General features: G+C 42.6%; 1 protein-coding gene across 10 annotated transcripts; it reads right to left on the bottom strand.

Annotated features, from left to right (window-relative positions):
* Positions 1 to 69,801: 69,801 nt before the first annotated feature.
* On the bottom strand, positions 69,802 to 135,878 carry KLHL13 (kelch like family member 13). 10 transcript variants are annotated; one of them, XM_052673021.1, is made up of 9 exons: positions 135,750 to 135,824; positions 127,373 to 127,437; positions 120,762 to 120,820; positions 87,257 to 87,398; positions 85,998 to 86,130; positions 85,710 to 85,906; positions 79,968 to 80,763; positions 73,479 to 73,592; positions 69,802 to 71,350 (listed from the first exon to the last, which is right to left on the bottom strand). In XM_052673021.1, exons 3-9 carry the CDS (start codon positions 120,779 to 120,781, stop codon positions 70,863 to 70,865), a joined length of 1,890 nt encoding a protein of 629 aa, XP_052528981.1. In that variant the 5' UTR covers positions 120,782 to 120,820; positions 127,373 to 127,437; positions 135,750 to 135,824; the 3' UTR covers positions 69,802 to 70,862. The 10 variants fall into 10 exon arrangements, with proteins under 10 accessions (XP_052528981.1, XP_052528982.1, XP_052528979.1 ...); XM_052673022.1 differs by lacking the exon at positions 135,750 to 135,824 and adding an exon at positions 123,777 to 123,849; XM_052673019.1 differs by lacking the exon at positions 120,762 to 120,820 and having other exon boundaries at positions 135,750 to 135,878.
* Between the last annotated feature and the right edge of the window lie 8,301 nt (positions 135,879 to 144,179).

Below are 144,179 nucleotides of genomic sequence, written 5' to 3'. Positions count from 1 at the left end.
AATGTCTTCCTGGTTAACTAGTGAGGAGAAAAGGCTCATGAAACACTCAGACTGAATAGGAAACTTTCCTTCATCTTTAATATAATATATGGAACAGAAGAAGGAAAATGCAGCTGAAATGTATTATGACAAGCAAATAAAAGTAATATCGGAAAATTCCTTCAGGCAGATTTTGTTCTAGACCACTACTATTTACTAAGATTTTTTTTTATTCACTGTGTTATTAAATCACTGGGCTGGAAAGTCCTTGGGTCATTTCAAACCACTGTCTCATTGATTTCTTATTCCTGAAGCATCCCTAATATAGCACTGTCATCGGCGCTGATGACAGCAATCCCCAGATCTCCCTTGGCAGTGGACTAATTGTCTAAGTGCTCTTGCTGTTGGAGAGGAGCACTGACAGTTTAACTCAGGCCCTGTAAACAAAAAGGTAGGTTAAAAAAAAGTCTGACATAATCAGAAAAGTTCCCATAAAACACAGTAGGAAGCTGTTTCACAGTGCAATACATCGTGAAATTTCTTTCTTTTTTTCTTTTTTTTTCTTGCATGTTACTATTATTTCCAGACATAGCTGTATACTTTAAAGGCTTTGTTTTACCACCAGGAGAGCAGACACTCTCCCTGATCTGCACCAGAGTTGAAGTGTTATTTCTGAGTTTTACAAGCCCCAAAAAAGGGAAAAAGCCATTCTTGGCACACTCTGGTGCAGTGCTGGGTCACCATAACAAGATTTATAACGATTCTGATTCCTGAGAAAAGCTTGAAATATAGAGAGGAAATCAACCTGTGGTCAAGAAAAATCTTAGAAGTATTCTATTCAGCAATCTAATTGTTTCCCAGCTAGAAAGGATATAGCAGAAATGCATTACAGAATTCTCTCCCGAAGAGAAAATTTCCAAAGCACTACTCTAGAAATAAAATTAAATTTCTCTTTTTAAGATGAATCTAAATCTACATTTTCTCATGGCAACTCTCTTCTTCCTTTCAACAAAATCCCTGGCTGCGTCTGCGGCGGAAAGCACAAAAGCTCAGCACTGAAATGTACCTACTGCCTTTCGGGATAAATCAAACCAGCTCAGAGCCGTCGCTTCCTGTAAGCATTACAGCCCCGGAGAAATGCACCCTCATCGTTATGAGGATGACACCCACTGCTTCTCCCACACCAAACTCCAGCAGCAGCGCTTTGCCGAAGAGACCAAAAGACCAAGTGCTGAGCTGCACAGAAAGGGATGGGTGTGGATGACTCACCCCAAAATGGAAGACTCCCATCAAACCATGACACAGCGCAGGATGGACTGAGCAAGTCGTAGGCTGTGTTTGTCATAGAATGGTTAAGGCTGGAAAAGACCTCCAAGATCACCGAGCCCAACCCACCCCACCATTCCCATCACCACATCCCTCAGTGCCACATCCCCACAGTTCTGGAGCACCTCTAGGGATGGTGACCCCACCACTCCCTGGGCAGCTGTGCCAGTGCATCATCGCTCTTCCAGAGAAGTTCTTCCCAATATCCAACCTGTACTGGCACTTGAAGCCATTCCTCTTGTCCTGTTGCTTCTCACCTCCAAGCTGGATAAAGAACCAGTGGTCCCATTACCTATTGCCATTTTGGATAGTCCTGTGCGGAGCCAGGAGTTGGACTCAGTGATCCTCACGGGTCCCTTCCAGCTCAGGATATTCTGTGGTTCTATGATTCTACCCTGTGGAAATTAAGGTGCTTCCTAAGTAACAAAGCATCGCTCTGCCTGAGCAAAGAGAAAGGCAACAGAAAGTTTCAGCTACAGGAATGATCACAGCCACCATTTCCAAATCATGGCTGAAGGAGTTTAAAATAACAACAAAGAACAGAAACCTACTTTTGAGAGACAAAGTAAGTTTCTCTATAGCACTAACAGACATGAAATTGTGATTTTCTTCATTAACTTATCTTGCTGCAGACAAAATGGGGTTTCAGAGGGAATTCAGAAATCATTTCTTCCACATGAAGAGTTTGTACACTTAATTTGTTGCAGTAAACCACCATTCTGCGTGCTGAGGACCTCTGTGTTAGCAGATGATGAAACAGCATCTGCCTTAACTGTTCTTTTCTCCATTTAACTGGTAAAGTATTTCCATCTCAGTGATGAGATGAAAAACACAGAGGAGAAAATCACAGAAGAAAAGAAATTCACAGTTTTCTAGCCAGAGCATTCGGGTGGAATAGCTAATATTGCCAGCTTCAGCACAGTGCAAAATAATGGGGAATATTTTTACACAACTTATTACAATGAACAAAAGCAGCAAGAGCATTTTGAAGGTGCACGTAGCTTGCAAGTAGGATTTCAAAAGAACATAAGGGACTTACAGATTCAGAGATATATCTTTTTCATTACCCCAAACGCTACACTTGTCTTCAATCTAAAAACAAACATTGACAATGGAAGAATTTATAGGCTCAGGAGTCTGAAACGTGGCTCTGGTTTCTTAGGCTGCTAGGTGCTCAGAATAAGAAGGTAATTTGAAATGACAGACTCATAATTGTGCCCAGCATTGGAGCTGCACACAGGTAGCGGGGGGCTGCAGAAACTCCCTCCAACAACACATCCATGAGCCACAACCTGCAGAGAACAGGAATATGAGGTTGGTTTGAACTCGCTCTTCAGGGTTCTGGTGCAGCACAAGGGGTATTTACCACCTTGGTCTTTCTTTTCAAACAGTCCCCCAGCTACTGGCCTTCGACACCTGTCAATCCATGTAGAATATGCCTCTTTTTACTCAGCTCTCACTAAAATGTTAATAAAGAATTTTTCCGACTGCTCTTTCCTTTTCACCTCCCTCCAACAGCTCTCATCTATTATGCCCAACATCTTACAGCATATAAAAATGCATCATTGCATCTGAAGTGAAATCAGAAGAGTTTTAATTGCTGAGTCTTGGGAGGCCCGGCCCCATCCTCAACAGTAACACATTCAAGGATTCAGCCCTTGGATTAATCCCAGGGCTCAGTGGATGGATCCAAGGATGAAACTTAAAGATGAGGTTGGGAATGACAATGTCACTGATCTTAGAAATTCTTCTGGGGAGGAAGATCTGGCAGTGGGTTCTCCCCACAGATACACAGGGTTTTTATAGCACTCAGTGCTACGTGTTATGGGCATGGTGGAGAGGGGTTGATGGTTGGGCTCTGTGATCTTAGTGGCTTTTTCCAGCCTTAGTGATTCTATGATTCATTGCTGTTGCACTGTGTGCAAAGGAGCTGCAGACCAAAATTATCAGAAATAACTTAATTATTGTGCCAAGGCTCAGAGAATGGATGACTGCGGAGGATAATTCTTTTTCTTGCAATATTTTGGCAGAGTTTTGAACAGAAAAAGGCACTGTTCCAACAATGATCGTAAGGGGCAACTGCTATCCACTATTTATTCTCTGTGGTTAACACAATATTTTGAGCACAGCCATTGAGCAGCAAGCTCTCTTGGCACTGCAGGTGTTGTTTAGATCTTCTCCCTTGTGTGTGTAACACATGGAACTGGAGAACCAGCGCTTACCAGTGTTCACATATCAAAGACACTGCATAAAGAAGCAGTGAACAGTAATGTGGGAAGGCCTGACCGAATTGCTGACTTCATCCCTGTAAGTAACCAGCCCTAAGTAACAGGCAAAGTGAACATGCAGGTTTATAGCTTCATTACTCTCTTTAGCATCTATCAGTACTGCAAGGAGAAATCATAGAGGGAGGTATTTGCATGTCTGCAAATAGCCAAGGAAGCTGAAATCCACAGTTGTTGGAATCTTCTGCCGTTAGCAAAATGTATTTAAAAGCATAAGTATCCGATGGCTGGTCGTAATTTCCAAGCCCTGTTCTGGTTGTGCCCTGCACACTGCTCAGCAGCCATCTCAGAGCTGTGAGCCTTTTCTCACAGTAAGGAGAAATCAGAACAAACCAATTCGTTTTGCAGTGCACTACAAACTGCGTCTGCACACGAGAGTTGCTGGAGTTACAGAAGGCATAAGACAGTGCCAGGGGAGAAAATACATCTCTGGGAGAAAGCTACAGAAGTGATCTTGTTGGGAAGAGCTGAGCAATGTGGTGGATAACGAGGGTCCTCCCAAAATGCCAGGGGCTGAGCAGGGTTTGCATATTGCTGCTGGCACAGTTCATCTCTTGCCTTTTAAAAGCTGTCGCAACTGCCCTAATTTTCAAAATAGGAAAAAAATAATGAGTAGTACACTGAAATTAATCACTGCTTGTTCTGGGAAAGCAACTAGCCAAAATGCAAAGGACCTTTACAGTGTCACAGAGATTTTCCTGACATAATAATGGCTGGTGGGAAGGGCTTGTGTTTGTCCGTGCTCTGCTCCCAGCCTAATCAGATCATCACTGCTAATGCAGTTGATTTCCCTCTCACTGACTTTGAGCTTGTAGATGTATATGCAGCTCAGATCAGGGAAGAAAGAAAAAATATTTGCCCCTGCTCTGATTTTGGCAGCTTTTGGGATGGGGATGACATCAACTGTAAGAAATCTATGTTCTGATCAAGATGCACAGAGGCACAAGAGAAGTGAGGCCAGCCCCATTTGGGCACACTACCCTGAATTGCCTGTGCACCAAATTCCCAGCGCAGCTGATGCCTTTAGATTATTTTATTTTCTTAAAACACCGCTAAGACTCGTTTTATCAAGTACCATTTGCTAGGCTAATAAAATATTGTCATGTCTTATGAAGGAAAGCCAGCTGCTCAGCAGATGAAGCTGTCCAGCAGAGTGCTGGTGACAGCGCTGCAGATGCACTTCGATGCAATCAATTTAGGATAACAATGCTGAGCAAAGGAGCAGATGTGCCACAGTCTCCTGGCTTGGCTTTGGATGCTGCAGCTGATGGCAGCTTCTTTAATCCTGATCCCTATCACGTTTAGCAGTGAGTTTTGCCTGCAGCCAGGCTGAGAGTTACCTGGGGTAAGCAGCAGCCACTCTTCCTTCCTCACCTACGCTGATTTTCTTTGAGTGTTCCTAAGTGCTTTTTCAAACCAAATATAATTTAGCTGGCCCTCTGCCTTCTGACAAACACATTTCCTGGCTTTATTTTTCATACAGTCATAAATACATCACTCAACGCTGTACCTATAGAGCCTGCTTAAAGATTTTTTCCACCAACTGTATTTCATTTTGCAGAAAGTGGAATATTGAAAATATTTGTCACCTTTGAGGTAACATGTGTCAGCTGGCTGCTCTGAACCCATCACTTAAAGGAGGAAAATCCCCACAGAAATGCAACTGGACACAATAAATACTGTGTTTGTGAGTTCAGGCATTTAGATGCATTGTGAGTCAACTTAGAAAAAGCAACTGAATAGAACACCTCACCTTTGCATTCTCACCTAGTGAGGACTTCTAATGCCATGTATCCTCCATGACACGGCCACACTCAGCACTGCCCCTCAGCAGGTGGGGTGCATGTTGTCCCCACAAACACATGGATGTGGATTGCACACAGAGAAATGTAAGCATAGCGCCTCCAAATTGCACTGTGCTCAAAGGAGCCCAAGCTTGCATGACCCTTGCTGGGATCAGAAGCACCAGCAGGACTTCCTGCCTGTATCTGTCTGCAGATTTCTGCTGCAGCTCTGTTGCCCAGCAATGTGGTCTCTTTGTACACTTTCCCTCTTTCCTGTTCACTCCGGTGAACAGCCACATAGAAAGCATTCGCTAAACTCATCCACAACACCTTGGTAACAACTGAAGCTTGAGCCCTGGAAACACAGAATCACCAACGCCATTAAGGAGATTTCATGTGCTTTGTTGTCATTTCTGAAGATGAAGCTGAGCTGCCTGTTCAGGTGGGTAATATGATGGGGTCACACATAATCCTGCAGTCACCCTTCCCTGATAACATGACAATGTCACATTCATGCAGTCAAAGACTGTTTTGACTTCTGTGATGTCTTACACTGGTCCAAGCAAAGAAAGAAAAAAACTTGCCTGTTCTGCACATCACTAGCTATTAGGCTATGTCTGGTTACATCACATCAGTTGACATAACATAAAACAATGTAAGCAGATCAGATGTGACATAAATGTCACATTGCATCAGGTTTTAAAGAAATGGCCAGCTATTACACGACGGATGAAAAATGCCAAGAGACGTTCAGCCATCATACCTGTAGACCTTCAAGATAAAGTGATGCTACCTACCCAACATAATCCACAGTTTTATATTCTAATCATAGAATCATTCAGGCTGGAAAAGACCTCTAGGATCATCCAGTCCAATCGTTCACCTATCACCAGTATTTCTCACTAAACCGTGTCTCTCTGTGCCACATCTACAGGTGCTGCAGGAATGGTGACCTCACCACCTCCCTGGGCAGCCTGTGCCAATGCATCACCATACTTTTGGAAAAGAAATTTTCCCTAACATCCAACCTGAGCCTCTCCTGGTGCAACATGAGGCCATACCCTCTCATCCCATCAAAATGACACATTTTCAGCTTATGAAGTGATCACTTTTACTCTCTATGTTCCTATTCCTCTCCAGAAGACACAGACGTTGTGACCATTAACCCTGACAAAGCACACATAAGCAGCAAATTCATCTACCGAAAAATGGACAAAACATGGAGCCTGACTCAAAAAAACACTGAAATCAATAACAGCCTTTCTATTGACTCAAACAGGAAATGGATCAGCATCTCCATGCCTCATTAAATATTTTTACTATACAACTAATTTCCCATTAAGAAGAAAAGCATCATTTTTGTAGGTCAGTGGGAATAAAAGAGCAGAATGAATTTATATAACAGAGCAAGCAGATTACAAAAGAGAGGTAGCACTTACATAAGGTATCAACACTAATGCCAGGCTTGCTTTTTCCAATGTTTTCTTCATTTTCCACTCAAACAGAAGAGAGCAAATGAGAGAGCAAGCCTGATGTTTGCAGCAGCAGTAATGACATGGCTTATGTATGTACCCCTCCTACCCACTGCTGGCAGAGCAAATGTGATGCCCGGGCATCACAGAGCCCTCTGGGCATTGAACACTTCCTCGCCCTGCCTCTGGAGCAAAAACAGCTTAGGAACCTTTGCAAAAACAGAAAAGGGGCAGCATCAGCATTGCCTGCGTGACTAGTACAGCACCTGCACACTGCAGGGAGCTGCAGCAGCAAGGGAAGGGCATGAACTGCCTGAGGGAGTCTGCTCTCCAAAATCCTGCTCCTGGATGATTTCCTTACATACTGTTTTTCCCTCCTCACATAGCATGTATACACCAGAAATGACTTCAGTGATGAATCAGGCAGCTTACCCGTGGACTGAGACTCCAACTGTAAAGCAATTCATCTTAAAACTGGTTTATAAATGAGAAATAGGCATCATGAGGATGGTAACCTTTCAGAAACACCATGGTGACAGATTCTGCCTGACAGATTTGATATGAATTCTGCCCATTGTATAAATATTGATAGCTCTGATGCTTAGCATTGCAGACTTAATCTTCTCAGGTGTATTTGAAGCTCTAGAGCCTTACCCAGCATGGGAAAGATGCAGTGCAGTGCTCAAGGTGTTATTTAGAGTCATTAGTCCTTGACAGGAAAAAGTTAATTGACAAGCATTCACAAATGTTGCATACTTGAACATCTCAGAGGAATTGCCCAATTAATATACTGTCAAACAAGCTGATTTGGGATCATTAAGAACCTCTGACACGGTGAAAGCACACAAGCAGAGCAGGAGGGTGTGTGGTCACGTCACCCTCATTGTGATGGGGAAAAAGATGCACCCCAGCATCCCTGCTATCAGTTTGGATATTAGGAAAAGCTTCTCTGAAACAATGGTGAGGCATTGGCACAGGCTGCTCAGGGGGGTGGTGGAGTCACCATTGCTGGAGGTGTTCAGAAACCATGGAGATGTAGCACTGAGAGTCATGGCTTCATGGGCAGTAATGGTGGTAGGTGGATGATTGGACCTCAGAGGTCTTTTCCAACCTTAACAATTCAATGATTCACATTTCCTATAGACGCCCTGGAGATCCCTGTGAGCAGAGCAAGAAGGAAGCAGAGAACAGCAGGATTTAAGGTTTATAATGAGGTCTTCCGAGCTGCTCTCAATAAAGGTCTACACCAGGGGAAGCTCAGAGCCCAGCCAAAAGCAGACTTCATAGCTCCTTTTGTTCAATGTCTAAGTTAACTGTACAAAAGATGTTCAATATTGAGAAAGAGCCAATCGTACTGAAACTATCAAGGATTAAGGAAGCAAGGTAGGATAAGTATATTAAACAATCTGTACCTTGTTTGGCTTTGTTTTCTTGCTCTGGACAGCTCTTCTTTGTGCATTCTGCCTGTGCGGTCAACTTTTGGACAATTTAGCTGATGAGCAGTTATTCCCACTTTTAAAATAATTTTGCAACTAATTGTTAATGAGCTGCCTTGAAATTTTTCTATTTTGAGCCAGCGCCACTTCGAGTCAGGCCTGCCAAACCAAATTCTTTGACCCAATTTCTAAGAATAAATTCCCTCCTGAAAACTGAACGCACATCTTCACCAATCCATTCACCAGTCCAGCCTGCTAAAACTGGGTTTTTATAATGGAAAATACTCAGAGCCTTCAGCTATGGGGATGTAAATTAAGCCACTGTATTTTTTTGGCCAAGGTTATTCTGAAATTTAGAGGTCAGTACTCACATGGCTTGGTGACAAGGGAATTAACTGTGCAAAGATCAGGTGATATTAAAATAAGAAAAAAGCTCACTGGGAAAAAAAATAGGAATGTTCAATAATGTATGAGGCATAGATGTGCCACTGTTTAAGTAAAAGAGCTGGAATATTGTTATTACTTTTACAGTAACAAATTGATGCAAGAGAATAAAGGACTCTGTTGCCTATTAAAGGGACTCTGTTGTCTCTGAAAAAAATTATGTGCCTACAACCAAACTTTTAAAAGATTTATTATGCAGAATGAGACAAACAGGTGCCATGTAATAGCTGCCAGATACCTGCAACTACACAAATCAGTTCCCTTGCCTCTCCTCTCTGTTCAGGCTGCAAATCCACACGTCACAGAGTGTATCTCACTGTGACCTCTTGCCTGTGCCATAAATCAGTGATAGTTTTGCTGCTGAGCTGTTGTGCTTAAATCAAGTCCTATGGGTATAAACACCATCACAGCAGCAGCATGCTGTAATCCTGATGTAAATGTATTTAGTAAAACAGGTACATCTTAAGACTAGAAACTTTGCAAGCACGCCATTGCTTACGAGAGAGGACATCTCTGAATCAATGCAAAGAAGGGATTTTTTTTGCATTTGATTCAGAAAATAGTGTTTGTACGTTTCAAAGAGAATATTCAAAATGTATTCAGTGGGCTAAAAATGATGCTGAAAGTTCTATCTAGCCACGTCATTTAAAAGGAAAATAGCTGAAAGTCTTCCTTGATAAAACCAACAAGATAAGAGTTTTGAAGGAAAATCAGAAAGAGCAGTTGTTCTGTACAGAAGAAAAATGCATTCATAATCTGAAAGAAAGAGGAAAACCAACTTATTTGCAGTTTTCCTCTTAAGGGAGAAAAAGGTTTTGTCTCCAGCTGAAGAGCAGAGAGCAATTTCCAGTCCATCAAAGAGAGGAACTTGGTGCAGACCTGGTCAGCCACGCAATCAATTCCCATTATTTCCTTCTGAAAGCAACAAGCTTCTGTGAAGCTATATTTGTTCCATTTTGCTTGGGTGAATGATTTTACATTAATAATGAGATTATCAGTAAAAAAATATGCACATGCTGAGTTCTCAACTTCCTATGCATAACTGCAGGGTTTCTTTTCCTTCTGAGATATCAGCGTAGAAAAGAGTGCTGAATATGTGCTGGCCACCTGCTGTGGTCAGCAGAAGACAGATCTGAGAGGCGAAAGAAAATGATAAAACCATAGAGTAGTTGGATTGGATAGTATCTCAAAGATCAACCACTTCCAACCCCTGCCATGGGCTGGCTGCCCAGGGCCCCATCTAGACTGGCCTTGACACCTCCAGGGATGGGAAACCCACAACTCCTCTGGGCAGAACACTGGAGGATGCTGCACAGTTGTACTAGCTGGCAGATGAGTCTTGCTTAGCTTGGATTAAGACAGATGTCATTATTGCTTTAAAAGGCAAGACTTGGTTTGGATGCTGGGAAATTTCACTTTCACATGATGCCCACGGTCCTACCCAAGTTTAGCTCATAGCAACATCAGTGCTTGATGGAAGCCTTCAGCAGCATTCCCAAGGACTTCCATTTCCTCCAGCCAGACCTACTCATCACATAACAGCCAGATGGGCTCTGCTGACACCTGGGACAGGCAGGGTGCTGCAGCTGAAGGACCACAGGCACGGTAAAATTTCCCACTAATCAATTTTTAACTTTGACCCAGCATCTATGGACATATCCCAATCACTGCTGTCTCCATGGTTTCTCGCGACTTTCGGAAGCAGCAGCATTTTCTTGCCACCCTCCACCATCTCCTCTTGGGAAACAGCAAGGTGTTTCTGCAGAATCAGGACTGTTAGGTAAACCTCTGCTGCAGGGCACAGCTCAGTCAACTCATTGCATTTTCTCTGCCCACCCTTTAAAGCCTCTGGAAAGCTTCAGGGAGCTTAAATAATGTGAGAGCATCAAATACTGAACCTTCTACTCTTTTAACATTTCCAGTTCAAGCACTCTGTTTTCAGCCTCATCACACAGTGAGGGTGAAGAAGAGGGATGTGTTGTTGGCAGGGTTGCCTTTGAGTGGTGTGTCAGGCAGAAAGGAGCTGGAAAGTTCTCCAATGCATGGGCAACTCCTCAGCAAAACCCATTTTCTTCTCCCTTCTCAAGAGGCCTAGAGCCCTCCTGGACCTGGTATGCAATGAGACTACCTAGGAATAGCTTGTTTGTACAGGGACAAGCAAGAACCAATAGCACTGGCAGGGGGAGGCACAAAAGAGAGACAAGAAAAGAATGCATTGCAAGCATCAAGGTGATCTGGGCTGCAGGTTTGCTCCTGTACCTCGCTACATTACTGTATGTATCAGTGGAAAGCAAAACCATGGCAACAGAAACTTCGTTCGTACTTTAATTTATTGCCATTGAGATATTTGCCAAGTGCCAGCTCCCTGGGAAAAATGCATTTTTCATCAGCCCACAGAAATTAGCATCAGAAGAATTAATGCACTTAATAACTGTCAAGAAACACTGAGAAATGTGCCAGAGACGTGAAGACAACTGTATTTATGAGTCCCTTCAACCTCTAGCAAACATCAGCTAACTGGATAAATGTCAGTGCAGGTTTGAATCATGATTTGGTGTCATTTTAAATTTAAGTGAAGCAAGAGTTTTCTTTATTTAGCTAACAGTGGAAGCGACTTAACGAATAAAGGGCACAAGCTCCACTTTGTGCTGTAGATCTCAGCCTTACACCTAGAAGATGAGGGCATTTCCCAAATGGGTCAAGGCTTAAAGAAATGTGTGTTTTGCATCAAGTACCTGAAAGTGTGGGCAGACGTAGGAGTTGCAGGGCTGAGTCCTCCAAGTTCTCCTCCTGCCCTCTCACACTGCCAAAAGCATGACTTCTCCACATCACTGATATCTCCATCTCACATTTGCTAATCTGCAGTGATAGAAAACAAGCAACAAGCTGCCCAGAGCATCTCCAGCCTTTGCAACCTTATCTCGAGAGAGTCTGTGTCTTGGTTTTGGTCCAAGGACAGAAAGAAGTAACTTTTTTTTCCCCAAAACTAATGGTGAATCATAGCTAATTCCTTAAATATACAGTGCTCAACCTTCAAATACAATTAAAATCATTACAGGTAGCATCATATCTCTATGACTTTTTTTAGGGAACATCAGTCTCTGGATGTTCCTCGCCTATTTTTTTTTTCCTTTAATTTAGCATACAGCCTTGCCAACAGACAGCAATGCCTGCTGTCAAACACACAGCACAGAACCAAGTCCTGGCCTTGCTTTCAGAGTCTACAGAGACTTTCAGAAATTTGGGTTGTAAGGGGCCTGTTTTCCCATCTGAAGCAACAGCTTGTTCCTGGATTTCTAGAGGATGGTGCTTTCAGATGCATCCTGGTTTGGAGCAGGACTTCCTTCTCTAAACACCATTTGCTTGCTCTGAAGGCTGTATCACTGACATTCATGCCATGTCTGTGAGCTTGTAACAAACGGACCGCTTTGTTTGACCTCATGGTTTGGAAGGGAACATTATCCAAGTAAAACATTCAAAATGGCATCTTTACTGTGAGAAAAATAGGAACAGGTTCATTGCTCAGCTGATGGGAGGAATTACTTCCTCCAAGGACATGATTCAGCATGGTTCATCAATCATAGAATGGCCTGGGTTGAGAAGGACCACAGTGATCATCTAGTTTCAACCCCCCTGCTTTGTGCAGGGTCACCAATCACCAGACCTGGCAACCCAGAGCCACATCCTATGCCTGGAATCAAAGAGAAACCGCTTAACATTTCCTTCACATACTGGGAATTCCTAAACTAGCTGAAGCCACATGGCATTGCCATAGGTAGCTGAGGAAAATCTCTACTTTGTACACGTTGATGATGGACAAAAGCAAAATGTGAGGATGTATCAGATCCAGAGCAGCAATACTGGAAAGATGAAAGCACACTTACAGAGAAGGATGGCGTTCCTTCACTCGGAGTTTGCTTTGGAAAGCCATCTCTCAAGGGAGAAGGTAAGAAAGAAGCAGGCTAAAGCAGGGGTGATCTTACAGAGATCACAGAGCACCAGTCCTTAGGGGATCTGACCCAAAGTGCCTCATGAGGCAATAAGACACTGTCTATTTTTTCCATGGCACAGCTGTGTCCAGAAACAATGGGTTTGCTGACACCATTCCAGTTCAGAATAGACAATGTGCTGTGGTACCAGGCAGGGCACACACAGAGCAGCCCTATGGGATGCACCACATGACAGATTCACAAAGTGAATACTCTGAAGGCTGTAATTGCTATCTGGGATGCATTATTGCCATATGGAGGTTTTAATGGAGAGTTAAGAGCAGCTCTGACCTTTAAATACCCTACGCATTCTAAGGCTGCACTGGATGATTTTACACCAATTATTTATTAGCATTATAAGTAAATGAGTTATTATCATTCATGAATTCTGTAACAGTCAATTTGTTTCTCTGCCCAGAGCCTTGAAGTGCCTATTTCACAATTTCTTAGAGATGTAACCATAGGAACTAAGTGGTTGGCAACATAAACCTTCATAATTAATGATGATAAGCCTTCGCCCTATTGAGTGATACTGAAATGCATACAGAGCTGATGGAACACACCTCAAGGGCCACAGGGCCCCGAAGGCAGCAGCACATCGACTCACTGTATGTAACACTTGAGTGACTGCCTTGGCTCAGCTGTGTGGTTTTGAAACTCTCCCACAAAGATGCATTCTGTGAAATGGAAGATCACGAAGGCAGATTTTCTGCCCTGGAAAGCAGCAATCCCTCTGAGCTGTAATGGAGAATAAAGAAGTGCTCCTGATCTTCTCTCTGAGTATCACAGAGGAACGGGAGCTGGCAAGAGACAGCAGCTACCTTGGGGATGGGCTGCCCCAGGAGCACTTAGCATGCAGTACCCAGGGGGGAGTTCTGATGTAGGCTCTTCACACAGAACCAAGAACAAGACACTTGAATAGCATCTGTGGATATCCTTTCTGCAGCCCAATCAAGGTGCATTGCCCATTTGCAGACTGGCTTGGCTGTTACTAGCAGCAACCCACAGTGTTCTTTGGGGAAAGAAAAAAAAAAAAAGGGAGAAGAAACTATAAAGCTACCTGCAAGATTCCCAGTATGTTTGTGAGTACATTTGTGAACAATTGGGAGCAAAGGGCTGCCTGTGCTGAGGGGATCAGCCCCACAATGGATCAGAATAGAAGTTTTCCATCAAATATTTCCTGAAGGAAAACTTGACAATGGACACAGCAATAGCTTGCTTCCTTTCACAGAAAAGTGCTCAAGGAAAGAAGTTGTACAGGCTGTGTGTACTTCTATGCATTGATACACACACCAATAAATACTTATCTAATCTTTCTCTATACAGCACCTGGCAGTAAGAAGCCCCCATTTCACTGCTGTAGTGCAAAAACCTTCACAATGGAGAAACGTGCTGGGGTATTTAATTACATTAAGTAAACGACACCCATCCTTTAAATAGGTTGTTGGTTATCTTCATCATCAGAAACACTCAGAATCCTCTGTGTCTAAATGTATCCATCTCCAATTTGGTACAGATACACAGGCACTAGCAGATAACATTGTCACACAAGATAATAGGCTCCTGCTGCTAGATAAACACTTTGGGGAAGATATACATTTGAATTTTTATTCTGTTGGTTTTAATGAGATGCCATCAGCTGAAGTTTACCCCCATATTTAGATGTCATTAAGAGAAGCTCTTTGCAATCGTGACAGTAAAAATGCTCCCAAGATTTTTCTATGCAATTTCTACAGGAAATAGGCTTTTCTTGCAAATGTTTCTCTGCAGACATCATACAGGATTGCATTGGTGAACGATGAACTACAGGAAGCAAGGATGGGCCAGAGGGATCTCACGGAGCAACCTGGGACAGTCGACTGCTGGGGCCAGGTGCAGCAAGCAGGGTGCAGCCTGTGCTCACATGCTGGCACTGTTCAAAGTGCTGTATGCAGTGTGTGGCATGATGCCACTGCAGTTGTATTTGGCAATGGACACAGTGTACAGATCGAGGCACCTTGCCACACGGGTCGGAAGCATTTGGACCTGAGGGGAGCCTCCAGTTACAGCAGTTTCAGCTCTTTCATACCCAAGCACAAACATACCCTCCTGAACCACTTGCAGAGAAGGAAATGCATCTGATTTTCAACCTACCACTGTTTCTGGAGGTCGCTTTCCATAGCCTGCACCCTTCATCATAGGATTGCATAGAGACTTCAACTGAACAGTTATTGACCATCATACTCCAATGTTACATAAAACAACACTGCAAGATCCTGCTCTGAGCTGTCACAAACTATTTGCTCCTTGTCAATCAGCCCCCAAACTACACAATGTCAGCCAGCAAGAGCTGAGCTGTGAGTCCAGCCACTGACATGAAGGGCAGCCCATGCATCCCCTACTGCTCCCCAACAGCAGCAGCTCCCTGAAGCAAGAAAAGGCTCAAACCAGCCATGTTTACAGCATCTCCTCCCTGTTTGCTCCACGCATTGCAGAATTCAAGTGCATCCAGCTCTGCATCCCTGGAACCTTGGCAACATCTGGGGATTTTAGGGTATCCAAAACTCATTTTCTGCTTCATATTCCAATAGGGATAACTCAGTAATAAGTTAAGTAATAACGATTTGGCCATATGTATATGTATATTCTATCACTTTACACTCTAAGCCTGTGGGTACCAAAAACACATTTAAATGTATGCAAGCTAAGTTAGCAAATGTCAGCTAGAGGTCCTAAATACAAACAGTGCCTCTCAGCCCCCAGGCTAGAAATCTAAACAAACAGATATTCTTTGCACTATGCCCTGAAGATTAAATTTAGCCTTTGTTAGACAAACAAAGGACAATGGTATTCTTTTCTATGTATGATAAGCTTATGGCATATATAATCAAAGCTTAGACCATTTGACATATTTTAGGTTAAGGACTTTAGCAGAGGAAGGGAAGTTTTAATACCTTTTTCCAAGTACACAGCACAGCCTACTTTTGTTTCCAAGTCAATGCATGTTAGCAGGCTCCGAACACATATACCAGCTTGAGCTGAAGATAAGAATGATGCAACTTTTCCAAACGCTATTTTCCTTATTACTTCAATGTAATGTTTACCTGGAAATGTACATCCAGTCAGGGCTGTGTCAGCTTGATGCAGCACCCGTGTCTCTTCTGAGCAACAGAGCTTGGCTTGCATTATGAGAATGGGGGTCCCGGGTCTTCATATCCCTCCTGTGAGCTGCAGTCAGCGAGATGCACCTCTGCAGGCTCCAAAATCTCCATACCTTTGAAAAAGGCAAAAATATCTCAACCACAGAATTGTAAAATAATTAAGGTTGGAAAAGGTCATCCAGTCCAGCCACCGTTTTTCTACGTGCTTCTCCACACCCAAGGGAACTGTTAAAATAACAGGTGTGAAATAAAGGTCTAAGGGCTTAGTGGTTCCTCTGGCTGATGGAGGAGTGGTTTACAGCCTAATGCTTACAAAGAATCTGAAAGAAAATTACAGAAATGATCAGTAAAGAAAACTGCAACACACCCAACAAACATAAAACTTGAAGAGAAAGTTGGGGAGAGTCCCAGCCACTGTGCTGTTTCTTCCCTGAAAATAGGAAAACTAAATATACTAAAGGACTACTTGCTCCTCCAGGTCTGTCAGGAGGGTTTCTTGCTTGTTCTTGAGCCCCTTTTGGGCTTTGTAGTGTGAAATCAAGGCACATGTTCATCCTACTCTTTTTTCCCCCCCTGACTATTTGCATTTCTTCACATTTCTCCAGGCTGAGCTGCTTTTTTTCCTTTTCTTGCTTGTGTTTCTGTTCTAACTTATCCTGCATGTCTTTGCATTCTTTATCCACGAACTTCTAACCCATCCACAGCTCAGCAACCAATAACATGAATATGAGCAGTCCATGTTCCAGCTGCAACATGCTGCTTGTGGTTGCCACCCATGCTTGATCGCTTTGATTTACCCATTTTATTTCTCTTCACGTCACTAAGTGAATTTTTTGTGTCCTCCAGCCATGCTTGCTGACCTGGGAGGTTATTTTATTGTGTGGTTCTTTACAGAACGCTTCTAGTTCTGCTAAATTAGTTCTGCCAAATTTTCTTCTGCTAGAAGACATTCTTTTGCTATGTGTTTTGCAATTGAGAAGTGTTGCTTTAAGCTGTGTGCCCTAATGCTCTGAAAGTGGGAAATGAGAAACTCCTGGAAAATAGAGGGATAGCTGAAAGGGGTGACCCAGTATCTTCAAATGATAATTTCTACTGCATGTTCAAGGACAGCAGATGCTTTTTACAGGGAAGAAGCAGAGGGATGCCATTGTTCTTTCCTTCAAATGCCTTTTCTCATGTTCTTTTCAATCCCAGGGAGACAGGAATGAGGTGGATGTAGCCTGTCCTTCCCCAAGCTTCTCTGGGTTCTTTACAACATCCTTCTAGGAGCAAGGGGACAATGTGGACTTAAAGACTTAAATGAGCTCAGAGAACCATAATAAATAGTGTACCTCATCACCATTTACCATGAAGGACTCTGAAGCCAGAGGCTGATCAACACTGCAAGAACGAGGGCTGAAGGGCCGTAAGAACAGTTATGTTCCTTGCAGCTTTGCTAAGATGAGTTACACATCATTAAGTAATCCAGAATGACTCTTAGGGCCCATTGTTATTCAGCAGAGGCCAATCAATAGAACTTTTTAATGCTTTGTCATGTTGTTTCAAGAATAATGGATTTGGGTACAGAGACAAGGCCTTGTAAACCCTCTGCAATAAGATGCTTTATATTAGGAAAGTAGAGAACTATGATTGCAGATCATCTAATTAAATTTCAGGCTAAATTTGCTGTAATTTGATTTACTGATGTGCTCTGAGTGAATCACATTTTGAAAGAAGAGGCTAGTATGACAACTGTGCACAATGATACAGAAAATAAAGGCTTTTTCCATGCCAATTGGAAATAAATCCACAGTTATTTAAATAAAGCCATGAATTATTTATAGAATTTCTGTAGCACAAAGATGCTGATGCAAACACTATCATAACAGAGAATATAAAAGCAAAAGCTAAATATGTGACTTAACTGCCAATGATTCCATAACATGTCTGCTGAAATAGTACTTGGTTTACTATGGCAGGCTTTGTACATATAGTGGGCAAGAGTTTTCCTGTATTATGTCTGTGCAGTCAATTAGAGTACATCAATATCCTCATACTAAATAAATTTATCCTGGAATGAAATCTTCGTTAATGTTATTATTTAGAGAGTGTATCTCTTGGAAACATCCAGCCAGACTTGCTCATATCCAACAAAAGATCAATTTTTTTGTGCCTTCCATCAAAAAAAAAAAAAAAAAAATCATTTCCATTAAAAAAAAAAAGCATTTTGCAAGATAAGAGAGAAAAAAAAGTTGAAATCAGCTCAAAAATGCATTTTCTATGGGAAAAAAATTCTTGAATCGTGAGGATGATTACTCCTTTCAAAACATTGCTTCCATGGTTCTGTTGGGAATTGGGCTTCAGTAGGAACTGAACTCATCATTTCCTCCTTTAAACAACTGAAAGCAATATCAGTGCAGCAGGACTTTAGACCTGGACCAGAAATATCTACAAAAAAAACATTCATTGACATTTTATGTAAATCAGAGCTAGCTCCATTTTGCATATGATGGTACCTGAGCTCTTCACTCCTTGAAACGATCTGGAGCTGCAGATATTTCTGTTAAGCAGTGGCCATTTGGCTGCCCCGAGCAAGAGCTTAGGGATCATGGCTCATGTGAGTTGCAGTGAAATACTGGTTCAAATCAGTAAATAGACCTTGGTAGATTCAGAACAGAATCTACGGAAAAAGGATTTTGAACCATGCTATCCTGCTTCAGAGTCCCACTGCTAGGATTGTATTATTTCAATTATAAGCTGCCCTGCAGCTGTTAATAAAAGAAGTGAACCAATAGCCTCGAGGAGCTGCACTTGCTGCATCTGTAGTATTAAGCAATGGTCTCATCCTATCTGTAACAAGGCATCACCTAAAGAATAACCTCCTTTTGCAGCACAGCCAGACTTGGCTTTTAAGAGAGGGAATGGGTCCCCCAGAGCTCATACAAAGAAAAAGCTGCTTCACAGGAGCACATCAGCAAAACATAATTTCCAGAGGAGCTCTTAATTGACTGCACTTGTGGAAGATGCATCAAAATGTCCCAAAATGAGCATATTGTTGCTTTTTCAATTTGCTGACAGTTTGCCTGCAGGTAAACCTCCAGCACACTAATAGTTTTTCTTGGCCAACATAACCAATATAGATTTAGTATCTCTGCTAAATAAGAGGAACATTTACGATAGCTGCTGGCTAGAAAATTAACCAAGTGAACTCTTCAATTTCTCTGTCCTTCTCTGTCTCCCTCATTAATTTTTTATGGAAAGCAAAGACTAATTCTGTCTCTCTGCTTGTAATCACATTCAAAACATGTTCATGATTCAGTAATCTGCTTATGAACATTGCTGTACTTTGCAGTAACTCTGCAGACACCCACATTTGGGGCGATCTGAATGCTCACACAGCTTGCAGTTGCCAACTGGATCTTTTTTTGTTTCCTTATAGTTTTTGTTGTTTTAGACTCTCTTTTCATTTCGAAAGCTAACGAGAGGAACATGAAACCCATCAAGCTAACGTTAGAAGTCATAGGAAGCTATTCACCACACTGTAAGTCTCTGGTAAGCAATTCCTGATGGTTTTACTCAAAAAATGCAACTGCTGCTGGTGCTGTATCAAAACAGAGCCCAGCCTGAAAGGACAGATGTGCAATCCCACACTCGTTCCCTCAGTGCAAGGGAAGTCTGAGCCAAATTTGATATTTTGGCTTGAGCAAATGCAAATAGCACCATTCCTCTGCATACAGAGCACAGTGTGGATGAGGCTTCATTTTAAAATTACCATAGATGCCTACACGGTAGCTTTCTGAGCCATGTTCAGCATCGTAATTCCCTGCTTCAATCAGCAATATGTTGCTGTCATACAACAGGGCCGTCCAATTGGGCAGTAGCTTTGCTTGCAGTTATTATTCCTCTTTCTGTCCCAACAAAAGGCATCTTGGGAGCAACTCCAGTCCACGTGACCTTCCCTCCAGCTACTGGAATAAAAGATGACCAAGGTGGACTCACATTTTATGGCAGTACCATGACTTGTGTCCCTCTCACAAATAGACAGAAGGCAATGGAACACAAGGGACAACTCCATGAGAGCAGCAGGCATACAGCTGGGCTCGCCATGGTTGTTTGCATAGCATCACAACCCTGCTAATTCTACCTAAGAGAGAAACGGTGAAGCTAAGTGATAATAATTCCCCATTAAGCAAATGAGCTTTTAGTCACAACCAGATTTCAGACCACAAAAATAAGAGATGAGCACAGATTTTCTTTTCTATTTTTGTGTACAATCAGTAGAAATGCTTTTCCACATATGAAGTACACACTAATATCAGCTGTCTTGCACGTTAATTAATGTATTTATTTACTGGGGCAATCTGTGGACAGCACAAAGGCACTGCCAGGGGAGTTTATAGCAAAAACTGAACATTTCTACTTCAGTCCTTACTCAATACACAACAAACATACACATATCACACAGAGAACTAGTGATGTATTCCTGTGTTCTCTCATGCTTCCTGCAATCACAGTCCCTGAAGCATAATATTTTGGAAGAAGCTAATTTGTCATATCATCAAAAGAAAACAAGCACGGCCTTCCCAGCTCTGCTCACACAACAATACCCAGAAAAAAAGAAAGGATTCCTTACTCCAAAGAATGATCCATGAGTTGCCTGAAAATAAGCACATAAAAATAAACACCACAAATATGAATGAGAGAGAATTCTAAATGAGACATTCATCACATCCAGGAAGGTGAAGAAATAAGGCAGCAACACGTGCCTTCTCCTCTAAACTAATCCTGTTTGATGTGACGTGTTCACTGTTGTCTGCTTACAGCCAGGCAGGGATTTGCTGGGAAGATCCCTGCAAATGGGGACATGCAAGTGGGTCAGAATGACACATTGGTGCTGATTCCAATCATTTCTTAACAGTCGCCTCCTGGAGAAAGTGTAAGGACAAAAGCACTCTGCAGCCAGCTAAGCAAAAACTCTCCCCAAAGTTCCTGTGCAGAACGCACTGCTTATTTACTGTTTCTTTGTTTTATTTTGCCAGCCATGGTGTTTCCATATTAATGGAGAGCATGCTCATTTTAGGCTTTAAAACTGGGTCAGCACACCCAGAAAATTCACACCAAACTGCAGCTCCTGAGCACAGATAGGCAAAGTTGTCAAAATATTCTCATCACTGAGTAAATCTGTGCTTAGAGCAAAACCAACAGCCTGGAAAACACAAGTGCCCTGCAAGCTATCAATTAGCCCTTACATCAGGAGAAACTTGTGTCAAAAGGAAATTACTTCCATCTTACGGGAAGAAATTCAGCTCTGCTCTGACTTATGGAAAAGGACAGCTTAGGTAAGACTCCATTTGCTGGAAGAAAGGGGAAGGTACTGTTTGGTGGGCTCCTATGGGGCACCTCCTGTACCCTCAGTGGGTACAGCTGTAGCTTACAGATTTCTCTGAGATTTTAAAGATTTCCCCTTCTACACCAAGGCCACACAAAAGTGTTTTCAGGAACTTTTTGCACAAAAACCATGAAGTCCAAAGCCTTGTGACTGGGACAGCAATGTGTTGGATAACTCAAGATGCACAAAGAAGACATTATTTTTGACATTTTAGAAGTATCATTTGCAGTGGCTCAAATTGGACTTTTGGTTTTTCCTGAGCTGCTTTTACAGGCTATACTTAAAAGAACTCATTTTATTTAGCTAACCCTTATGAAGACATGTGCCTCAAAACCACAATTTTTCATTAACTTTAAGAAAATTGACACCTGTTGTTCCCTTTTTTCCTGATAAACTCAGAAAATTTGGAGCAGATCTAGGATAAGAAAATATTTGAAGCACTTTTATCCCAGGTTACACTTATCAGTAGTTCTTCCTAGCTCCGTATCAAACACAGAGCCAGATGGTGGTAAGGAGGTGAACTTTTCCCTCCTGTGGATCTTTGTGCAGGCCTATGTAGGCAGTAATGAAGTCTACATAGAGCACATGAATCCATTACTCAGTGGGTTTTTCAGATGCAAAGATCAAACCTTCAAACTGAAGGGTAGGTGGAAAAGTCTGAAAGACTGCTTTATTACCTCCAGTTCTGGGAGGTGTGTTACTAAACTGCTGCAAGTTATGCTTAGGTAGGAAAATGATCACGATTGAGCTGATAGAATGAATTGCTTGGCAGAAGCATTGCACAGAAATCCACATAAAATGTCCCATAGACTTGAGGGAAGCCAGGATTTCCTCCCACATCACCCCCATTTCTCTGCCTTCTTGCTCTGATGTTTTCCTGCTCCAGACTCTTTATCTTATTTTACATTGAATGGAATCATAGAATCCTTAGAGTTGGAAGGGACCTCTGTAGGCCCTCTAGACCAGTCCCCTGCGATGAACAGGGACATGACAGCTAGAACGTGGTGACAAGACATCCTCTAAGCCGAATCTTTCTCCTATTTACTGTGCTCCAGTCATCCTCTACCTGCTTCCCTTCCTTTTTGCCTCTCTGCCTGCGGAGCAACGGAAGAAAAGAAATAAATAAAATATTAACCTTTACTGTGTAGAGCTTCCCCAGCCAAAGGACTCAAAAGAAATCAAAACCCATCTCCCTTTCTCCAGCCACGGACTTTTTAAGAGTTTCAGCCCTACGAGGTAACTGGAGTCACAGACGTGAAATTTGCTGAGATGCATTTTCCCACTCCAGTCCTAATCTAGTGTTACTAGCTCTCTGTGGCTCCCAGCCCCAGGCCAGGCTGTCCAGTCTCCAGACAGCCCCAAAACACATTTCTGGTTGCATGTCTTATAAACTCTTTGTCTCAGATCCAAGGGGATTTAATAAACAGGAAAATAACCCTTTTGAAACACACAATGGCTCTCAAGCTACTGAATGGAGCAAATGTAAATTGAATCCTCAAGATCAGTTGATTAGAAAAAACACAATGTAATGGATAAAATGATTTCAAGCAAGGTACATTTTCAAATAAGATACGCATTCCTCATACTAGTTTCAGAAGTGCAATACAGGGCTACATCTATCAGCACGGCACACGGGATGCATGGGTCAGAAGAGTTCAGCCTTAAATTTGTAGGAAAAATGATGCTGTACGTATTTTCCAGCTCTTGCCTACGTTAAACACCCCACCTTGAGATATGCAACATTTACCAGCTTACACATCTGACATTTCCTTGCTTTGACTGAATGCCTGTTCTCCTTCTGTTTTGGACTATTTCAGAGCCTGTTAACAAGGAAAAATAGAACTGGCCAGGAAAATAAATTGCTGCTTGAAAAAGATCACAGCAGCTCAGACATGTTTCTAAGTAACTGGACAGAGGAAGGCGACAGCAATTGCAAACCACAAGCCCCAAAGTACCCAGACTAAGTGACTGTGCATTAGAAATCAGGCTTTAAGTTTTCCAAAGGCATCCATTTTTCTTGTGTTAATGGTTAATTCAGGTCACCTGTTTGATGTTTAAGAGATCACTGTAACTTGCTAGCAAGAATACAACATTGAGGAGCTATTCTCACATCACAGTACTTTCAGGAAAGGCTTGACACTAAAGCTAGAGAACTGTCCCCTAACTTATATCCATAGGGAAGTCTTGAAATACTGAGGTCTGTTTTTCACAGAAATGTTGCACAGATAATGGCAATCATGATACAGTACAGCATCGTGTTGCACCTTTGTCAGAGCTTTGCAATAGATAGGAATTGAGCACAATTACAAAATATCCTTTAATTACAGGCTTGCCCCATTGGAAGGGACTGAGGCTGCTCAGCTCCACCGAAGAAAGCTTTTGTCCTGCCTCCAATTGTACAAGCTTTTAGGGGCATGTAGGGTCATTTTACTTCACTTTCCATTGTTATTCTCCAAAACAAGAATGGGCACTGCTCAATGCAGACTGAATTGATTTTAAGGAAGAATTCAAACCTGGTGAGCTGAGCCCCGATGTGCCTGGACAGCAGGGAGAGGGCTCAGGTGAAGGGTTTCCCTTCCTCAGCTCTGCTGCAGATCTTGCAAACTTCCACCACACTCCAATTGCTCAAGTCACCCACCCGCCTCTTGTAATTGGCTCTGCAACAACAACAACAGCAACAAAAATAGAGAGAAACTGCCTCTCAGTGAAGAAAAATTTGCAAGAAGGAAAAGATTAATGTGAAACAGCTGTGCTATGGAGTTTGTGAATAATTTGCTGAAAATAAACTCTAATGGCAAATTAAGAACAGAGATTAGCTCTGCAGCTCTGTGCTCTCAGTGTGTAACTTGGTTGCACATCTCTGCTGGCAGCAGCTCCTCAGGAGCAGGCAGTGACATGAGAGCTGCTTTCCCACAATCTGCTCAGCTCCAGGCAGGCTTTTGCTTTCAGAAACCTCAACTGCATGAGCTGGTTCAAGAAGCAGAAAGGAGACAACAGCCAAGTCTTCCTTTCCCCTCCACATTGCTCCCAAGAGGTAATGTGATTTTTGGGCAGCTGTCAGATGCTATCACTCATGTCAGGAAAGCTGTTTGGCTGCCCAGTTTAACTGTTGCTCTACAAGATGGATTTGTTTTCCCCTGTTGCAGTCAGGATGGCATCACCCCAGTCAGACCAACGCTGGATCTCCAGTGATTTCAGCTTCTATCCCAGGTGCTGCAAGGAGTTGACAACTAACTGGCAGTGTGCACCCCGTGGGCCAATTTGAATGCATTTTCTGAGTTTGTCAGCAGTCTGAACCCTACACTTCCATCTCCAATATATCCAGCAGCACAAACTCCAGCTCTGCATCTCACTTCCTGCTCTGATCTCAGCTGAGGCCGTTTGCACCATGCCATGCTCTGCCCTGCGTGGGGCAGCTCTACTACATCCAGCGGTGCCCATTTTTAGGCTCTATTTGCCCAGCAAACCTCATCCTGGTGGAGCCCATAGTTTCAGGTTCAGCATCATTCACATAGAGCACGTCAGCTCCCTCACTGCCCAGGGACTGGTGGGGTCACCATCCCTGGAGGTGCTCCAAAAGCATGGAGATGTGGCACTGGAGGGACATGGTTATGGGCATGGTGGGGTGGGCTGGGGTTGGACTTGGGGATCTTAAAGGTCTTTTCCCACCTGAATGATTCTGATTCTGCTGTCAGAGCCTCAGCATATTGGAGGAGCTCCCCCATGGGCACTGGGTTCCTGACCATAGCGACTTTCTTTGCTGCACCCTGTGAGCAGAATCTGAGAGTTAAACCCCTTGGTTCCATCATCAATTTCTCCTACAATGTCTGGGCACTGACAGGAAGAGGGATGAAAACAGAGCTATTCCTCCTCCTCTGAAAGGATAAAGGCCAATAAAAAATGAGTATTGGCAGTCTGGCATGAATTACCACACCGACTTGTGTTCTGAAACGTCCCAGCTTTGCCAACATGCCTGATTGCTTTGTGGACATTGAATAACATGACCCCAGACACAACAGGATCCGCTTGTGCCTACAGAAATGCTGGCAATTCATTCTGTGGCTCAGTCAGCCAGCTCCAATCACTGTTTTTGCTTCAGTTAAGAAAAGACATAAATCTGCCTAATTTTTCTCTCTGTAATTCACATCAGACAATCTCCATTTACTAACTGTGATTGATAAATGAATTAATTGCACGACATTCATTCCTGACACCGGTACAGAACACGTAACCTGGAAATAAGTCAGTAGGAATCTCTAAATCTAGAAAATAAATGATGGATTATTCAAGAAATTTTTTAGCTCAGTACCGAGAGATTTTTGGGCTCAGTACCAAGGAAAGACTGAAAGCCTATTTAACTTTGTATAGTTCAGTTCTTTCTCTTCTAACACCATCAGCTGCCATAAGAGATCACAGGAGTTCCATAGCCAAACATGAAAGCCCATTTGGATGGACATATTGCATCTGGCAGCAAAGATTTCCCATGTTGCTTCTTGTTTTTCTGACTTGTACTGCCACTCCAAAGAGACAAAAGATCTTTTCCTTCCTTTTTAATATCCAGCCAGCAAGTAAAACAAAAATGTTTCCTCTACAGCACTAAGCATTCGTAGATTTTTATGTCTACTTGCAGGTTAAAAGAAATAGAATTGAAGGATTACAGTGTATAAATTCAGAGGCCATCGTTGGCAAAAGGCAATACAGAAAAGCTCCCAGCAAACCCAGGCTCACGAGGAGATGGCATTTGCTCCTTGACTAACCCACAGACACAGGACAAGCTGTGGTTGAGATGTGCCCTGATTAATGGAAAATTGTTCCTCAGAGCCAATGAGTCACTCATTATGAAACATGAAGCACATCCAGTTATTCCAAACTGGAGGACATTCACTAGCTGCTCAATAAGCTTTATTACGGTGTCTCCTATGAGTTTTATGTATGTAATCAAAGCATCTACATCAAGTTCTGCAAGTTTTAAGCATCTCCATAAAGCAACGTAATGACCTTCACAAAAAAAAAAAAAAAAAAAAAAAGTTAATAAAGGCCAATAATAATCAAGCTTTGCATCAGCAAGGTACAAATATTAACCATATGCAAATTGCACTGATAAATCTGAAGGGAGAAGGCAACAAGCAACACTTTGCGTAGTCACTGGGGATATTAGGACCACAGAAAAGCAACAAGAAAGGCTCTAGGTGCTACGCTTGCAGGACAAGTCATAGGGTCTTGAGTGGGGAAATTAAATGTGTCCATAGACCTCTGCAAAAACGAAAGGAGCAGAGCTGTAATTTAAATGCCACTTAATTTTTATGACTTTAACAGCTAAATGAATGCCCTTTGCCATGATTGGTTAACACTTCTCTGATGACATACAATTAGGAAAGGTATATATAAAAATTAATGCCACCCCCTGCTCGCCCCAGGCTGACTGGCATCTCCATGCAGCTCCTTGCAAGCTGTCCTGCTGGCAGTGGCCAGGAGTGCAGGAGGAGTCAGGGCAAGGAGAGCAGCACGGGCACAACTGCTCTCTGCAGCACTGCCTCTGTCTTGCTGCACATTCCCTCACTTATTATATATATTATTCCCACTTATTCTTGCCCAGAGACCATAACATCGATCACTGGAAGGAAAGACTAGCAAAGTGCTCCCCTTTCTATTCTTTTTCTCCTCCAAAGTGATCATATAAAGATGTACAGGTAATCCCAAAGCTCCTCCACCAAAACAAGCTTTGATCTATCACTGCTTTCGCTGGATGTTTGCCACCACCTTGCAAAGGGCCTGAAGGGTTTTAAACTAACAGAGGGGAGATTTAGGTAAGGTGTCAAGGAGAAATTTTTCACTTAGAGGATGGTGAAGCACTGGCACTGCTGCCCAGAGCTGTGGGTGCCCCGTCTCCAGAGGTGGATTGCTGTGGATGGGGCAGTGGGCAGACTGAGCTGGTGGGGGCACACAGCCCATGGCAGGAGTGGCACTGGATAGGTTTTGAAGTCCCTTCCAAGCCAAGGCCTTCTGTCATTCTTGTGTTCTCACTTACTTAATGCACAGTGCATCTAACAGCAATGTTTCAGCTGGTTTTCTTTGTACTGCTTTCTTTGTACTACTACAAGCTTTATGGAGTACCAAGATCTGTCTCATAAATATTGGTAAAGAAAAAAAACTGGAAGAAAAATAATCAAACCCAACAACTATGACTGCACCATCATTCTCTTCTTTCTCCCCCCTTTCTCCTCCTGTGCTCCAAGGCTGTAGACATCCCAGAGGAGGACTCTAGCTCCTGAATGAGCACAGAGATCAGTAGAAAGGGAAATTTCAACAGCAGAAGCATCATCACAACCATTCCTTGAACACGAAACCGCAAATCAGGTTTAACTTGCCTTATCTGGGTATTCCCAGCCATGCCACAGGGAGCCTACCACCAACCCCACAGACAACCAAGGATCATCCCAGTGCCAAGCTGCTCTATTCACACAATAGGGATTTCATGAGCAGTTCATATCTTTCTACATACTATCAAATGCAGTCTGACCCAGTGCTGGGACCAAGCAATCCATCTATTACCTTTTTCCCCTGCATATAAAAGGCAACCGCACACCACACCCATGATGAGGAGCCCAAGGCAGTTTCAATCTGTATGACTTTGATGGTATCAGCAGATCTATGCAATTCAATGCAGACAGTTGCACACAGGTTGGGGGCTGTAGCAGCAGCCCAGCAGCACCAAACCTACATTTAAGATAACCCATTTCCCAGCCTGCCTGTAATTCTAGCCCTCGCTCCACTTTGAGCTGAGAGTGAGGTGACACAGACTGAAATCAGTGCTTCCAGAGGCCACACTGCCTGCAACTGCAGCACAGCCACGATTGATTTTCCTTAGGGGTCTTCCAGACTGCTATTCTGGGCCTACAATTACATCTCCAAACAAAGTTGGCTGTCAAGATCAAGTCTACTTTCCTGATGATGCTGATTTCCTCTTCCTTTTATATTGCAAAATAACAGTTAGGATGAGGGAGAGCTTTTTTCAGATTTCTCTTTTTTCATCTAGACTGCATAATTTTAACCTCCAAACTAGGTCAGCTCGGAGAAAGAGCATTTAATTTAATCTGTTACGGTGATTAACAAAGCTGTTGTATTGTTAAAGACTAAATACGAACTGTTTACAGAAATATCGGCTCCTTGGTGTAAACGGCTCTTAGGCAGAGCCAAGAAAAAACAGCCAAGATACAAAGGAAGAATAAAGAAAAGAGCCTGACAGAAGCCCTGACATTCTGGGCATCCTATCACTCCTTGAGATCTGAAACATTGTTAACCCATCCATTAAGAAACTCAGCACACTCACAGCACACACATCCCACTGCGAACGATGTGTCAGAGGTAAGGAAAGTCTTGCAAGACTCCAAGATTAAATACATCAGGCCTCGTATTTTCTGTTGGTAAGTGCTTTTCTTTTTAATTAATCATAAAATGTAGCAAGGAGCCCTTTAACATAAATAAAATTGAAAACAAAACCTTTTTTTCCTCTCTCTCTCTCTTCCTGGCAGTTGTGCGATGGTCACAGCTGAGGATACCTCAGGGTGGGTTTGGGTGTTTCCAAATGAGTCCCTTCACCTTTCTTTTGGCAGTGAAGCAGCGTCAAGTAACAGAGCACTGCCTGGAGATCTTTGGGCAGATCCTCTCACTACTGCAACCTGCTCTAATTTTGCTTTAGCATCACTTTCCCTTGTTTTGGCAGTCACTGCTCTACGGGCTTTTGGCTTTCCCCCCCCCCCCCCCCCCCCCCAGTTTAACTCTTTTGTTATGCTTGTTAAGAGTCTCAATAGGGGAAACAAGAAACAGGCACTCCTACGAAAAGCCCACCTGCTGTGCCAAGACCAGGAAAGTTCTTGCAGCACCAGAACCCCAGTGCCTGTCCATTCTGTACCCTCTACGACCGAGGTGCCAACTTGCTGTCGTGTCCCACTTGCTCTTCCAGCTCTCCTCATCGCCTCAGCAATTCCAAAACGCTGAAGCAAGAAGGCAGAGAAAAGCCTGGAACTTGCTCCAGCTTCCTGCAAAACACAAACCTCCATCTACTTCCAAAGGAGAAGGAGCTGACCTTTAAATCTCCTGTTGCATTCAGCTTGGAATAGCTCAGAGCTCCATTCGTACAAAGATTTTCGAGGATATTAATCACATACGACAATGCACACAGCCTGTGTGTTTGTTCACTACCTTCCTATTTCCCCAAACCCCCAGTAAATAATCTCTTCTCACCTGCTGGCACCTGGGGAACAGAAACACCTCAGGTGTTGTCTCATCGCTTGCTGTGTTTCACACCTTGCAGTCAGGGATTTCACCACCTTTGTAGATCTGTTCTGAAAAAATCCTTGGCTCTTTTTAGGACTAAAATTAAGCCTCCTTCACTGTGCATTTAATTAACTTTTATTTGCTTGACATTTTGTTTTTATTATTTTTAAGCAGTCTGGGACTCTTGGCATTAGAAGTACATGTAAACTAATCCTACTGATAGACTATCTTTGCAAAGACTATTTTATTTTATTTTTTATCATGCCACTAAGAATATTTTTCTTGTAAGAGAAAACAGCTGCAGAAGTTCTTCTCGATTACCTCAGCCAGACTGACACCATGCAAGGCAATAACAGGGCAGGAGGAAGCACCTACTGAGAGCACACAGACACTCAATCAGATGCTGTGCTTCTGGTTCAGCTCCTCCAGGTACCAGCAAGGGAGTGGAGTGACTGCAGAATATTTATTTTACTGGAAATAACACGTTTATTTCCTAAAGGGCTTTAAAATCTGCTTTTAGGCTGGCTCCCCAGGGGATCAGAGAGAAAGCAGTAGTGAACTCCTCTGCCCAGTTATTTCCACGTTCCTCCTTCCTGATTAGTGGGCATGGTGGGGATGGGTTGGCAGTGGGATTGGATGATCTCAGTGGACTTTTTCAACCTTAATGATTCTGTGATTCCCTCTCTCTTCTTTTTTGGCACATGCTGGGAAAGACCTGGTGCCTCTGAGATGTGAAGCCTCTTCTGGATGGAAATCAGTAGTCATGTGGGAGCACGAGCACATCTTTGCTGTGAGGACTGCAGGAAGGGAGCAGAGAGAAGATCGTATCCCACCCAGGGCTCAATGGGAGAGGGAAGGTCACCACAACAGCACCCCACAGTGCTCCCATCAGCTTCTTGCTTGGGTGTGACCAAGCCAGCAGAAAGAAAACAAAAAATATATAATTCATCAACATGAAGAGTAAGCCATTTTGAAGCACAAAACGCACTACTTCTCACAATCAACTTATTTTGATAATAACTTCCTACATGCATACATATATACAGCACATTTACTTAATACTTCTGAGAAGGGGAATAGTTGAATCAAGACACCAGCTCGATCCCAGGGCTGGAATCTAATAGGAGAGGATGAGAGCTGGGGCTGTGCAGCCTGGAAAAAGAGGCTTTCAATTGTCTTTTAATTTCTAAGGGAGCTGTAAGAGAGAAGGGGACAGACTCTGCATCAGGATCTGTTATGACAGGACAAGGAGAAATGGTTTCAAACTGAAAGAGGGGAGATTTAGGCTGGATATAAGGAAGGTGGTTTTATTACAGTAAGGATGGTAAGGTGCTGGCACAGGTTGCCCAGAGAGATGGTGATGCCCATCCCTGGAGACACCCAAGGTCAGGAGATGGGGCTGTGAGCACTGATGGAGCTGTGGATGTCCTCTAAGAGTCCCAACTCAAAAGATCCTATGACTCTAAGAATTGCTTTCATGAAAATCAAGTAAAATGACAGATCTTTTACATTTATGGGCATTCTCAACCCACAGAGTTCCCTCATCCATTCTGAAGGTCTCATAATTCAGCAAAGAGGGGAAACCTGGCTCTTACTGAGCATGAGATATTTTTGTAACTGCACAGTTGGAGCACTGATGACATTACTTCTTTTTAAATATTTTAAGAGTCTTTGGCTAATGGACTATTTAATTAAAGAGAAATAAACATTAGTTTTCAATTTATGGGTAAGGAATACCCTTACCAGGATGGGTTGCAGGATACGATCCTCACTGCCTTTGCAGATTTATCACTTGTACCAGACATGCAGAATATAAATAGCATCAGTCTTAGACTGGTGGCACCCACTCAGTCTCCAACACTTCATAATGTTCTACTGAAAAATCAGTGCTCTCTGAAAGCCTGGTGCTGAATAGCAAGCATCTTTTTCTCAGCTGAAATTAGAAATGGTTGGGAGACGAGCAATGGAGGTGCAGTTGTCATTATTTAGACATATAGACTACATATTCTGTGTGGATGATACTGAAACTGGTGTGTTGTTTCCTGATAATAGAAAATAATTTTTAATAAACACTGAGTTTGCAAACATTGCTTTTAGTCGTGAGTTCTCATTTCAGTTTTGCCTCCATTTCCTATAATCTGGTGGATCCAAAGCTACAAATTCAATTTGCAAATTCCACCCCTTACTGAAAACTTATATTTCACTCTGCACAGGTGAGAAAAGGAATATAGTTACATGCATCACTGCAGACACACCTGACAAATGGGCTCTTTCAAACCTCTGCTGCCCCACCCCCACCATAACCAAACTAATAGGGGAAAGCCAAACTTTTCCACAGCCTGACAGCAGTTTCAGCCTAAACTGGGAGGAGAAAACAGAAAACAGGGGTGATTCCTGTCCATGGTGGAAAACAGAGCTGAGATTTTCATAGAGAAGCTTCCAAGAACAAAAACGAGGATAATGGGACACAGAGGGACTCTCCTGCCCACCAATGGTACTTGAACACAAACCAGTATTTACACACTGTTCCCACAACACGACCAGTTTGACATAAAGGATCTCTGAGGTCTGGAGAAGCTCAGATATCCCCATATAGATAGTAGGAATGAGCCTGAGCCATTGCTGAGTGCTAGACAGAGTCAGGGAAAGCAGAGAGACACATACAGTCAAGCCAGAAATCTTCACCTAACAGACATAGTTAGAGAGAGGAGAAAAACGTAGCATGGGAGCCTGCATAGGTCTTCCATCTGATTCCAGATGCACAGTCAAGTGGTAAGTGCCCATTGCCCAGTGATGCACTGCTCTGCATCATGACTATATAACATTGAATGCCTTCCTCAGCACTCCCTGGGAATGGGGTTTCTCAAATCATTTCTGTGTTTAGACCCCATGCAGTGTCACCATGGGCTCCTTGGAGAGGAGGGGTCCCACAAAGGTGCATTCTTGTTATTCTTCAGGGAGCACAGGTTTGTTCTGGCTTTGGTCCCCAACGTACTGTTTGCTTTGAGGGTGTGTTCCAAATGATGAGAGCAGAGACCTCTCCCAGTGTACCCCCAAGATTTAAACATGCTATCCAATGGTGTCACTGCCAGATTTTGAGGCTGTTCACCATTTTCATCACCTGCCTCTTAAATCACACTACAATAATTCTACTTCTGCCCTTAAAGCTACAGTTTTCTCCCAGCTGCTGCACGGCTCAGGTGTCTGCAAATAACGTGGGGCTCTGTGTTTGCAATGCAAATCATTCCTCTCCTCATGCAGCACCTTGCAATTGTCAACATTGATTTTTAAAGCTTACAGCACAGCGTTAACCAAAAGCTGCTCTTTTTAAAAGATTTCTGCTGGCTGTTTTTCTTCTCCTCCTCTTTATTTTTCTGCCCTCAAACAGACCATTGGGAGAGAGAGCGCCGTGGCACAGGAACACTTTGTTTGGGTGCCAAATCCTTGTTGCAGCACGGTGTAGCCAGGAGTCTCACATCCCCCTGCCAGAAAAACTCTTTGCTTTTCAGTAACTCTCAACCCCCAGCATCCCTCTGGTAAGTCAAAGTCAGGAAAGAATAACCCCATTCCCACCCCAAAAGCGTTTGTTCTCTCCCACCCCTTCTCAAGCTGTGACTCTACAAGACACTTTCCAGCTCACAGACCTTACCCTGGCCCACATCTCTCCCTACAGAGCCTGCACATAACTGGCCTTCCATTCCCACCTTGGCTCTGAGCATGGTATTTTAAAGCAAAAATAAAGCCAAGGCATGGAAGGAGGACGAGCAACCCACACAGCACAGCCAGCCTGCCTGCCGTTCAGCACAGCTCAGAGGGAAATGAGGATCCTGCCATCCCTGCTAACTTGCCTTCCTCCTTCAGAGCAGATTAGTGACCGAGAAACAGAAGAGACTTTTACTTGCTACTTCTCTAGAGAGCCCTTGAGTCGCTCTCTGAGCAGCACACATTTAAGAGCTGGACATGGCAGACTTTTGATTTCTTTTTAAGCAATCAGCAGCTGAGGCAATTTGAGAAAAAGGATGTAATTCTGGTCAAGGCAGTTTCTGCCTGGACAAATGCTGCTGATGGGAGTGGCACAATGAGAACTGGGAAAAGAATCTTCTGCTTGCTAAGAGGGGTCAGGAGAGCAGAGGCTGCAGCAGCGCTGTGCCTCATGCAGGAGGCATCTCGTCCAACAAACCCCACTGTATGTTCATCCTCTCTCAGGAAGAAAGTTGATATTTGCCTCTGTTTCCTCCCTTTTTTCTTCATTACCACATTTTCCTGCTTTTCTTTCCCCAGCATGGAAATAAAACCATCAGAGCCACATACTAGCAGTGCAGACCCGAGTGTCTTACTCCGTGCACCAAGGATCATTTCCAAATACTAATTGCTCAGACACCCTTGGAAACAGCTGGGCTGTACAGCCCCCAGGTCCTCTCCAAAGCACTCCACTCAGAAACAAGAACTGCACAAGGTGATTCAGCTCCATTTCTGCTCCATAGCAGCACTTTCCTGCTTGGAGGTGAACAATCTGCTTCCCATTTCCCACCCCTTTCCTCCATTTGCAACATGCAGCTGGCTGACAGTCCAGCACAGAATCTTAGAATAACTGAGGTTGGAAAAACCACTGAGATCATCTTGTCCAGCCATCAGCCCACCATTACAATGAGCAGCTTCTTTGGAAAACTCTGAGTGCAGCAAATAAGCTGGATTTCAGACGGTAAAAGCCTTCGGGCACTAGGAGGAAACACATGCGTACATTCAGCTTTCTCATCTTTTCATGTTATTTTAAATGAATACCTATATGCATGTTGAAAGGCAAGGAAAAGTAGAGAAAAAAAGATGAAAACTGCAGGAAGAATTTTGTACAGGATTCATGAGACAAGACAGGAGCATGGAGGAGGAACGTGGAGCCCTGCAAGCTCCTCCATGGGGCCCCACAGCCCCACACAGCAGCAACCAGCACTGCAGCTTTAAATCTCTCTTTGAAGGGAGGCTTATCAAGCAAAGAGATCTTTGATCAATGCGTCCATCCTGGAAGGAGCAGGGCAGGAATGAAAAATTGCCACCACGCCTTCATCACTTGGTAGTTTCTGGCTGCTGCTAATTTCAGCAAGTTAAAAAAGACTCATCCTCCCTTCCCCTGCCAAGAATCCTGGCTTCTAAAATCCGACATAAAGAGCTGTGAAAATAAACCCCAATGCACCAGGTGCAACTCTGATCTGTGCTATTCTGGATGAGAGCTCCGCCAACAGCAGTATAAATACAGTTTTGTAACAACGCGTTCGCAGCAAAAAATTTATAAGTTCCCAGAAAAGCACTAAAACTGCTTAAATCACTGCCTCAAGTGCCCACGTTTTCAAGGCTAATAGCTCAAAGAGCATCAGACAAAACCACCGGCCTCACAAAACCCAACATTGAAGAGCAGTTCAGAATTTCCCACTCTGAAGGTATTTGGAGATTGCACCCAGCAGAAAAGCTGGAAAAAAAGCCTGATTATGAGTCTTTTTCTCCTTGAAATGCATGGCTCTGGGGATTGAAGGCTCTCTGATCCATCCCGCAATAGCAGAGGTTGCATGGTGATTAGTGGAGCTGATGGAAGCCCTGGCCCAGGCTGGAGCCACCACTGTTGGTGTATTGGAAGGTTGTGCAGATCTGACTCCTGTGTTTAGCAGATACACCCCTAAAACCACATTGGAAATCAGAGTTAGGACAGTACTTCTTTTCCCCATGTGTCCCTGGGATCATGGGATGCTTCAGTAGAGACTTTGAAGGGCTTTGCCTCTGCTTAATGCCCTCATTACATCCATCAGCGAGTCCAGGAATGATGAGGTGTTGGCTTCAGTCCTTCCCTGAGCTCTCAGGTGACTCAGAGGAACTGACTCCTCATGCCAGCTTTGCACTAAGCTCTACCAAGCTCTACTAGTGCTGCAATTTTTTGGAAAAATACACGGCAATGATGTGCAGTACCAGCATAACTGCATTTGCCAATTGAGCTCATTCTGCTTGTTAAACCAGCTTTGATGCTGCAATTGTGTTTTGCTGTGGCCAAACACAAGGCCAAACCTTTCAGCACAGACCAAGCTGAATTCTCAGCTCTCGGCCGTGCTCTGGTGTGGGAATGGATCTGCTCCTGCCTCTGCCACAGCCCCTCTGTCCCCCAGTGTCCCCACTGCCACCAATGGAGGGCACTGACCTCCAGTGTGTCCCTTTGAGAAGTGATGTTTCACACGGCATATTTCATCCAGCTGTTGGCTTTAGCTAAAGGCTGCCCTTTCCTTCTTGCTCTTTCGAGAGCAAAAATATTACCCAGTGAACACAAACATGAATCTCTGTGTTAACACAATCTAAAACACATTATCTTTTTACAGAGGGCTTCAAAGTGAAAAAGGATTTTAGTTTTACCAGCGAGGAGAGTTTTAATCAATGTTGAGCCATTGAGTTTTTCCCATAACCCTTGATTAATGAGCATGAAATACCATTTACTTTATAAACTACTCCAAACATCTAAATATATTAAACCATCTTTTGGTTTCTCCTTGTTTTCTGAAGCAAGAAGCTTCAGTTGAATGCAATTTGTACCATCAGCAACCAGAGTCCTGCAGTTGTCACTGTTAGCATTACATTCATTTGAACAGTAATGAGGTGACACTGACTTATGGAACTCTTTACAGAGTTCTAATACTGCGATCATTCAGGTGTTATGAACCTGTAGAAACGTTAAAGCAGTTTAGCTGTAGCTCTGCCCAGATCAAAAGGCAATACTGTCTTCAAGGAATTTTTGACCAGGTACATTTAATCACAGGTTAAACCACAGATGGTTCTCTTGTACTTCCCCTTAGATCTAGTGTTTTTTCCAACCCTAAGGATTCCATGATTCTATGCCTCAGGCCAACCAACCGTTTGGTTTGGGTCACCCAGCCAAAGCATCCTCCCTAATAAAACAAAGGTGAGATTGCTGCAGTGCAGTTACAGTTTGGGCCACCCCATAACGTGCCCACAAAGGACTGCTGGCATACTCCTGTCCCCTCCTGTGCTGTCCTGCAGTTCCCACACCCCTACCCACACAACAGTGGCAATGTGCAATATACTACTTCCAAGTGTGTCACAAAATTAAGAGAACTGATTACTGAGAGACACAGATGTGTTCTGACACTGAACCACTGGACAGGCTCTGCATGAACCTCCACCCACGTGCACATCAAACACACACTGAGATGAACGGGGCCATTTTTAGACTTTGTGCCAAGAAGGAAATCTGTGCTGTCTTCTTACTAGGGGAGATGTAAATATTCATGACAAAGCATGACCAAAAAAAAAAAAAAAAAAACCAACAAAAAAACCCTACTAAATATTTTAATCAACTCAGTCATCATGTGAAACAGAAGTAATTTTGCCTCTCGGGGCCTCATGGATGGGTGCACACTTGCTGCCTGATGTAGCAGCCATCATCTATTTAGGCTGCTTTAGCTTAATAGCTAAAATTCTGCTCTTCGAATTCCTGTGTTTAGGAAAGAAACTGATACACATTTTTAAAACCTGGAGATAGAAAGAAGCTAGGAAGCATCACAAAGAGGGGAAAAAAAGAGCAATCAGAGCTAAGCACAGCCTAGGGTAATCCACAACAGGTTTAAGAGTGTTCCCCCTAATACTGCCCGATGCTTTCACTCATTTAAACCTGAAGATCCCCGCAGTCCTTCCTGATTCTGTTCTGTATACAGGATGGTTATGTTATTCCCTCTCCAGATCATTAAACCAGGTGTTGAACAGCTTGGCACCCGGGGCAGGAGTGCCAAGTCCTGGCCGCCAACCTTTGCCATGAAAGAAGCAGCATCTATTTCACCTCGACCTTTTGATTGCTATTTCCTCCTGCATTTTTGATGCGCCCCTTTCACCTTGTGGGCTCCTCGTTTCTCAAGCACTCCTTTGCAAACAGAGCTGAACACCGGCCCCTGCCATGGTCCCTGTCTAATAGCAACCCAGGGAACACTGCATCTTACAGCTCAGATATTTTCTTCTATAAAGCAGTGATGCTTCTTCCCTACCCTTTTTACTACCCTCACCTGGCTTTCTTTGTGCATTTTCTACTATTTTTTCTCATCTGCCTTCTTACTGCTGTTTCTTCAGCAAATAAAGAAGGGCAAGCAAAAACTCACTGCCCTTAAAAGATCTTGACAGCAAAGAGCCTGAAAATAGATGGCTGATCCAATTGCGTAGTGCAGAATACTTCATTTTCATCATCTTTCAGGCAAACCTCATTTGATTCTTAATGGTAAATAATAATCATTAAATCCATGAAACAAGTGAAGCAATAGGCAGGGGAGGGAAAGCAGAGATAACAGGAGAAAAAAAGAAAAAAACAACAACTGTATTTTCAGCTGCAATACAAAAGGACATAAAATACCCCCTAGCTCTGGGCTGCTTTCAGAGATGCTGTGTACAGGGAAGATGTCTCAGCTTAATTATTGCCCTGCTGCCTCCTCAAGTTCCACAGACATCCCATAGCAGCCTGTAATGATGCCAAAATAGTTGGTATCACTTTTCCCCCCTTTAAGATTCCTCTTTCTTAAAGGCACACATCCAACTTTACATTTTATTAGCCAAATCAGGAAAATTTCCATTGCAGAATGACAACTGCTAACAGCTTGAAGAGAGCTTCCACAGCCATAGGCAATTAATAATCTTACATTCATTACCAGGTTCATGATTTGTCACAAGCTTTTTTCTTTCTTTCTTTTCTTATTTCTCTCCTTATTAGTGGATTTGAGTGTGGATAAAAAGCTAGGAAAAAAGTACCACTGCAGGCTAGAATAATATAGAGTCAATAGAGGAGAACAATAAAGGGTGGAAAGTACTTCATGAGTCCCATAATCCAACCTCTACTCAAAGCAGGGCCAAATTCAGCACTGGACTAGGTCTCTCTGAGTTGCATGCTCATACAGAATATTTTCACTGGAAACCCCATTCTGAGCAGTATTCAGGCAACCATTTACAAATTTCAGATCAAGTAGATGTACTGCCAGTCCAAGTAGATTTTCTACTTCTCTACTTCGTTCTTAGTCAGTTTCCATACAGCTTGATAAACAGAGAAGGGAGAAATACACAACTTGCATCAACTGAGACACTCGCTGCAAAGAGTAAAAAAAAAAAAACACCAAAAAAACCCACAACACAATGAGAACTGCTTAAAATGGGTCTTGCCACAGAACATTTCCAGAACAGCCCAAAAAAACCCTTAGATACCGATGGGGACCAGACTTACTGCCCATCACCATAAAGATAAACAAACCTGAAAGCACAGGTAATTAATTTCCACGCAAATGAGACATAACAGCAGCAAGTTTTGGCTCAGTCTGCCTAGTCCTGAAGTCAGTCGGCACCTTGCCATTGGCATCATTGGCAGCAGGACCCAATTCCCAGTTCAACGTGAGGCTCGTTTCCATCCTGCAGAATGGGCTGTGCCATGGGTTGTGTGCCATGGTTTGTGTGCCATGGGTTGTGTGCCATGGGTTGTGTGCCATGGAACAGCCCTGTGCACCAGGCTCCAAAGCTGCACTCAAAGAAGGCAGAGCCCATAGGGACAGAGATCAGTGCCACACATAAGCACACATCACAGACCACTGGTCCTTCACCAGCACAGCACAGAATCACCCGGTTCAGTCCCTCTCTTATTTGGTCTCTTTGGGGACAGAGCTTCAATTGGGAACTGTGGGACCCCTGCAATCTCCTGCCTGGGAAAACACCATTTTGGGCATCTAGAACACAAATCCCAACACGTGCTAGTTTCCAAAGCAAAGCAAAACAGTGTCTAGCTTCTGAAGTGAGTTTAGAGCTCAGAATCCTACTTCAGGTCTCTGACCAAAATCCCTCTGTTCTTCAGACTGAAAATGAGGTATGTAAAAAAAAACAAAAACAAAAAGCAAGCAACCAACAAAATAAATGACAACAACAACAAAATATATCACTTTTTCCATATTTGTTTCCCATTTCTTTCTTATTTGCCAACATCTCCAACATCCGTTTCCCCTCTCAGATCTTTGGCATTCCCAGTTCCCTTCAACAGCACCCAGATTTGCAGCCCAACAGAGAAGTGACAATGAGTAAATTTTAAGACAGCCGTGGATCGTTTTGCTGTTTCCAGGTTTGCTGGCTTGCAAATGAAAAAAGTTAATTAACCAAACAAAATTAGATGGATCATATTTAGAGCTGCATCTAAAACTGGATGTTTCTCTGGCGACATGAAGGACTTGGTAAACCTTAATTTTAGCTGAGAAATGCAGACACTGAGTGGTAAAACTGCACAAGGAAATAACTTGAGCATATCCTCTCCAGGTGATCTGCCCCAATTCCCACTGCACAGCTGGAAGGGGAATCATCTCCTGACCCTGCACAGAGGCTTAACCTTGGCTAACGAGCCCCAGCTTCCCAAGGCACGCTGTCAGAGGCAGTCAATTGTATTTGGAGTCAGCATTTGCAGGGAAGAATGCATGCGGTGCAGCCAAATTAATTAGAAAATGTAAAAACTGACATGATGAAGTACAAGAAATGAACAAAAAGGAATACAAAACCCTCCCTTTTGCTGCTTCTTGCTGAAAATTCTTTTAGCATGTTGTTCTTCGATGCAATTTAAATTATCATCTGGTAGAACAATTATCCAACTAAAAGATTTAACCGTGATTAAAGACTACATAATCTGCTGAACAAACACATGCTTGGCCTTGCTTGAACTGAATTTCAATTCTTCACACGCTTGGTGCTTTACCTACACATTTTCCAACCATCAGCCTGGCAGGTGCTAGGCAGCATCTCATACCCTTTCACACTCAATTTACAATTTGTCGCATCACTCCCAGGAGGACCAGCACAGGTTTCTTTGGCCTGGCCCAGCCCATATAATTAGTTCATACCACGCTTTATGTTCTCATTTAGGCAATTTATTTCTCTCCCAGTATAAAATCCAGGGCAGCCTAAAACTACATTAACACATGTGCAACACAACAGCAGGGCACAGCAGGTATTTCTCTTAGAGGCACTACAAAATCCCCCCGTGACACCGTTATGAATACCTGTATCCAGCAGGCTGAAAGAGCAAGAAATTCCATTTTCAGGCATACAGCAAGAGCAGATGGAAGCAAGAAACCAGCAAAACCAGCTCATCTCAGCAGCACGCTGAGATGCACTCTGCATCACACAGCTGAGGGCATGCTGTGCTCTCACACCTGGGACTCATGTCTGCACTCACCCCGTTATGCTGATTGACCATTATTTCCATCTGCCCACAGCACAGTGCTGATTGTTTGCTTTTGTTTCCTTTCCTTTCCTTCCCACCCACCCCCCCCCCTTATTTATTTATTTATTTATTTATTTATTAGCACTTAGAAATTCATGAAACATCAACAGAAAACGTGAGTATGTGCAGAGAGAAAACTAAGCTTACCTCTGTGAGAGGAAAAAGGAGATAGGAGTGAGTAGAATCACAGTGAGGCATCCAGGACTTGGAAGGTCTTTTGGTAAGGATGCTTTGGAGGCTCAGCCCTCTTTGCACCACCTTCTTGATGTCAAAAGGTACCCCAGGTTCTTTCCTCAAGCATCCCATGGCTGAGGGGTCTCAGCAATATCAGTGGGAATTGCTCTTTTCATTACAGTGGAAATGGGTGGAGGAGCGCCCTGGTTTCAGCCACACTCTGGGCATGTTGGGTTCTTATAAGAGCAATCACATGGAAAGAAAAAAAAAAAAAAGAATTCAGTCTTTTTTTTAAATAAGTTCCTGTCACAGAAGAGTCAGAAGCTTTGATTTTGTTTTGTTAGAAGAAATTATGTGTTCATTTTGAACTGAACAACAGTTAGTGGAGGTAAGAGCTTGGATTTGTTTTAATCAAGCTCCTTAATGACCACACTGTGAATCTGGGATGGCTTTGAGATGGAGCAGTGCTAATTGGAGCCAGGGATCAGAATCAAAATCACTACACCCACTTTTCAGATAGCACACTGCAGGATCCTTTCATTACCGTGCTTGAGATGCAAACACCAACTTCATGTTTTGTAAATCCTGGTTTGCTTTGAGGTCATTCCAGCATTCATTTACCGATACATTCAAGGCTCCCATGCAAGTGCTCTGCCATGGCTGAAAAAGATCAAAGAAAGGTCAGATTTGCCCTAAGTATCTAAACATAGCTTGCTACATTGTTAACAAGAGCCCAAACTATTCAAAGATCCTCATTTGTTATGTTAATACACGCAGTCCAACAGGACACATCTGCAAGAAGTACAAGGCATGTGCCACGTATTTGATATTTCATTTTTGTCTTTGTATTTCACCCCCAATAAACAAATTACAGGTTGTAACACTGATCAGCAGGCCCCTGCTATGTGCCAACAAAAGATCAAATGTGCATACAGCAAACTGATTGTGTAGACGTAATGATGAGTATTACCATACGAGTAGAAATTTCTTTTATCTCCATTCAGTGACTAAAGCAGCACTCAGGGTAGATCCATGAAATCTTCACAAAGGATTTGTGCCCACAGGTATTTTGTTCTCCACACTGCAGAAAATTTGATCAAATCTGAGGATCAATGAGCTGACAATGGGAACGACTGGGTTAGACTTTTAGCTAGGTGATACCCAAGCTTTCTCTGACTTTACTTGTGACAGCTGATTTTTATTTTTTGCTATTCTCTTCAAAGCTAGCTTCATAATTCTTTTAAATGATGATGAACAATGAATGCTACTGCATAAGAAACAACTTCTGAGAACACGTGGGTGAATATATATAAAAAAATTTTGTCTGAATGTTCACCATCAGTGATGATGAAATCACAGTGAAGCGGTGAGAGCCGTGATACACCACAACATGGGGGAGAATGGTGATGAGAAATCTCCCAGTTCTCATACCACTGAGGTAGCACAGCTACAGTGCCACGAACCTTGGGCAATACAGAAATGCAGAGCCATTTCCCAGAGCTGAAGCACTGTGCAAGAAGTCAATTTTATGACCCTGCATGATAAATAGCATCCTGGAGGATCACCAAGGAGGTGAGTGCCAGCTCTCCTCACCACGCACAGCCTCTCCCAGGTAGGCAGCCACTGCTGAGCTTTCAGTGGACAACAGGTGAAGGGAGCCATCAGCTTACCCAGAATAAATGATAGAAAGCATTAAATTAGGAGTCTTTACAGCAGTAAAATGTCAAAAGTGCCAATAGGTCCTGATGGCTTTCCATATGCCTAAGCAACATGTTCACATCCAGAGAATATCAGCGTCTTGTGGCAAGAGCTGATGGGTGTTCAAAGCACGGTTGGTTTAGGGACACGCAACCACGCATCTTCATGGTCAACGTTACCTCCTGCCACACATGCTTCAGCCTAGGAAAAGGTAGAGCTAATGCACTGGTGAGGACAGTAAGAAACATAAGTGCAATCTTTTGCAGCACTGGGCTGTAACACTGAAGTATTTCAGAAAATGCTTATGTGCATGTAACAACACAAGGTCACGCCATGGTGCATCAGCTGAGAGCAGAGAAGATTAAACTGACAGTCTATATTCTGATTTATCACATAAAAATGGCAGGCTTTTTCTTCATTTGGCTTGATAAACAGCTCTTCTACTCGACTTTTTAATTAAACTGTGAAGACTATTTATTATATGATCATAAATTTTTTGTATAACCAGTTTTGTTATTGAGGGATCCGAGAGCAAAGGCCAAATAGAAGAAAAACTAATAAAAATGTATGTTTTTCTCCAAGAAATCAATAGTAATTTAAGTATGCTAGTGGTCACAATTCTATTTGAGAAAGATTGATCATCTCCTAGGAAGAACTTTTAAACATTTGGCTGGTTCCTTCCATTTTCCTAGAACTGCCATCTTTTGGGAAACTGACAGCAAAATGTTAAGAATGTTGATTTTAAAATACCAGGCTTCTAAAATCACCCTCAGGTGAGTGATGGGGAACACACATGTGAACAAAACTGCCCATAAACGTGATAAGAAAGGTGAAATGCAAGCTGATGGCATACTGCATATGTTCAGCAACAGAAGTGATCTGCAGTACCTATTTCTCCACATACGAATTCAAAGCTGTGTAATAGAAACCAGTGCGCAGTAGAAGTGGATCTATACGTGCAGTTACAGATCTGATTTTGTACCATCACAAGTCCATTAAGGTGCAGTGATGCTGGGAGAGCTTTATGTCTGTTGGATGACAGCTGAAAGCAGCTAGTTGTGGGAAATCCCACAGAACTGAGCACTGAATGTAGAACTGAGCATAGATGGTTTCCACATTTCTCTCCTCTGCGTTACAGATGCACAGATTTTTTTTTTAGGTAGGTATCCCAGAACAGGAAAGAGAAGAGTGGGTATAAAAATATAAAAGAAAAGGAAATGACAGCAGTTGGGAATGACTCACTTTCCTTCAGCAGGGTTCTTCCCCACTAGGACTACGTCCTGACAGACGCAACAGATTAAATATTATTTCTTACTTATGCACACAAACTAGCAAATAGATCCAGGGAAAACTTTACATCTTATGAAATATTAGGTGTGCCAGTCTAGGGAGTGCTGCTTGCAGGGTCTTGGCTCATTTAATCTTCATCCAGAACACTGAAATCATTGCTGTACCCAATCTCTGGAAGCCATGTCTTACAGGCACTATATTTGAAAGCAAACCAGCTCAGAGCTCTTCTCTTTCCCTGAAGCTATTTCTTGAGCCTCCGGCCAGCCCTCAGCAGCCCCAAAGAGCAGCTGGGTCCCACTGCACTGATGGTAAAAAGGAGATGTGGGAAGGCAGGATGCTTGGAGGTAAGTAGGTGTGGAAACCCAGGACTCACTTCCATCCAACTGGCAAAGCAACAAGCAAGGCTGACACATCTTGGCAGAAGTTCTGTGAAACATCCCATTTTCAGTAAATTAGCACTATCAAAGGAGGACGTGTTTTATCAGAATAGTGCCCTTCAGCTCTAACAAGAAGATGCACAACAATAGTTTGATTTGCAACAAATCCTCCAACACAAAGCGCTGAGCCAGCAGGGCTGTTTGCCTGGAAGGTTGTATGAAAGATTTGTACAAACAGCATCAAAGACGAAATGAAGTGTTAACTTCTGGATTATAATTAATCCCTCTGGAAATAATCATTTATTCAATCAACAAAATAAGATCAGTCACATTAACCTTGGAAGATCTACTAATAGCTCCTTTCCAAGTTTCACATACAGATGATGAAGTTTAGCACCAACCGTTCCTAGAATCTGTTTCTTCACTCTATTTTCACCATAAAGCAGTGAAAAAATATCCTCAGGCCTTTTCAGTGTTTTGCTAACATGGAATGAAACAATCTGGGAGCTAATTTTCTTCTCACATGGCCATGTTTATCTCAGGCTCGACTTTCTCAACTTCAGCAAAGCTGCTGTAATGCAAGTAAACATGGAGAGAAGGCAAACAGGGAGGTGATTCCTCCACATGGCAATAGAGATTTAGAAAAGCTAATTCAACATGCTAATAGAACTGAGTCCTGACCTGAGACCATACCAGACTCAGGGTATCTGAGTATCAGACAACTGGCACAGGTTTTGAACTATCTATGCCACAAAATATACTGCACGAGAAAGACTCCCAGCATGTGCTGCTGGGCTGTGGAGCAGAAGTTTGAGAGAATTGTTACTTTTTCTTCTTTTTTTTCTCCCTATCACCCATCATTTAATTGCATCTTTCTTAGAATGGTAGGATCGTCGAGGCTGGAAAAGACCACTGAGATCCACAAGTCCAATCCCAACCAACCCCACCATGCCCATCCCCACATCCCTCAGTGCCACATCCCCACAGTTCTGGAGCATCTCCACAGATGGTGACCCCACCATTCCCTGGGCTGGTGTTCATGGTTCAAGAGCCAAGAGAGCTGAATTTCAGCACTGAAGCCCTACAAAGCCCAAAATCTCAGCTCTTGGGTTCACAGTCCAGCTCTAACTGAAGCCAAAAAGAAACTTCATTCCTATGCACTATGCATCAAACTTTACTGACGTTTATATTTATAAATATATAATTAATATTTCTGAAGGATTCATTTTGGGAGCTCTTGGAGAGCAGCTTCAGAAGAAAGCAGACTTGAAAAGAGGAAAGAGAGTTTGAGTCAATAACAGTATCTTTATCATCCATACATTAAACAACTGCACCTTTCTGTGCAGTTTTTGAAAGAGATCACCTTCATTTGCCAGCTGTGCATTTGTGAAACACCTTTGCCCTTCAATCCACTAGAAAAATAATTAAAATTTAATAGAATCCACCTACGTTCTAAGGCAGGGATTAGAAGTACTTATATTTAATAGAAAGTGCAGCTTCTAAATGATTATGGTATTTAATTTGCATTCTCTTTGCTATTTTAACTGCAGCTTTATTAGAATAGCATTGCAGGCTGCTGTTTTTATCTTTTAGTGCCATTGTCATGATAAGAAAAACATGGAAAGCAGATGAAAAACAGAGAAAATATAAAAAGACAGAGCGTAAGCAAAGTAGACTGAATATTTGATTTGCGTTTGGGGAAAAAGCATCTCAGATCTCTGTAAAGCTCAAATCCCCACTCTCCTTCTCTGTGAGATTCCAAGAAGTGAAAAGAAGATGTAGGATGTTGCTGGCTCATTTCCATGCCAATTAAACACCCATTTGGCTCAGAAGAGGTTGTCAGTGGGTGTGCACACAGCACTCCAGCAGGCTGTGCCCATTGGCACCGGTGGAGGAGCTGCCTCACATCCTGCCCATCTCCTGCATCCTGAGATGATGAGACCTAGAAATTCCTCCTTCTTTCCCTGCTCTCTTCCTCTCAAATCCAGCCAGGCTTTGTGGCTTGGAGCCATAATGTTTGTGTTTTGCCAGCTCACATCTCCAGCCAGAAGATCACGTTTGCAAACTAAGAGAGTCGTTTTGAATTTCTGTTAATGAAATCATCACAAACAATCATCAAGACACGAGATAGCATCGCGTCCAACACAGCCAGAGCATCTGGCAGAGGGAAATCAGGGGTGAACGAGGATGGAGGTGACCAGTGGGGTGGGTGAGCCGGGACCCTATGGGTGCCCACAGCCCTCTGGAGCCCAGTCAGGAAGACTCCAGCACTCCCTGCAGCATGGGAGCTGAAATACAACTTTTTTAAGAGACTGGAGTAGCCCAGTATCATTCACAGCTCCTTCATGCAGGATGATCTGTGAGCACACAGATAAAAGATAATTCCTGTCCTTAATCAAGGGCAGGAGCCCAGCTGAAATAGGAGGGAGACAAGAGGAAGCACTGCGGAGTTACTCTTTGGATTTGAAGGAGACATGCTACTGAACAAGTTAAAAGTCATAAAGCAGCCTTATCTGTTCTGATTCTTCAGAATTTGTCATTAAATTCTCCTTCAGCTTTGGCCACGGCAGAAGATATGCTCAGATTCATTTAGTCATGGAGCATCTTACCTTTGTATAGATGTCACTGAGTTCATGGCCATATGAAACCATGGCAAAGAAAATGTCTCCATTTGCTAAGAAACCAGATTTGCACTAACAAAATGGGAAAACTACCATGATTTCTTGTTTCTCTTTTCTTCACGGAGAAAAGTGACTACAGAAAACTCTGATGAATGATAGCCTGACTGGGAGACTAATATGTCCACGGGTTAAGATTTTGACAATGAGCATTTATGCCATCTGAGAATGGCTTTTTCAATGGTTTCTCTGTACCTAAGCTAAAAAGATGCAATATCTGTCTTTGGCCCTTCTTGAAACACATTTCAGGCTTTCTTGGTAGAAAAATAAGAAAGGAATAGAACACTTTGATTCCTGCTCTCTTCCCACTGAAAGGACTGCTGTCTTCTCCACTTCCACCTCCTTTCCTCCATCTCCACCTCATCTGCAGCAGAAAGTGGATCTGCTGAAAGAGCAGAATTTCATAGGATAATGATGGAGCACAGCATGCAGCAGGTTCCTTCAGCTTTTGAAATCTTCTTTTGAGCAGGTCCTATCATCTGCTCAGAGGCAGGCCTGTGCGTGGAAGTAGGCTTTGCAGGAAATCATCATGGCAGAGAACTGAAACGTCTGTACCTCATCACAATTTAATCCACTGATTTACAATTAGCCAGTTGTGTTAGGGTCCCACAGGCTGCCAGCAAGGCTGGATGAGCCATGCCATGAGGATGACACCTGGAAGAGGTGTTCCAATGCAGAAGATCACGTTCCACCACACACGATTGCCTTCTCCAAGCCCTCAGATCATGCAGGATCTGCCAGGCTCCAGCTGTACTTTGTTCCTTCCCAACAGTGCTCAATAGTTTGTGCTCGCTTCAAGGTGAGTTCTTCCTTCAACCCTAATTTGACTGTCGGCGTGTTTTTGTGCTCGCATTTGAGTGAAGCTAATTTTACATGGCACTGAGCCAGTTCAGGAAACCGATACACAAATTCGTAATTATTCATGCATAATTCAGGAATTATTTGCATACAGTAAACAGACCATCAGGCTGATGAAGTGTCAAATGATAGAAAGTGCTAATGAAAGAAAGGAGGATAAACGAGATCATGAGACCAAGAGTGAGAAAGAAGTGTAAATCTATCAAAAGTAATGAACTTTTGAAAGCCTCTCCTGTGCCTGACAAGCAACACCCAAGGCACCACTAAGCACAACATGAATATCCATGGGAGCAAAGACACAATTTCAGTCCAACCTGAGGTTTATATGGTATAAGTCAGACCTTTTCAATCTAACTAGAAATTAGCTCTTCTAAGACCCAGCAATTCCAAAGGCCCACAGTTGCCAGAGGTGAATGTTCCATTATTAAAGGGTTCCTGGGCTGTCTCAGAAGGGCTCTGCACTTTCCTGGTCCCTCGTTATGCATTATGGATGGGGAGATTCTTTTAATCCTGTCATTGCAAGAGCAAACATTTCCCTGCCTCATCCCAGTCTCTGCTTTGCCTTTACCCACCCTTATCCAAGGTGTTTGTGAGTAAGACAAAGTTACCATCTCTGACAAGGGTGAAAGCAGACTATATTATTATGAATGCTTGTTAACAATCTGATATTCAGTGAGGGAGGAAAAGAGAAATGGATTCACACTCAGTCTGCAGCACTACTTTATTCACATTGTTTTACAGTGAGCATTGCAGTCAGTTGAGCGACCCAACGCTTACCATGCTGCTCTGAAGGGAAAAACAATCAAGGTTTCAGCCAGCACTAAATTATTCCTTTTAAAGTAAGCAGACTTCCTTATTATCACCTTGAGCTTTAAAATTTCCCTTTTTCTGAAAAAAAATGGCTTGTAGCTTTCAGGATTTGAAATAAATCTGCCTAGTTTTTAATGTGTTTTTGCGTAGATTAAATGTATCTACCAAACCATAGGCCTAAGTTATTTCAATATCCATCTTAATAAAAGCCTCAGGGAAAGGTGTTGGAAAGTGCTCTGACGTCTTTCTAAAAAAATACTGATTTGAAAACTTATTCTTTTTTTTTTTTTAAAATCATAATTGTCAACAAACAATTTTTCAGAGCTAGGAACTGTGCAAAAAACAATTAGAAAGCACAGCTCCTGCACAGATTTACCAGGTATGATTGCTCTGTGAACATTAGAATTTGCATAAAATTAAATAGATGCGGTAATGGATTACCCTTGGTAGCAACTCCTGTTGGACTGAACGAGGCTCATTTGCAGTGTGTGGGGCCCACAGGTGCTGCAGGACTTTCTAGCACTTCTGTGCATTATGTATACATGTGTTATTGGTTGGTTTCTCATCGATCAGGTTTCACAAAAGACCTGACTTTGCTATCTGCTTCTATTGAAGTGGAAATCAGTGGTATCTCCCCAGCCTCAATATGGATTTATTACACCTGCTCTGCACTGAAAACACACCTATTATTAACAGAGGGCCAGTTGACACTGTCACTACATAGAGGTACCAAAACATTCATTATCTCTAAGCTTTCTGATTATATTACAGTTTGCTCATTTATGCTCTCACACCAAGAGCAGCAAGCCTGCATTCAGAGGACAAAAGCAGAGACAGGCTTTCATTGTGCGCACTTCTCTTTGCTTGCTCGCTTTATAGGCACGTAGGCTTTGTGGAGAGGCAATATTATTTACAATCCACACTTGCTGTTGTGTTGTTTTTCTGCCCATGAATGGGCTGCCAGGGGGAGCTGAGATTGGGAGATAAACACATAGGCTGCAGTAACTCCTGAGAAGAGCCGACAATCTGCGCATCCCTCTGTTTCATGCTCTTGTACGCATGATAAAAAGGATATTTTACGGTGAGGATGAGCTAGAAGAAAATGTTCTAAACATAACGCATGGCAGAGAGAGAGAAGGAGACAAAGGCCAGAAGAGAAAGCACTTTGTGCCATGAGAAAAGATTTCAGCTTGTCAGAATGAAAGGCAGGGATTTTCAAAGCGCGTAATTTCTGGAGAATTACATGAGATGCGGATGGCTGCAAGGCTACAGCTCCTGCTCTGCCACAGATAAGTTTCAAGGCCAGAGCCTAATTTTATCCTGTGATGTAACTGCCTCTACCATGAAGCTGCTGTTGGAAGGCCTGTTGCCCAAAGCCATGAGCGCCTTGGTTTCCTTGTCTCGCCGAAGCTGTGGATAGCATGAGATTTTGTTATTGCTCGGTGACTTTTCTCACTTTGGCCTCGTGAAGCGTGTGGGTGACACGGTCATGTTCACAAACACCGCTCCGAGCAGCGGCGCAGCAGTCAGTGGTGCCTTTAAGACGTGGTGAAGGCGATGAGGGGGAAGGAAGCAAAGCTGAGCCTCTTGCAATGGAAAATGCCATTCTTTTCAGTCATCCCAAAGAAGCTTCAGCTTGAAATTTAACCACTTCAGGGCAGAAAACAGAAGTGCAAGGAAAGGAGATAATGTGGGCAGTGGTTTTGTACTCATGAGTTCAAGTTCATTCCCAGCTTAACTGTAAAGTGTTTGGAACCTCCCTGGGAGGGCCTTTGGGGTGAAATTTGACTTGGGGCAAAGATCCCCCAAAATAAAGCAAGGAAACACCAATTGCATGCCAAAAAGACATGGAAGTGGACCAGGAAGAATGGTTTTTGATGTCTGTTCCTGAAAGAGAGCAGTGGGACCTGGATGGGATTACGTGGTTGTAAATGCTGGAAATTGCTCCACCTGTGTTCCTGGGAGGGGACCAGGGCATGCAGATATTGAATCGTTCCTGCCTCAGAGCAAGCACTGCACAAAGAACCACCTGCACTCTCCATCAGTTCTGCCACTTAATACTTTAGAACTTCCCCTAATTCTGTTGGCATCTGCAGTGCATTCCAAAGAGCCAAAAGGAGCCCTTGTGAAAAAAGTTCTATTAATGTCTTTAAAGGTGCTTAGGAGGCTTTGCCTGATTCTCTGAAACATCCCATGAGATAAATCATGTTGTTGTCAGTGTAATTTCCATAAATCACACAATCATAGAGTCATTAAGGTTGGAAAAGATCTCATCAAATCCAACCATCAACCCATCATACATTGATAAATACCAACAACTCCTTGGGAGACACTCAGACCTCAGAATTAATATGAAGAAGCAAGAAAACAAAAAACAAAACCATTTTGATTCTGGGAGTCTTAGTGGGCAACAGTGGAGAAAGAACATGGAGTTTGTGTTCACACAAATTACAAAATAAAGAATCAATATTCACCTTCACTCACCTATGAATGTCTTCTTTCAGTTAGGAGAGCTGTGTCAAGCAATCAGAAAAAGAAAAAAAGACGAGGAAAGGAAGAGGGGAGGAAAGGAAAAAGAAATCCTCTCATAGTTACTTTACCCATAAACGATAGAGAGAGAAATGTGCCAAAATGCTCATAAATATATGTTTTCTGAACACAAAACTAAACCTACATATCACAAGAGCCACGTGGGGCTGTGCATCAAGTGCTGGGTTGGATTCACCACTGCTGCCTGGCGCCTCTGCAGGAAATCTCAGGTTTGCTGCCACTGCCGTGTTCCAAAGTCGGCTCAAACCAAGGTTAAACAGAGAGGGAAACAGAGGGAGGGACTTCCCCAGTGAAACTCATGGCAGTGTTTTCATGCCTTGCCAGCTCTTTCTCTCCTGTTTGTTAGCTTTCCCATAGCAGTACTGAAACAGCTTCCTACTGACAAGATCAGAATGAGATTTTTCCTTGTCTACACAAGATCACAGCTAATTCCATCCACGGAAAGTATTGACCGCTGCTTGGACAGGGTCACGCCTGGAGCAGCCAGGCAATGCTGTAAAAGACAAATTAAGTCTCTGCTGACAGTGGCAAGCACCAACACAAAGAGAGTTTTCTTCTCAGCATAAGGTTTGTGAGAGGCTGCTAGATTGAATGGAAAAACAACACGCAGTTGTATGACCTTTGGGCAAAGGAAGAGCCAAGGACGGCTTCTTCCTGTGTGTGTTACAGCCCGAGGAGGTGCGGGATGGGGCTGAAGGCCTCTCTCATTTCCACAGCATGGAGAAGAGAGACAAGCTCAGATTTTGAGCCCTAACAGAGCTGACATCAGCTGCCAGCCCTGAGTTATATACCCAGGGCCATCCACACACTAAAACAGGTGCTGCCACTAAACCTTAAATTCTTATCTGCAACGCAAAGGCTTCAACGTCTTTCCAATGTAGCCTACATTTATTTTGCTTTGTGCTTCAGCCTGCATTTAGCTATTCTAAAACCAGCTTATCTTACACCAGTCCGGTGCTGATGATCATAAATTATAAATCATGCTGCTAATGATCATAAATTCTTTATGTTATTTTCAAAGTAGGAGAACTTCTCAAGGTGGGAGTCCTCTTCCATAAGCCTTTTACCTTAATCAACCAAGCTTGTAAGCATATTATAAAGCAAACAATCAGAAAACTGGTATCTAATCGGTCCGACAAGGTTATCTCGTCCTCTTTTAATATTTCACTGGTTATGAAGTAGGATTTAAAATAAACGTCTTCAAGGTCTTCAACCCTAGCAGATGGCAAAAAAATCACAGATGGCAAAAAAAATCACAAAGCAAGGGCTGTAATTGAAGAATTCAATACCAAACTCATAATTTACTGCCTCCCACCTCAGTGTTGGAAACAACGAGAGAGGTACCTGTAAGGGATGGAGAGGGAACCCATTTTCTGGACTGACTGATGGACTCCTGCTCCATCATGAGAGGCCTCTGTGCAGGATGGCCACATCCCACTGCAGTGGTTTTGGAAGCCTCCAGACTGCTCAGTTGTTTACAGGACTGATGCCAGGGAAAGAGGAGGAGTTGCATTCCTAAACCATAAGGATCAACCCTGTATCCTCCAGGTCTGCTCCCTGGTTTACTGATGCCCTAGAAGCAAAATGGAGAGAGAAGGCACGAGCAGCACCTTGCCAAGCTTGTGAGCAGGGCTGGGACCAGCACACCTGGCTTAAAAAAAATGCAGAGAGACCTGTGTTTGGCTGCTGCGTATCCAGAGACTCCTTCATCTTTGCATTTGCAACCATGTCCTGTCTGCTGGCAGTCTCCAGCATGTCACAGAGCAGGGCTGGAGTGCTGGGAAAGCAACCCCAGAAAAACAGTGTTGGCAACTAAAGGAAGTGTCTCTGGGAACATAACAGGGCAAGTGGTGCTGGGGAACAGGCAGCATTCAGGCAGGAAGAATTCTGGAAACATCTGCAGAGAGGGTAAGTGCCAGGAAAAAGCATTTTCTTTTATTGGCCCCTTTATTTTGATTTTATTGCATCTGAAGTATGCAATAAAAAGAAAAACATTTGGGGCAATAAAACAGCCACAGAGAAATAGCCTGGCATCTTCTGAAATACTGCAGGGGTGCAACCCATGTGCTTTGAGGAAGGAGCAAGGTGCTGGCTCAGATGGAACAGAATCCATGGGACAAGTGCTTGGCCAGCCCTGTGGCATCCCTCTGGATGAAAATCAAGCACCATTTACCCTTTGTCACCATCCCACTTCCACTATGCTTGCCCACGGGTCCCCATGGTCAGTGGGGAACACAATGGTGCCTGGGGAAATGGATGAGGAGTGCCTGCTGGGGGGCAGCCCCGCGTGCTGCAAGTCACAGAATCACAGAATGGCCTGGGTAGGAAGGGACCTCAAGGATCATGAATCTCCAACCCACCCCCCGCCCCAGCCATGTGCTGGGAGATGACCCACAGAGCCTCTGTGCCATCGCACTGCAGCATCAGGAACCAAAGCAGCAACATTCCACCCCTGAAGCAGTAATAATTCATTGATGTCAGATTATCCCTAAATGCACTGGAGAAAGTTCAGCCTCACTTCTGCAGTACACAGGAAAGTCTTTTTTTCTTTTCTTTCTTTTTAGGAATTGTTGAGGTACCAACAGATCTGATGGTGCAGTAATGCCACAGAGCTCAGTAAGGCTGTTTGGATCCCAGTTCCCATCCTGCATGGTGGGAGCACTCTCTGGCTTAGCAGGACCAGAAAGCTCCAGAAGTAAAAGGCTTCAGATGAGACCCTCTTTCCTAAACAGCTCCATGCTGAGCTCAGTAACTACTTGCAAGAACCTCATTATAAATGAGGTTTTCCTATAAGGAAAGACATGAAAAGCAATTTCTGCCTATGCACATGGGACATGGCTGTGTGTAAGGCATACCTGTTATCTCCAGCTGGAGCCAGTACACCTTCTGCACAGATCATACACACTGTAGAGCTGTAAAAGGCTTTTGATTTGGGCAAATTAAAGCTTGGCTGCAGTGTGCCTAATGATCAGTCATTACTTGAAGATCTCAGCATCAAGGCCAAGGGAGACATCCTGCAGCAGGCTGAAAGCACCAGAGAGGTATCGGGGAGAAGCACGATGGCCTTTCTTGTGGAAAGAGAGAGCTCAAACTCAAAGGCTGCTGTGCTGTGCCTTGGAAAACAGCTGACATGAAAGAGGTGATCAAACAAAGTAAATGATGAAGCTGCTGACTCGGGGATGGAACTACAACCCTGTGTTTCTGGCTCCCTGGCACAGCTCTACCTTGTGCGGAGATGATGTTCATCAGCTCCACGAATGGAAGCCAGCTGGACCAAGAATGGGGATTTGATGGGAACTGGTGACCATACAGTTTGATCTTCTCCCTCCTTCCAGAACTACTTTTCCCTTATCTAGTTCATGCAAGCACATTCAACAACAAGCAGATATCTGTTACCCAAACATTTTTTTTTTTGTCTGGCCCTTTATGCCAGGGGCTGGAGTAATAAGGAGAAAATCCACCCCTAGCAAAATGAATCATATGTGGGAAGCATGGGCTCTGCACCAGGTGCTTGTTTGGGGATTGCCTCCAGCTCCTGCTGAGCAAAGCAGGGAAGGGAAGGCTGCAGCAAGAAAACCCTGCCTGGGGGGAGGGCTGGAAGAGCACAGAGGGGCTGCACAGGGACCAGGCGTTGCATGGGCAACGAGCATGCAGAGGGTAGGTTACTCACTGAGGCTATCTTCCACCTGGGTCATTGAATCCTGCTGATTTCTGCTGTTAAAAGAGCTTCATAAATCCAACACAGGAGCAAAGAACGTAATTAGCAAGCAAATTACACCATGCAATACGATGAAGAGTGAAAAGGGGAGAGGTAACTCAGCGAGATGATCTATCTACAAATATGTCTCCTGTTGGAACAGGGTACATGAACCGTTTCTCAGAAACCCATTACATCTGTATGAGTCAGAATGGGCTTGAAAGCTGCAAAAGGTACGAGTTCACCAAATCCTAATTGGCAGCAAACATTTGATCAGGCTCAGTTCTACTATCATAACTACAGCGTCATTATTAATGCAGGCTTTCCTATAGGTCGGGCAGCAAAACATGAAATAACATCCTCCTCCTTCTTTAATTTAACCAAAGAGCGTAAAAGATCAACCCAAAACACTGATTTCCAGTAATCACGTATCAATAACCAAGAGCATGAAAGAATTTATGAAGAACATTTAATAATGCTAATGGCTGTCCAGCCAGCAAAACCTGATTGGTACCGTCAGCCACTCCATGTCAGGCTTCTGTATGAGACACAGCTGATGGCACTCACTTGTGTGTGGCACCAAGGAATTGCCACTGCTGGAATCACAGCTTTCGTTTCCAGCAGCTATTGCTGTTTATGATAGCCCTGATCTTTTTGTCATACGTTTGCAGATCCCGCTGCTGTGTGCAGATATGGCACTAAATCCATCAGAAGGCATTACGCAGCATAGCTCTTGGCAACGCCGACTCCACCGCGTCGCCCAGCCAAAACAGGGCTCTAAATGAGAACAACTTGGATCATATGTTTCACTAATTATGCACAAGAAGATGTAAACAAGCTCCATTAAGATTATTATGCACGAATTCATGTTTTCGCACAAATCACAAATTACCTATAGCTGCTTTTCTTGAATAAATCATGTTGGAACAATAAAGCTGACATTTTACACCCAAGACTATGACTTCATTGTGGCTTTTAGAGAAATTACCCTTAGATTTATGGTCACATTAACCCATGACCCTGAAAGATGTCTAATGAGACCTGTTTATCACCCTGGTCTGGAGGCTGAAAACAGTCCTATTCTTGATCCAGATGACTCAAGTGCAGAAGTGTTATGAATCTGAACTGAATCCTTAACGAGGTGGCCTGAATAAAAAAAGACCCAAATTTATCCTCCTGTGGATGATTCTGTGCTGTCTCAGGAGGGAGCACAGGGGGTCATCTTTCCTTTAGCTTTAACAGTGCGCAAACAGATCAGGACAGATTCGTGACTTATTAATTAACTGTATTATCATTTTGATACTATTTTCCCCTGGACTCTTAGACAACAACTATCTAACCCCATGCCACTCTGCAAACTGCTTTAATTTGCTCCTACAAAGCACTCCTCCATCTTCCTAACCCAGCTATTGCAAAACACACAACTGCAGCACGACTGAGTGCCCAAAGGCAGGAGGACAGGGCAGGGGTGCAAACCCAAACCAACACAAACCTCCACGAGCTGCCAATGCTGTTGAGTCAGAACAAGTGTGCATACCTACAGATGCATTTAAGCACTCATCTTCCAATTTTGGCTAACATAACGTACTCAAAAGGAGTGGTGAGGCCAGGGAGGTGTAAGGGTCACCGTCCCCAAAGGTGTTTAAGGAAAGGGTAGATGCAGGACATGGGGACACGGCTTAGTGGGCAATGGAGACAGGTTGGACTTAGATCTTAGATCTAAGAAGTCTAAGATCTTAGAGGTCTTTTCCAACCTTAACGACTACTGTTTGCAAGTGGCATTGGTGTTCTCCTTGACCGTGACATTCGTGGCCTTTTAACTGTATTTTAGAATGATATTAATGTATTTGATATCAGGTAAGGCAGATTTCCATTCCATTTAATCTTACTCATCCATCATCTATTTAACTTTGCATATTGTCATTCAAAGCAAGTATTTTAAAATCAAGGCTCCATTAAATCTATTCAATTATCTGTTGTTATGGGTGACTGTTATCATCGGCTCCAATAGCTTTTAATAACTGAAATAGCACGCTATGAAAATAAAAATACAATTGTTAACCTTGGAACATCCCTAGGCCCTCATTTTAAAGCCGCTCAGGCATTAATTCTGCAGCTTATAAATAAATGATTATTAAAAAAAGACCCGGAAAAGTTGTAGAAACAGACAACTAAGCAATGTCTTCCATCATTGATTTTGCTTTTTTAAGCAGGTAGATCTTTTTTCCATGCAGTGCACAGAATGGCTTTGATGTTTTATGTAATGCTGTCACTCACTGAAAGGCAACTTGAAGTTCAGCATAAAATTCAGACTGCTCAGAGCCCAGCTTCCCAGCTTCTGTGCTCCTATTTACGAAATGTTTTATACTTAAGAGTATTAATATTGCTTGAAAACTGTTCAGAGGAGACACAATTGTGGTGACTCAGTCTTAATCACTTTGCAATTAGATTTGGTCTTAGTAACTTCAAAGTAAGGGGAAATATTGGTCTATTTCCTTACTTTAAGTCATGCTTGTAAAAACTTCAAAGAGTTTTAAAAAACAGTCTGATTTCATACATAATTAGCCTTGGAACTGATACTTCCAAACAGAAGCCTAAAACAATAGTGACTCCCTTTCAGTCATTTGACAAGGAACACAATAAGGCAGAGACAACAGTAAGAATCTCTGATACCCAAATCATCTCCCATTCCTCCTAAGTGGGAAAGCTTGGGCTCAGACACCACACCGGCCACAGTTCTTTAGGCTTCTCAGAAAAGACATCTTAGGTACTGAGATACAAGGGAAAAGGTCACAAGATAGGTGGCACAGAAACACGTTTTGAATGGAGATACAGAAAAGAAGCACGTACTGAAGGAAGACGTTCACAACCCAACTCTCTGGAGGCCAAGGGTACAGCATCGTACAGCGCAGCTGATTACAAGGCTGGCTGGAGCATCGCACTGCTTACATACAGTTTTTGATTCTTTTCTGTGAGAGAAGCACAAACCCAGGACTTGCTCTCTCTCCTTTTTTCAATGCTGGTCTGTGCCACCCCACCTGAACGGCCCCAGCTGTTCACTCTTGGCTGGCAGCGGCTGTACAGCACAACCTCCATCATCTCAGCCGCTCTCTGCTACAAGAATCAATGCCAAATTCTATTAAAGCATATAATTTCTGCCATTTCTCCACTCCAGCGCAGAGAACAAAAAATATTGGAGGAGATGCACACTTGAGATGAGATGAATTAGGGGCAATATGAACAACACGAACTCGGGTATTGACAAACCTTCCTGCTCACAGCAATTACTGCAGGGTGCAGCGAAGGTGCTGCCATTCCCCGAGTGCCTGCAGTCATAGCTCATTGGCCTCCAGCCATATCAGCCTGCAAGAAGCTCTTCAATCACACAGTTCCCATAAAAAACAATTTGGTTTCACAATGGTGATGGATCTATCCTCTGACTAACCTTATTACTTACCCCCTTGCCATGAGAACACCCGGATTGGACAGCTTCAGATTTATCCATATGCTTCCAGTATTTTGTTAATCACTCTATCGCTTTATCGATGTTCCCATATCAGACAATTACCTCCATCCAAAGAACACTTTCTAATTGTCAATACGTGTGAGGCTGGGCATTTGTGATAAATCTAATTAAGAGGACAGCATCTCCGTTGCTCTACCTGAACACAATAATCACCTGCAACACAAAAAGATAGGGAAGAAAAGTGGAAAGAGGAATCAAATGTTGTATCTTTTCGTCTATGGAAATCAGGCCAGACCAATAGCACATCATTCCTTATAAGAGAATTGGACAAGGGAATATATTATACCTGCTCTCATCTATCCAGAGAATAGCAGTCAGTGAAATCCCCCTGTAGGATTCACAGCTCTGGGGTGAAGCAGTAAGGAATGGATAATGGGAACAGCTCTGTAGGGTCAGAATTCCTGGAGGGAGCAATCCCACTCGTGGTGCCCATTAAGGTCCTCTGGCCCAAGAAGCAGCTGTGATGTTTGAGGAACGTGTCAGGCTTGTGCTCAAGGCAATCACTGTCACACAAAGTAAGATGTAAGATGAAGTGTAGAACTGCACTGTACCATTAGGATTTGGCTTTTTTTTTCTTTAACCTCAAAACTGTTGAACTGAGGGCCAGAGGGAAGGGGATGATACTGGAGGGACTGATAGGGCTGAACAGCGTGCTGCGAGGACGCATGGCCCCACGTTGGGTTGGTAATTTGGTAATTACTGCCTCAAGCCCCTGGGAAGCAATAAAAAAATGCGTTTCATCTCCTCAAGAATGAAGATCTGAAAGGAAAAAAAAAAATGTAATCAACGATGCTATTTGTTTCTAATTCAGAAACTTTTGTGGTCTGCTGCTGCAAGATAGTTCATAATGAAGCAATTTCTATCACCACGCTGAAAAAGAGAGACATATGGGCCAGGAACAAATAGAAAACCACTCCACCAATATCATCCACCCCGAAGAGCCATTGGTATTGCTGCTGAAGCATCTCCAACACACACTGCTCAGCATTTATTATCCACACTGATGCTGTGCTAACCAGTCCAGCGTGGTCAGAGTAGTGCTGGCTCATTGTGTCGTGTTGAGCCTGGGGGCCCAGATGGCCTCTGAGCTCCTCCACACAAGGAGATACGCAAGACATGGAGCATGAGCTGCTCCCATTTGCCTCCTAGAAAAACTTGGTGTCTAAATAATCACGCAGTGGAGGAAAAGAAGGGGTTTCATTGCACCAGCTGTCTGCAAGGGCTCTGCGAGCTGAAGGCTGCAGGATTCCTTTGGCTCAGCCATTGTACCACTGTGGGGTACCACCAACCCCACTGGGAGCACACAGAGCTGCCCAATCCCACTCATCACTGCACACCTCTGGCAGAGGGAGCTGCTCATCAGGAGCTGCACAGGGAGAAAAACTGGCGGCGTTTTTCAATTTTTTAAAAATTGATTTTTATTTTTTTTTTTTATTGAAAACAACGTATTTTTCAAAGAAGGTCAAAAAAGAGAAAAAATAGGACAAAGCAGCTCATAAACAGAAATTAATTGGAAGTATTTTTAATGGGACCTTAAGCACAAAGAGTTTTTATAAATATCTATGGAAAAATTACTGTTATTTTGGACCAGCTGTAGAGTCAGCAGCAAGCAGCAGATTCTGCTGAGCATCCACTCCTCTAGAAATCCTTCCCAGGATAGAAAGCAAAACTCCACAGCTTGTCAGCACACTGAATTTGCCAACTTTGCCCAAAGAAATCTACAACCCCCCTCCAGCAGATCCCTTTGCATGTCAGAGCAATCCCATGGAAAAGGCTTGGGGCAGTGGTGGCAAGGACACAGTAAACTCTCCCAATAAAGACAGAATCATAGAATCATTAACGTTGGAAAAACTCACTAAGATCATCCAGTCCAACCATCAGCCCATGCCTGTGTACCACTCTAGACCATGTTTCCTCAGTGCCTCATCTCCATGATTCTGGAACACCTTCAAGGATGGGTAACCTGTTCCAGTGCATCACCGTGCATTCAGAGAGAAAACTTTTCCTAACATCCAACTCGAACCTCTCCTGGCACAACATAAGGCAATTACCTGTTGTCCTATAAATAATAATAATACCAATAATAATAATTTTTAACAGTGGAACTGATGTGATTTGGCCGTAAGTTTGAGCTGTCCCCTCCCCTGGGTAAAGCTGTTATACCTATCAGTTACTTATTAATATAAGCCCTCGTTGTAATTGGGATTAACCTCCTGCCTTGCACTGCTGAGAGCTACACAGAAATATGGGATATGGGTGCATCACAGAGGATCCATGCCCAAAGGTCCCAACAGGTTTAGACAAACCATGGAGACTGGAAACATTACCAAAGCAGCACTGCTGCTCACTAGGAAGAAAGAGATGCTCAGAGCAGCATTCAGTCTTAGGAACATTAGTGAAATTAGTGGAAATAACCAGGAAATGACATAGAGTGAGTTCATATTCAGGCAGTTAAGATGAATAACAGTTCGGCTCCACACTTGTGTGGTTGGTTTTTAACAAATCCACTGTCTGGACTTGAATAACAATCTGCCACAGATAGAAGAGATTAGAAGGACCACTTCTATTGACTTTGGAAGGTGCCACAGCTCAACCTCTGCTTCCCAAAGCTGCACAAAGCTGGCATCCTCCAGACTGACCTATCTCTGTGCAGGCTCCATTAATAATAATGATGACAAAATAATTATCAAATCCCTACTCAAACTTCTCCTGGCCACTCGGGTGGGATGCTGCTTCCATTGACCAGAAGAAAAGGACAGGAAGTCAATGAGGCTGGATGGCAACTGTGCATTGACACGAGGCAGAATGAAGTTGTAAGGATGTCACTGCCACAGCAGAGCTCTGCAATGCAGGCTGCAGGCAAACTTGTTTGAAAATAAAAAACAAATTGGAGAAGTGAATAGAAACTAAGAACTCCAATTGGGAACGTTAAAGACAGTTTGCCAAGCTAGAGAATACAAGGAAAACAAGAAATAAGAGAAGTGAGAATAAAGCTGGGAGGCTTTTAATGCTACATTTGTCAGGTAATCTAAATATAATAGCTAAATCCATTAAAGCACTGCCTTTAGCAGGTTTATGTCCCAGCCGTTTGCTATTTTTGGTGCCCACATGGACTCAATCAGCACCTTGTTTCTTTTAAAACAAAGAGAAATGTTGAATTTTTATCTGCTTTAAGAAGCCCAAATCACAGCGGGCTCAACAAGAAGAGGAGAGCGATACAGAGAAAGATGTAAAACCTAATTAACGACCTTTGGCTGACGCAGAATTGAAAACCAATTAAAACCCTCTTTTTGCCTAGAAAAGTCCCAAAAGAAATCCCTACATCTTAATTTGCTCCAGTCCTTATCTCTGTGGTGACAGGTCTGTGCAGCAGGAGGATAAGTGAAGGGTGGGCACGAGGGCTGCCTTCCCCTCCACAGGCAGAGTTCAGACCACGAGCTTTAATTACAGAGTGCCATCAAATAGAAAGCACCATTAAAACCAGAGTGCTGTTTATAATACACACGCCTTGACACCTTGCTGCTAAGTACAGCTCTGTGGCTGATGAGGGATGACATCCAGCCCGGGCTGTGCCCCCAGCCCACCTCCCAGTGCCAACAGCTTCTGCTGTCCTCATCTTGGGCCAGGCTGAGTCCATCAGCAGCACAATGAGGAGGTAAACCCACATGTTCAGCTTCATTCCAAAAACAAAAACATTGTAAAAGTCAGCTCGCTTCCATCCTGCTGCTTGGGGACAGAGCCTCAGCATCTTGCAAGGCTCTTGGTAGTATTTTGGTTTATTACTGTGGAGAACTGTGGAGGAGGAAGGCTGGGAGTGCTCAGCCCTTTTACAGGTTTATATTTAATTTAAGAATCCAATCTAATTCCTTACTAGCTTTTTTTTTTTTTTCCTCTCTTTTTTCCTTTTGGTTAAATTAAATCTTAATTCTTTCCACTCTCTTTGAACGAATTCACATCCATGGCCACCCAGAGAAGATGAAATTGGAAATTACAGTTCTGGGGGTGCCAGGCAGCACACGGGTAATTAGAAATCTATTTTTTTCTTTTCTTTTTTTTTTTGTCATAGATTTTGACAGTTATTAATTTCATTTAATACTACCTTTTGTTCTGTGTGAACATCTCATTACGGCACGGATTCAGAAAGTCGCCACCACAGCAAAAGCGGAGACACGAGGGAGCCAGAGAGCTCCACTCACATTCCCACTCTTCTCCTTTTCTCAGCGCTCCCTTATTCCTGTTTCTGTATTCCTTTATCCTTCACACTTCCATCTCTCTAGTACATCCCATAATTTTCTCCCCAGCCAAAATACTCAACCTCCTCAAGCTGTGCTAAGACCCAAGGCCGGGTCATAGAACCGTAGACCTGTTGGAGTTGGAAGGGACCCTGAAAGGCCATCTGGTCCAACTGCTGCACTGAGCAGGGACACCCACAGCTCCATCAGTGCTCACAGCCCATCCAGTCTGACCTTGGGTGTCCGCAGGGGCACCCACCACCTCTCTGGTCTGTTCCCCTCATGGTTACTGGTCAGTCATGAAGAAATAACAGTGCTGCTAGTTACCAGTAACTACATACATCAAATCTTTTCCTTGAGAAATTACTGCCTTTATCTGATCAACATCCCATTTTAAACAGCTGGAATCACTATAGCAATATCTCTATGGCCCAGGTTCTTCCACACCACGCAAGGGGATTCTGCCCACTGTGCTGCCACTATCAGGGAAAGCTGACATGGGCACACAGCGGGCATTAATGTGCACTGCTCAAATGAGTTCAGCAGCACAGTGCTGCTGTTGGAGATGTGAAGGCTGCAAATCTTCACTGAGCAAGTGCTGCTGTTACAGTGTCGGCCATCAGCAAGCTGTGACCATGAGGCCTCACCTTCTGGTGTGCTGGGCAGTGTGCTGCAGTGGTCATTTTGCTTCAGATGGGTACATCTGTAACCAGTCCACTGGGGTCATTTCCAGAAACAAGCTGATGAGTGCTCTGATCAGCAAGCTTGCTGCACAAGTGAGTCTTGCTTCTGCATTTATTACATGAAAAAGGCAGCCAGGAATTGGGGAAGGCAGCTTTAATCGAGGAGGAAAGCCATCAGGAGTTCATTTAGTGGGGTCCGGAGGAACTCTGCATGTCAGCTCTCACAAGGTCAGGCAACAGAAGCATCTCCAATCATAAATTAACCCATTTTGAGTTACTGCTAAACCCCTGAGTTTAATTATTTTAAAGGCCTCTTTTTTTCAGAGACCTCCCAGCCTCTAAACAGGTCTGTCTCCATAATGGCAACTTCAGGACCTTCTCCAAAGTAGGTCAGATGCAGAGCTCAAGGGCCCATCACCACCAGATCATCCAGGCACATGAGACCACCAGCCTGAGGGGTTCTTTGCACACTGTAAGAGCCTTTTTTAACCTCCAAGTTAATTTTCCTTTATGCTGAGCCTTTGTTCCTGCACAATAGATTGTCCTGAGAGCAGGATGGAGAGGCTCTGCCTGGAGGTTTGTGCATTATAAGGTCACAGCAGGCTTTCTGTCCCTGACGTAAGGCACTAATAGCATGGCCAGACAAACTAAATGACATAAAAAGTCTGGAGTGGACAATTAAATATAATTTCAAAGTGATACTTATCCTCCTTGGAAAGAGAACTGGATTTACAATGCCTAATCCTGTGCATTACGTCTGTATGTTATATAGGGATGTTTAATGCGGCCACATCTCTTGGTGGTCTGGTTAGTCTATCTTTTTGCTAAAAATACTCTTGGTTTGTCTTTGTGAAGATAGTTATTCTCATTAGCAAATCGTGATTGGCCTTATCTAGTGGAACAGTGCAGACTAATACACGGAAAAGACATCAAAGAAATCAAATGATGGCTTTATGCTAAGCAGTAAAAAGAGTCAGTGTTCCATTATTTTGGCTCTGAGCACCTGACAGAGCAGTTGGTAACCCTGTTCAATGCAGGGGAGTTGGACTAGCTGGCCTTGAAGGATCCCTTCTAACTCGAACACTGCTGTGATTTCCTGTTTAGAATATAACAGCTAAAATACCCACACCACGACATGATGCATCAACAATTTCGTGCAGGTACAGGTTAATACTGTGCCCCTCCTTGCGCTCAAGCCTTGGGTCATACCTGCAGCTGCATCCTTCCATTACCTGCATGGCAGCTTTTGGAGGTCTTCCAGCCAGGTGGACCTGGCAGGGCTACACAGCAGCTGGGAACAACACGAAGTGCTCCACTTCTACACCGAGCACATTTCAGGCTCTTCCTTTGCATCTTTCTAACATTTCTCCAATAGCAGATCTTGCCTCTGAACCATAGAGAGCTGCTGGTTGAGTTTCCCCAAAGAATTTGTTCCTTTCACACCAACCTTGCAGAGACACTCCAGTTTGGGGAAGCAGCACAAGCCCTGCGCAGCCCTGTCAAACATTGTCAAGCAAATGTCAAAGAGAATATGCTTTAGAGAAGTTCGGAAGCAAGTGAGTGGAAATTCTTTAGGTTATACCAAGAGCTTCATGGGAAGCGTGAGGACCCCATTGTTGGACATGGTTGGGTTTGATCAATCAGTGCCTACCTTTCCATCTCTGTCTCTCAAGGTTTGCTCCCCCATTCATACTAGCAACAAGAACTGGGTGTCCAGAACACAGGACAGGAGAGAAAAGAGCAATAACCATATAAAACAGTGTCAGAAAGACAAAACCAATCACAGACATAGGGCTTGCTTTTACTGCCCTAACAAAGAGCACTCAGCAATGTGTTGGTGCTTCTTGAAATGCACAGCGATGCTTTGAGGATTAAAAAAATTAGAGAATACAAAAGGCAAAATTAATTTCATACCTTTGCCTCATCTACACTTCCATGTCAAACACCATTTGGACAGACTACAGAGCTTCCTTGTGTGCCTAAATAATATATCCATCGTTATGCTGTATGGGATTGCTTGGGAAACGGCTCATGTGGATGCACATCTTGTACAAACAAGTTGCCACTGTAAACCACAGTCCCTCTGTAGCATCCACATGATGGAAATCAGTGATGGGAGATGGCCCGCAAGAACTGCTTTAGCACTCACAAAGAGGAGCAGTGCTCACACTGCCATATATTTGCCCAGCACAGTGTAGAGTTTTACAACCCCTGCTGATGCGGCTGTAACCCAAATGAGCCTCTGAAGTGTCAGAAAACCCACAAACACAGGCTCTCCCCTTGCTGGGGTCCTCACACGCTGCTCGCTTTGACTTTCCACGATGACAAAAACAATCAGCACATCCAGACACAAAAAAATCACTGCACAGCCTTTTGCCTGCCCCCTTCCAAAACACTGCTCTCCATCTCTGGAAGATGCACCATGCCATTACTACCCAGTATCCTCCACTTGGGAACACGCTGCCCAGTCTCTGCTGTTGGGACCCAAAAGGGCTGAATCCATCCCACCCTCTTCCTTCAGACAGCGCACAAGAAGTGAAAGGTTGAGAACGATCAAGCAAAGCCAAAGTCGAGTTCTAAAAACTTCAGCTGATAACACACAAAAATGTGCTCAGTTATTGGCTCCCACAGAATGCATAATGGAACCACAGACTTCCCAAGTGGCTTAGAAAAGGTATAGGAAAAGGAAAGGTCTTCCTTAGCAAATGGGAGAGTTAAGGAAACCAGGATGTGTTACACCCTCATGAGACCACTTAGTCCAAGCACGAACCCATCCCTACCACCCCCCATAACCATGGCTCCTACTGGGACAACCGCTCAGCTCAGCTCATGGGCTCTGCTCAACCCATTCCCAGGGGACAGGAGCAAGAGGAACACAGGGTTTAAACTTAAGTGCAAAGCCAGTGTTGTGTGGAGCACGCAGTGGAAAACTCAAAACCATGAGTCCCTATAAAAGGCAAATTCTGTAATTTTTAACTTGTTTACCAGCTGACAGACTCATTTTACGCTGCTCAAAATGGTAACTATTTCATGTTGCTTCAGCCAGTGATACTGAAACTGAAGTTTTCCCAGCGACCATATGGCACACATCATCTCTATCAAGTTAGCTAGATTCCAGAACATCCATCTATACACAAACATGGACAGGAAAGTGAAATGTGATTCCTTAAAAAGTGCATTTTCTGGAGTAATCCTAAGCTGCAAGATGCATGGTTTTTCATGCCATATGGTGTTAAAAGAAAACTAAAAAACTCATCTTGATTAGGAATAGACAGCAAAAATGAGGAGCGAGGGAGAGAAGAGATCTCTGCAAAACTCTCAGATCTAATGTCTAACCAACAAACATGTTTACAAACAGGATGAGTTTTCTTTGGAGAGGAAGTGAGAAGGAGGGGAGCAAACAGGGCTGCATCTTTTTGTCTTCATCAGCATCACTACAGAGGACATATGCTTGGTGACACAAGGAAGTCACAGTCACATTCTCAACTGCTTGGCCTCTGTGCGCCCCTGCCTGCTTGGACTATGACAAAAAGCATGTAAAATATTCAGCAGCTGAGCAGAAACTGAAGAGAAAACCTGACCTGCTCCAAAATCAGTGGCTGAACCATGCAAACTGTGCAAAAAAACCAGTATGGTTTTGACCAGAAATCCTCTCACGTGGAATCACTGCAACTGAACTCCAGCCTACATTTCAGAGAGCCAAGATCCAAATGATTCCCATGAACAAACAAGGATTAAAATAAATGAAACCTACCTTTCTCCCTGGGAGCTGAAGTGATTTCCAGAACAGAGCCCTACTTATCTCTGCTCACACAAGGCAGAGGCATAGATGCCACTGGGGCTTCCTACATTTCCTCCACCAACTCCAGTTCTGCAGGTCCGAGACCTTTTTACTTCACTGTCACTTTCATGTCAAATGACATTCTGTCAGCCATCCCCTCTGCTGCCTTCCAGCACACAGCAGCAATAAAACAGAATGGAATATTGGTGGGAAGGTTCAGTCTCTCCTGCCACACCACCAACATCCACCTCTGATGTTGTGGGCCAACACAATAAAATAGGAGCATTACTTTTGGAGTAGACCACATATAATCCAGCTGGTAGCTGGTGCTTCCTTTTCTTTGCTTTTTCTTGCTGCAGGATGAAATATTCACCAACAACCTCCCCCAAAACTCTCCACAGCAAAATCAAAATGCAGCACGGCCAGAAATGCTGAATGAAGAGCCAAGGTCTGACCTTTCACGCAGTCTTTGCCAGATGCAATAATGTTAGCAGTTTGATATCCAGATTGGCTTTCAGCTTTAAACACTGCTTACCAAAAAATCCCCAGCTTACATCCTGTAATATTCCATAGAATTTTAAAACGTTACTCAGAAGTGACTGCAGAAAAAAACCTGTGACTCACGGGAACAGAGCTTCACTCACGAGATGACAGCAGAGGAGGGTGGCACGTGTTCCATGTGAGCACTTGAGCTATCACACACAGCCAAGCACAGCGTATCGCCAGGAGCAGCCTGTTTCTCAGAGGCACAAATGAGAGCATTTCATAAAATGACTTTGATGGAAGGGACCTCAAAGCCCACCCCACTGTGGCCAAGTTGCCCCTTAGTACATGAGGCTGCCCAGGGTCCCATTCAGTCTGGCCCTCGAGTTCTGGTGCTCTTTATGTTCCATGATAAGTCTGAGATTAGCCATTAGCCTTAAGAGATTTGCCTCCTGCACTCCAATTTTAACTAGGCTTCCAAAACTGCAGGCAGCTGGTAGGATATATTCCAATCCCTGCTTACTGCTTTTATCCAGATACTTCTCTAATTCAGGTACTGTAAGAGCAAAATGAAAGTGTAGATCTTGAGATCAACGAGAAGGATCTGAACATTGCTGGCACGATATACTGAGGTTGGTTTATCCAAACAGCCTTAGGAGATGCCGCCATACACCCTGCATCTGCAGCTATGGACTCAAAAAAGTTTTGTTACAGTATGGCCAAGGAAAGCATCGTAAGCAAAATCATTTTGTACTGCATTACAGAAGAAAACAGCAGTCTTTGGTGAACCTTTGGTGTCTGCTTCTCAAACCAAGTGAGTAGACATTAATGCAACTCATAACACATTTAAGAAAGATATAAGAAAAAAAAACCTCAGATTAATCTTATTGAATGCCATGTTTAATCCACCATGCTCTGCCCAATGCTGATGACAAAGAATTCTTCCACTTTAATAAGGATAACACACCCCTAAAATCAATCTCTGCCCTGTGGCAGTGTACCAGCTCCTGGCTTATTCTCAAGGTTCAGACAAAACCACTGCCTTGACTTCTAAATGCTTCATAATGGTCAGACTCCACCTTAAGCATTGTCAGAATGGAGAGCAGCAGCAAAGCAGCCCACTTGTAAGGAGTGCATCTCCTCACTTCCAGCATGCATTCAAGAGGATACACACGTGCTATCCAAAAGGAGTTTCAACCACTGCAACTGCTTTTCAGTTTAATAAAGCAAATGGAACAAGGATTTCAAGGTTTTCAACTGCAGCCTCTAAAATCCTGTAACAGAGTGAGGAAAAGAATGAGCAGCACATAACACTTGAATGACAGAGCAACATTTTGCTATCTGTGCCTTGCACAGCACAAGAGCATCCTTAAGGCAACAAGCATTGCCTGGCTGCACCCCAGTTCCACCAGCATTACAATTCCACCTGCAATAATCTTGCACAGCTACACAGAATCAAGTTTATTTTTCTTTTTTTTTTTTTTTATTAAGAGGAAGAATTGCTTTTGATTTTAACCAAAACAATTATTAAAACCTAAAGCTTACACATACATTTTGGTAGTGATCATAACTGGTCAACTGCATTAAGAATAAATATCAATGTTTCCAAAACTGACACCGTAATACTGCTGCTTGGTTCATCAAGCAAAGGACAAAATACAAACAGCATACTCCCAACAAGTCTATTAAGCTTTACATGGTTATCAGTAATACGCAGCACAATAAAATAAGCCGATTAAAACAATTTTCCCCAGGTGATGCCCCTATGATCGTGTTCGTTAGGAAAAACACTTGTAACATGATGGGAAGTTCAGGAAAATCAGGAAAATCGTGGTGGTGTTAGCCTTAGAGAAGCACTCAGCTACCATTTGTCAGCAGTGCACTGTATTCTGGAGCAGATAAAAGACCTCTGTACAATTTGCACAGCTGCACACAAGCAGTAGTTGTCCAAGGAAGGAGTTAGGACAGTTTTTGTGGGGTTTCTTTCCCCCCAGTCCTTAACAATAAAACGGACACGTCAGGCCAAAATAGGTTCTTAAAAGTAGGTCAAAAATACCCAGTCATGATCGCTTCTGCATTGGTTTCCTAGCAAATTAATCTACCCACACAGATATACGTAATGCGTATCCTGGAGACAGTGAGGCAGAGGAAGAAAACCAAATACATTCATGAGGTAGCTTAGACTGAATAACTGCAGTTAAAAGTTTTATTGAACCAAAGAAGGTAAAACGTGGTAGTCCAAGTTCACTGAGCAAAAGCAGCTCTCCTGCTGAAGCTGCGCCTTGTGCTGAATAACCCTATTAACAGAGACTATACAGAGGACACGTTACGCAAGTTGGCTCAACAGCAAAGGAGAAAAGGTAGGTCAAATTTCAACTGATGGAACAATTTGGTCAAATTCAGTGGCTTAAGTGAACGTTTCTAGCCCTTGTCCACCTATATTCAGCACAAATGTACAACAGAATATACAGCTGCACTGAATTCCCATTTGTTATAGCGTGTGCTCCCACGCAAGCAGAAGCCAATTCCTGAAAAGACTCAAAAATACCCAAAATATTTTAAGTCTGTTGCTTGAAGCATCACTTAACCGACTCATGAAAAAACACTCCGTATGTTATAAAAAACTCCCGACCTCTACAAGGTCCACTTCCTGTGTAGTACTGATTATTGAAGTTATTTATCTCTTCTCTCTGCCTAAGGAACTTCATATGCTCTGAAAGAACCCACAAAATCAAGTGGGTCAACAGATATGTCACAAATACTCGTAAAGGAGGGAGGTAGCTCAGGACCCTTGGCCACCTTGGGACAGCTTATACTGATGTAGTCTACCTCCCTTTGTAACCTGCAGTTGAAAATGAACGGAAAAAGGATTTCAATTATGAAATTCAGTGAAAGAATGCATTCAATACAGAGTTCTAATTTGATTCATTGGGCTTCCAAATGAAGTTACGAGGCACCTCACACCCAGTACACAACATTAATAACGTACCTAATTCATACATTTTACAGACAGCATCTTCTCATCTGTTCAACGCTTGGCTCAAGTGAGTACAGGGTTTTCTTTGTTAACCACTTCACAAACATTCTAGGCCAAACAAACAGCACAAGTAATGTCAAAATCATTGGGTTTTGTTTTCCAGTAATTGTACCAAACGCTGTAGGCTAAGCCTAACAGAAACTACTGAAGGGAAGTAATAGACTCCATGATGCAGTGCAAAGGTGTTACTACAACATCGTAAGTCAAGGGACGTTTCTAAGGTGCTGAAAGAGGAGATTCTCTGGACGGCGACCCTGTATTGTCCTCGGGTGGGAAAACAGTAAGAGTGCAGGCTCGAATGCCACCAAGCGATTCGGGAAGGTCAAATACTTTATGCCACTCATCTTTTTCTGGATCGTATTTCTGAACTATTTCCACCATACAGCGGTTATTCCAAGAATATCCTCCAACTACATAGATTTTATTTTCAAAGACAGCGACCCCAACATCACTTTGCCCACGTAACATGGCAGCAATTGGAGTCCACTGGTCTAGAGTTGTTGAGTAATATTCACAGCTTAGAACATCATCATAATCACTTGTTCCTCTAAAGTGATTTCCACCAATAACATAGAGCTTGTCTCCTACAGTACACATGCAATGCAGACCTCTGACTGTCGTCATCGGAGCTTTCTGAGTCCATTTGTCTGTGTCAGGGTCAAAGCACATAAGTTCCTTCTGGAAAGTATCGTGGGTAATTCCCCCTAAAAAATAAAACAGATGTTAGAATAGTGCTTACTCTAACAAGTAATAATTAAACAGCAAAACCAAATATTTTAGTGAATTCATTTCATCTTACATAACGTTTCTCCCCATTGGCTTAGATTAGTATCACGCATTCCATTTCAGATTACATTTTAATGGACTTTGTTCCTTTAAATCTGGATATGGGAGCCATACTCTATGCAGTACTTCATTAAATAAGAAGATTATGGCAGATTGAAAGAACAGAAACTTGTTACTCATTCTTCATTCTGGCAAAACTTTTGGTTTTTTAACTACTTGTTCAGCTCACGAGTATTGTTTCATACCATGAATACAGAAGACCATTTCTCTGCCAAGTTCTGCCTCAGTGGTGTTACATTTTAAATGGCCATTACCTGCTGCATCCTGACAGAAACCTTTCAGTAATTTAAACTGAGAAGATATTTCACATATCCTGATAGCAACGAGTGCCTACAGTTCTGTATGTTTATACGTTCCTAGTGATTCCCTGCAAAGGCTGCTGGAGAGGTTTCAAAGGAAGCAGAGGGATGATTTCCCCTCAGTGGATGAAGTAGCCCCATCATCCCACATCCTGACCTGCCTATCGATCACGCAATCAAAGTCTGTAGGCTTATTGGCTATGGTTCATTTCAGATTGTGATAAAACTATCTGAGGCGCTGAAAAATACACGGAGAATGCTGCCACTGAACAATCTCCTGCTGTGCTAACCATTCAGCATTGAATTATGACCCTTGGATTAACTGACAGATTGCACTGTGTCCACAAGCATCGTGTAAGAAAGTACTTGGAGATTAAAAAGTAACCACAGGAAAAACAGAGGGACTGTAAAGGCCTGACACTTCTTGATAGCCATGGTAGTGACAGGGCTTGGTGGCCTGTCAGAGAGCAGAAGCCTTAATGTAGTGATGAAGAACTGACAAAGAATCAAATCTTCATGTTTTCACCCCTAAAGCGTCCCGACTCATGGGGATAACTGAGGGCATAGGAAAAGAAAAGTGTGGGACACAGTATTGATGTGAACAGTCACATTAAGGAGTACACACACATTCTGCCTGCACTAAGACGAGCAGAACAAGAAAAAAGTACAGATAGCAGCACAATGACTACAAGCTAACTAAGATTTGAGCACAGAAACACAAGTGTGAACCTGTACCTTGTGGTAAATTTTGAACTAAATTCCTCCTTTCCTACTGGCACAAAGCCCCTTCCATGCAAGTTATCCAGAGAATCAACTGGCCTCAGTGGTTCTCCCCAGACTGCCTGCAGGTGGATAATCTTTCCCATTTCCTGGCCAGAATTCCAGGTTAGAAATTAGAGGATACCCCACAAAACAGCAAGAGAACATACAGAGGGCTACATCCTTCTTTCACCTTCTGTGATCACAGGATGGACCTATGGATGACGCCAGACACTAATCTACAGGGAAATATTTAGATCAGCGAGCAAAAACATAGATTCAGGGTCTAGTTTTTCCCATTAGTGGTGAAAAACCATCGCTACTAGCTTTATTCCAACTTGATCACCAAGACTGAGACCCAACCTCCTTTAGGAAGTGAGCACATACCAGACTTTCAGAAAACCTACTTCTTCAGTTCAGGGAAAAAATGAAATGAAGCCATAACCTGGGTGATACAGGACTAGGTATATTACACTGAAAGACTACTGAAAGCATACACATCATTTGTAAATTGTGTTTAATATCAGTGCTTATTCCTTTGAGTCAGCTCAATAACAGCAGATGTCTGCCTTCAAAACACCAGAATTTCCAATGCTTTCCAAAATATACCAATAAGGATGTGTTTAATGGTCATTTGTTTAATGGTTATTGCCACATTAGTGACACAAAAGAGATGTTCTGATGGCTTAAGTGAATAATTGCTTTGCAATTTGAAGCTGTTATTATCTAAATGTGTAACATTATTGGAAATCACTTTCTGGGACTCCACAGTATATAAGCCATTTATTTGGCTTCATACAGATGTGTGACACCAGTTGGTATCGTGGCAAACATACTGCAAAAGGAGACTATCTCATCATTTCCCATGAACTAGGAGAAGTCAGATAAGTAATTATTTCATAGAAGTAACACAATTCCATGCAATTACCTGAAATGTACATTAAACCTCCATACACAGTTCCAGCATGACCATAGTGGGGTTCATTCATTTTTGCAACGTAGCTCCATTCGTTCATTCTGGGATTGTAGCATTCCACAGTGGCTGTTTAAAACAAATGAGAATATAAATGTTGAATCTAACACGGTAATTTGGCTTTCAATACAGCAGCAGTGGCATTAATATATTCATAAATGCAGGAAGTATTAATAGGAAGCATTGTATAGCTGAGAGTTAAGGGAATTAGTAAATATTATGTGTAGAGACAATATAGAAAAGCCTCACGTGTCGTCCCAAAGGAACAAAAAAAGAAAATCTTGCACTCTTGCCTTCCATTAATCCCTTTCCCATTCCTTTTTGATACATAACCTCCCCAGCTAAAGAACTCTGTCAGAGGCAGAGTTGTGGGACCCAGTGCCCACGCTGTGTGCATCCAGCTGCTCTGCTCTTGCCTCTTGGAGAGTTTCCTCCATTGTCTGCTGGAGATTGACAGAGAATCCGAGCAAGCTGTAGATATTGGCAGCTTGAACAGCACCATATGACCAGAAGGGTAAGAGACCTGAAAAACCTGTAATACAGTGACTTTCAAGTACAAAGCAATTACCAATAGTCGTGCTATCTTAGAATTATTCAATCTCCTTTTAAATAATTAAAATGACGAATCAGATTCTAATGCTTATTAAATGACACTTGAGAGATGTTTGTGGACCACGCATACAAAATGCTATGTGTGGCATTTTACTTGCTTCAGAACAAGCTTTGGTTCAATCAAGTGTAGAAAATTTCAGGCGCCTATATAGAATCAGCAATGGTGACTGACAGTGTGGGATTTCCCATCAAAGAACACAGAAGCTGATATTCTTGACATTATAAAGGCAGAATCTCATTACAGCATCACTGTAAGGCTGCACACCAATATCAGTGAAGCACATCAATCAGGCCAGTAACACTGACACAGTGACTGCAAGACACCTTGCCCTAAACTGCTGATCTGTCTTTAAGAAACCCTTTGGAGCATTTTGGAAGAGATAAATTAAACCACAGCCTCAGACTATCTCCAAAAGAACCCTGGTCAAGGAAAATTTAGTGAAGCATGCATTACAGTGGACTTCTTTTAATCCCTTTGAAACGTATAACCTCCTTATAGCCGCAGAACAGGGTATTTTGCAACTCCATACAGTTAGCATCCCAAGGAGACACACATTCCAACTAGAAGCTTCCAATTCAAGTGTCAGGAATACCATCTGAAAACTGCTTCAGCACCATGCAAGATTAAAAGAGAATGACGTTGCACGAGAGAACTGCTAAATTGTTTGGGTTTTTTTTTCAGCTTTCCCTCCCACAGGAGCTCAAATTTAAATCTGCAAGATAAACGAAAAACCCAAAACTGATGTAAAGTAACTGAAGTGTCTCTGTACACTACTGCTGACATGTCAGATCTGTGGCTTATAAGACCAGCCCAGGTGGTGGTCAAGTTTCCAAGCTCCCTCTAAGGGCTCTCTCCCTCACTGAGCACTCCACACAGCTCTGTTCTTACACACAGGCATTGGAAATAAGTCTTTCACATTGTATACACACAGATAGTTAAAAAGAATGCATGAGTGAAGGGGGAAACAAAGGCACTCAAGCATTCCTCTGCAAATAAGAGCTTAAAGTCATTAAAGTCATGCTATATTTTTACTCGAAGTCCAAAATCTCTACTTACAAAGCTTGTTTTTATCCCCATTTAACCTCCTGTTACATCCATCTGGGATTTACACTGCCATGATGTCAGCAGGACAGAAGACAGAACCTTACCCAGTTGGAAATACAAACAAAAAAACCAACTCCATAAACTGAGTGTAAATTCAATACCTCAATCCAAATTGGGTTTAGCAGTGGGATTCTGGTACCATGTGCAGTACCAGCCCAACTCTCAAAAGTTTCCAACCTCTTTCCTGTGCGAATGTATTCATCCATTTCAATAGTCTTTCCTGAAGAGGAAAGCTCCTTTATAGTCTGCTCTACTTAGCAACCAGAAAAGCAAAGATATGCAGAAATTTCAAGAACAGAAAAAGATCAGACATGCAAGTAATTATAGGTGTCCCAGTTCCAACCTGACAGCAGACCCTTCCGACCTCCTGCTAGCTGCCATGGTGCACCAAAACCATCACTTGCTTCCACAGAAACAAAGGCATTCTTCTCCCCACAGTGCTTACATTTCTTGCTGAGGTGAGAAACTTACATTTCTAATACAGTATAGAGGCAGGAAAAGCAGAGCATATATAAAAATCATGAAGCCACTGGCAATCAAAAAATGGCAATACACCAAGGCAGAGGGCAGCTGTTTCTCTCAACTGGCACAGCAGTTCTATTTGAGAGAATCTTTAGTCAAAAGGCTGCTTTAAGACACAAAGAGAAAATTAAAGATGCAAAAATGGATACACATCATTCTGCTGGCATCACTACTGCCACACAGTAAAGACATCAGCTCTCTGAGCAAAGATGCTGTTGAGTTCAAGATCCCTCACTTCCGATGAGGCTTCAAAAACTCTCCTGTATATTACCTGTACACACAAAGATATGATTGATAAAATAACAGACAAATCATCCAAACTCAGAACTCACATCCACCATGCTCTAAAACCACTCTGATTACTTCTGAGCTGAGAAAAGCCTACTGTTCTGCTTGGGTTTTCTGCATAGTTGTGGCCCTGTTTCCCAGCAAGATCGCTCCATCTTTGCTTTAATGCAATCTCCCACTGCACTGAAAAAGAAAAAGTAACTCTAGCTATTACTTAAAGGTGCCGTTGTGTTAAGAAATAATTCTGTGTATTATCTCTGGCTTGAACACAGTACACAGAAAGGCTCACTCAAAAGAACCATGTTACTGAACCAAAGCACATATTTTTATAGGATGAGACAGATGGATTCATTTTCCAAGAGCGTGAATGATTCAAATCAGGCTTTGTGTTTTAATGGTGAAACTGCTGCTCTGGTCATTACCAATAACACAGGTCTCATTTTAAAGGACACAAAACTTTGGCAGCCCCACGGAATGCTCAGTCTGCCCTCACTTTATTTTGCCATATGCGATGCTACTTGAGGATATACAGATATGAACCACTTCTGTAGCTTCTCAAGGGTCTTAAGGTTTATTACAACAGCACACTTCAGCAACTGTGAACAGTGTTCAAAAACCTGGAATTTTCTTGTTTCCATATTTCCTGACACAGCTTGCTGCTGTAGAACTCAAAGCGTACTTTGTTAAGCTGAAAGAGCCCTAAGTAATTTGGTTCCTAGCATGGTGAGAAAATCGCTTCAAAATAAGCTTGTACATGAGATCAAGCCCAGGCTGGATGTGGCTCTGGGCAGCCTGGTCTGCTGGTTGGCAACCCTGCACACAGCAGGGGGTTAAAACTACATGATCACTGCAGTCATTTTCAACCCAGGCCATCCTATGATCTCTTGGTTCTCACTTCAGTCTGATATTTACAGGACTACACAGGCAGCAAACAGCCTAACAGCGTAACAAGGCAGATTTTTCTTCTTACTCAACAACATACATAACACTATGTATAATATGTACATTTATGCTGTATTCTTCATTATTACAAAAATATGTTGCTTGAACTCAGAGTTAGCATTACATGAGCTACGCAGAAAATGCCTTCCCATTTACAGGGCAAGGGGTCAGGACAAAGCATAGCTGTCTTTCCCTAAACTATGAGTAGCCTTCTGCATTTATTGCAGCATGATGGATCTACAGTTCAGACAGTCCAACATCCTCCAAAGCCCTTAGGAGAATCTCACACAATGCCAAACTTCAGTGAAGGCAGGCAACAGCAGAGCCTGAAACATCAGAACAAGGACTGCTAAGTTCCCTATGCAAGGAGCAGCTTCTGCCAGCATCAGGAACAACTGAGTTCTTTCAGAAACAAAAACACACTTTTTTCTTTGAGAGGAAACTAGAATCCTGCGTTCTACACAACTAGAAGTCATACAAGCACTGCTTCTGAGCATCTTTGTGACCACACAGTCTCCATCTCCTTTCCCAAAAAGCCTTTCCTCTTGCATGCCTGGTTTCTCCAAGCTGCTCCATTCTCTGTGTCTTCTGCCCTGCTTAGACGCTTAAAAAGAACAAACCAGAACTACACACAGTCCTCCTGGGACCAGTGCATACTTGGAAGTTTGAATTACAATTTTTGAGTTCAGCACATTTCATAAAACATTCACCATACTCTGTTGCATCCACCACATCCACAGCAGTTTACTCATCCTTATCACTGAACCCAATTTTTCTCCAAGTGCCATAGATCATTGAACAGCAGCAATTTATTACTGCTAAAGTGCACACTGCTGAGGAAGGAAGTGATATTTACAACACAGTCCTCAGAAGATTGATCATTTGAAAACTGTTTGGGGAAGACTTGCTGTAGAGTCTCAAAAATAAAATCTTTATCCCAGGACTTTGTCAGGAGGTAAAAAAATAAAAAAAGAAAATAAAAAAGAAATTCATTTTGTTAACTTGAATCCTTCGGCCCTTTGCCATAAGAGGTGATCTTCTGGAAAGCTGAATTGAGGTTTCTGTAATTTTTCCTCTTACAACAGATTGAAATTAGTTTGAACCCAAGGCCAAGTTCCTTAATACCTGTCCAACACACACCTGACCTTCTCTTGTATGAAAGCTTGAAGTTTTTCTCCTCTGATGAAAATGGAAAGTTTAAGCTGGATTTCATCTTTCAGCTGTCAAGGTTTATGAAAGAAACATGAAAATGAAAAGTGACTTGCCTCACAATTAACAAGAAAAGAAATTGAAGCCCTGAATCAAAGCATGAGACAGCTACAATGCTTAGCATTTATGGAGTGCTCTTCCCACAATGATCCAATGACATTTTGCAGCTCTGCGAGGAAACCGCTGCAGTATTTTAATGATATCTTTACAGAATAGTTTTAAACAAGTGATAGATTTTGTGCTTCAAAGTTGCAGAAGAGTTGAGGTCAGCAGAATGATACTGCATGATCAGATCTAAGAAAAACACTGCACTAAAAGCTTGCTTTAAGCACTGCTTGCAATGGCTCAGTAACAGCCAAGCAACATTTTCACTGACATTTGTGCCAACTGCATAGAATAGGGTTATGAAATACTTGAGGTAAGTAATCCGGCTGGCTGCTATTAATTAATGTCAGCAGAAAACAGTTCAATGGATGTCAGGTTTTCTGACATTCAAGGCAAGGATAAATACAACTCTTACATGGTAAGATAAAGCAACATGTCAGAAAAGCTATGAGAACCTCCTGATTTAAATAGGAATATTGGTAAAGAAAATGAATTTTTTTGCCAACTATTTTCCAATGAAATTTTTTTAGGAAGCATTTTGAAATCTCATTTCAAGGAGATTGGATTCTAAACCTCATGCAGCACAAAGCACTGATTCCTAAAAGCCTGCAGTAAGTTCATAGAAGAGCGTTTACCTGAACAGATGAGATGCACTAGTTAAAAAAGTTATGAGCTGCTACATAACAAATTCATGTCTGTATTGTTTCAAATAAATATTTACTCGTATTTATAAAAAAGCAGGGCTTAGCAGCTACTAGAGAAACAAGGCAGCTGAGTATTGGGATTAAGTAGCAAACAGAAAAAGGAAATGTTACATTCATATTAGATATATTACTATGATAAAATGCCAAGCATAATCACTGTAACTTTCCAATTTTAAAGCAGCGACACGAATTTACAATTGACTGCACAGTCCCTGATTTGGGTGTAAACTTTGCCATTATCGCTTTGGAAGATCCAGTGTGTTCACAGGGGCCATCCACTACTGATTTCTTAATTAAGAGTTACATGGTAACTTTTAATTTAAAAACTTAGAGGAGTAGTATTAAGTATCTTTTGACAAGGAGAGAGATGGAGGCAACAAAAGAGTCTTTTGCTGTAATGGTACATTACCTGTGTAGTCACAAGATTAGAGGCAAAAAAAATTTAACATTAAGTGGTTTAAAAAGCACAGAATGTCAGGACATCCAAACCTCATTAGCCTGTCTTAAAAGAAAGCCTATCTAGCATTTCAGAATGACTGCTCTAGGAAATGTGCTCCTTTTAAAACGCAGCCTTCCTGCAACAGTGAGTTTCAGTTGGAAAGCTGCATCTTTCCCTAGAGCAAGAAGAGTTGCTTTGGTTTCTCAGCTCAAATTATATAGCTGTGCATACGCTTTTCATACATAGTATTTTACATGTAGATACACTGATAACAAAGTTGAAGAGATTGGATGTTTTGCATCAGGGTGTGAGATACAGGTATCTTTTTGTCTGTATGGAAGTCCTTCTAAAACAGCTAAGTAAAAACAGCATCCAGACAACTGTATCTACACATTTCCAGGATTGCCAGAAAGAAGCTGCATGCTCACAAACTCAGTTTTCTCTCCCTCCATTCACGGGGCAGCAGAGTACTTCAAGGCCTAAAAAGAAAGGCAAGGAGTCATACTTCAAGTGCTTACCTAGCTCACCCGCTGCATTTCGACCACCAACTGCGTACAAATGTCCTTTCAGGGCACTTAGGTGGAAGAAGGTGCGCTTCTCATTTAAAGACGCGACTTGCATCCACTTGTTATAGCGGGGATCGAATCTGAAGACTGTGTCAACTGCTGTCTTCCCTTTTGTGTCGTAATTGCTCTGGCCCCCAACTACGTAGAGAAAGTTTCCAATGACAGCGATGCCATGCTGGTACCTCGGTGCATCCATGGGAGCTAATGATTTCCATTCATGGGCTTTTTCGTCATACATGCGTAGTTCTTTGCTGACAACCAGCTGCTGCCTCAGCACTCCCCCCAACGTTACCAAGTGAGTGCTGTCTGATCGAATGGCAGTTCTCTCTGACTGCATAACCGGTTGCATGTATGGCATCATTTGGTAGTTGCTGGCTTCCAAAAGCAAGTTTACGCAGGTGTTGTCAGTTCTCATGAAGTCCACTGTTTGAACGTAGTTAATGAGATCCTGGGGTGTCATCAAAGGAAATCTGATGTTCTTCATTAGCTTTGCAGCATATTCCATTCGAGGCTCTTCAAACCGCAGCCAGCGACAAGCCGCCTTGAAGAGTTCAAGTTCAGTGCAGTGCTTAAGGCTATTACTTGAAAGCACAAAGGCGAGACGTTCAAAGGGGAGTTTCACAAATTCACCAGTACTTAATAATGCGGGGAAGTTCTTTAGGATGAAATTATTAACATATTTATCCACTTCTGTGAGATTGTATGTGTTGGCAATTCGCCCAACCTCAACACAGTTTTCCAAGGAAACCTAATGAGTAAACAGAAAGAGGAATTAAAACTCGTTCTTAATTCGGTGTCTAAATGATGATGTTGAATTTAACGAATGTTACAGAATCTGCAGTATTTTCATCATTTCACAGTGCTCAGGACGATTTTCCCATGAGCAAAAATATTCAGTTGATGTATATATTCATGACCGCAAGGGGAGAGCCAATGTCAGATGCATTACACAATGATGATACATCGCAATTATACAGCTCTTCACCTTTGAAATGCTGTGCAAATGTCTTTGTAAGAAAGAAACATGGAAAATACAGTTAAAGGAAAGTTGATTAGCCTAAGGTTACAGAGAATTATGTAAAAACAGGGCTTGCCATTAGGCATTTTCAACCTTATTCAACTTCTATTGTCATAATCCCTTTTCCCATGAAAGGCTGGGACCTGACAATCTTTCGAGGTCCCTTCCAACCTACAAAGTACTCTGATTCCATGATGCAGCCAAGCAGAATGGCACAGTTACCTCCTCCAATGCTCTGCATTACGGACAATTTATTTACAGGGCTCAATCCCATACATTATATTCCTTAGGAATGAATAAAACTGCATCTTTGCATCTCTGGTAGATGAGATTGAGTCTTACATACTGCCTTCAAATTACAGACACAGCATACTCAAAAATAACACAGAGCTGGCAGTCTTAGATAATCAACATAGGATTTCCCCTAGAAATAACCAACACATGAAATCCTTTAGTGTGGATCATATCCTGTCCGCATTCAATACTCAAGCGAGTATACGATTCTCTTGTCATCCACATCTTTTCCAGCATCTGCCTTTCCTACAACCTTCTTACATTTCAGGATCCAAGAGGGAGAGAGAAAAAGACAGGAGGGATGAGACAGAACCAAGCAAGACTGCAGCAAACCCACACATTTCAGTTCTGCGAGACCTGCATTACATATGCCAAGCAAATCCACTTCCAGACACTTCTTGTCAACAACTGCACCTTCTTTTTGCACTCAATATTCAACCCCAAACTTCCTTCAGACATGCTTTACAGTCTCCTTACAGATAAGCCAATAGCAGGTCCAACCCCGCTCTGCACTGACACCACAGCTTTAGGATTGTCACATTTGTAATTCCAGAAGAATTTAAACTTTTAAATCTTGCAGTTATTTTAATAAAATGGTTGTAGGGTTGAAGACTATGATTTGAAAACATTCAAACATGTTCCAGTCATAACAGATTCCATTTTAGCACTATATTACTTCAATCTATCATTAACCTTTAACAGGCAATTCCAAAAGTTAACGAGCATGGGAAAAGCAGACTTTTTTATTCACTAGAAACTCATCTAACTTATCCTGGAATTGAGATCTGCAGTCACTAAGACTGATTCACAACCCTGAAACATCTTCCTGGAATCAAAGGTTCCAATATCTTATTCTTATCTCATTCTTATCTCTAATACAAATCAATCAAGCCCTGTCTACAAGATGAATGTGTGGCAGACTGTCAGCATTTTTATTACACAACATCCATGCAGTACATACACAAATCATTACTGAATTAGAAGACTGCACTATTTATACCAAAATATCATCTTATCAGCTAGCAATACTTATAAAACATTCTGTTACTCAAGGAATATTTTGGTCTCTCTTCCAACTGTTATTGAGATACTACCAAATATCTGTGTATTTCCTTTAAGGCTTTGTAATACACATGAACTAAACAGAAGTAACAGCATACTGTAAATTAAGCAAGTGAAACTGGACACATTTACTCTTAAAATTTTATTCAAGATCAATAATAAACATATAACAACAGAAAAATGGCCCCTCAGCAAACTGATTACATACTACAGGACAACTTTTAACTCCTGCTATAATGTTATGGCATTTAAAAACTTACTTTGCAATGCACCTACTGGCACCCAACTACAGAGAGCATTTTGTCCATGCCAAGGTAAGTAGAAACATACTATTGCATATAGCCAGCAGACATGCTTGGAGGAGAAAGATGATCAAGCAAAAAAAGGGGGACAGAACTGCATGGCATTGGTACCAGGCATTAAGGTAGCAATGCAATATTTACAACACTTTGGGATGCATGTCAGTTCTCAAGTGCCCAACATGCAAGACTATTCTAGGCTCGTCCCAGTGCTTGCATCCTAGTTAATGTACCACAACTAAGTTACATGGGAAATCTGTGCAATTCAATATATTCCTGGAATGCCTGCACTTGAGAAATTTATTGACATATCACACACTGTTAATGACAGGAACATCACATCAGCAGTTTCCAGTGCCTCCTGACCTCATAAAATCTATGCTATTCTGCTTTAATTAACCAAACAGGATTGGACAGGAATCAGGTTTGTTTATTTTTATTGCATTTGCAAATCCTCCCCATAATGCTTATGAAATGATGCACTTTTTTGGCTTATTATCAATAAACCTACCATTCAAATCTAAGTGCTACATTTAGTATTTCCTTAAAGTTTACATTCCTCACCAAAAGTACCTTTACCAGCTTTACTCTGGTCTATGATATCACAGTAAATTATAAAGCAAAATCTTATAGTTAAGAAAATACACTAGAGACTCCAAAATCTCAAAAACTCCCAGAACAAAATGCAACAGTTATTCACACAAATATACAAAATTGGACAGGTTAAGTTACAATAAAGGTATTTGAATAAATTTGAATAAATTACTTGTTTATTTTCCAAAAAAAAAGTGTGACTTCTGCTATGATACTTAAGAGAGGTGCAGAAATTGTTCTCTGTGGGAGTCAGTCAGCCAGGAGCTCATCAAGAAACAAGGAACTGCTACTTCTGGCCATCCTACTGAAGTGAATGGGAGGAAGGGAAATATCAGACAACGAATGCAACTGTTTGTACAATTTATCCAGTAAACAGCAAAGGTAGATGCAGAAACAGCTAAAAGCCAGAAGTGAGCAAACATCGAAATGACTTTGTATAGTGCTGAGAGTTTTGGGTAGATCCTATTTTACCTGGGTATTGGTTGCTGTGCAGAGCCACTCGGACACGTTACTCATTGTTAATTGCTCGTTATGCAGCACAAGTTCCAGAAAATATTTAACAAATGTCACCCCAGCACTATGATACCATAGCCTGAAAAAATAAGAGCTAACACAGAAGTGCTTTCTTTAGAAAGCAGCTGATTTCATTCTTGGGAATTTTAAAACAGTCACTTCTCTTGTAAAAACTTAATTGTAAAATGCTACAAAACTGGATATGGAGCAAAGTGATTAGAAGGATCCCAGAGAACAACATTAGCAAAGGCTGATTTCTGGTGCCTGGCAGAACCAGCCCCAGTGTCAGGTCACAGGGCCCTATGGTACTGCATCATCTCAAATTAAGAGACAGTTTTTGAAACACATCAATACAGAAACAGTTATACAGGGCTGAAAGAACTGAAATCCCCTTAGATATCAGTATAAATCAAAGGATTTAAGAAAATACTGCAAGATCAAAGACCATCCCAACACTGTATGTGGAGAAACCTTCAGAAAAAGAGCATTCAGACAACAGAAAATGTTCCAAATAAAGCAATTTAAGATGAAATTAAGATGAAATTTAAGAAAGCAAACTCACAGTAGCTGCCCTGACCCAACAGTGCCAAGAGCCAAAGAACAAAGTAGAAACAGGACAGAGCAGAAAGCAGCAAACAAACCCCGGAAGCCAAGAATTAGTTGTGGCACAGCCCCCAGCAAAGGGAGGCTGCTCCAAATCACTGATTTGGATCTACAAACACCAAGCCCTTACTTCAATTTGGTGCTTTATAGAAATGTAAGCCCTACAGAGGCCACACTGCATCATTTTGGAAGGTAAAACAACCTGAGCAATGCAGAATAGATTGTATGGGATTGAAGAGTATAAATTAAACACTATGGTGACTCTGAGAACTGGGGAACTAGAAAGCATGCCAAGATTAAACACAAAATAGTAGTGTTACAGAGCCCAGATGCATCTCACAGTTCTGTCATGGAACAGCTTTCTCTTGGTGGCATTTTTGAGTCCTCCTATTTACACAGAGGATGCTGTTTGTTACCAGTGTCCCTCCCACACTGGAGGCACAACCTGAGATTTTAATCTCTGTAATAAACAACACATTACCAAACTGTAAATATTGTATTGCATTGCAACTACAGCATGCTAGTTTGAAGGGCAAACTTCTTGTCTGTTCCAACTGCAGAGAAGTATCCGTGTTAAAAGCCCCAAAATATTCCTCTTTTAACAAACACTGACAGTAAATGAGGAAATGATGGCTACTTTGGGGGCTGTCCTCTGCTTCCCAAACAAAGCACTTTGTTCGTTCACTGTTAAATGCCCCAGTAGCCATTCAAGGCCACTTTCAGTTCTAGCAAAACATGGAAATCAACATAAAATTCTGGTAGTTCTCTCTTTCACGTAAGCAATATTTCTGTAGCATCTTTGTATTAAAATATATCCTCTAAACAGACTACTAAAAGAACAGACACGAAGTCCAATGGTTTACAAGAATAATGATGGAAAGGTCTCCATGACAGTTGCTACTACAACAAGCATCACTCCACAAAAACAAAAAGGCTTTGAGAAAGTATATTAACAGACTATAACAGCCAGCTCTACTTTTTGTTCAAGTTTAACTCAGCAAGTTGCTTTCTTATGGAATGATATGGAATATGAGGGCAAGCACTAAGAAATAAAGTAAGGAACCTGGAAACTATAATAATATCACTACCATTACTGCAACTAAGGGAAGGATTTTAATGTGGTAAATATTTATCTCACGCTCATACTAAAAACAATGCACAAAAAAAACCTGCAATAAAATTTAAAAAATTATCCTGTGAATTCAAGTTATAAACAATGGTGAAACAGAGTTCAAGTATTATAATGCCACAGTTCTTGATCTAAAATTTAAACAGCTTTTATAAGCGTGAACTACAAGTAGCAAGCCTTACCCCAGAGATAAGAAACACTTTACAGAAGTCCAAAACAGGTAAAATCTGCAAAAAACTGGCAGCTTCCAGAGTGTCCTGAAGGTTGTCCATGTTAAGGGAAAGCTTTGCAGTATAAATGAAATCAATGATCTTCTTCAGGCCTATTTTGTTGACACCATGAAGCTTGATGCACATTAAGTCTTGTTCCTTCATTCCTCCTGAGAAAGACATGCAGGTAAGTTTATAAGATCGTTTTGGTAGGATTTGAATGATCTCATAAACTTGTATGAACATCAAAATAAAAATCACCTGTGAACATGGCCTTGAAGTAGTCACTTGCAGAAGCCATCATTGCTCTGTGGACAGGAAACACCTCATCACCATCTCCTGGAACCAGGGTCACATCGCATAGCAAACCTTCTACTCGCAGCTGGTCAAAACCCTGCAAGGAGAGCACAATGCAAAGCAGCTGTTTGATTTGAGAGGAGAGCAGGAACTAACTTCTCCTTTCCTTATGTAAATACTAGTTTCATTTTATTTACATATGTATTGTAGTACCAAAATGAAAATCACTGAGGAATAAGCTGTCATTTTACAATAATTAGATGTAATATATTCAACGAGAACTACTCATTGGAAGCTTAACCAGAACATTTTCTATAAGAGGTTGAAGACTACAAAGTACCCCGAGCCTTAGAAAGTTGCTTTATTCAGTTAATTAAGGTATTTCCAGGAAGGAATTTGTTTTGAAAACATATGTTCTAGCAATTATTTGAAGGCAGGCACTCGTATTTTTTTGACCTGTGCAGTTCAGACACACGTGCACTCTAGATACAAATCTGCTCCATGCCACTTTAAGTGTTCCACCAATTAAGAGACTGTAAAATACCAAGGCTTGAAAGGAAAGCCGCTCTCTGGTTCACTGCTTATCAAATTTATTAGCAAAGTTTACAAGGCAAAAACTATGAAAAGAGCTGGTCTACTCCAAATTACTGAAAATAGCTGACTGTAACAGAAAAGGAAGTTGTCTGCAGCAGTACTTTAAAGTAAAATTTTCCTCTAAAGACATACCCAGCTGGGCACACTGGACGATGCATGGAACACTGGCTTCCTTCACATACTACAGAACAGAAGCTCCAACAAAATGATTCCCTTCAACCAGGCACATCATCAGACATTTTTCTCTTACTAGCAAGGCAAATACTGTCTTTTTAGATTCAACACTTGGAGAAGTCTTGGCCTCACCTCAAGCCATTTAAGAGTTAAGATATCTTAAGGAAAGCCTGTGCCTTTAAAATTACATAGGTAATGCCTAAAATATCTGCTTGTAGCATATACTTAGAGACTATGAAAATAGAGTAGTCAATAAAGATTCCTAGAACTGCAACCTTTAACTTGCAGGAAAAGAAATTACAAGCAATGCTTGCTCACAGGCACCGCCAGCACAGCACACCAACACGTTTTAAAGACTTCTTAGGAGTTACAGGTACGAGAAGGTTGTTGAGCATAGGTATTCTTTAGAGCATCCAAAATTCTCAGTGCGTATCTGTACTGACACAAACAATTACCTGTAACACCACGGAACTGTGAGTATTGCTGGTGAAAAATCTCGTGGTCCCTGTCTTTGAAGACTGCAGATGGGCAGAGACGCCCATATCGCTGCTACCAAGAGATACTTTCATATGAGGATCCTCCTCTTCCACCAGAGATCTAAGATGAGAAAAGAGAGATCTTACAATCAAACTCATATTTTCATTAAGTGCTCTTTCGCATTACAAACACAGTCCTCTGGGATGACAAGAAACAGAACCGAAGCAATAGGTCATGAAAACCAGCAGGCAACAGAATCGATTCTTTTTGGTCCTCGCCAGCTCATCTAAGGAATTGAAATACCTACACAGCATCATTTCAAAAAGCTTATTTACAGGCAATAAATCCTGGTCCCCTCCCCCACATTAAGAGCCTTGCACACTTATTTTCATGCGTTCTCCCAGTATTTTATGATGCTTGCAGGAGTCCCATTCCATTTTCAAAATCAACTATTGCATCAGATTGCAGAGCAAAGTTAGAAGATTCAAACATTAAATATAACATTAAAGTTCAGTGAATTGCTTCTTATGGCATACATCATCTCACTCACACATGAATAATAGCAAATAACTGATAGAGTCTCAGCTGTAAGCTACTACAACAAGAAATCCTTCAGGACACAATACTCAGAGTTTTGCTACTAGAGGCAACCACTTCATAACCTTAATTTAAGATTTGCTTGTGTGAAGTTGTCACACATTTTGATTCTAAGTAATTATTGCCCAAATTCAGATGGAAAGGACTAATTTAAGTAGAACTGTTAAGGATTACAGCTCTGTTATTAGCCTTCCACTTGCATCTTGAGATGTAAATTGGATTTACATAGAGATATGCATATGAGATTCTAATTACCCTAACCTGTAATTATTATGAAACGTAAATAAATTTCCTCTCCAGAAATGTTACTAGTTCCCATGAATTCTTTAAGCTAATACATTACCTATTAGCATGCATACCAGTCTAATGCATATATACACAGTATTAATTAGCAAAGAAAATTCTCCTGTCTGTGGATTAGTGGCTTAATTATTAATAAAGACTCCATGTTTCAACACATATTCATAGCAATTTAAAATAAATGCTGCAAATCTCAGATGCAAAACATTTCCCAGATTTTAAACATGCAGGTAAACACACTGGCCTCCAAGCTAGTTTCAGAAATTACTTTAAGTGACAAGAGCTTGTTTGAATTATTTGGGTTTCTTTCCCAGTTTTGATTGGGATTGCTGTGTAAGGATGACATGAGAGTCTGCAATTGAAAAACAAAGTGTTTGCTTTCTTTTTGAGCAACTATTCCCCCCAACTTGTTCGGGTACATTGCATTTCTGAAACTTTAGAGTTCTTGATTGCACCGCTGTGCTTTGTTCAAACCCATGGTTACATTAGATACAGCAAACATATCCATACAAATTCACCATTCCACAGCACACATGGGTTTGAAACAGGGAGACTTTATGCATACAGACAAAACAGATTGTAGGAACAAGGGCACATCCAGATAGCTTTGACTTGCAGTGTAGCAACCCAGTAGTGAGACATCTAAGAAAATTAATCAGCACACATGTACTGCAGTAAGCAATTCAGTCCTGTTTGAAACCAAATCATCGTATTTGTAACATAAATCCAGACAGTGATGTAAAAAAAACTACAAGGTGTGTTTTAATTCAAAGTGCTCTCCAAGTCCCTTGCAATACAATAAACGCATACAACGTAATACAGCAGCAAAGCAGTTGCTCATGACCTAAATTCAGTTTGTTCTACAGCACTTTGTTGGTTGTTTTTTTTAAGCTTGACTACAGTCTCATCAAGGAAATTCTAACAATATCAAGAGACATCTAGCCTTTAAATTTGGATGTCTTTCTAAGAGAAGGAATATGAAGTCACATTAGGAGACGTCTGAGCATGGGCGGAGAGGAACCAGAGTCACCTGGCATGAATGTCACTATATTTGCTCTTGAAAGACCTCTCAGAAACGTCACATCTGATAGCTGTTCTATGAAGGGGCTCTAAAAGCCTTGTTCTAAACTTGGGTACATTCTGTTTTCTTACATTTCATGTGAATCTCTAAAAAGAAATATTGGGTGGATGGAGATAGGACGAGGGGGAATGGTTTTAAACTGAGACAGGGGAGGTTTAAGTTGGATATTAGGAGGAAGTTTTTCCATACAGAGGGTGGTGAGGCACAGGAATAGGTTGCCCAGGGAGGCTGTGGATGCCCCATCCCTGCAGGCATTCAAGGCCAGGCTGGAAGTGGCTCTGGGCAGCCTGGTCTGCGGGTTGGTGACCCTGCACACAGCAGGGGGTTGGAACTGGATGAGCACTGTGGGCCTTTTCAACCCAAGCCATTCTATGATTCTATGATAAAACTCCCACTGCTTTGTCCTAATGAGGTCCCTTACAGCATGCGACCTCTTGTTACTGCTGCGTAGCCAACAGAGGGGATACAGTCTATGCTGAAGTACTAGCAGCATTCCAAAATACCCATCCAACAGCTAATTCCCTGAATCCAAGTGCTGTGACATTTGTGGGCAGTTGTTCCCAAAGCAACCAGAAATTAGGAGCATGTCATTGGCACTGCACCAGTGTTAACACATCCACATATAAGGCCAGAAATCCATCGTTGTAAGACGAAGTAAAAATGCATGAGCTCTTCCATGCCGCGTGATACCAATATAGAAAACAACAGAAACAAGTCCTGCCTCACAAATAAATTTAAAACTGTCCTTCAAAGAAATTTCCAACTATTCAGAATAAAACTTTAGTGTTAGGGCTGTAAAGTGAATCCTCAGTAATATCTCCACCACTCATGCCCAGAACACATGGGTAACATTGTTCATATCCCAATGAATTCCCAATTAAAACACAGTACATACATCTGTCACATTTGCATGCTGCCACCACAGGCATTATTTATATTCATTAACATAGGTCTGCTAAGCACTATAATTAATTAGAGCATAATGAATGTAAATATATTGATTGGTACTTTATTGCAAGCACAGTATATCACAATAAAGCATACTACCAAAAAAGAAAACTAATTCATTTTCCAATTAATTCTATTGTTCTGATCAATAGAAGTCATTAAACAAGAAGAACAGTTGTAGCATTCTTAATTGGGGTTAAAAAAGCTGGAGGAGGCAGCTACCCCTGCAACAAGACGTACTGATAATCCACCAGGAGCTATAAATGTGGACATTACATCACTTTCAATGCATACAATTGCTCTGGATGGGCTTTTCAATTTTAAGCATTAAGAACGAGGGGATGCTGGAGTTCAGCACACAGCATCAGCATTGCAACAGCAAAGCAGAGCAGCTTCCTGACTTGCTGCAGTCTCTCAGCAGTTCAGGGAAAGCCACAGGAGGTTAATTAGTTGCTATCACAGAAGAAGCTGTCATTCAGGAGTTGTGTTTTGGTTTGTTTTTGTTTTTTTTAAACCTCATGCCAACTCTTTCAAGTTCTTTCCTATGCCAGTGTAACCAAGCATGCTTTGCATTCTCATGGCTCCAAGTTAATCCTCCAACTGATAATTTTGTAGCAATGAAATATGCAAAGCAGCGTGTGTTCTATGGATGTTACACAGCCTAATTCCATTGCCCCTGTCAATCTGAATGACAATTACTTTGCTTTTCACCATTTTAAAGAAATAACAAGACCTGGACTGCCCACTAACTCCATTTATTCCCTGTAAGGTATAATTTCTCACCTTTTACTACATGAACAACGTATCTAAATACTCCAGTTGTGCAATCAGCAACTGGAAAGATGGCCAAGCCAAATGTAAAGCTACAAAAAAATACTGGTAATGCTGTTGAACTACTGCAAACACATGAATCCACAATGACTTCTTCAGAGTGCAGTATGCTGCTTCTGTGCAATCACACCTCAGCGGAGAAAAAGTTCAAATCCCACAGTACTCTTTAATCACAGGATCAAGGTGGGGGCTTGATGAGGGCTGAGTGCACCCCAGCATCACTTCTGGCATGTGCCAATACCACGGCATTCAGCAATAGAACTTTGTTGTACTTCATGCTAAGACATTCCCATAACAGTAGAGATCTTTACTATTTCATGATCTGTCAAAGATACAGTGGTACAGGGCTGCTCTGCATGCAGCTGTACGTGTATTTTGGTAATGAATCTATTAATGACAAGCCCAATAAATACAATGAAACTGTTCTATACTATTAGATATAGTAATTCTTTGCTTTCTATACACAGTCCTCCAAAAAAAGCTTACATGTCACCCGTCTTTCTGATTTTCCATTATGAACAGACGTTCCAGTTCCAGAAATAATGAACACAGGAGCTCTCTAACACGTTACATGCCACCAAGGAGCTTGATGAACATAACTGATAATGGTAGCACTGAATCAAATAAACTCATGACACTTCTGTTAACAAATTCTAAAATCAGTCTAACAAAGAAGAACAAATTACACAGTCACTGTACTCCACATTTCTTCCACTCTGAATCTCCTAGTGACACAGCTTCAGGACACGTTTTATTCTGATAAATAAATAACTTTCACACTTGTCCCCCACTACAACATCTCGTTTTTTTTCCTATTTCTAAAGAAGAGTTTCTAACTTCATTCCTTGGTGGTATCCACAACCCAGTAAAAGTAACTTATTTTATCAGCTTGCTATTTATTTCTTAACAGAAAACATCACAAAGATAGCACAAGGAATGCAAGCTTGCATTGAACATGAGCTGAGCCAAAAGAGAAAGACAAAAGGCACTTTTTTGGGGGGTCAGGTTGACAAAACATCAAGAATGTTCAAATCTATTACTGTGCATGGCATAGGGCAATCGGTGTTGTATTCTATATCCTCTGCTGTGGCTGAACACCTGGAAGTAGGAGAAACACAAAAACAGCACTGGAAGGATCTACAAAATGACCTGCCATGCATGCTTAAAAGCCATAATTTTAATGGATGAATTAGCAGCTGACATACAAGGAACACTTGTACTCATCCAGTTAGCATAATTTCTCCAAACTCCATTTTCACGCTGCTCACCTGAAAGGGGCTGCTGCAACCACAACATGCAAACCTTTACCCAATGAATCAACATTGTCACTGCTATGGCTGCCATCTTCAACAGCAGTTACAGCAGTTGGTGCAGCACCACTCACACCTTAAGATATTGCAATATCTTTGGCTTTATTCCTGACCTTTATAAGTCGGAAGGGCATTAACAGCTGAACACTTCAATATTTGTTTAGTACTATCCTGAGTTCTTTGAAATCTACGTTCAAGGAGCAAAGGTACAAAGCTTGAATTTGTTTCTTGAATTAAACAAATATTGAATTCAACAAATAGATGCTCCTGCATTTATTTCTCCACCCTTCCTTTAAAATCAGGTTGCTCCCTAATAGTATAATATTGCACGATGAGAGCAGAAAAACAGTTTCAGTGTAGGAAAACAAACCATGAGAAGTTGCATATTTCTCTCAGTAGGATAAAGGACTCCAAACCCACCAAACCCAGCAAAAGAATGACAAGGACAGCTCATGGATACATGCTGAAGGGCAGTAAGCAGAGGTGGGTGGATCCCTGGCTCTTATTGCAGCTTGGGCCCAGTTACACAAGAAACGTACATAGCAATGAGCAGCTCCTGCTCCCAGCCTAGCTGCACAGCAAGAAAACGTTGCTTCAATCTGCAGTTGTCCTTGCTCCTTCTGCACACCAGGTCTTTGCAAAGAAATGCTGTTGGGATAACTGCCAGAGAAGGCAAGCTACAACAGCAAGGAAAAAGCTGTAGGAAATATATAAGAGCAAGCCTACCATAAGGAAAACAGTGAATCAGTCCTGTAGAAAGAAAACTCACATTATATTTTTAGAAAAAGCAAATTCTTACTGAGCGATACGCACTACCTACTTCTACAACATTTTCACCACAGATTTAGACAGCATCTGAGGCTGACACGAATCAGGGAAGCGAAGCAGTCCGTGCCGTTCTACAAGCACCATCACCAGAAGTATGAAACCACCCAGAATGGCTCCGACAGAACCTCACTAACCAGTCAGGCTCAAGAGAATCTACTTCAGCTATTCTAAAGTTTTTAATAAACTTTGAGACAAAAAGCATAGAAATCGACCCATTCCCAGTATTTATTTTTTAAAAACACAAAGTATGTGCCAAACAATGCCATTTGGACTCCAACACTCCTCACCATCACCCTGACATGATGCACACAGCATGGCACAAGCACACGATGTCAGCAGACACCAACAAAAGCACTGGGAACACTCAGGCAATGAAAGCTGCCATTGCCGTACCGAGTGCCAATGGAACCAAGCAGAACAGGGGACGTGGAAGTAAGGGTAATCCCAACATCTCTGTGAGCATTTCTGTGTTACTTGACATAAAGCCAAGCTGGGACCAAAGGCCAGCACTAAATCAGGTCCCACAAAGTCAGTAAAGGACTGAGCAACTGCTTAGGTCTCATTTTCCAAGTCGCATACATACACCGAAAACATTCTCCACAAAATCATTTCTTCAACAACCAAAAACTATCCAAGCTCTCAAGCTGTTTGTTGAATAATTACAGCCCACTGGTTAAATCAAACATGCTTTCCACAGAAACAAAGCAATATTTGGCTCAGTCATTGCGGTAAAGCTTTTGTTCCTCGCAGTATGCAGCCACCCCAGGAGCCTTAGTGTCACATCCACGTTTATCTATTTGACCAAGGGTTTGCATTCATTGAGCCATTTATAGCTGAAATTCACAGACATTGTTTAACAATGCTAAATTACAAGTGGCTCTCTAACGATATTTTGCCAAAGTTGGTCTTAGCACATTGGTTCCCACCATTAAAAAACAGAAAGCAAAGCACATACACACGCTTTGTCGTTTTTCTAATGAACTATTTTATGTCCTTGATCAAAACTGCAGAATTCAGTGACTCAGAGGCTTCATATTTTATGCTGCACTGACACATCCTGCCCCTGCCCTTCACGTTTGGTCTGAAGTATCTGAAATGTAAGCCCTAATTCTGTCTGCACAGCTCAATGCTTACTGCACATTACAGGAAACACTGAAATTATTTTGCATGCACCATTCTGCCCGATGTCATTAAATTTAGTTTTCATATACACAGAAATCATTAAATTAGCAGAATGGTCCCTTAGAATGAAAGTAAAGCTAATGGACTAAAACCCATTTGTATTTACAGTGGCACCTGCACATTTAAGCTTTGGTGATAAAAAATATATATATATATTCCACCATATCCCTGCAACAACTCCCATCCTTGTTCTCTGTCACAGATTGGTTGTTCTCCTTATGCTACAGAGGATAAACCTGAGTGCTTCGATGCCAGCAAATTAATACCCAATACTCCAACATCATGACTTGCTAATTAACCCTTGCTCTTTCTGCCTAGGACCTTCTATCACTCCTCTTGCTGTCACTTCTCACAGCTGTTTAGTATTCCCTGACTACGTTTCCCCTGGGAAGACTGGAGCTTTTTGTGTTTGGTTGGCTTGGTGTTTTGTTTGTTTCGTTTTAAGGTTGGAATTGTAAATTGTTTTCCCCCCACATTATTTAAGAGTTTAAATGTAAGCACAGATAACAGCTGTGGGGTACTTGTCAATTCCAGGATAAAGGACAGAAACTCATTTTCACAGCTTATATTGCAACAGTCTCAGTCACTGCTGGACTAAACATTACAGCCATGCTATGAACGTGCACTTCCATTTTAGTGCTCTAACCACATGAACCCCACTAATCTCAATCAGAACTCTGTTATTTTAAGACTCCACTATTCCCCATGTGCTCTCTACAGAAACACACAGCTATCTCCATCCACACTCAACAGAAACTACTGCACAATGCTGCAGCAAATACAAAGCAACTGCACAGCAAGGTTTTCCCCACAATAATAAAATCAGGGCAAAAACAACATAGTGGCAGATGTGGTATTCCAGACGAACAGGTCAAATAATATATTCAAGATAATTCAGAGGAAGTGATTTAGCACAGCACGATGCTGTTATTGCAAGATTACATGGAAGGAGAAGGCAACTGGGAACATTTAAGTCATGGAATCACCTCTGAAGATCTGTCCAGAAAAACATCAGTAGCATTAAGACACCTCATGACAACCACTTTCTCTTTTGTTTTGCCAGTTTATTGTTACGATGAAGTTTTACATTTCAAACTTGGAATTAACTTACCGAAATACCCATTTTAAAAGCAAAAATAATATTAAGAGAAGTCTACGTATTGGGATTAAAAGTAGCAAGAAGCTACAGAGCAAACCTCTTCCAAACCCTAACACCTCTCTTCAATGTAGGCATGCACTGCTGGATCATTTCTAAGCAGTATTTGGGTGGACTGATGTAACAGCCAGGAAACAATTGCTTGGAGTGGAAATCTTGCCAAAGGTGAGTGAATCTTTGCTTTGGTGTGAATGGAGCACTGTCTGTCAAACATAGGCGAGAGCCCAGCAGAAGGGTTTGCTACAGATGCCCAGTTGAGGTAGTAGATACACAGTGTGGTCACAAAAGCCACCCGGACTCTGAATTATGCACACACACACACCTTGCCCTGTTTCAGCATATCACTGCACAGCACAAATTCAAAGAGCTCACTGCAGAGCAAATCAGAGATTCAGGAAGAAAAAAACACAAAAAGCATTAACCTACATAAGCAGCTAAAATCAACGCTGATTGCTCCAGAGCATTAAGAACTCATTCTACTTTTCTGCACGGACTTCCATTACTGCACCGCATATCCAGCTGGACACATTTCAAAACCAGACCACTCGGGATGGAAATACTGTGCAACAACCCTTCTGATAAGGACATCTTTGTGCCACTGCATTTGTTTACTTCTCCTACCATCAGTCATTGATGAAAACGCATCCAAAGAACACTTCCACTTAAAAATATCAAAACACTGCTCAACAGAAAAGGATAGATGGCACTAAATTTAGACATTATTTCACATGGAGATTCTTCTAATTCAATTTCACTTGTTTTTAAATACGGCACATCGAGGACAAAGAACACTCAAATCAACATTTAGCTTTCCAGAAAATGTTTTGACTCTAAATAGGATTACAGAGGTTCTCATTATCCTTATTTCTACTATTGAATTATTTCTTACTATTTTTGCCACTGAAACATTGCTATTGAATTAGTAGGTGCGCATCACAGTACTCTGATCTCCAGGTTTCTTCCATCCCTGTAAGAGCAAGACGTGCACAAGCCTCAATGACGTTCCCATTGTGAATAAGAACATTCTCCATAAGTCCCTCACGTACAAAATGACATTAGGGGATGACATTGTGAGCAATAGTATTTTGTGAGCATATTTCGTTACGCCTTAAAGCTGCTACACATAACCACACTGACCTGCCGTCCTCTAATTTAGAGCTTTCAGTCTTAACTTCTGCTTTCTTCAATCTACGTTTTGTTGTTGCTTTTTGTCTGCTTTTAAATTGCCTGTTTTTTAAAACACGGCCATCAATAAATACCTACAATTCTGAGAAATCCTACATTTAGCATCATTCACTACTTCCTTCCCCCCGATTTACTCGCTGGAACTGCTCGCCTGCCTCCACCAACACTGAGCTACCTGTGCCCATCCCCACGCAGCCAACACAACAGCAAACACAAACACTTCCACCAGCACAGTGTACACTTGCTGTAAGAGCTTTTGCACTCATTTCAACCGAGGGCATTCTAAGCCCTGGAGAAGAAAATGCAAAAGGACTCCATGAATGCACACACCTGCAAGTATATCTGCACACTGTGAATATTCACACCAAATCACAAGTTGCATTATACCCATGTATGCTGGTCACATGCCAGCAGTCCATTTCTAATATGGACTCTCCCTATGAAATGTTCCTGGGTCTCTTGGTGGACTTTGGGGCAATCTCAAGCTATTTGTGACTAGTCCCACCAGGAGACAGGTTGCCCGTGCTTCTCTTCACAGGGACCCTTCTCCCTCTGAGTAACGTGAGGGCTTTCTGGAAAGGTCTCTAAAACTGTAACTATACCTGTAGCTATGGGAAACCAACAGCCAAGCAGCGGTGAATCGTTGCTTCTCCTTCCGCTGCCTGAAAAGCAGTACCAGCCCCAGTGCAAAAAGCAGATTTCCCCATACCAGAACCACGTACTTGCCTACAAATCCATTAGCTCAACTTCAGCAGGTCCCTTATTTCATATACTACCTGGACACAAGTTTCCTGCAGCAGAGGACTCTCGCAGGTAAGCTCTTTGCACGCATTCTGCAGTTTGGGAACAAACTTTTAAAGCAGAAACTGCAGACAGACTTATCCAGCTGCACAGCCCGCAGGACAATTAACTGTTTTACAGAGGTACTTTGTACACAGATGCCTGCTTCATCTGAGCACTTAACGTGCTCAAGAGCCACAGCTCAACGTTCCAGTACAGGGAAACTAAGGCAGAGTTCAGGTATCAGGTACACAGACCTCATAAAAATCTGTGAGTCCCGACAATGGGTTTATTCTCTAGATAAGTTACTTATAAATCAGAACTAGAATGAAGCTTCTCAAGCCAAGGCCAACTTTAATTCAAGAAAAAAACCTGAAGAATTGGAATTTCAGTAAGGATGACAAAACCCAAGCCTTTAAGATCTCTCTCCTTTACATTACAAAAATCACACTACAAACCCCTAACATTAAGTTGCCAAATATTAAAGGGACTAAAGTTCCAGTTTAGGTTTGTATATTCTTGATCCTAATTATCAAATGTGGACGTGTTCATCTGTACATTCAGTAGTTTCACGGTCATGTTTTACATCAATAGATGCACTGTTTTACATGTCACTTCTGAGCACGTACTTGAAAGAAGCCCTTTGCCAGCACGCAGAGCATTACTTGGGGGGAGAAATCCTACAGCCGTGAAGGTGAAAAATGTACCACAAAGCACTTAGCAAATTTAGCATCATCTCTGCAACAAAAAGCATGATTCCAACACTGATGTTACCGATCAGTCTAAATCACAAGGTTGGCTGTGCCAGTCCACACCTACAATCTAATCAAATAGATGCCATTTTGTAACATTTCTCTTTTGTTTTTTCCCCCTTATGAACCACATGAATAACTTGGATGCTACATTTGAGAGTCCTGCTGAGGTCAGGGCAGTGAACAAATATCTCCATAAGCATTCAGACACACGGAGTCATTACAAAAATGATTAAGGCTGCTGCTCACATATTTCTCATGCTTCAGATAAGCTCAGCATCATATAGTTACGTCTGATCACTAAACCTGTTTGCATACTTTCAACACATTGAGGTAATCAGCTACACAATCCCCATCATAAAAGCTGAAGCATGCACAGAGCTAGATTAACAACTTAAAGGCAACACACAAAAGGGTTCTGTTTGAGCAGCAGACAGATCAGACCTGGCTATTTCTGATGTTGCCTGCATTTAGCAAGTTCTGTAGTTTTAAAAACACATCAGACAACACGAAAGACGTTACCAGCGTGAAATGACTTTCAAAGCCTCACAACTCTTTGGGTATTTTGCATTTAGTCATTAAAAAACACCTATGGTAAGCAACGATTTATTGGAAATAGCTTATTTTCTGGCAGCCTTAAGCACATTGGACGTACTCTGTGACATAAATGCTTTAAGCCTTCCCATGAAAATTCATCCTAAAACAGAAACATTCCCTGCTCAGGGAGTTGGAAAACCCATTTCTTATAGCACATCCCTACAGCAGCTGCAGCAAAGAAACAGAAGCTGGGAAGCACTAACCCAGTAGCTATCAGGCTGCAATACTATCAGAAAGTCGGTTTTCATAGGGATTTCCCAAATGCAGAAGTCCCCTACACAGTTACTTCTGCATCTTGAAGCAACTCATGATGAGAGAGCTGCTTCCTTAAAGGCACAAGCAGTTTTTCTTCCCGAGGTTCAGCTTTATTTCACAGAAGGCAACAAAGCCACCTGTATATTCTAATGCAGAACTTGCAGCAGCAAAAGGTGAACAAAAGCTCCGCCAAGATTTGGCAAGGCAAACAAAGCACGCTGCTCTCATGGCCACTGAAATACTCCTTTAGGTAAAGCCACTTTACAGGGGCAAACTGAGAAAGTGCACAAGCATTCAGATACCAATGATTTCTATTTCTCTTTTAAGCATTTGTTTTAGTTTTTCAAAATTATTGAAGGCATTCAATCTGTATTAAGGCTACAGCTTGCAAGGATAAAAGACCAAAGCAAGATGATTTCTTGCTTAGAGAAACACGAACAGAAGTGCACTACAACGGAGCAGGTGATTCCACGCTCAGTCTTTAATCAGGAGGAAATGTTAGCATATACACCACAAATCAAGCCTGCCTCACACCTTAAACTTCTCCATTCAGCTCTACAAATTAACATGAACTTTTCAAAAAAAAAAAACATTTACAATATTACAAATATTGGCTCGATCTGCACAATTTCTCTACGTTTCGACAAAGAGGGAAAGACTCGACACGACATCCATCATGAGACATCCAGGATAAAAATCTCAGGGTACAAAACAAGGTAAAATTCTGGGTGCCAATGTCATTCAATACATAACAAGGTATTTTGCCACAGGGTAGTCTCACGAAAGAATTCCCACCTTAATATCCTCATTTCTCTCACTTACATGTATGCTGGAGAAAGTGGCGATGACCTGGATGTTTTAAGCACAGGAACTGGGAATTTCCAGATAGCAGGAGAGCTCGTTTTCCATTTCAATGGCATGTTGTCACCACGGTACTACAATAACAGTAAACAGCGTTTCCATAACAGACTACCAACTAGGACTTCCATTCCACACACTACTGACACAGCAGTGGCTGCTGCTAAGAACAAGGAAATGATTCTGCCAATGCCCTCAAACCGATGCTTCCAATCTGTAAGACGGGGCTGCAAGGCATCTCCTTTTAAATCCTGCTGTCCCCTAAAGCAACACGATGATTCTATCGTTCTAACTCAACAATAGTGCCACCTCGTTAGGGAAGCGCTGACTGCAGTATATGGATAAAAAAAGAAAGACTGCACCGTGCACACCAGCACAATGCAGCCTTATTTAATAAAAGCAACTAATTCTTTTAAAGAACTATTCCTGATGCTATTGTTCTACCTTAACAGGGACACTGCAGCACTGCACTGTATTCTCTCCCTATTAACCTCATTTCTGACCAATGAAAGCAGAAAAATGGGTTTCATATAAAAATGAAACAACGTACCTACTCAGAATACACTTGTCATCCTCTGAACATTCTTCTTTTGAGCTGCAACAATACAAATGGGATATAAATCTCAGCATAGCCTTAGGCCACGGCTAATAGAGATCAGTGACTAAATTCAGCAGCCTGTTTTCCTCCTGTGCAAGCTCTGACCAAACAATACAAGAAAGCCATTATGGAAAAAGCCCATTGCAGAAATCAGTCCTTCTAATCCATAGCTAGGAAGACAAAATAAAGCATAAATCGCTGCAGGTTTCTGCACGCTCTTCTAATAGCTTCTGCTTCAGGACGCTCTCATTTTCCTATTCTCATTTCCAGGGAGGATGAGCAAAATCTCATGCATTTTACAACACGCTACGGGAACAGAAATATCACTCTGCTTTCCGCAGCACAGAAGCAGAGCGGCGTGCTGTTAATAGCAGTCCTCGGAGGGACGCTATCAACAATCTAATCCTGAACGTCCCCCGGCCCCCCCAGCCCCGCAGCTCACGCACTGCCTAGAGAAGTGGGGAGGCAACCAGGCACGCAGGTGTCCATCAGGGACCACTCTGCAACTCCGTGACCTGCCGGGGGCTGACGACAGCGGGGAGTTTAGAAGGCGAGCTATTAAAAATGGACTGGAGAATTTAACAGCGCGTTGTGCCATAACCTGATTGGGTTTCTAGGAAGAAAAAGGGAAAGCTTTGACCATATTGATTACCTCCCTTAAGGGAAAAAAAAAATAGATCAGATCCCGCTTACGGTCACTGCAGACAGTATCAGCACTATTGGAGACATTTATTCTACAGATTTCAGAACAGTCTTTGTGCAGTGTGACAGTGTTTCTGTTCATCAGGACAGCTTAATCCCATCACAAAAAAGCCAACACCCTGCCGCACTGCTCAGCAATAAAGAACAGAACAAAGAGCAGGATTCCTATTAATTTTTAAAGCAATTTAATAGCGCTTAATAACACTCTGATGAGTTTTTCCAGGGGTGAAACCTACATTGTTAAGTTTGAGGGATGAAGTCACCGTGCAATAATTGCTGCTTCTGATGGTTATTATTGAAAGTGTTTCCCAAAAATAGTTTTGTGCATTTAAAACTGTTACCATAGCCACAAGCACTGAACTAAAATAATCCAGGAAGATCACATCCCAGGATGAATTCAAGGCTAGATCCACTTACTGAGCAAACCCAGTTCTCTGGGATTCATAATTACATATTAGCAGCATTAAGACAGGAGCTGCTTCTCAAAGAGTGCAGCACGGACATGAGTTAGGACAGATTATATGAATAATAAGAAACAGCAGTCCCACAAACAGCAAGTATGCATTTTCAGCATCAAGGAGCCCTACACTTCCAGTAGAACATATGCATCCACATGTCAACACCCACACTTGTGCACCCACAAATTGCACAAATGCCCACATGCGTAGCAGACTGCTAGATCGTCCTGTCCTGCATTGCTACACTGAAGGCCTAAAGCTTCATTTGAAAGACATCAGATAGCAGGTCCTGTAACCATACAGAAAACCCCAGGATTTTGAATGTGCATGTGAATTTCCTTTTTACATTTACCATCACATACAAACTCCTTTATAACAAGCAAACGATGCTGTTTTCTTCCTTCGTTTTGAGCTAGTGCCATCACCTATTAGTCATCTGAAGTCTGCACCCCCCTGCTCTACCCAACCCAAGGAGTTCATTACGGGTTGCACTGAGAAGCAGTGGTGCTCCATCCCTGCAGACACCCAAGGTCACGGGCTCAGAGCATTGATGGAGCTGTGGGTGTCCCTGCTCAGTGCAGGAGTTGAACCAAATGGACTTCAAGGGTTCCTTCCAACTCAATTCAATTTATGATTTCGTTTATCAACTGCAGCACTGCTAATATGTGAGAATGACACAAGACCAACCCATGCACCACCTTTTCAGAAGTAGCTGTGTTAATACGATCTGTATCTGTTTTTGATGAAGAAAAAGTCCACTTTAGCAGTACAGTCATTGCCACACCTTGATTAGCACCAAGTCAACCAGCACACATCCAGAAAGCAGAGGTGCTCCTCAATCCCAAGGTCAACAAGATCACTGTTCATAGAGCGCAACATTTGTGCTCAATACCTCCTCTCCTTTGTATGCTTCTGCCCGTGTTTGTCTTTCAATCTAGTTGACAAGCAATCTAATTTAAACCCTTACAGTGGAAAATAAATAAATAAATAAAAGAAATCCATAACAGTAAAGTTAACATTTTTTGAAGTATATAAAAACCTGAGCACCACCCAACTTAATCTGCTCCCAACACTGCGCACTACTGATCAGTCAGTGCACAAAAAGCACAGATCTGAAGGAAGCAGCAGTACGAGGTACTCCAAATGCCTTTCACTTTCAAAAGGAACCACATGAGAAACAAATCCCCTACGAGCGCATCATCATAAATCAAATGTCTTCCCAATGGTCCCAAATCAGTTAAGTATTCCCTGATAAAATAATAGCTACTAACGAGTCCTAGCAGAAGATCTCAGCGTACTACTTCTCAGCATACTATTCTGAATCCTGAAAACACCACATTTTCTGTCCTCACATTATATTGCTTCTCCTTTCATCCCCAAACTCAACAGTCCTGATGGCCAAAAGCAGCATTACAGCACCATGGAAATTCCCACTTGCTGCAGAAGGGGTTATTCCTGGGTGAGTGCTATGAAAACACCACATTAGAGCAGCAAACCAGAGCTCTGCTTTGCTTCAGCATTTAAATGAATTTTAAAGTTAAGGAATCAGAAAACTGCTCAGACTGAGCAGCTCCTTGGGACCATTTCCTCATTTAAGGGGTGCGACTTCAAGCAAGTTTGCTTTTAAGTTTAATATTAGATTCTTTCAAACTTGAAGTTATATTCCACTTATTATCCAAGTGTCTTGTTGATCTTTTATGTTGTATACAAAAGACAAGCAAGAAGCCTTTGCTTTTTAAGCAATCATTTCCATGCTGCTCTTTCCAAACCCACACTGCACATACAGACAGGAGAGGAAGCTGAGTGGCACAGCATCGAGCATGGCTGCTGGAAACTCCTCCAAGTGAATCAACAGGTGGCACAAGAAGGAAAAAAGACCACAGCCCAAGTCCCAAGGAGCCAATTCACAGTCTTGAGTTGTTGACATGGTGGGAAATGATTGAGGCCATACAGCAAACCTTGCAAACAACACTTACACGAGTGCTGATCGTTGTTGGGCTACTCCCCATCATAGGAACTCTTCCCTCTGTGATTCTCTCCCTTCTCATTCCATCCTCCTCTTTCCCTTGTGCTCCTAGGACACCAAGCTCTTCCCATGTTAACACATGCACACTGTTGCTACAATTGCCTTTGCTCCCTTTGGCAAAATGCACCATATTATAAACTACAAATTCTCTTCTAGCACAGCACGCTCATATTCCTGGGGTAGGTGCATTTCCCACACAACTTTTAAACCACCTTTGAATTCCCTATCAGACTTCCCTCCCTTTGTGGTTTTCCAAAGAAGAAAGAGTCACATACAGAATGATGTGACCAAACACAGCAGCACTATTAATACACACTCAGTTGAGAATACCTGAATCTTGGAACGCCACGTGATTCCTATAGAAAACCAAGCAGCTTTAGCTTAACTTCCTCCTGGATGAAAATTCAGTGGCACATCAGCTTTAAGACAAACTTATTTTTTTTCATTCTTTAAAGTGTACAAAAAGAAAAGCTAAAAGCATTTGCTCAGCCAAATCATTTGCTATAGGTTACGTGATCCACTGCTCTGCTCCTGCCAGCTGCTTACATCCCTTCTTTCATTCATCTGCTGTGCATCTGAGAGCTGAAGCCACTAGGTGGAAATAGGGCTCTGCTGTACAGGAGCTTTTTCAGTCTTGCAAACCCTTTCTGGCAGGACCTGAGAAAACATCACCAACTCTCAGAACCCTGTGTTCATTTTAACCATAAAGAACATTCAAAGCTACAGTGAGTGGGCAATGCACATCTCCCTCTTACATTTAGAAACGTGGACAGGAAGGCTGAAATACTTCATTGCATTGCAAATTATGTTTGCTAACATTTGACTACTTTTTACTGGCAGTGCTTAGGATAAGCCTCCGGACTCGGCGACAGCCAAAAAAGAGGTTCCAATGCTGATGCTCAAAGTCTTTCAAACATCTTTGAACTTTTCATATTTCATCCTCATACTTGGTCTTGTAAAAAATTAAGTGATTCAAAGTCTTTAAAAATTAGTTAACGCTTGTTTTAATTGATTTTAACCCCAGTTAAAACCCAGGACAGTTTGCTTCAGGCTAAAGGCAGAAACTCCATTTCAGATTGGAAGGAGTTGCTCTGGTCCTTTGTTCATCTTACAACTACCAACACACTAAACTGATGCATACTGCTGAATGAGGCCATTTTAACACAGAAGAAAACTAAAATACAACTCCAGAGCTCAAACAAGATATCCACAGTGACTTATTTAAGTTACAGCATCTCCTGGAAGCAATTGCACCATAGAAGATATACACAGCCTCTAAAATGAAAATAAGTTACCTTACAAAGTATCACAGAAAACACTTCATTTTAATTCTCTAGCTTTATTCTGGAGACAGCTGCTCAAGATGGACCAAGAAATGGTAATTCAGTTTCAGGTAAGTTTTGTGATGGTGCAGAGTCCTCAGAAACAGCAAATACAATGCTAAGCGTGCTTTCCTGGCCATGAAAGTCGCTTTTTTTCCACAGCACTTCTAGAGGTGCTGCACGGATTTCTTAAGAGGGCTCTGCTCTAAAAACAGAGGTAAGATTTGTAGTGGAAATCACTTCCAAGAGTCAAAGACGTGATTTCAACTCGGTGTCCAGCTACAGGTCACAGCAAGGCAAAAATCAAAAATCTCAGCTTCAGTTGGGCAAACTACGTAAAGCTATTAGGAAAATAAGTGTTAAATCCTTTTAGTAGCAGTTAAAACCAAACAGTTAATGGAGGTTTCCAAGTTTCGCTCTGAGCCCATGTATTCTGCTGACAACACACAGCTCTAATGAAATGGTTTTGAATTAACAGTGATTTAAGGAGAGAACTGTGCCCACCTTCCCCAGGTGGTTATATTTAGTAAATCACCACAGAGATTTGGATGTACGGGCACATTAGCCAGGCTGACCCTCCTGAAAACAACTGGTCCAAAGCAAAAAGTTTTTACTCGGTCAATCTGTAGGCTACATAGAATTTATTTTGTAGCAAATTTCACACAGCTGCTAGGGTTGGTTGGCTGTGCAATTTGTTTTAGTAAACGTTTGTGCATGCTTTACACACTGGATGATACGACACCAATATATTAAGCAGTTCTGTAATTAAAAGGGCTCCTTTTAAAGATCCTTGGACAGAGGACCAATCATTGACAACATCCCATGTAGCAGACAGCAAGCTGCAAGTGACGTTAGTGATGTTTCTATTGATGTCTTTAAGAAATATTCTGAAATAGAAGCACACAGGCTTTTTATTTCCTTTACACAGAAGCTATTAGTCATTTTGCATTCCCCAAACCTTACTACCATTAATCAGGATGGGTTTTTGTCCTCCTGCACACATGTAAGGCAGTCCCTGTTTGGAAGGCCAGGCATGGAGAAGCAAGGATAAAGCAGACTGAGTCACTATAGAAACACACAGTAAGAGCAGTGATCAATTTCTTTAAGAGACAAAAAGATCAACTTTCTGAGCACAGCGGCTCCTGCTGTGTTGTCAGCATAGATGGATCCAGTCTGCTGACCTGCAATCCTGCACAGCAACATGGGCAGGCTGAAGGCCACATCCCAAGGCCAAAGTCACTCAGGGAAGACTGACACAGACAAAAGGTTCAGAGAAAGATGCTGATGCTACAGGCCATTAAGAGTCATTATGTGTAACCTGTGAGCCAAGAAAAAACATCAAGAAAACAGTGGGAACACTCATTCTAGGCAAGATTTGAAGCAACTCTGCCATGCTGCACATTGTTATTTCACTGCTGCTTGCTGGTTTACTTTAAGTCACAAAAGAAATGATAATTAAGAGAGTTGATCAACTACATCACCAGTCTGTCTTACGTTAGATATAAATTTTAATAAAATAACTCAAGCTTCAAAGTTCAGCTTGTTTCCATGCAAAGGCGCATGAAAGCTTACATAGCAAAAAGCTGAGAGATTTCTCACTATCATCAGCACTTTCCCCCACCAGCATGAAAAACCAACAGTTTCTTTATCATCTAGATTGTTCCACCTAAAAGGAATGAGGAACTGGTGGGATCAGGACAGAAGCTGGACCAGCTGAGTCACAGGCAGTACAATACAAAAAGCCCTTCATATAATTTTTCCTTCATATAAGCATATGTGACCAGGAATCAACTCCTCCCATTTGTTAAAGGCAGGTGGAGTCCAAAAACTTCTTCTCAAAACATATATGGAGAATCCTCCCAGGGCTATTTGTTCAGGACCCTTCCTAAGAAATTAGGTCAGCAATAACCTATATGCTACTTGTTTGAAAAGGAAAGCAAATCCAAACAACCCAGTTTGATGTTCTTCTATTCAGAAGCAAGCACAATCTTCATGGTTAAGATGGATAAAAAACACAGGACTCCAAAAGATAAAAGACTGAGCACAAAAATGATTGCAAAGTTGCTTTAGAAATGCACTCACATTTAGTTCATCATCAAATGCCAAAGTCCCTGCTTCATATAGAAAAGAAAGTACCAATTACATTTGGAATTGATAAGACTATAATTTAAAGCAAGCTGAACTTTTCCAAGGCAAAGTTTCAAAAGGAGCCAATTATTTATCTCACTCAAGTTTGTTACAGTGGGCAGATGTATAAACTGTGAATTTGCTTCCAGAAACAAATCTAAAATGACAGCTTTAGGATATTCACTTAGAGTGAACAACTCTGCAGTTATAACATCCCAATATAGTGACAACATAAACATAACTGCTCAGATAATTTAGGACCAAGTCGAGGCATTCTGCACAGAAAACCACACACAGCAAAAAGCTGTTTTTAGAAAAATTCATAATGTTAATCTTGTTTGGATTTTAAACACTATTAAGTATTCAAACTAAATAGCTTAGTCTCCTAATCATAAATCTTCATTTCATAACACTTTCAGGTATGTTTTATATTGCAGAGGAGTGCCTCAATGAGCTTTGGCTGTGCAGAACATCTCATCCCTAAGGAAGACTGGAGGTCAGTGCTTTCAGGAGCCTTCACAGCAGGTGCTTTCTGACAGAAGAAGTGTCTTTTGATATATACACACACAGCACCGAGCAACTGCACGAGCTTTGAACCAGGCCTGGCCTTTCTCTGAAGCATTAACTCAAAGCAGCTGTAATTCAGGTGTTGGTCTGCCAGAGGGAGCTGGAGCCAAGAGAAAAACACAATATAATGCAATACTTCCAAAGTTCTGGACTAGTTTAGCACAACATGAAATCATTTCACTATTCAGACACAGCACGTCCTGCTGTGAAACCACCACCATCCACATCTCCCTCTGTCAGTACGTCCCTTCAAACTCTGAATTCCATCACCTACCTTTAGGATATATCCAACTGCTGCTTGAGATCCACAGCGTAGCTACTCTAGAAATAAGCTTATCTGACTAACAGTGCAAGCCACAAGTTAGATAACCACATCTAACACCTTATTACATCAAGTTCTTCTCACTCCATGCATGGAAACACTGTGCAAAGACCAAGTATCCAGTTTGACAGATGAAAATAAAGAAAATCCGTTTCCACTTTGATGCTTAAATGCTTATGTGCTTTTTTCTCCCCCAAACACTTCCCACTTACTGCTTCTAGAGCCCTAGAAATGCTATTGCATACAACTGAATTACCTTATCATTAATTTGTTCCTGCAAAGCAGCAGTTCACCCAAAGAACTTAAAGGCAGGAATTGGCTTCTTCTTGCCAAATAGAGCAAAATGCTCTCCCATCAGTGCAAGACAGGATATTTTTAGACAAGATTCAGAAACACATCTCGGGAAAGAATTCCCCTATATGTTATGACAAATACTTTCCAGCCTGCACTTTAAAGTGCTTCCAGCTTCACAAACTTTCATATCTAAAGCCAGCATTAATCCCACCAGCTCTCACATTTAGAGAACAGAACAGGATGTATAGAGCTTTAAATAGATCCCTTAAACTCTGAAGGCCAACCCTCCTTAGATCAACATTTGACCAACAGCTTTACCATGAACTTAGTAGCAACCTGTGTATTTTAGGAAAATCAATTATGCCACCTTCTGGTATTCATAAGAACTGCTCTACAAGACAAATGCACTTTTCATAAATCCACCTTTTTTTTTTTAAATGGGAAAAACAGGACAGCCCAGAAAACTCACTCCATCCAGGTAAGATAGGAATGCAGAATGATTATTTTAATATTTTTTTTTAAACTCGGTTAATTTGTGCATTGCCACCTGTTTGGACCAGCCTGTGCTCAGTCTCAGTGTCCTTAGGCACATCCCCCCTTCCTTTCCAGCAACATCCATCCACATTCCATAGCTTGAGACACAACCTATTCTGCTACCTGCCCCTGTCTCAACAGCAAAGGAACTGGAAGAGGCAGAGCAAAAAGGAGGAGTAGGTTGGGTGTAACAGCAGCAGAGACACAGGAAAAAACATTAACAGCCTGAAGTGTCACAACGTGCATGACAAAGGTGAACAGGGAGTAATTACTCACCAGCTCTAACTGAAATAGGAAGCTTCATATGAAACTAGCAGATGTCTGGTCAAAAAAGAGGAAGTATCACACAACACGTGCTTCAGTTGTGACACTACCAGCTTTTCAGTAACTTTTTCTTTTTACTACACAAAAATCCAAAGCAAAATGTGAAAATTAATGAAATTAGAGCTACAGAACAGGACATTCTGCTTCAGTCTGGAAGGCCCCTGAGCACAGATTGCCACAGACTGCAAGGGGATACTAAAGACATCCAGGTACATACTAATACTGCAGCTGGACCAACATATGGAGCTGTGGGATTAGCCATCAAAATCCTTCTTTCTGTAGCATCTGTAATTGTCCCACAATTCATACTGCTAAGCACAAAGGATGGATTTCAGCCACAAACCATTTCAAGAAGCTTTTGTTTACATCTGAGCCTTCAGTATAGAACTCTTTCTAGACTGCAAAGTTTCACCCAGACAAAAAGCAGTGCAGCTTTGGTAGAGGAAGGAAAAGGGAATGGCAGTAGGCACGAGGTAACACTAATAGAGAACCTGCACAACTGACTCCGAATGCTCACCAGATGCATACCTACCACTTCTGCAATCTGTCTGTCTGACCCACAAGTTAATTACTCCTGGTGATAATTTCCCAGTGTAAGTCTGAACTACACAAGTTCAATTACACAGATTGCAAGAGTAAATAGAAGGCTTGTTGGTGTCAGCATCAGATAAACCCAAGCCCGTGTTCAGGTACTTAAATGCACAGGACACAGATGAGCATCCCCACTTGCTCACACAGCCTCCCATAAGCCTGCATACATTCTTTAAAATTATATATACACTGTGAAGAGCTGGATATATGTATATCTTACTGTCTAATTAGTTCTGTATCTCCAGACAAAACATACATTAAAACTTTGCTCTAACATGCTCTCACAATTGAGGTCTTTATTCTTAACTTCAGCACTTGGTTTTCTGGAGATGCAGTAATTATTTTGCCTTCACACTGCAAAATGCACACAGCACGAGAAGTGCAAAGCATGGCTTTCTTCAGAAACACCACCAGACTGTGCTGTGACAGCAGTCTGTTTACCTGAAGGACATTCCAAGAACCACAGAGATAGCAGAACACCATCACTGCACATTTTATGGAAGAACTGAGATGGGGAACTTCAGCCACCTGAACAGAGCATTGCTGAGTACTGCCTCCAGCGCCGCCTGGAAATGCAATGCAATCATTCCACATAATGAAGTGTTAAGACAGTTTTTAAAAAAGCAGGCACCATCAGTCATGCCTGAGTTGTCCCTCCCTGCCCATGTATTTACAGACACCCAGAACTACTACTAACTAGATACATTTCTGTAGTTTAGCAGAGCATTTCTTCTCTCACGTGGAACGCCGATTCCAAATCTCAAACCCCGGACTAAAAGCAGACCTGGTAAATCAAAGGCAATTTCAAGTGAACTCAGTACTTTCATGACTTTAAATCCTTGAAAGCTGAAGCTTTTGAGGCTTTTGAATAGTGTATACTGCAAGCATGAAAAGAAGGCAAAATTAATTCTGGAGGCACCTGGGAAATCTCTGCTGAGCCACCCAAATCTCAAAGGACAGGATACAGCAGTCAGATTAGGAAGGCAGGAAGGCAGGGCAACACGCCAGGTATTTATTCAATAGGGTCAGCACTGAACTCAAAGCAAAATGCAGTTAGGAGCTCAAGATAAGACGAGCATTGGCCACAGAAGTCTCTGTAAACACTGAATTAAGAACTGGCTATAGAATAATAAGCCTCTATGGGGAAACCAAGAGTTACAGCAATTACTGGACCACAGGAGTTTTACATAAGCACCATTACAGAGCAGCACCCTTTGAGTGCTTCGCATCAAATTTCTGCTAACTTGTTTTCTGGCTCATGTCCTGAATCAAGCAACAACATGCACAAACATACCTTTTTCTGTTTGATTTCTTAAGTGATGCAGAAATGTAAGCAAGCTACCAACATCTCACTGCATGAAAAGCAGCTGCTAGAAGGAAAGGCTATACAATCTATAAGTCACATACACCATTAGGAAAATAAGAGGAAAAAAGCAAAATGAGGTACAATTACTGAACCTTGGCTTTCATGTGTCATACACACTTTCTAACACAAAATCCAGTAGTGTGGTTCAGCCCATTCACTCATTTTCACTCCCTTTGCCTCCAGTTCCTGGGCTGCAAGTCTTATAACCCGGTACTTTTAACTGTCTAGAGAACAAGGCAATTCCTCTTCTCAAAGAACACTCCTCATCACTCCCAAGTTATGCATAGCAGAGTTGGCCAGCCTAACTTCAGATAAAGCCAGCACACATCATGTAATTACCACTCAGTGTCTCTGTCATGTCGCAATGAAAGGGACATCCTGTTCACGAGGACAGACCAGTGATGCCCTGGCAAAGCCTGCGAGCAAAATACAAGTAGGACAGCTACATAATTTACTACACAGGCCTAGTTTTAATTACCTGAAAACAGAATTAAACAGTCACATTGGTTCTCTCATCACTGGGGGGACAGAGCAAGAGGGGGAGAAACCTTAATGTAAGTGCTGATAGGAGCCCAAACAACAGCCAGTGATGCTGTGCCAGCCAGGAGAGAACAGCTTTACAAAGCACGCAAGCTTCTCTGCTTCTGTTCCCGTGTTCTGCTTTACTCCCACACGACTCTGACTCACCCAAGTCATGTCAATCCATGTCTAAGCAACTGCAAAGGTTTTGCTACCCTCATCCAGCTGGGATACGAGGAACTTGCCGACTTGTTGATACATGACATCCTCACTCTTTGAGAGCATCTGAAGATTTAACACATTCACACTAAGTGAACCTTCCCTTCCAGATCCTCGGCTGATACACCTCCACCCACCTGGCTGTCAGGTACGATTCCAATAGCCTGGAGCAGGTGCATCAGTGCAGAAAAGTGAAACTAAGTCCGGAACTTGGCACAGGGCAGCTGCAAGCTGGAAACATTTGGAATCCAAAATGGAGCCGATGTGATAACATCACTTGGGAAGATGGAAGGATACCAGCAAGATGCTTAGATTTCAGACATGTCACAGGTAGGCATGAATACACACACAACATTGTAATGAGGCAGAACAAGTATATCAACTGTAATAGAAAGTTCTCTGTGACAGATGCACTCCTGACTGGCTTCCAACAACGCAGAATTTTCACCTGTTAAATTTGCTGTTACCTGCAGAAATTACACTTATCTGCTCTTTAGATTTCAGAATGCATTTATTTATGGGACTGGTAACCACCAGGCCACAGGGCAACACACTACCTGAAAAACTGAGCTGCTTCCCCTCAACAGCCTTCTCTGGTCCTGCAAGATGCTTCTGTAAATCAGAAGATCATGTAGATCATGTGATAGCACATTAGCTGCTTCAGCTTTCCCTGTTCAGGAAAGAATGCAAGGAACCTAATACTTCTCATTTTTACAAAGTACAGTTAATAATGTTACCAAGCCTAAAGTCCATCTAATTAAAACAAATCAGAGATCCAAAGCTAACAAGCTTTCTTTACAAGATGAATGCCCAAGCAAGACTGAGTATTTTGTTTCCCAGCACAGTCTCTACCACTGCATGACTATTCTCTAAAACATGCCTGATTTTCAACCAAAATCTGAATCACTGACACATCCTTGATATCCAAAGGCAACAGGCAGAAGAATTATCAAGCATGATAAGCGATTAGAAGAGAATAACAGCACTATATGGGTTTTTGTTTGGCTCGTTATTCTGTTTTAATAACATGCTCTTGGTGTTCGGATGTGGGCTGTGTTTCAGATCCATTTTAAGGTAGAAAGCACTAGCAAGCTATTCAGCACCCATCAGGAAAGGTACACTTCCCTTTTCAAAATTAAGTTGCTTTACTTATCAGTCAAATGAACTAAACAGATCCTATTTTCTTCTCCTTCCATTTATGAGTAATGTCTAATTCTTCTATACTTGACTAAATAAGAGATTATAGGTGAAAGTTAGCAACAAAAAACAGCTCCTGGGAGGAAGGAACCTGAGAACACATTTATTTATCAACAGATGGCAGACAAGAACAGACAAGAGGAATTTAAAGACGGCGCTGTTACTTTAGGAGATGACAACCTTTATTTTGAAACATTTATTCAGATGATCGGCTGCTAGCAGCAGCAGATTGAACTGTGCAGTAAAATGACTCACTTCCAAAACAGCTCCTTAAGTTTTCCAAGTTTCTGTGCATTATCAGTTTAATAACCATGCCAGTGTGTACCCAGAAACGATATGCAGTTTAAATACAAGGTCACAGTAGAGAAAGAGTGCAGGAAAGTTCCATTCTTCCCCAAAGGGAAAATGCTATAGCTGCAATTTGAGCAGACTATTTTAGATTTTGGTCACTGAACCACCTTATCACAAAGCATGAAGATGCTTTGGATAAAGCCTCTCGAAATTTGATGCATTCCAACAAACACTGAACTGTGCAGGAAAACAATTATTCATCCTACACCCACCCAACAGTTGCCATCAGAAGATGGGTTTGAACAAATACATATCCATCCAAGCGACAAAAGACAGAGATATGAAAACAAAAGGGAAGATGGCAATCAGCAGGTCATTATGTTACACCGCTAACAAAGTCACCAGTTGGACACGTTCCCCATCTTGTACTTTCAGCAAAAACAGTTCGTACAGTACTGAGAACAGTACAAAGCAGCCTGCTCTCCCAAGCAGCTACCCTGTCACCTTGTCTCCAAGCACAGGATCATAGAATGGCCTGGGTTGAAAAGGACCACAATGCTCATCCAATTCCAACCCCCTGCTCTGTGCAGGGTCACCAACCAGCAGACCAGGCTGCCCAGAGCCACATCCAGCCTGGCTTTGAATGCTTCCAGAGATGGGGCATCCACAGCCTACTTGGGCAACTGTTTCAATGTGTCACCACCCTCTGTATGAAAAACTTCCTCCTACTGTCCAACCTAAACCTCCCCTGTCTCAGTTTAAAAGTTTTCCTTGCCAGGAAACATCAAAGATGAAGATGAAATTCAAAGCTGAACTGGGTCCTCAGACTTTTAATATTATAAAGCCTTAGGTGAATGTGACAACACTTGGATTAAAATAAGCATTTGGATGTTCTTCTCTACCCATATATTACTTGGAGTCTTTGGATAGTCTGCATTTAGGCTTTTCATCTGTCTGCAGTACTGTATCATTAGGGATGAGCAGTTTTGGTAATTTGTTTGCAAGATGGGGGGATAGGGAAAAGCATTTGTTTGCAGGAACTTTTCCCTTGGCAAGGGAGTGAACTTAAAGGAAACATGAAGAGGTGCTGTTTCTCAGAATAAACTGTTTCATACAAGCCAGACTCTTCAACGCATTCTGTGTCTTAAGTGACTTATCAGTTCATACCATTAAACCCATTAGGATGGGCAGAAAAAGCCAACTTGCTGTCCAATGGGTAACTCTTTCAGAAGCATTCATACAGCCTCTTCAAGATGTAACCTATATTCCCTCATTTACCTCAATAAAATTCAACTTTCACAGAAATATTTCTAATTTCAGGCAAGCTCGTTTTCTGAAGCCTTTGAGACTCTACTGAAACATCTTCCTGCCTCATCCTTTCAACCACATTATTTACTGCAATGCATTCACCCAATACTCCTGCTTCTCTCACCACATCAAGCTCGAAAAGCTGCTTTTTAATGACCTTAAGGGCTCAGCTTTGCTGTATTTGCAACATTTGTTCCCCTTAATTAGATCAACCTTTGGCAAACTGTCCAACAAGCAACTCTGGTTTCTTTCATGTGATCATTATACACAAAGGTGCCTCAAAAAAAAGAAAAAAAGCAGTGATAATTCCTCCTTCAAAACAACCATAAGAATGACACACAGCACCAGACATCAGTTGCAATGACTATTTCTTCTGAGCCATTCAGTTTGACTTGCTATACATCCCCCCCCCCCCCCCTCCCCCCCCACCAGCATTCCCTCTTATTTTCCACTGAGTTTAAGAGTTTTAGATGAAAGCTGTTTGGACTTAGATTTGTACACCAGCAGCACTGGTCAGATGAGTATGCAAACAATCTATTGCCTAAAGAGGGCTTCTGCAACACAGAGATTGAGCTGCACTTCCCACTGCAGAGATATTACAAAGCTGCTGCTATATCAGAAAAGCCAGTGTATTTTCTCCAAGGCTGTTCAGTTTAGGCTCCTTGAAGTCAAAGCAAGTGATCATTGTTTAAACCAAGTTGTGTGAAACTGTCCAAGGTCTAAAACAAAAGGAAGATACTAGCTCTGAAAAAAAAAAAAAAAAACAAAAGAAGGCCTCACACAGCCTGTGGGAGTTCATTACAATTCAGAAACAGATGCTGGTCAGCTCAAACTTCCTGAAATACCATCATTTACAGACAGCACCATTTCAGCTATACAGCATATACTAAGAAGGAAGTGAAGCTGTTTAACAGAACAGGATCCACTGCACAGAACTCCATAAAACATCGTATTTAAAGTCAGTGCAAGTAATTCTTGTTTTATGTAAACCATTCTACAGAGAAACATGCTTCTACAGCAGACAAGAATATTACTAAAGCAACATATAAACATTTAGCTTGTAAAAATACACTCCAACATGCAGAAGAACAGAGAATGAAATAGTACCAGTGTGCATATTACAAAGCTCCTGAAAATCTACTGCCTTCTCCTTGCATCACCCTAAAATGCATCCTACAATGGCCCAGGAAGACATCTGCACACAAGCTAGTGTACAGCATATCAACTGCAACCACTAATGATGTTAGGCAGCGAAAGAAGCCCCTAGAGTTGTTACATGGAAAAAGAACAGCCTTTATATAGGTTTGACAGCATTAAGACTAATCTCGAAACCATTCAGCAATTTCAGCCTGTGCACAGCCCTTAAAGGAGCACAATCATGCTTCTGTGCTCCTGAGCTAAAGCAGGATTATTTTGGTGCTAAGCACTCGTCAGCTGTGCCCTAACAGATCTCTGCTTCAGACAACCCACACTGGGCAGTCTCAGGCTTCAGAACTTGAGCTGATGAATTGAAGACAACAAAACCTTCAGACTCACACCCTTGAATTTAACCCATCACCTCGGGCCTGGCTGCTATGACTGCAGCTGACAGCTTCAACCAGAGAAAAGGCAAAGAGCTCCTCTCCAGCACTTCACATCCTGTGCACATCACAAACAGGACAGGGACCTGATGCTCCTCTGCTCCTACCAGCAGCTGTGTGACACCACATCAGGGCACTGTGCAAAGACAACTCAACTCGCTGAGATGGAAGTAGCAGAAGTTTTTACAAGCGAGGTGTGTCAAAGCACTGCTGTAAATGAAATACTCTCTTGACTTACAAGTCAGCCAGACAGCTGTTTCATGCCTGGATTTGCATAATGAAACAAGTTTTAATTCTCATTTACAGCAAGATGACTCAAAATGTTATCAAGCTTCTCAGCTGGCCACAAAATATTAAAGTGATTTAGAAGTGTTGGTAAAACATTCAAGTCTTTACAGATTGAACACTGTGTTCTATAAAAGACTCACATCTCACCCTTCTCCAGTACAAGTCCTCCATCACCATGATTTCAGCACATCCCAGCTAGCTCAGCACCTATATTAAATCACTGCTGGTGAAACAGAATCCCCCAGAGTTTGATTAGGTGAGACACTTCCAAAGCAAAGCAAACAAAAGCATACAACAGAATATCTACAAATATGATACAAGTAAAAGAAGAATCTTCATTATTTCCACTTAGGCAACAGAACAACATTCAGATCCCACTTTCTCACTAGCAGTGGAAAAAAAAAAATCACAGTAAGAACCCAGGTGCTGACTGTCAGTTATTTTAAGTGCACAGAGGTTGGCATCATTACTGAGATCAGGGAAAGGAACATATCAGTCCATTCCCCATGGAATGGAACACGTCCCTTCAGTGCCCAGCTTGTCACATACAGCCCTGAGCTACTGATTACCAAGGGCACAGCTCAAGTACCTGTTACCACTGTACAAATGAGACCTCCTCAGCCACAGAGAGATGTCAAGTAGAACAAGGCACCCTCCTTCAGCCTGCCAGGCTCAAAGAGCAAAAACAACATAGTAAAGGGGTGTGCATTGCTGGACTTTGGTCAAAGATGCTTTTTAAATACAATTTGAAGTTAAATGTTATCCAAAATATTTATGAATTAATTTTTGATGTTAAAACACAGAACTCAATACTGCTAAATGAAAAACTTTCTGTACACTTTATTATCAAATTGACATTTTAACTGAAATTGCAGTATGTGTTTTAAGCCCTTGAAAGCTTGCTGCTTGAGCATTCAAAGGTAGAACATTTTCCACTTCAAACCAGAAATCCTGGTTTAAAACTGAATCCCGATGAAAAATGTATGGTAATATTTACAGTAAAAACATCAGTAACAAGGAAATAGCAAATCCCCTTATACATCCCATAAACTTCATAAAGCTGTAAGCATCACTCACTGTTGCACAGAGGTTAAAGCCAAGGTTATGAATGAACAGAATTGAGAAAAGAAGCCAGTACCTGCACCTCCAGCCTGCAACAAGATCTCAACTATTCAAAAGTTCTCTCAATAAATCTTACTAAATTCAACCTTGCAGCATTCAAGTTAAGAATTAATGAAACTAACTAACCAGCTATTCATCACCTCTTACTGCAGCTACTAATGCTGACATAGAAGAGTCTTAATGTCAGCAGATCCAGAAACACTGCTCACTGTGGATGTCACTGGCTGTAAGCCTCATCCACTCTTAAATATCAGAGTACCACCTGACCCAACCATATGCTGAAGGCTGTGAAAAGCTGACTACTATGCAGCTAAAAAGTCCTTAGCCACAACCAGCTGTACAAACCAACCACTACCACAAACTACCTACAAGGTAACTGCTGTGTATTTGCCTGGAGCCTTCTCTGAAAATCACCACACTGAAATATAATCAACATCCTACAAAATAAGAAACTAAAAAGAACTGCTGTTCAATCGGTAATAATGGCATCACTAAGGAAACACTTCATTTAAGGGATGAAGGCTGATATTTGGAACCCACACTGCACTTACACTGATCAAGCTCCAATGTTATTAACCTGCTAACAAGGAAAATATCAAGTACTGGATTTCTTAACAGCTGAGTTTTCAGAGCTCTGTGCAGCAATATCCAGTGGGAGAGCAAATAAAACTGTACCTGTCTAAAGCACTTCAAATAGATTGCTCAAAGGCCTGTACAGATCTGACCACTGCACAACCTCTGCTCCTCTCCCTCATATTTAAACTTGCTAGAAAGCCACATAGAACTTTAAAAGCTTCTTTGACCTCATTTTTTTTTTAAATTATTATTTAAATGTAAAGAGTCACAGACAATTTCTTTTGACACAGGGGAATACAGAAAGTTGAAAAGAGATTATGCACCAAACCAAGTGCAGTCATACCCCCTTCAGTCATACCCCCTCACTCTAAGTACTAAGCTAAGCAGCAGGGATAGCTGTGATGAGGTTTGGAGGACATAAGCACAGGCAGCCTTAAGAACAGCATCACCCACCACAGGATTACACATGCCTAAGGAAGCAGCAGAGCCTGAGCAGCTGCTACCTGCCTTACCAGGTCATGTGTAGGGCTGCCAGGAGATCACTGAGGCTGAAAAGAGAAGTCAGAGGACTGCAGGAACAAGCTCTGCCCAGGGTACCTAACCAAGGGACCCCATGAGTCCTCACCTGAATGTAAGACCAGTGAGAACAAGTGCCATACCTCTTGAGATCTGTTGCTCCAGCACCAGCAAAGGACATCACAGAGAGTAATACAGATCAAAATTATTATTACTGTTAGAAATAATATTAAAAAGTATTATTTCAGGACAAGAGGAAAAAGTTTTAAACTGGAAGAGAGCAGATTTAGACCAGATATTAGGAAGGAATTCCTTACTATGAGGGTGGGGAGACACTGGCACAGGTCACCCAGAGAGGCTGTGAATGCCCCCTCCACGGCAGGGCTCAAGAGCAGGCCGAACAGATGGGGCTGTGAGCAACATGGGCTAGAGGGAGGTGCCCCTGTTATAGCAGGGGGTTGGAACTACATGATCCTAAAGGTCCCTTCCAACCCAAACCATCCTGTGATTCTATGATCCCATATTATTACTGCTTGCAGCCAACACTGACAAAGTCATCAAGGACTTTGGCCAGAAGTCACACTGCCTCCTGGGTAAGTCAGGTGGATCAGCACAAGCATTTCTCCTGCTGCTCCATAAAGGAGCCAGCACCTTGTCAGGTCTGGCAACAAATCCTCCTACATCCTTTCCAATCTTCCAACAACCTTCCTGAAATGGGAAGCATAACCTGGAAGAAGCCAAGAGGCAGATGACAGGCAGTTAGTGCTATCTTCAGGCAGAATTTCTCTTGACTGAAAGTAAGACAAAACCAGCTACTGTTTGTATTTGATGCATCTCACATCCTAGAACAAGGAAATTAACCATTAATTCCTCACCACCACCATTCTGTAGTTTAATGAGGATTATGCAAAGTGCTGCAGAATGAAGGAAGCACAGAAACCTTTCTTAGATTTAGATTTTAAAAAGGTGCATGTAAGAATCCAAGCTGATTTCTGCCTAGGAGCTTAATGTATTACTATTCCATTATAATAAAAGGAGATTTCCCCCCCCCCAAATTAAAGCCTCCTGTTGTATAGCAATAATAATATAATTGAAAAAAAAGAATTCAAGGTATCTGTAGTAACAGCTATCTTCTAACTTGAATTTTAACTATTCAGTGCCATGAAAAGCACTGAAGCCATCCACAGATGCACCATTCCCCTATATAATCACCATCTGAAAAAAGGAGTAGATCCAGAATATAAAAGCTTATGGTTCAAAAGAAACCACTCAAGACCACATTACTCATGTTACACTTAAAAAGCCTGAAGACTACCACAGAAAATCCTGAAATCCTTTTTAATTCTCAACTGTCACTGGAAATTAGGCAAGAGAGTTCTTATTCAGGTGTGATTTTATCAGAGGTTCTTCCTTTCCTATCACACTTCGGGCACATTTTCATGCTATCAGAACACTGCTATACTGTAGCAAACAAACTGTAAGTTTCCAAGAAAGCTTTTATAGACTGCTTCTGCTCCATCTTCTTTGGATGAAACATATCAGACTGCCAACCAAAATTAGACAAGGACGATAAAGCATTGATAACCAAGTCATATTAAACAGGCAGTGCCCTACGCATGGTAGAAACAATTCCCCAAGCATTTTGCTAACCCTGCTAAGGGCTCCCACTGAGCACACATCAGAGATTCTTACCAATATCTACAGCACATTCAATGGCCAACGGCGAAAGCCTTTGCTAGGCTGATCATTATAGCAAAGTTAAGTATGACAGTTAATCATTTATGAAATCATTCGGATTCTACTGCTCAGTCCTCCAGCTCATCATTTGGACATTGAGCTTTTGCCTATGCTTCCCACAAAGGCTCGATAGTCACAGCTTTCAAAACCAAATGAAAACTCCAGACAGGCAGCAGTTACTCTAAAGCAGAAAGGAAATTCTCTCATATTTATATTTGGGAACCCCGTTTGTTACTCACAAAGTGTCTCTCCACATCATCTCTGATGAGCAGAACTATCTCCTCAGTTCTTCATGCACCTGCAGTCAAACAGAACAGCATTAAAGCAGAAAGTCACAGACAAACATCCATAAAGAGCATTTTGCTGCTCAGACCCCATGCATTTTCACAAAACAAACCAAGATTTACACTAAACAATCACACACCATTTGACTTCTTTCCCATTTAACTTCCTACAGTACAATTACAAACAGAGAGAGAAGCAGAAAACATCCCTGCTTGCATGTATGATACTGTTCCTTGCTGCAGGAAAAAAAAAGGGTGAATTATGAAAACTAATCAAGTGAACCGAGAGAGCACATGCCCTAGATTTTTCAAATAATCTCCTGGTTTAACCCAGTTGTTCCTCAGCCTGCCTATCCCATGAACACGTGCTAAAATGGAAGCTGCAACACATTAAAGCCACTCTTTCAAGGGTGAGATGCTGCTCAAATGGTTTATGTACAAGACAATCACTTTAAAATTTTGGCCTCTTCTGTGCAAATTTAATGAGTTCCACTTTTGAGATCTAATATAGTTGATCAAAGAGTGACAGCCTCGTTAGTTGGTTTTTTAATGTCTCATGGGTACAATATCTTACAGCTATTAATCAGAATGAAAGGCTGCAGCCTATCTGTAAGTCTATGAACTCACTTCCAACTGAGGATATAGCGATAAAGCTGTAATATTTAAATGTGCTGACATCCTTGAGCAGTAAGCATTACAAAATCTAAGCTCTGCAGTGCCCACAGACAAGCCACAATTTGATTTTCAGTCTTCTGTAAATTTCACATTGTTAGGCATAAGTGGGCAGTAAGAGAAGTCGTAGCTGTAGGAATTGAGCGCTTCTTTGAAACAACTCACTACTCCTTCACAGCCCCAAGAAGAAATTTCTTACCACCTTTAGCACTCAAAAGTAAATGAGCATTGTTACACCCACAAACAGTAAACCTACATCAAGATTCGAAACAGGGCAGTTGACATATAATAAAAAAAATAATAATTCTGCAGATCATTCTCTCCCACAAGTGCTCTGTGCCGTCACAACCAAAATTCTGAGTCCAAAGAGCAAGCCACAGGAGATGCTAGAATAGGAATTCATCAAAAAGAGGATTTTGCTAAAGCAAATCAGAGACATGAGGCAGAAGACACTTGCACATAATATTTGTAAGCATGAATTATGAATTCAATGTGTGCCCTACACCTTTAAATGTACCATAAGAGTGAGCACCCGCCAGAATGCTTAAAAGCACTGAGCTCAGCTGCTCCCATCCACCAACAGGAGAACAGCTGGTAGAATAAGGTGCCTCTTGGCTCCTGGTGTCCCTGTACCTGGGGACATCCTTGGTCCAAACCAAATCCAGGTTTTCCTCTACTAAACATGCCTACTCAGTAAATAGGACATGATTCTACCTCTCCATCATAAGACAGGTTAGGACTAAATTAACCCTGAGTAAATGAGGTTGGCCTCATCCTGGGCAAATATACAGATGGTTTTGTATATATAGCTATACAAGTTTCCACACACCTCCTCTGTGAGGCCAAAGCAACATCCTCTTGATGTGGTCTTCAACAGCACTGCTTATCTGTGTGAATTAACTGCCATGCTCACTCTAGATCGACTGAAGATGAAGAAAAAATATATATATATGACCTTTCCATTACAAATTAAAAATGGAAAGTAACTGTTTCCACCCTTCCTTTTCCCATCTTTCCCTAGATAGGTTACTCCAAGTCAGCTAAGCTGCAAGTTCATTAAAGTTGGTTTTGGAGCAAAATGCACAGTAACTGTACAATGTACAAAATGCACACAAATAGTGCACAGCAATCTTGCAGTGTGCCTGATAAAACTTAACCTGAAATCCTGAATATACAGGTTCTCCTTTCTTCCAGAAGGAGCTAAATACTACAGAGCACCAAACTACTCAGTCAATAGTTTGTCCAACTGGCCTCAAACCTGTCACCTGAATTCAAACCAAGAGACAGGCTGACTTTGCCAGTGACACCCCTGCACATCTCCTCACCCACAGGTTTCTTTGGGGTGAGATGTGAGCAGAGTGGCTTCTCTGTGATCTCCTCCTATTGCTCTGCTGGTGAGAGGATGCCAAGCCAGCTACATCGTGAGGTGAAAGCTGAATTCTTGCTTTTGAATGTGGGGCTTTTTCTTAATGAACTGCTGAGAGAACAGAAGCAGCTCCTTCGTTGGAGCTGTTTGGCTGGCATGCAACAGAAAATCAGACGGAATGTCACACATTGTCTTCCTTCACACTACAGAAAGCTCAAGATTACAGAGGAGAACAGCACAGTGCAGGGTGGGAAAGCTGATGCACACAGGTGCTGAAATTGATAACTGAAACCTGCCTCTAATTGCCAACCTCATTATCACAGAAATTCAGATGGTTCAAAGGCTTGTTTTCAACTTCAACAACAGAGCTGCTATCACCTGTGCATCCTCACCATTGATCCTTCCCACCTAACGCAAACAGGAGGAATTCACACCTCTCCTCACAACCTGACAGCTACTCCGTGAGCACAGAAAGGAAAAAATAATCACTGGCATTAAGTGCTCCCCAACAAGAGCTGGCAGCTGAAGCCCTCCCTGCTGCACAGTTGCCTCACATTTCTGCTCTGTGCTGCTTTGCTGGTGCTGCTGCTCATTTTGCTGCTTCTCCATATTTTTTTCCTTGAGCAAAAACCACACATTCTGCCATCATTCTTTCAGATACACAAATGTACATATTTATGAATAATTACTTCCAACATAACCCATTACATTTGTTGTTAACAACCTTCAGCGTGAGTTTAGGATACAACTTTCAGGAGTGGTGTGGTTAAGACCCATGTGAAATTGATGAGTGCTTCACAGCCAAATTCAGCTACTTCTAATGCTGACCACATTCAAGAGAACCACACCATGTGCTGCTCTGCTCACACATCAGTGCACATGTGGCAGACACCCTGTGAAATGGTTCCATTTTCATGCACGCATTCCAATACCTGCTAGAAGGCTCTGAAATTTTCCAAGCTGATAAATGAGGCTTCTGTGGGTGGCTTGCTTCAGCAACCAGCTCTTCAGAGGCAGAATGAGTGATGCAAGGCATGTCAAAGAATGCACCAAAAGCACAGCGTAAGAAGCCATGACATGCAAAAGGCCACACATTCTCAATGGACAAACATGAGCATACAAAGCATGGAGTGAATATGAAAAATACGCTTGACATGTTTCTTAAGATCTGACCTCTAGCCTGAGGTTTGTAAGTATTGGTTTCAAATGATGTTCAGAAGTTGTAGAGCCAGGAGATGCTCTGATTTAGCCTGACCTACAGCAGAACTGCAGTCCATAGAACCACAACAGAACAGAACTGCTGAAAACACCAGACAATTAAACTAACAGTGAGCAAGTGGCTGAACTCTAGCTTGGGAACACTAATTAAGGATGCAGTTCCACAAACTTAGACTGACTTAACTACTCACTCAATTTGCACCAAACGTAACACATCAACAACTGCACAGTTCACAGAAAACCACTGCCCAATTCAAATAACTGCTTCCCATCAGATGAGCAAGCTGGTTCCACTCACCTGGCACCAGCTGCACCTCCCATGCACACCCTCAGCAGCTGGGCAAGGAGCAGACAAAGAAAGCAGCACTGCACCTTTTAGCAGCAGCTGATTCCATCTGAGATTGAACTGTGCCCCTAGAACAACTTTAATCTCCAAGCTATCGACCATTTAAGAGACTCTCCCTAAATATATAGTGCCCTTCTAAGGATATATTTCTGTTATTTTAAGGTAGGATGTAGAACAGCTTCATTTAGGGAGTTTTCACAGTAACAGGTACCAGAGTTCCATTACTCGTGTGGCATTAACATATATCACATGCCACCTGATAATCAATAATTAACAAGTTGATCGTTAGTGTTCTCCGCCTACAAATTGCAAGTGTACACAAACATTTTCAAGGAAAAATAATCTAGTCCTCTCACAGGAGTCTACAGAGCATCCAACTGAAGTTATTAATCACAGTTGACCAAGGTGCACCATTGTGAAAAGCTCATGATGATGATAACCAGAGGGGTTTTTAACCCTCCAAAAAGCCCTGAGACCACAGTTACCAGCTTGTAACCTACATGGGTGGCTCCTCTTTTTTCAACAGTTCCATTCTCCACATTTGGCCACAGATTTACTGCTCAGGAAGGGTTAATCCAAAAGACACTTTCACTACAGACTGAAAACAAGTGGTTGTCAGAGGAGTTCAGACCCTGCAAAGCCTCCTAGTAACACAATGCACATTTCAGTACTCTGAAGTCTTCCAGTTCAGGAAGCTTTTCAATCAGCCAGTACATCTCATCTGACAACAGAAGTAAAAAGGCTCAGAACATTAGAATATATTCCCCTATTTTTCTTTTGTTAAAGCTTTCTTTGCTACATTAAACCTCCTCTGCTATATTGCATACCAGACTATCAGAGCCACTCGCTTCACTAAGAAATGAAATCCTTGAGCAGCCACTCAAGTCCCTGTGTGACAAAGCACCTTGGAATCAGTTCGCCCTCAGCTGAGCCTTCCCACCTGTTGTTGCTTTATTCAGCCACATCCTTTACCTGCAGGCTTCATCTAATCCACATCCGTGAAGTTATCTACATATGCAAATAAAGGCCTGGGAAAAATATTTTAGGAAAACATTAGTCAGCACGATTTCAATCATTGCCTGGAAGCTTATTAATTCTGGAGTGCTATTAATGGGAGAAGCAGAAAGTAAGGACTAGATGGATGAGATGGCCCTTGAAAAAGCCATTCCAGGATAGGACATCAAGCTGCAGATCAACTCAAAGGCATCAGTTTCCCCTTGGCTTAACATTATTTTGAGCACACCTCAAGAAGAGAGCCATTGAACTGACATAACTCAGGCAATACCAGGGCACAGGGATACTCACAGCACAACACAGCACACTCACTGGCTTATCATAAGCCTATGATATGAGAATTGAGATAAAAATGTTACTTATTAAGTACCATACAGATACTTCTAACACTGCAGGATTAACACTGGAAACATAGATTTCTAATGCTACTTGTCCTAGAAACAGAACGTTCATCACTTCCCAAATACAAGGACCTTGCACAGCAGCACAACACCAATCCAGCTCTTCCAGCCCCAGTAACCATCCCAAAGGAAGAGCCAAAGGTACGAGAATCATTTCCACCCTTAAAACTCTTCTCCACCCCACTACACAGACCATTATTTGCCCTTTTCAGCTACAGAGGACAAGCTTCTGCAAAGGCTGAGGGCAGCCAGCTCTAACAATGCCTCCTTGTGCTGCACACACAGCTTTGCATCTATCAACTGTTCTGACAGATGAGCTAATCTACACAATTAGATCCAAAGTTACAATTTAGCAATTGCAGAATTTTACCAAAGGAGATTTCTGGAATTTTCAAGATATTAAGACTGCCCGGCATTTCAACTATATTAACCAGCTTTTGAAATCCTTATGTAAGAACTGCTCAGGAAAGAAATAAAAATGTCGTGGTCAAAGAGTTCTACAAGAGAAAGTGAAATATTTTTCTTTTGAGGATTCATTTTGAGCACGTTTGGCATTTAAACTTCTATGAAGAGTTAAGATAGAAGGAGTGCTTATTTCCAATTGATTACAACCAATTCATGATATTCAACAATATCAAAGCCTTCTAATTTCTGTCCCTGTGAAGGCTGGCTGATAGTGTCAACAGCACCAAACTCAGCTGAAATTTACACTTCACAAGCATGCTTCTCACCCACACAGTCCCTCATAAATCATCTGTTTTGTACAAGGAAAAATCCAGCAGAATAATCTTCTATGCATCAATTTAGGGATGCCTATTGCAACAGAGGAAGACGACTACATAAAGAATATAGAGCATGATGTACACAGAAATGTTTGCTTATCCTTCAAAATGGAAAGTTTCATACTACCAACATCACAAAAATATGATGATTTTGATCAGCACTCAAGATGATCTTAAAAGGTACTTGCCTTCTCAGATACAGAAGCCTGGTAACCAACTCCTACTGTATGCTTCGTGCAAGGAAAACACCTTGCAGAAGTCAGATACGAAAGGCCAGACCAAAAACCTGCTGAACCAAGCTACCTGTTGAACAGCAGGCAGCTCCCAAGCAGTGCAGGTAACAATTAACACAGCGCTGCACTGTTAACAGCCTTCATGAGCTGGTGTTTTAGGGTCTCTCTCATTCCAACTGCATTCAGAATGCAGTTTTCACCGCTCCATAATTCACTTTCCCCCTCTGTTAATAAATCTAATCACATTTCAAACTCGTTTGTCTTTATAGTATTGCATGACAGTGGAGCATTACAGCCACCACCTTCCATCTCATGAAGCAGCCATAGCAGCACACCCAGCTCCAGAGCCCTCCCTTACCAACCCCTCCCTGATTCATTGTAGTGCTCCTTCACTGCACAAGAAGCTGGAAGCACACCTCCCCCAAGCCATACAATATACTGCCTAGTTATGTTAATTGAACAGGAACACTTTCACTGGGGTTTAGCCATTTAAATCAAATCAGTTGCATAGACAAAGCATCTCAACTTTCTTACTGTTCATGGCAGGATCCCAGGGCTATGTTTCGCCATTCCCAAGTAGTCCAGGTTAATTTTGACATCTAGAATAAGGTTCAGGAAGAGAAAAAAGAATTGTCACACGTTTGCACACTATTATTCACTGTAAATGTTATTTTAAAGAACTGCAAGGTACAGCATCTCCAACAGAGCTAACTATTGGTTTCTGCAATATTTTGAGCTGTCTCCATTGTGAGTGGAAAATTGGACAGCCCCTGCTCTTGCCTGCAGGGAAAGTTGATCTAACTTGCTACTGTCGTGCCCTGCTCTTCTTCTATGTATACAGAATCTCTCATACACAATTCTGCAAGACAACAGCTCCCAGTACAAGTCAAATACAATAGTATTGTTAAAGGCAAACGTCAGAGCCAATTTTCAATTAAGCTTGTCAGTCTCTAGATCAGAAGCAGAGCCACCATTTTATATAAACCACTGAATGCACAGAAGCCCCAGGAGGTATGGAAGTCCTAGCAGAAGTAATGCTTGCATCATGCCACTAAACCAAGCATGCTTTTATAAATTCAGCTCACAGTTGCTGTCGCTGCAGGAAGCTATCTGGCTGGGCTTACAAAAACACTACAAGTTACAACTGAGCTGAAACAGGATAAAGTTACAGTGAAAGGTTTCACAGCCATTTGAAAGTCATCTTTCTGTGCGGAAGGAACAACTGGAGAGCAGAAGAGGAGAGCAGACACTGCTTTTCTTTGTAACACCACAAAGCCAGCGCAGCAACTGCCAAGGGAAAGCAGCCAGGCACCCCTACGTGCAGAGAGCACTCAGTAACACTGTCATTTGCAATGGCAGCCTTTCTTTTGATTTTTTCCAATGCAAAGTGTGGAAACACTGGTAGCAGTGCTGCCTGCTTCTGCTTCCAGTGTTTCCTCTCAGAAAATAAAATTAAAGCATCACGGCAACCTGCATGCTCATATTCAGCTAGCACCAATACATTACTGGCACTTCTACAGTTCAGTGAAAGGATAGGGATATTTTCTCCAAAGACAAGAGCCCTTCCCGATGTGAAATGAAGTTATGCATCTACCTATGCTAAACAGTGAAACTAACAAAAAATAATAGTGAACGGTCTGTTAGACAACAGTTTAACCAAACTTAACCAAAACAGAGGAGTTACCTGAAGGTCAGATACATTACTGCAGTCATTTCATTAAGTGCTCTTCCTGTTGATACTCCTTTAAACGCATCAAGTTGCTTTACCTTTCATAGATACCCATCTATGTACGGCAGTCAGAAAGACTCACATTCCAGATCTGAATAAATATTTATGTGCCAGGAATGACAAAGTCTGTATCATGGTTCATTTTGGTGAAGAAAGCCAGGAAGAAGCAATCAGAAAGTAGACTTCTGCTGGCAAGAAGCCCTCTAAGAACTGGGCACATGATCCAGGCTTCCCACCACCCCTCCTGAATATCCCATATAAATCTCCATCTATGCAAAGCAGTGTCAGGCTGCTCCAATGACACACACAAGCATTACAGTGGAGGTCTTTATGAAAAGCCTTCAGCAATGAAAAACTAGAACAACATCAGACTTGTTAGACACATCTGGGATGGCACTGAGACAATGAAGCCAATACAAAGATAGCGTTTTTCCCCTCCAGCCCACTCCTTTCTTCCTCCTCCCCATTCCTTTCTCCACCACTATTCATTCTTGACTCAGGAACATGAAGTGCTGCCACACAAACTCTTCTCTCGCAGTCATTTTCTGGGCTTACTCCCTCCTACTATTAATTTTACTAATGAATAGACAATCTAAACTTCTAAAGGGAGCTGACTGGAACCATAGTGTCGATTCTTTTGGGGGCGTGCAGGGAAGACAGGACAGAGCAGCACAGAACCCAACAACATACCCTGCAGCATCCCCAGCCTGGCAGCACAATAAGAGCACCTTGGTTATCACCCTGCACCCCAATAAGCCATGCCTACATCTCACTTTTTACCCTCGTCTCTGCCTGTGGAGCACACTTTTAGCTTCTGAACCTCTGTTCTGGATTTGGATCTCCTCCTGGACATGCTGTGCCCTAGAGGTGCTCATCACCCTCAGCTGCATGTCACTGCTCTGCCAGAAGGCCACCAGCTGAGCTGCCCTTAAATACTTTCTAACCTATTTACTTAGGATCAACTGATACAAAGGCTGATTATTTGAGCTATTCAAACCACCCCAGCTTATTTTGGCTGTCATGCCACAGAAGAGCTCACACAATTGTCTCAGCTGCTAGAGGCAAGGTTAATAGCCCCCTTAACAAAACATTTGCCTCTTCCAAACCTGGGAACGACATCCAAGAGCAAACCAAGACACGATATCCCTAATGGCACCCCAAAAGAAACCACAGCTCTCGGCAGGATCATCACTATACAAGGATCTCACTCGAAAAGGAAGACAAGTCTTGCTTCTATTTGCTCAGCCTTTTCCAAGGAAAGGCTCTCACCCAACTCCCAGAGCCCTATGTATTAACACTGCTCACAAGCCTCTGTCCTTGAAGGCAGACAACAATCAGGTTGCCTTAGGGCTACAAGCACAAAAGTGATACCATCCTATATTAAAGTTAGACTACACACTTAATGAGATATTGCCTGTGATGCTAATTCCTTCATTATTCCCCCGTGTCCATCCCACCCACAAGGCTTACAAAAACAACAGGTGAAAGTTTATGGTAAGCATAGTAAGATTTAAGAACAGAAACTGCCCTTGTTTTGTGATGCAAAGCAGAGAATTCAAGGTCTTGGTCCATTTGGCTTTAAATAGTAGCATCTATTTTACAAGAGAAAAAAAGAAAAGAGTAACATCCTAAATTAGAGGTACTCCTCAAAAGCCACAAAGCACAGCTTTTCATTAGCAATTAGAACATTTTCTTAGGAAAGTGTATTAAAGCCTAGAATTTATCAATCAAAATAGCGTGAGCTTCTAGAAAGCCTGCTATCAGATTCATAGCTCTGCAAGAACACTTCATTAACAAAAAGCAAGGCATCACAGTGGGAAGCCTGAACACCTTGGGATCACCATCATTTGCAAAAGGAGATGCTGTGGAGTTGTACCAAAGTAGAGCCTCATTGCAAACTCCTCCATGAATTCAGCCTTCCTTCAAGTTATTAAAGCACTCCTGACCAAGATTAGCCTATCTGCAAAGATTCAGGACAGACCCAATGACCAACATCACTACGATAACTGGTTGAGTTGACAACACATCAACTCTGAGACAGCAGATATCACCCTTACCTCATTACAGCTCTCCTTTAAATGATGAAACTCCTGATTTGGCCATGAAAGACAATCTCTAGGGGAGATATGGTGGCAAGACCCACTTGGATTACCAAACACTCCAAAGTAGCCCTCCTATCATTAGAGATGTCAGTGGTTCACACTGCTCACGTGTAATGAAGAAGTGAACACCTGCACTCTTACCATTACTCCCCCACAACAAGTGCAAGTACCCTCCAGAGGATGCTCTATTTGCATGGCCACTGAGGGAGAAAGGCAATGCAGCTTGGGCAGTCCAGCAAATCGGATATTGCTGACTTGTGTGCATTTAGCCTTCAGTCCTCTCATAGCTCAACTGTTAAACCCAAAGTTTCCCATCTGAAGGTAGAAGTTTTCCAAGTCTTCAGTTCACACAAAACATCTCACATGGGCCCCTCATGGAAATTAACCCTATTTAATACTGTAAACAAATAAAATTAGAACGTTGGGCACAACAGCCCAGCTCAATTTTCATTTTGGATTTTTTATCACTGGTAAATTACAAATTCAACACTGAGGAAAGCAAAGCTGGTTGCATTATTTTCTGACCAACACCTTTCAACATAAGCACAAAACTGCATTATTAACATGTGATGGTGTTTTGTAACTTCCAATTGCTGCTACAGAAGTTATTCACAAGCAACAAACAGAAAGTTGACTGGGGAGGGGAGGTGGGAGGAATGAACTATTAACGACTTCTACAACTCTGGCCCCTTCAGCAGATAACTGGCTATAAAAATACACAGACCATGTGCCAGAGTGTGTAGGATTCCAGTGCCACTCGTGGCTTTCTTTAAATAACAGATGTGCTACTCACTTCCTCTGTTCTATTCAAAATCTGTGGGCAGCATAAGCTTGCCCAGAACAGTGCCTGTGTTGTAACAGCAGAGAGCCACAAGAAAGCTGGGCACTGAGGTGCTCAAGTCCACAAGGCAAAAGAGCAGCCCACCTTCCCACGGCTTGCTCCAGGAGACTGCCAGTGTCTGTGAGAAGGACACAGCCCAGCACTTGGGTGCTTTATTTCAGTGCAGAATTCACACTCTCATACCAACTCAAGCCTCCAGTAAGATATTTGTGTGGCTCACCCAGCTCCCGTGCAGGCAAACTAGCTGGAGAAGATCTAAAAGGCACCCTGAAAGCATGAGACGTTTGAAGCATGAGGATCGCATCCCTCTGTGTGCATTGGGAGGAGAGGGATCTGCCTCCCCTCACATCATTCCTGCCTCGACTTGTGAGAGCAGCAGGAAGGTGTAGCCACAGGCTGAGAACCTGAGCAAACCACCACTGAGTGGGTTTCACTTCCCAGGAGATAAGCAGCACTAAAGGTAACTCCACCGATTGGCTTTTAAAGGATTCGTGGATAAAGAAATGAAAGAAAATAAGATTTGGCATTTTCTTATGGAATTATGTCAACATATAGGAATAAAACATTCAACAGAAACAGATTTTCCACTTCAGAGCGTTGGATGTCATTCCAGTACGGCAGAAGCCTGCTGGATAGCTCAGATCTTCACCTTGCCATATTGCTGGATATCTCACATTAGCATTATCAGATAAGGTCACTTTCTCAAAAGAACCAAAGTTCCCACGATGCTAAATGAAGTGTGGAATACACTCAGCTTGAAAAGAGAACAGACCACTCATGAGATCTTAGAAAACAATCAGGAAAAGGGAATTAGATTGAAATCCGCTTGTTTATTCTTGCTTTCTTGGATCTTGGGGTTCTCTTTAAGATTTAATCATTGTATACCCCAAAAATTCTATTCTTTGTTCTTGTGATGTGAAACATAACCTTCCTCGCAACAACAGCTTGCTCTTGACCAGAGGTGCTGGAACAGCTGCCCAGAGAGGCTGTGATGCCCCATCCATCCCTGGAGGTGTTCAAGGCCAGGTTGGATGGGGCCCTGGGCAGCCTGGGCTGGTGTGAAATGTGGAGGTTGGTGACCCTGCACGTGGCAGGGGCTTGGAGATTCGTGATCCTTGAAGTCCCTTCCAACCCTGGCCACTCTGTGATTCTGTGAAGTCAAGCTTGTTTACTGTGTATCACAGTTTTCATTTGTCATCTTGCTAAAGCAAGGTCTGCAGTTTCCCACTGGTACAGACCAATGAACTTGCCTTTCTGTTTGTTTTTCTCACCAAGAACAAAATTCCTTCACTGCAAAGACAAAATTGTACATTCAAAGAGACCAGCAGATTGATTTGCTGAGCAATGCAGTAACTTAAAACAATGACTTGTAAACCCTCAGAGCTGGAGCAGGTACTTAAACCATCCCATCCCTGCATTCAACCACAAGATATGGGCAAGACAGCCTTGTGTTGACAGTTCTATAAATGAGATGGGACGTCCTGGACATAGATAAGGTCTCTAACCTAAAGGAGTCTCTTAACTTCCAACTTCATCCAAATAAAAAGACTTCAGACAGACAGGACAAACAGGCACATACACCAGTGGGAAGAAAGAGCCAAACAAAGGAGTCCAATCCTATGGGTAAAAAGCCTCACTACCTTGATGACTGAGAGCCACTTCTGCTTCTGGCCCCATCCACACCTGCAGGAAAATCTCAGCATGTGTGTCCTGCCCAGAGCATCCAGCATGCATCAAACCCAGGCACTGGGGTCTCTCAGAAAGAAATGCAGAGCACATGATCCATACATTCAAGTAGGTGTGGAGCACCTGGTAGGGCTGATAGTCTTAAGCTCTACTTTCACCTGTATGTAAGTATTCTCACAGTGTAAATATTTCCTACTAAAACTAAGCAGAATGGCTTTAAAATGGTAAGAACATTGGCACTGCCAAGTAAATCTCATGTATTTCACAATGATGGAATACACCACTAAGCAGCTGCATCAATTACAAACATCTTAAAACAAAAGCCCCAAGAAATCATATGACCAGCATCATTAGGATTTACAACGAAGCACTGTTTCCACAAATGGAAACAAAAAGACATTCCCTGCAGTGAGTTTAAAGCAAAACCATTGACTAACAACACAAATCCATCACTGCTGCATTTTGCAAAATAAATTAACACACACTGTTTTAAAAGTCCTTCCCAAATAGGCATAGATACCAAATTCTAAGGTACTGATCATGGGATCTCTTTTGGATTTTCTTTTAATGAGTCTTATATATAAGTCAAGGGGATCTGCCAAGCTCTGTCCCAGCTCATGAGCTATTGTATAGAACTAATAGAAATACAGCTGTGGGAATTTAGAGCTCAAAGCATATAACCCTGAAAGGAAAGCAGAACACATTGCCCCATCTATTTAAGCTCTTACCTACCTCCCACTCACACTGACAGCCATAAACACGACGCCACAGTTGTGATAAAGGCATCTACCCACGTGAACTTAGCCTGAGGCCATCGAAGTCAGCTTTCCTAAGCTATTAGAAGTCATCAGAAAAGTTTCGTGCCATCGAAACAGAGCAACGGGCACACACTGAAGCCTCTCTCAGAGGCAGCTGGTGCTTAGAACAAATGGCTCCATTTGTTCAGTCACACCACGCTGCAGTACCTCTAAGTTTTGCCAGCACAGATGTGAGAGAGTAAAGAAAAAAAAAAGCCACATACTAAGAATCACAGCAACTTCAGCAAGGACAATGAAAAAGAGCATTTTAGACATTTTTTGCTTGCAGTGCTGGTGGAGGTGATACAGTAACACTAGTAGAAGCACTTCTGGTAGAACACATTGCAAATTCATTTGGAGTCCCTACCAGCAAGTGGTAACATTGATTAATCACCCCTTTCTAGTAGCTGGACCATGCTAAGAGCCCTTGGTGTAATGCTGCTGGAACTGCCAATTCCAAAAGCAGAGGTTATGCCTTTTGGTCAAGGCAGCTTGATCTCCACTATCAAAGAACAGCTACAAATATATTATACTGAGACGCACTAAACATGAGACAGTTTGCAGCAGGCTTTTTTTTTTCTTTTTAAAGGCACTTGATGCAAAACAGAAATCATCCTTAAGGTTACCAGAATCCAGGGGCAAGGAAATGAAAGCTGTACTCCATGCCCATGGGGTTGGTTCCCTATATCCAACCCACATGCAAGCACCAGAGCCCTTCCTGCTGGATACAGCAGAACCACAGCCTCACATGATTTGCAGTTTGGTGAGCCTTTAACAGAACAAGCGGAATAAAACCAAAACCTGACTTGTGAAAAGCCACTGCAATTCCTTTTTGTTACCTGGTGGCAATCCAATGCTCCCTAGAAACAGAGCTGCTCCTTTGAAGCCCAGCAGCACGCTGATTTGCGCTGGCGGCTTTGAACTTCAGAAGCAAAGGGAAATGTTTAGAAGCACAATTTTGAAAAACACGGAATCAAAGAGATGAGAAGCAGCCTCTCGTTTAGCCCAAGTTGCTGCCCAAACTTTTACTATCAGCACGGTGGTGCATTTCTGTGCTGAGTGGCATTGCAGAACAGGCTTCGCCACACAACCAGCAAAGCCCTGGAAGTTCCCCCCAGCGCTGTCTCTTCGCACAGCTCATTGGCAAAAGAAGAAACGCTGCTCGGTGCCACCATCCCTGAGTCCCCGGGCTGCATTTCTATGAGCCAGGAGGCATTCCTGGCGCAGAGTTTCTTGGCAGGTCCAAGCCAGCATCAGCCTCGTTAACACTCGGAGCATTCAGGATAACGAGACCCTCGCCAGGCACAGCTGATGTGCAGAATTACACACGGAATGCAGGGCGCCAAGTTAACACCGCACTTCTTACACGGAGACGAAAAGTCCTTAATAGAGCTTAATAACAGCAGAGCTCGGCCTGAATTTTAGTGAAGGAGAAGGGATCAGCGAGGTACCAGTGACCCACAGCCCTACTTCTACCGTCTGCATCCCACAAACAACCGCGGGACTCCGCCGTCCCATTTACAGACCGCAGCGCAACCAACAGCGACGGGCTGCGAGGGCCGAGAGGAGGAAGCGAGGACCCCGCGGCCGTACCACAACGCCCGGAAAAAGGCAGCCGGGTGAACCCAGCCGCACGGAGCCCCCCAGCCCCGTCCGAGGGGCGGCGCGCAGGCCCTGCGACCCCCGAGTCCTCCCGACGCCCCCGAACCCGAGCGGAACTGAAATGCACAGCGCCCACCTCGCACCCCTCACTCACCTGCGAGCCACGGCCGCGGGCCCCACTCCAGAGAGCTCCCCAAGTACCGAGCGCGGCCCCGCGCCCGCCGCCTGGCCACGCCTCCCCGGGAGCGCGCTTCACCGCGTCAACAAGGCGGGTTCGCGCATGCGCGAGAGGAAGGCGTAGGGGGGCGGAGCATAAGGCGGGGAACGATAGAAAGGGGCGTGGTCTATAAGGCGGATGGGGCGTGGTTTAACTGTTTGTGGGCGTGGTCTACGAGTTGGGGGCGGGGCTAAGGAAGGGGAGCAGGGCTGGCAGTTTGGGAGCAGCGTCGTTAGGTGAGGTTAATTGAGGTCATGCCGTGCGGCTGCCTGCTAATTAAAACGTTTCCAAACTTCCTCATTAGAGGCAGCACCACAGGTGTGCCGGACCCTATGCGGGTTGCTCCGAAAGTAATGCCTCCTGTTTATTTCCATGAGAACTACCCAGCCGCAATGAGCACTGCAACGTTAGTCGACAGAGCACATTCTCAGCTGCAAAACTGTATTTTTTTCAACGTTGCCAGGTCATGCAAAGAGAATAATACCAGTTAAGAACATTTCCCATTCAAAAATTTTTATCTGATTTTATCCAAAAAAAGAAAGAAATAGTTCATACGTGCCATGTGTGCTATCACCAACTCATTCTGAATGTCTTCCATAAGTTATAGCAGTATCTATTACAAAACTGAAAGCAGAATTTGGGTAGAAGAGGAACTGAGCCCTACTATGCTTCAATTCCGTATGAGAAAGTGCATCCTCCGCTTGCAGTTCTGCAGATATTCTCTGCTGAACTTTGCTTGAGCATCTTAGTAGCTCCAACCGCAGCACCCACAAATGTGTGCTCCCAGCAGCATTCTCCAGCTGCACTGATTTGCTTTGCCTGCGAAAGGAACCCTGCAACCCCTCCTGTGAGTGCTTCAAGAGCAATGCAAGAGGCATCCACCCACTGCTGGCTCTTGGAGTGAGCTCAGGGACTCTGCAGACACTGCTTCTGCCTCCCTGTTCCTCTTGGCTTTTCTGTGTGCTGCATCTGGAAAGTAGTGGCTATCAGGATCAGGACCTTTGTGCTTTATCTATACTGAAAATGTTCTGTTCAAATGTTCAACAGATATTCAAATTCATGCCACAGTAACAGCCTGAAAAATTCCAGAAAAGAGGAACAATTTATTATCTGAAAAAATGGTGCTGGGCTGGCACAGCTGCACAGGGAGTGGTGGGGTCACCATCCACCGAGGTGCTCCAGAGCCATGGGGATGTGGCACTGAGGGACGTAGTGATGGGCATGGGGTGGGCTGGGGCTGGGCTCGGGGATCTTAGTGGACTTCATGATCCTATGATTCTATGACCTGCTCCCATTCCAAGGAGCTGTCAGGGCAGACACGTGATGTCCTGTGCTCCATCCCCACTTCCAGCAGCAGGCACTTCCCAGGAAGCCCAGCAAGGCAATGCCCGTCCCATTTCCCAGGTATTTCCTGTGAGGAGAGGCCTCTTCCCAGGTCAGCAGTGAAAACAGTGCACATGTGGGAAAATAGAAGTGCCAGCCTTCCCTGGTGCTTTGGGGCAGAGAAACAGGGCAGAGGATTTTTGCCTCTCTTCATCCTCTGTGCAGTCTCTCACAATGGAAATGACAACTAGTTGGGCCAGCAGAGAACCACACTGTTGTGACAGTCTCCTCTTCCAGGCAAAAATGCAACAGAGCAAGGAACAGATCAGCACAGACATCACTGCTACTCTCAGAGAAACATTTCCAACATAAATGGAGCATTTCACTAGAGAGAAACAGTCAAAATATTAAAATATGTAGAAAGGGGGGGATTATTTTGGCCACTGATCATTAAAATTAATCAGGTGTGGGGAAAAAGAAAAAAAAAGAAAGAAAGAAAAAAAAAAGCAAAAGCATTCAGACCTGAGGAGTTTGGAAGGATAAATGAGATGTGAAAGGAATCGAAGAAGGAAGGGAAAAGCACTGCAGGAAGCACAGTTGGTGACATGCAGCAGAGGAGGACATCCTGTGCAGTCGGAGGTTTAAATGCCTCAGGCATTTGGAGTGGTTGCAAAATTTAACATAGCAGCTACAAAGGCAGTATCTGACCTAAATACACCACTTGCATCCCTATATTATCTGGGGCTACCATTTCCTTTCATCACCAGAGGCCCATTGCCCAGAGTATAAGTTGCCATGGTGGACACACAACACGTTTTGTACTTCATCTTGCAAACTCTTGCAGGACTGTGACATTTACATTTGCAATGAGGACCTCTTCATCTTCAGGCACTGACACACAGCCAACCCTTTCCAGCTGCAGTCTGCAGTCCCAGCCCATGCCCTTCACCTCCCAGCATTTCATTCATAGAAGACATCCAGACCTGAACATTACTCGTTCCCCCCACCGCTGCTTTTCGTCTTTCCTTTCTGACCGTATTTGAGATGTATTTTTATGAAGAGTAGTGTGGCTCCTGAATTGTAAGTTGTATTATTTCTTTGCATGGCTCTATTTCTTCATTTTTGAGGCAGTAAGGAGAGGGGTGGCAATGTGAAGTTTGAATCACAGATTTTCAGCAAGTCCAAAGTCTCAGTTATCTGATTTTTTAAGCCAGATTTGGATCTTCATCCTCTCTTTCTCAACACTTTGCTCTGTCTGCATTTTAGTGCCCTAGGAAAAAAAAAAAGCAAACAGCCAAATACAATTCTTTTTTTTTTGTTGCTACATCATAAGTGAAGCAGCACAAGTGAGGAATGCTCCAAAAAAAAAAGCCATCAAAGAGCAAAATACAATACTCAACTTCAACTATACGTTTCTAAAACGTGCATTTTGTCTGTTAATATCATTTCCATCTTTGTCTCCTCTTACAATTCACCCCTTCCTGCACCCACAGGTTGGGATGGATGAGGAAGAAGCCCTGCTCCAACTCAACACAGGTCAACACAATGGAGGAGGAGTGACTTGAGCCAAATATGGGACTTCTGTACCTATAATTCTGCTATCAAAGCAAGATGCAGACTTCTGTCATATACCATTTGTTGCATCAGAAGAAAATGATTAAAAGCGAGTTTTTGCCTGTCTGTTGGAAATGCTGATGCATTCATTGCTGATTTCTGAAGCACTGCTCCTTTGCACAGCATCTGATCAAAGCTGGTTTCGACACGTGTTCTGGCAGAAGACCTCCTGTTACCTCTCACAGAAGAAGCACAAGTTTACCACTGTGTGTCCCTGCTCTCCTGATGGAAGCTCAGTCTTTCTGCAGCAATCGATAGCTCTTAGACCCAAGCAATCCATCTTCCGGCTAATTTCCAACAAAGATCACAATGGATGTAAAATAAATTATTGATTGCTGCCAGGAGATGCATTAACAAATCTGTCTCAAGCTCAGTGGTTCCAAGTGGAGCAAATTTATTAACTGTCAGTGATGGGGAAGTCCTCAGTAATCAGCTGAGCTGACCCAGTAGGAAAGGAGCTTAGTGCACAGTGAGCTGCCCCTGAACCAGGTCAAAATGGGATGGTACAAAAGGGAATGCTTCAGAAAGAAGCTTCAGGCTGCCACAGGGCAAAATGTAGCATCTCGCAGAGGCAGCAAAGTGTGCATTTGCAGAGTTATTTCTTCAGAGATAAAGGAATCATCATGAAATGTGCTTGCTCCGCTGAGACATCACAGTGTGTGCACAGGATGAGCAGAACCTCATGGCGTGGGCACAGCTTATTGCAAGGTATTTTACTGCTGAAGTTGTGCAGATATAAATCCTTCATTGCACTCAAAGTCTGTGCTTTTGCCTTGCTGGCCTGCAAAAGAGTGTTGACTGTGGAGGGAAAATAAAGCAGCTGTTCAGCCTGACGTGTTAGCAGTAAGAGAAAGTTTCAGTTATTGCCCATCCATCAGGAATGGATGTGACTGAGATATACAACACCAGAGAGGAAAGAGGTGAATTTTAGAGATCCTCTCTTGAACCAAAGTAAATGGCACAAGGTGAAATTCACAAACAAAAATGCAACTTAGCAGATATTAGACACCCCTCACACCCACTCAGGGCTCTCTGTTCTGAGCAGAGATTTGCTCTCTGTATGACCTGTGGGGCACATTTGACAATAAATAACTACACTCAGTCCATAGCATCACAGATCCACTGTGTTCAATATCTCATAGCTTGTGTGGGATGTAGAGAAAGCAAGAGCAAACTCCGATGTACCACAAGCCCAGTACCCACAGCTGGGTTATCATCCCAGACAAAATGTGGTAGAGGAACCTGGAAAACTGCTTGGCAGGTACACCTCCTGCCCATTGAATGTTCAGCTCCTACCCTTCTCAGAGCTATGTAAATGCTAAGTTTTATCTATGAGAAAGAGGAGGAACAGCAAAGGTTGCCAATACTTGGAGGAATCCCGACACTCTGGCCCTATTCTCTATGCCCCGGGGCCATAGATCACTTGTTTGCTTTACTGCCAGGGGGATATTTTTTCAATTTAAAGGATTTGATCCTCTGTGTTTTGGCAGAAGTTCTCAGCAGCACACAATTTTCCCTTCAATGAGACAAAATGAATTAGCGTGAAATGGGGGCTGTAAATCACAGGTCATCAGTATTGGCAGGGAAATCATAGGTCCTTGGCAGCACAATAAATACCAGAGGTGAACTCAGCCAAATGCTTTAAAAACTCAATATTTATAACACTGGTCACAGCTGCAGGGCTGTAAATAGTGCTTCTGAGTGTTGGGATGCGTACCTCACAGAAGTCTGTCCATAAAGTCTGCCCACAGTGTACAGGGGCAAGCCCTGTGAAATTAGCATCAGAAGTGAAACAAAAGCAATGGATGAGTGGCTCAGTGAAGCTGTTCTTCATTTGGTTCAGCATTTTGCTGAAAATCATCTCCATTGAACTACAAAGCAAAAAACATCTCTGGAAAGCTCCCGCAGACAGTTGGAAGTGTACAGCCGGCACCCATCTTCATGCTGCAATCAGAGGGCAGAAGCAAGCCCTGATTGTCATTGTGCAGAGTTCTGTTGTCTGGGCTCTGACAGTGTATTTTGTGTGATTGGAGCCTGCACAGCTGGAAATGTGACAGATTCCCCTTACCTTCCAGACATCCTGAATGTCTGCTCTCCAGCAATCCCCGCAGGAAACTCTAATGCAGGTGGTCAGGAGAAGGGAGAGGAAAGGAAATTGTTTTTCACATTTCCCCTCCGGAGCACAGGTTGCAACATGCAGTTCCTCATTACGCCCTGTTCCTCTTGGATGTGTAACCTCACCTCATCCAGGCCAGGGCTGCTGCTGCTTCTCGTCTCCACCTGAAGGCAGATGTGGCCAGATGTGCACCCAGGGAGCATCAACTTCTGCTGTGCATGGTTTCCATACTGCTCGGATGCTCAAGATCATCTGTAGGACTGCCTGAATGTGTTGTGTTGGTTTCTCCTTTTTTTTTTTTTTTTCAGTTGTGGCAGAAATTCAGAGCATTGTTTCACAGAATCACAGAATGGCTCGGGTTGGAAGGGACCCCAGGGATCATCAATTTCCAACCCCCTGCCTCATGCAGGGCCACCAACCTCCCCACTTAATACCAGACCAGGTTGTCCAGGGCCCCATCCAATCTGGCCATGAACACCTCCAGAGATGGATGGGGCATCCACAACCTTTCTGTGCAGCTGTTGCAGCTCCTCACCACTCCTGTGGTAAAGAGATTCATCATTTTTAACAGTTGTCCTTTCCCAGATCCGTTTCCTGGCCAGCCCATGCATCCTGATGGGCAGTGTTGGAAAATGAAATGAGGATTTTCACTAAATAAGAATGACTACATCCATCATCAGAGCTGATCTCAAGGCAACACCGTTGATTATGGGTCTCCTTGTGCAGTCTGGATGCAGCACCAAGCTGAACGGGGCTCTGAGACTCTTTCCAGGATTAAAAGAAGAGATACATTGAGACATTGGGCTACTTCAAGTTCTTGTTTTCATAAGCAGGCTCAGATTCAAAAGGACACATTTCTGACAGCAGAAACTTCTCTTGGCAGGGAGGCCTGAAAGGAGAAATCACCGCCCCTGCCTCACTGCATCCCTCCCCTGTGATGCTCAGAAAGGCAGGTGGTGCCCTGGGTGCTTTTTGTTCTGGAGCCCCTGAGGAGCTATAAGGAATCACACTTCAGAACAGCACATCTGGACATTAGCTGAATTGTAGTCAACAGTTAAGCAGAAAGGCATTAAAACCAAACCTCAGGATCTCACTGCATTGCTGATGTTCCACCGTACCTCTGAAATAATTGACTTTCTGTACACCAGAAGGACAACTCTGTCTCTTTGCTTTCTCACTGCACAGTGGTGGGAAACAAGCATTCCCTCCATTTGTTACCTCTTAAATTCAGGTATAATTACACTTCCTTTTAAAATCACCTGTGAAGTCAGGCAGGGGGAGGACTGCACATCTGGACACTGCATTGATGGCAGCACGCTGCCTTTCTTCACTGTGGCTCTGCAAACCCCTTCCAGCAGCCCTTCCAGGCAGACCATATAATATGCACCGTGCCAAACCTCCATCTGATGCCAGCAGGGCTGGGCTGCACGTATTTCCCACATAGACCATGCTTCAGTGTAAGAATAAGGGATTACATATGATCCCTGGCTATGAACAGAGTTTGTGGCTGTGGAACCTGAGTCTGTATGAAACACAGAGCACAGAGGCACACACACTGTGGTCACAGAAAACTTCTAAGGAAACCAAGCAGATATATATATATATGTTAAACAGCATAATAAATACACAGCACAGCCCACTTCAAAAATACATGAGTCACTGTGTGTGTTGTAGCTGTCCCAAATCAATCGCTCTTTGAACATGATTTAATGGTGGCTGCAGTGCGATTTGGTTTGGATGCACATTGGCCCCCTTCCTTCACCACGCCTGGGTTTTGCAGCTGGGTGATAAAAACCAAAAAGTGGGCAACAGAAATAAGAACAAAAGTATTAGGAACACTACGAGTGTTCCTGCCCATGCCTTTGGAATCAAAGTGGTCAAAACAACCCATAGTTTTGTTTTTGATAGGAAAAGTGTTGTGCTGCCAGAAGAGTTCTGCAGTGTTCGGGAGAAGAGAAAGAGAGGTGGAAATCTTTTCTGGTCCAGAGAAAGGAAGGTCTGAAGTTAAAGGTGATAAGAAATGGTATTAAGGAACAAAACTCCACGGTAACTCCCACTCCACCTATGGCAGAGCAACTGTTCTCCCTGCCCAGCTCCACGGATCCCACCCAGTAAACTCCATTAATACATGGCATCAGTCGGTTTGGTATACTTTATGACTCAGTTAACGCACTTGGCACAAATGAACAACTGGGAGGACTCATGCCAGTGCTCTGAAATGCTGTGATTTGGAACTTCAATATCTTTTATGGAAAAGGAAGAAGTGATATTCCAAAGAGATGGAAGGCATCCAGGGAGCAGTGGGCTGGGGCAATGAGAGACGGCATGAAGCCCTTCTGCCATTGCCAGCACTGGGGTGCCCAACAGGGCTGTCCCAGCTGCTCTGCCACCAATGGGGTGTTTAGGGGCTGTCTGTGAGGATGAGGCCACCTGCTCCCTTTTCTGCTCTGCTTTCTGCCCCAGCAATGAGCTGTGCTTGTTGCCTGCATGCTGCTCTTGTGCTCCTGGCCTGGGTTTGTGTCCGTCACTGCCGCAGCACTGTGTGCTCCTGGGGACACCAGGCAGCATCCTGCACGTTGTAAGAATTGGCAAACCACAGGAGGGACAGCTGAAATGCAGCCAAGACAAGCAGCCACACAACAGAGGGGGTATTGCTTGTGTGTGAGTGAAGGAGGGCTGCAAAAAGCTGCTCTGTTGCAATGCAGTATCTCACTGGGAAAGTAAGAAATGAAGAGAGACTGGGTGTTCTGATGGGAGGGAACATGACCATTCGTGAAGAGGAAATATGCAGGGAGAGATGCACAGAATGCAGAAGGCAGAGGACAACGGCTGTCCTGTGACAGCTCCTGCAGGCAGCTGAGCAATGTGGTCTGCAAGACATAGCACTGATGGTCCGGAAAGAGACATTTCAATGCAATGTGAGGGAGCATGCAGAGAGGAAATGCAGGCTGACCATACACACACACAGACAGAAAGCATCTGACTTTGCACACGAGAGCTTCAGCTTTTGAGAAAACACTCCCAGGGAGCACCGAGAGAAGCCAGCCCTTTGCCTTCTCCCATCAGCCTCCTCCTGAGGTCCATCTGAATGTACACAGACTGCGACAGAATGGAATTGTATTTACAAGCATGAATGCACCTCAGCAGTTTGGCTTGTTATTTCCAGGGGGTTTTGCTTGCTTAATGCTCCATGGTTATTGTCTCTGCTGCAGAAGAGACAAAGCTATTGCTCTGCTCTCAGTCACAGCTATTTATATCCTGCAAGAAAGCTCCCCAGGAAAGAAAGAAAGATATGAAACCAATATTGTAAAATT

Source organism: Tympanuchus pallidicinctus, unplaced genomic scaffold (assembly GCF_026119805.1).
Source record: "Tympanuchus pallidicinctus isolate F22 unplaced genomic scaffold, pur_lepc_1.0 scaffold13, whole genome shotgun sequence".
NCBI lineage: Eukaryota > Metazoa > Chordata > Aves > Galliformes > Phasianidae > Tympanuchus > Tympanuchus pallidicinctus.
The sequence above is the reverse complement of the archived record's forward strand: the minus strand, read 5'-3'. Positions and strand labels throughout refer to the sequence as shown.

Excerpts from the sequence above, each read along its gene's own strand:
- KLHL13 (XM_052673016.1), bottom strand. The coding sequence starts at position 100,000 with ATGCCATTGAAATGGAAAACGAGCTCTCCTGCTATCTGGAAATTCCCA. Across the intron at positions 85,907-85,997 it reads CTTCAAGGCCATGTTCACAG|GAGGAATGAAGGAACAAGAC; the intron begins GTGATTTTTATT and ends TGTCTTTCTCAG. Across the intron at positions 71,351-73,478 it reads AGGTTTAATGTACATTTCAG|GGGGAATTACCCACGATACT; the intron begins GTAATTGCATGG and ends TTTATTTTTTAG.